Raw genomic sequence first — 140,862 nt, 5'->3', positions numbered from 1 at the left:
TGTAATTTTACTTTTTTACACTAAAGCAAAGAGAAAAGTTTATATTTGTCATTATTTACAGGTCATAATGGCAGTATTTTACTGGTTCTGATCCACTTTAGATCATATTTTTATGTTGAACCTGAACTAAGCTGATTTGAGCATTATTTATTCTTAATATCTTCAGTGCCATTGTCTCATTTCATAAATTCATCCATGGACCGGATCGGATCCTTTGGTGGCCGGTTTTGGTCCACGGGCCATATGTTTGACACCCCTGTGTTAGAAACATCGTTAAAAAAAGGAAGGTTATTTAGACTGAGGTCATTCATGTGTGATGTTGGATCAGTACCCAGGTCTGGAGTCTGATCTAGACCTGGTCCCTGGTCTGATTCAGATTTGATATTCAGAATACGTCTTTAATTCTTAAACGTAGAGGTTCTGACCTCCTTTCTTTTACACACAACACAAATGAATCGGTTCAAATAAAGAACACAACAGCATGAAACCACACAGCTGTATGTCTGACTTTAAACGCTGTCATTACTGTCCTGGACTCAACTGGATTCAACTGGATTCAGCTGGATTCAACTGAATTCAGATGGATTCAACTGGATTCAATGGGGATCCTCAATAAAGAATAAACTGCTGTTCCTCATAATTATACTTATTTTATATCATCATTAACATAGTGTGAATCTACAACAGCGTACTAGTGCCACATTGGAAAAATAAGAACATTTGTGAGAATGAGAATAAAGTCGTAGTTTAAAAAAAAAAAAAATCATAATTTAACAAAAATTATGTTGTACTTTTATGAGATTAAAGTCATAATATTTTGAAAAAATATTCACAATAGTGTGATACAAAGTCATAATTTATCACCGACATATGTTTGGGTTCAACTCTTCTTTTTCTCTTGTTCTAACATCCATTAACATTTGTTTGTTTTGGTCATGTGACTCTAGTTGGACTCAAAGGTCTTTCCATTACAGTTTTGGGTCATATACCAATTTAACTACAAAAAAAACACCTCGAACAACAACAGCTATTCAGAGAAAAATAAGGGTTTGGGTGAAATTGTTGTTATTCCATTAGACACATTCTTACGAACAAGTTGAATTCATGTAATATGAGGGTCAATGGAAAAGAGGCTAATGACGGTGCTGGTTTTCTACGACACACCGGGCCATTCCAGAACCGTCCGCTGTTTGAATGTGTGTGTGAATGTGTGTTTGACTGTGTGTGTGTGTGTGTGTGTGTGTGTGTGACTGTGTGTGTATTTGCAGACAGACAGGACTTAGTGCCTTTTCCAAGAATGAATTCCTGGAGGCTTACAAGAGCTGTTGAATGAGATGGAGGGCTCATGCAGGAATGATGGTGTGTGGGGGGGTCTGCACTGGGGGGGTGGGTGTGGGGGGTGTCAGGCTCTCACTTACAGGCCTGATTAAATAACAGGATGCTTTATGAAAACAAGAACATTATCTGCCTCTTAAAAGGCCGGGGACACTCTAATTGGCTTCCCCTCACAGTCGCCGCCGATGGTGGAAGAAAAAAAAACTGAACTGGTCGAAAACCGACCAGTGAAACAGGACGGTTTCTCTGTCATCGACTTTTAGTGGGTGTCATCAAAGTTGTGGAATGTATGGACACACTGATACATCCACGTCTACGATCAGACTCAGCCAAATGTGTCCTAAATCTGAGGTTTGTGTCCATATGTGACCTGTGTCCGATAGGGATGTCCCAATCCGATCTACAGACCGGTATTGGCTGCTGATCTGGCATTTTTGAGAAGATCGGATCGGATTTAGTCATGAGATCGGGCCAATCCGGTGTGTGTGTGTGTGTGTGGGGGGGGGGGGGGGGGGGACACGTCCTACCCCCTAAATTTAAAGTTTCCAAAGGTAGGGAAAAGCTGCACAACAGTGGGAGGTTTAGACCAGGGGTGTCAAACTCATTTTAGTTCAGTTCCACATTCAGTTAAATTTGATCAGCAGTGGGCAGAACCAGGAAAATAATAACATAATAATATATAAATAATGTCAACTCCAAACTTTTCTCTATGTTTTACAGTGAAAAAAGTAAAATTACATTATGAAAAAGTTTACATCTACAAACTATCCTTCCAAAAGATGTGAATAACATGAAGAAACTGGAAAAAAAAAAAAACATTGTAATTTTAACACTATAATGCTGTAGTTTATCATTTACACATGTACATTATAACTTACAGATCACAGTGGATCTACAGATACACAAAACATTAAGTAACAGGTGGAATATTATTAAAATTGCACTTCTCGTAAGACATTTCAGGTTGTTCATATTTGCTCAGGTTATTCACATTTTTTGTGAAATGATGCTTTGTTTTAGTCTAAATACAAGAAAACATTTAAATTTAAAAAAAGAAAAAAATGGAGTTTTGAGTATTTATAGGTTATTATGAGATTGAATTGGTCTGAATGTGGAACCTGAACTAAAATGATTGTTAATACCTTCTGTGTAATTTTTGCATTTCACAAATTCCAGCAGGGCGTCCCTTAGTCACTGGTTCTGTTCATAATTTTTATGGACAGAATTTCTAGGCGCAGCCAGGGGCCAGAGGGGGTCTGGTTTGGGGACCACAGGATTTCATCTCTGCTTTTTGCAGATGACATTGTCCTGTTGGCATCATCGAACCTGGACCTTCAGCGTGCCCTAGGGCGGTTTGCAGCCGAGTGTGAAGCGAGTGGGTTGAGGATCAGCACCTCCAAATCCGAGGCCATGGTTCTCGACCGGAAAAAGGTGGTTGCCCTCTCTGGGTCGGTGGAGAGTCTTTGCCCCAAGCGGAGGAGTTTAAGTATCTTGGGGTCTTGTTCACAAGTGAGGGAAGGATGGAGCGTGAGGTTGACAGACGGATCGGTGCACCGTCTGCTGTAATGCGGTCGCTGTATTGGTCGGTTGTGGTGAAGAAGGAGCTGAGCCGAAAGGTGAAGCTCTCAATTTACCGGTCAATCTATGTTCCTACCCTCACCTATGGTCATGAGCTTTGGGTCATGACTGAAATGGACAAGATCCTGGATACAAGCAGTCGAAATGGTTTTCCTCCGCAGGGTGGCTGGGTGCACCCTTAGAGATAGGGTAAGGAGCTCAATCATCAGGGAGGAGCTCGGAGAAAAGCCACTGCTCCTCCACATCGAGAGGGGCCAGCTGAGGTGGCTTGGGCATCTGTTTTGGATGCCTCCTGGACGCCTCCCTGGGGAGGTGTTCCGGGCATGTCCCACTGGGCGGAGACCCCAGGGAAGACCTAGGACACGTTGGAGAGACTGTCTCTCGGCTGCCCTGGGAACGCCTCAGGGTCCCCCCAGAAGAGCTGGAGGAGGTGTCTGGGGAGAGGGAAGTCTGGGCATCCCTGCTTAGACTGTTACCCCCACGACCCGACCCCGGATAAGCGGAAGAGGATGGATGGATGGACGGATGGACAGATGGATGTGGAACCTGAACTAAAATGATTAATACCTTCAGTGTAATTTTTGCATTTCACAAATTCATCCCAGGGGCCAGACTGGATCCATTGGCGGGCTGGGTTTGGCCCCCGGGCCGCATGTTTGATACCTGTGGTTTAGAGGAACTAGTAAAGCGTCTAAGTTTCACTTTCACTTTATGGTCCGTTACTGATGCGCGAGTCTGGTGTTTTTTCAGCCCACAGGGCTTTTGAGGAATTACTTGACCCGACCCAACCCGCCCTGCAAATAAACTGACATCCTTTTGAACCACCCCAACCCGACCCGCGAGTAACCCACTTCACATCATTAACATACGGCACCAAACACACCCCCATATAATTCCTGGACGGACCTGTTCATAGACACACTACAGCAGTGGAAAATATAAGGGTCTAATTTGACCACAGTCTGAATTTGGAAAGTACAAAAATGATGTTTAAGTTATTAAGAGTCAAAGGTATCAGAGTTGTTTTAGAAATAATAAATAAAATAAGTAAAATAATAGAATAATAACTATAAATAATGATTCTGAATTTAAATAAAAAAATTCATTGTAAAAAGTCCGTATCGGATCAGTATTGGCCAAACTAGTCCCAAAAAAATCTGATCAGATCGGAAGCAAAAAAATCCAGATCGGGACATCACTATTATCTGATCTGTTACAGACAGTCTGAACAGCACTAATCTGACCCAGACCACTTTCATATGTGGTCCTAAGGGTACGTTTACACGGCAACACTCCGCAAAGATTTCTCCTTTGCGTTATAAAATCATTCCGCGTTAAGACGAAGCCGCTATGATAACGATCTGCGTTAACATGAGTCCGCGAGGACGGCTGAATACGCTGTAGTGGCCATGCCAGACCAGTAGCTGGCGATGTAGAGCTGTAGTGAAACAGTGGCGGTAAAACACGCGCCTGCGCACAAACGATTTCCGGTTTAGACAGCCTTTAAATGAGGAGAAGAAGAAGACGAGGCGGACAACGCTATTTACAAACAACAATGGCGAGTGGTCGTACAAAGACGCAGGACTTCTTTGTCTGGACAGATGAGCTGAGCACAGTTAGCAGCACGTATGTTGTTCTGAAACCGGCCATTGTTGTTGTGGTTGTTCCTTCTTTTTCTGCAGCTTTATTGTGTCATAGAGGCTGGCAAACCAGCTTGGAGGCGCATTACCGCCACCAACTGGCCTGGAGTGGATTAACTGGCGGTTCTTAGCTGCGCGTGCATGCGGTGACATCATATTTTACCCCGGAACGCTCCGATTCGTGTTAACACGGAGCTGAAATGCGGAGCGTATCGATAACGTTCCACCCTGGACCCTGGTATCAAAAGTTTCCGGATTCAGGCACTCTAGGCACCGTTTCCATGTTAACAGAAGGCTAATCCGCGATGAAATCTTCCCGGAGTCGACTGAATCCGACGCCGTGTAAACGGCCCCTAAATCTGACCTGGACCACTTTCATATGTGGTCCTAAATCTCTAAGTCTCTTAATTCTACATATTATAGTCGACTGTGTTTTTTGTCATCTACATCATCGTCTCCATCTTCATCTTGGTCGCCTTCGTCATGGTCGTCTTCATCGCCTTCTTTGTTTTGGTCGTCTTCTTCATGTTCATCATCATCTTCGTCGTGGTCATCTTCATTGTCTTCCTTGTCTTCATCGTGGCCGTTTTCTTTGTTGTGGTCGTCTTCATCTTCATCATTGTCTTTGTCACGGCCATCTTCTTCATCTTCGTGGTCGTCTTCATTGTCTTCTTTGTTGTGGTCATCTTCGTCTTCATTGTCTTTGTCGTGTTCATCATCATCTTTGTTGTGGTCATCTTCACGGTCTTCTTCGTCTTCATCGTGGTCGTTTTCATTGTCTGTCTCCATCATGGTTGTCTTGATTGTCTTCTTCATCTTCATCGTCTTCTTCATCATCATCTTCGTCATGGTGGCCTTCATTGTCTTCTTTGTCTTCGTCGTGGTCATCTTTTGTTGTCGCCTTCATCTTTGTTTCGCAATTACCTCAAACATCTTCTCTGACAAAACTACACGACCTTTGACCTTGTGTGACCTTGAAGGGTCAAAGTCAAGGTCACCAATGTCTATATTTCATTTTCTTCTCCTAAACTACTGTTTGGATTCATTTCATATTTTATCTGTTTCTTCTTTGGGACATTGTCGACAAAGTTTAATTCACGGTTTAGAGAAATTTTGCTTTTTGAATTTTTGGACATATTTTGGACTTTTTCCAAGCGTTCCTTTCCTTCTTCTGGTCCATGTGTTGGTAGTTTAGAACCTGTAGATGATTCCGCATATCAGTCATATACGGACACACACACATTCACGGACACACACACATTCATGGACACACACATTCCAGGTGAGGTGAACTGTGAGGACGTCGGCGTGTGAAGGTGATCAGAGGTCACATGGTGGCGTGCATGGAATGGGCTCAGAGTCTTTTATCTAGATCATGGCCGCTGTCACCGTCGGCAGCATCAGTCCCATCAGCCCCTTGGGCAGCCGCCGCCCACCGCCGTGCGGCACTTTGATGCATGATGTTTAGCCAGCGATAGCCTATCAGGTGACACCGGCGCTCTGTCACCTCATGCTTTGCATTTCAAATGTGTGTCACTGTCCGGCTAAAGGGGGGGGGGGGGTGCCTCTGAGTGCCCCCCCACCCTCTGGATCAGGTTCATGACTATTTTCACATCTGTGGCAGCGAACAGAGGCCGAGCGCAGGGGGTGGAATCAGGAGGAGGTGCTTGATTCAGCCCCCCCCCCGGGCACAATACTTTTCCTGAGAGCGTAGAGACTGCTCACCTGCCCTGACATGCCCGCCTGGCCCCACCCCCCACCCCCCACCCCTCCGGCGGCCCCACATCAAAGACACCCAGTGAGTAATGGATACCCAGCAGGGCCACGCCCACCAGCACCCGCCGCTCACCGCGCGCACACACTCACACACACACACACACAACCAGCGCTAATTCACACACAATTACACAACAACACAACCTCTAAACATGCTGGGATTGAACTGAGGGAATCGGACCCCCCAGCGTCTCCTACCATGATCCTCAGCTCCATCTCATCTGTTAAATAATCTGATTCATGAGTAGATTTAATGACTTTAACAGGTTTATATTCAGTTCATACATGTTAGGGGAAGTTTCCTGCAGTTTCATGTGTGTTAATGTTCATGTACAAATATATGTCTACTCTAATGTTTAACCCTTAAAGACCCAAATGTCCACCTTTAACCCTTAAAGACCCAAACGTCCACCTTTAACCCTGAACATCTGGACAGTGTGGTTCTGTCCCCATAGAATCAGAGCCAGAACCAGAACCAGAATAGCCTTTATTGTCATTGTGCTAGTCCAGTCATTGCAACAATATGAATAACAAAAACAATATGGAAGACAATAAGGATAGAGCGAATATAAAATTACAAAAAACTAAAAATAAGATTAAAAAACAATATTTAACAAACAAGTAAAATGAAATAAAAAAAATATCTATGACAAGTCTATAAAAATAGTGCATTTCTGTTTGAATAAATATTGAACAGAGGATTATTGTATTAACTTTTTGTGGATAATTCCCATAATCCAGGGTTGGACAGTGGGCTGTAGTGGGTCAGTATAAACAGGGCAGTGTGGGTGTTTGTGGATCAGTGGGATCCTCAGTGTGACCGCCACCTCCACCCCCACACTCACCTCCATCCCATGTATTGATAGGATTAGTGGATCAACAGGTATTAAACAGTTTAGATCAGTAGATGGTCCTGGTTTTTGAGGGTTAACTGAATAAATACAGGGTTCTGGATGGTATGAAATGATGAACTCTGCCGATTTTTCAAGTATTTTCCTCATTTTCTCATCACTTTGGAAGGATGTGTTTACTTTTATGCCATATTTCATGGTTTTTTGGTTCTTTTTTCTAATATTTTTCAAGTATTTTGCTAATTTTATTCTCATTTTACAAGTTCTGGTACATTTTATCCAATGAATAATTGAGGTCAAACTGTATTTTACAGCAGTTATCGACATGTATTGATAAGATTAGTGGATGAACAGGTATTAAACAGTCCATCAGTGGATGGTTCTGGATGTTTGGGTCTTTGTGGGTTCACGTTAAATCTACTATTATCGGCCTAATGGATCCATTTGGCTGCTTCTGGTCGACCACACTGCGGTTCAACTCTGACTAATACTCTGATATAATAGGACCACAGTGACCATTTGAGAAACAGATTCTGATGTCTTCTAGAACCATCTGAGATGGGCTTTTATGAGCTGGATTAGAGGCCGTTTGGGCTCTGAGCTGCACAGGGAACTTTTGAACCCCAGGTAAAGCAGATTCCCACATGTCAAACGTCCTCATATGTGACCGCGCCCCGTTTAGGTCGTGCATGTACTCCAGTTCCAGCTGGGATCAAACCAGGCCGGGCTGGGTGCACCGCAGCTGGACCCAGATCACACAGGAGATGTTCTTTTGTAATTGAAGCTCTTCTTTCCAGGACAGGGCTGCACTTGAACGCACCCCAGGAACCTGGACATTTGGTGCACACACTTAGTGCAGTGTGGTTTATATTAGAATAGAGTTGTGTTGGTGTGTGTGTGTGTGTGTGTGTACATGTCTGTGTGCGTGTGTGTGCATGTGTGCATGTCTGTGTGCGTGTGTGTGCGCGCACACAGGACACATACTTTCTCCTTTTTAACCCTTTATATTTTGTACATAGAAATACTCAACATGTTAACCTTAGTGTGTTATTGTATAAAAACAGGAATTTATTTATTTTCTGAAATTGTTCAAAAATTTTTTGTTATTATTGTGTTAATGAAGTTATCATATTTGGTTCCTTACCCATAAGGGGCAAAAAATAAGTAAATCCAAGAAGTATATTTAAAAAATACAAGAAAAATGCATGCAAGGTGAGAGGAATATGTATTTGATCGCATTAGATATCATATGTATATATATGTATATATATATGTACATATATATGTATATATATATACACACACACACACACATATATATAAAAACAAATAAATAAGTAGATAAGTAAATGAATAAATAAATGTGTGTGTGTGTGTGTGTGTATATATATATATATATATATATATATATATATATATATATATATATATATATATGTAATATATATGTAAATATACAGGGTGGGGAAGCAAAATTTACAATGAACATTTAGTTGTTTTTTCTCAGCAGGCACTACGTCAATTGTTTTGAAACCAAACATATATTGATGTCATAATCATACCTAACACTATTATCATACCTTTTCAGAAACTTTTGCCCATATGAGTAATCAGGAAAGCAAACGTCAAAGATTGTGTGATTTGCTGAATGCACTCGTCACACCAAAGGAGATTTCAAAAATAGTTGGAGTGTCCATAAAGACTGTTTATAATGTAAAGAAGAGAATGACTATGAGCAAAACTATTACCAGAAAGTCTGGAAGATACTATTAAAGAATGGGAGAAGTTGTCACCCGAATATTTGAGGAACACTTGCGCAAGTTTCAGGAAGCATGTGAAGGCAGTTATTGAGAAAGAAGGAGGACATATAGAATAAAAACATTTTCTATTATGTAAATTTTCTTGTGGCAAATAAATTCTCATGACTTTCAATAAACTAATTGGTCATACACTGTCTTTCAGTCCCTGCCTCAAAATATTGTAAATTTTGCTTCCCCACCCTGTATACATACATATATACACATATATATATATATATATATATATATATATATATATATATATATATATATATATATATATATATATATATATATATACATATATATATATATATATATATATAGATAGATAGGTAGATAGATAGATAGATAGATAGATAGATAGATAGATAGATAGATAGATAGATAGATAGACGGAGAGAGAGAGAGAGAGGAGAGGAGGAGGTCTCAGGTGTGACCTCAGACACCGTTCTCATCCTCACATGGATAGAATCAGATCCAGTGTCTCTGTACGTCAGGTTCTGTTCTATCTGAGTCAGTCCAGTTGGCTGTATGAGTCTGTCAGGTTCTGTTTCTTTTCTGGTTCTGTGGTCTGGATGCAGAAGACCATATATTTAAATCATATATTTGATGTTAGACGTTTGAACCCTGGACTAAAACGAAACCAAACGTCTGGTTCTTTCGTTTCTTTTCCATCATTGTTAGTTTTTTTTTTTTAGTTAAATCCACTCTAATGGCTCCATAGTTTCATTGTCTCTGCTTCTAAAATGGAAAAAACACGACGGCAAACCTGATGAAACAAAGAAACAACAGGCTTTCACAGCGGCTGTATTTACACGTGCACCCTGAACGCCACACCCTCTGTGTTTCACTTTCATAGCCTTTCCTTTTCTCTGCATCATCATCATCATCATCATCAGTTTCATCCAGTTTAACCCCTGACCCTGACCTGGTCCTGTTCCTGGCCCAGACCCAGACCCAGGTCCAGGTCCAGGTCCAGGACCAGGACCAGGACCAGGACCAGGACCAGGACCAGGACCAGGACCAGGACCAGGACTCGGGTCTCTTCAGGGTCCTGTTGTTAGAGTCAGAGTCAGGTGTAGAAGTGAACTTTGGTCTGGGCTGAGAGCAGAGCTGTGTGACTTTACTGCCCCCTAGTGAACGGTCTAGACACTGAACAGACTGAAGCTGAAGATCATTGACCTCAGATCATAAAAGTCAGACACAAACAGACAAACGTATGTGGATGACAATCTGTTTGTGTTCAAGTTTGTATTTGTGCAGATAAATCCTCTGGGTGTTAATGTACGAACTAAGCACTGTTTATTATGGGATGGTTTAAGTGGATGGATCAGAATTTAAAAAGCTTAGACAAAAATGAACCACTGTTGAATTCAGACCAACAACAAATTATAAAAAAGAACATGACCTTTAATAACATGAAGGTCAAAGTGTCCATCATATGTTCACCTGGACACAGAGGGTTAACGATCCACAGGAGAAAAAACTGAACTAAGGCTGATTTTACATTTCATAATTTACTTTAGTTTCTTTTTCTTTTTATATTTTTATTTTTCATTGATTATAATTAACCTCATGTTTGACATATTTCCTGTTTGCGGTTTGTTTCCTGTTGCCTCACGGCACCCTCTGCTGTTCTGTCTTTCAGGCGCGGATGGCGTTGGATAAAGGAGCTCAGGCTGTGATCTTTGATGTCAGTGACGACGCTAACGCTGCTGCTGAGGTGAGTGGGCGGGGTCAATGAACAGGAAGTGACTAAACCCAGAGAACGCCGTCGTCTTGTGGACTCACACTGCTCGCCTGCTTCTGTTTTTATTTGTTTCCAAAGCTGCGAGAAACAGAATCCCTTCCCCGTCCGGTTGTTCTGGTGGAGGCTGAAGGCGCCGAGGAGCTGATGGGTTTGGTCAACAAGAACGAGGAGGCCAAAGTTCGCATCGAGATCATGGTGGAGTCTCAGAGATGGGTGAGTTTTAGACTTTAACCCTTTAAGGCAGGGGTCTCAATCATGAGGCCCAGGGGCCAAATGCATCCCACCAAAGGTTCTAATCCGGCCCCTGGGATGAATTTGCAAAGTGCAAAAATTCCACGGTCAAGGCTGTGGAACTCATTTTAGTTCAGGTTCCACAAACTGACCAATGTGATCTACAGTCAAATAATAACAGCAGAATAACCTACAAAATAGAATGACTTAATATTTTCTTCTCAGTTTGATGTGAAAACAACAACATTATATTATGTTTATAAATAATGACACCTTCAAATGTTTGTCTTTGTTTTAGTGCAAAAAATAACATTAAATTATGAAAATACTTAGATTTACAAACTATCCTGAAACAATAATATGTGATAAACCTGAACAAATATGAACAACCTGAAATGTCTAAAGAAAATTAAGCACAATTTTAACAGTTGTCTGCCTGTTACTCAGTATTTAGTGTCTTTGTAGATCCGATCCATAATGCACATGTAGAAATGATAAGTCAAGGCAGAATATTGTTAAAATTGCACTTATTTTTCTTAAGAAATTTCAGTTTTTTCAGTTATTCACATCTTTTTTGTCTGGATAGTTTATAAAGTAACTATTTTCATAATTTAATGGGGTTTTTTGCACTAAAACAAAGACAAAAATTTGGAGTTGCCATTATTTATAGGTTATTATGTTATTATTTTACAGGTCTGGCCCACTGGAGATTAAATCGGGCTGAATGTGGAACCTGAAAGAAAATGAGTTTGAGAGCCCTGCTTTAAGGACTCCCATTTTAGAACAGGCCCAGATCTATAGCCCCGTCCCCTGAAGGGGAGGAAAGGGCTATTGTTTTTGGTTCAGTTTGTTTGTTTGTTTACACTTTGGCAGTAAAACTATTGGTTGAATTCAGACCTAATTGGGTTCATAGATTACCAGTGACCCAGAATAGATGTGATTACATTTTGGGAAAAGTACGTCAAAGTTCAAATTTTTTATGAATGTTTAAAATCTTTTTTCCCGTTTACTTATAATGGGTGAAATGTGTCTATGATGTCATCAGCACATGCATAGACATGATGACATCAGCTGGATTGATGCCAAAATAAACTACAATACGTTCGAGGGGCGGGGTTTGCTGTGCCTGGAACCATTTATTTATGTTGTGTTATGTTATGTTTGCCAATTCTTTTGCACCTTTTTTCAGGAAAACTTTAGTTCCAATATCTGTCCATTTATTATTATTATTATATGTAATAAATGCTTAAAACAGTGTGTTATAGTAAAAAACAAACAACTTTTTATCATATTTATCATGAAAAACAGATGTAAATGTGCATAATGAGACTTTGTGAGATTATGGAAATGAAGTTTTTACTATTTTCCATGCGTTCATACATTTGAGTTTGTCTAGATCATTGTGTCCATTTTCGTCTTCTTATTTTTCGTTCTTTCCACTCGTTTTTATTCTGTGTGTCTCTGTAATAGCGAAAATACGACTATCAACGAACTATACAAACCGCAAAAATACAGATTAAAAACAGTGAAAAAAAGGTGAAAAAAAACAGCAAAACTCAACAAAAACATATCAAAACACACTAGTAGAACACTCCAAAACAGCACAATCACTATTATACACAATTATTTACAAGAATTCTCCACTAAAACACCACTAGAACCTCGCTAAAACTAATAACAACCCTCCATTTTTCTCTCACCGACTGCTCTGTGCTGCTCTAAGCCCCACCCACTTCCACCCCTCCCCTTCAGCCAATGCAGACCTCTACCCTAATGTGTCATAGAGCAATAGAAGGAACCCAGTCTCGGATAAAAGATGACATTTGGATTGTGTCAGTAGTTGAAGTGGTTCAGGGTTATGGTGGATGTGAAATGTAGCACTGGCGACACAACCGTCTAACCAGATACTCCATCAGTCACATGATTCACTAAAGAATGTTTCACTCATTTACAGCAGATTCAATAAAAAGGACTGGTTTAGATTAGATAATAATAATAATAATAATAATAATAATAATAATAATAATAAGAATGCATAATTTTTCCGTGTTTCTTGTCGTCTGTTTTCAGCCTCATTATGATGTTGGAATCCTTCTCACCATCGTCCTCGCCATCCTCACCATCATCCTCATCTTCGCTTTTCGATATAAATGTAAATCCAACAGAACCTGGGTGAGTAATAGAACCAGCAGAACCTGGACCGCTGGTACTGTTCCAGACTATTAATGCTGTTCTGTCCCGGTCCAGGACTCAGTCCATCAGCAGACCATGAGGGCCATCGGTCGACTGGAGACCAAAACCTACATGTCCCAGGGCTGTTCGGGGTCGCAGCGCCACCGCGGGGCCTGGGGGTCGGCCAGCAGCAACTCCAGCCCCGTGTGCGCCATCTGCCTGGAAGAGTTCCAGGATGGACAGGTGGGAGGGGGTGGGGCCTAGACCCACAGCCACCCCATCAGGACGGGTTCTCACATGGTGTCTGGTGTTTTTCCAGGATCTGAGGATCATCTCCTGCGCTCATGAGTTCCATAAGGACTGTGTGGACCCGTGGCTGCTGCAGCACCGGACCTGCCCCCTCTGCATGCACAACATCATGGGTAGGATGGGGACCATCACAGGACCGTCCTGGTCTCTGTGGACCTGATGAGGACCCTGGGGTCAGAGTTCACTAATGCAGGTGGTTCTGTTGAATGACCTTCAGTGTGATGTGTGTGGTCATGTGATCCACAGGAACTGAGCGTCAGACCCAGAGGAGGCTCCAGCAGAGTCCAGACCAGACCCAGGGCTTCCTGCACCCCCAGGCCTACAGTAGCCCCCACAGCCACGCCCTGTCCCAGCATGCCATCCCCTTCTCCATGAGGCCCCATTACCCCCGCGGACCGTCCGGACCCTACCCGTCCTTGGGCCACTACAGCGGCTCTGCCCCCATGGACTCTCAAACTCTGCGGTTCCTCGCTGGTCGGCCCCTGGGCTCCGGCTGCGGGTACCACCTGCCTGCTGAGGGGCCTGGTCGGCCCCACAGAATTGGGGGGAACTGCAGGACGTCCACGCATCACTACGCCCCCCGGCGGTCCTGCCACACCTACCGGACCTCCTGTCCGGCCCAGCGCAGCGTGTCCAGCTCCCGGCTGCACCACGGCGCTGTGGCGCCGTCTCGGGGTGTGCAGGTCCACGGCCGGCAGGATGAGGGCAGCTGCTCCGGCGGCAGCTACCACACGGAGCGCAGCGGGTACCTGGCCGACGGCCCCGCCAGCGACTCCAGCTCTGGACCCTGCCACGGCTCCTCCAGTGACTCGGTTCTGAACTGTACTGACGTGTCGCTGCAGGGCGTCTACGGCAGCTGGTCCACGTTCCGCAGCTCCCTGAGCAGCGACTATGACCCGTTTGGGTACTACGGCCCGGGGCCGGGCCGAGCTCCACGCAGGAACAGCCTGGAGGCCCAGGCCCGGCCCAGGTCTCTGGACTCAGTGATGAACAAAGCGGGCGGCGCCGACGAGCAGCCACAGACAGTGTTCAGCCACATCCACTACCACCGCCACCGCCACCACCACTACGAGGAGGGGGATCCCGGACCCCAGGGCCCCGGACCCGGACCGGACCCCTGGGCCTGGGCAGAGGCTCTGACGAGGAGCAGGGGCTCGTGGCAGCGCCGGCCCCATCCACCTCGCACAGCTCAGATAAAGACTCACCCAAGCACAGCCCCTGCCAGTGCCCGAAACCAGACCCCCCGGACCGGTCCAGTCCGGGAACAGAGGCCCAGGACCATGAGCCCAGTGGTCCCCTGGGCCCCCCAGGCCCCCCAGGCCCCCCGGTGCTGGTGTCGCCCCTCCCCTTACAGCTGCAGCCCTATTACTGCCACCAGGGCCACGGCCATGCAGCGGCGCTGGGCCGGGTGGGGGGCTGCGTCCTGGACGGGCCCTCGGTCCGCTTCCACCAGAGCCTGGACCGGCAGGACGACCGCAGCATCCACATCCACTACGGCCAGGGCCCGGGCCCCGGGTTCTGCTGCCCCCCCCCAGCCCTGCTGCCTGTGCCCCTCATCCTGGACTCGGCGGCCGTGGAGGACTGGCCCTGCTGCGCCGGGGCCCACGTGGTCTGGCAGAAGCGGGTGCAGCAGGCACGTTCGGAGCCTCAGCTGTTGGGGCCCGGGGCCCCCGTGGACCGGCCCCCCTGCAGGTTCCACCACAGCCCTGAACGCACCACAGACATTTGTTTATACTGCCAAACATTTCACCACAATCAGGGTGAGTGTTTCTGTAGCTGATTTAGTTCAGTTCAAGCAGATCCTTACAGAATCTGAAAAGGCTTTGAATTCATTTATTTCAGGTCAAATAAGTTGCAGTGAATATAAACGTTAACTCTGCCAACTCCTTCGTGTTGAATCTTGACAGTGATTGGTTCTTTTCAGTCGCACGATTCAGGCTCTGACTCCTATGTTTCATATCTGATCAGATTTCTAACCCTTCTATAACTGACTGACTAGAGACGTAGTGGAACTACAAACCCATGTACACAGTGTGTGTGTGTGTGTGTTGTCGTCATCTGTAACATGTCTGTGTGTTTCCCCAGGATCAGAGGAGGAGTCGGGTGTATGAGAACTGGTTGCTTCCCCATTTTCACGCTGCTACAGGAGCCAGAACGGACACGCCCCTCGCCACCCAGCCATGGTCGCTGCCTCCTCCACATATTTCCACCTGAATCGTCTCCTCAGTTTGGATTCAAGGCTCACGTGACGACAAACACTTCAGACCAGGGCTGTCAAAGTCATTTTAGTTCAGGTTCCACATCCACCCAATGTGATCTAGAGTGGATCAGAACCAGTCCAATAAGAACACAATAACATAGAAATAATGACAAATACAAAGTGTTAGAGTGAAAACAGTAACATTACATGAAAAAACATCAACAAACTATCCTTCAAAAAATGTGAATAACATGAACAATCATAAGTGTAATTTGGCCAATTTTCTGCCTCAGTTTATCACATGTACATTATGGCCCAATCCCATTTCACACCTTGGCCCCTCCCCCTCAGCCCTACCCCTCTATTTTGCACATTCACATGAAGGGGTAGAGGTGTCCCGAGTCTCAGTGAGTTGGAGGGGAGGGGCTAAGGGGGAGGGCTGTTTGACCCTCCAATCAGAGATTTTCCAGGACCACACTACAAAAACAGGGGTCTGAGAAATTTCCCATAATTCAGTTCCAAACATGGGTCAGATTGAGGTAAACACAACAAAAAAAGACCAGCAGTGACCAAAGAATTACACAAATGGACAGATTTACTGCAGAAACAATTTAGGCCCAATCCCATTCACCCCTTGGCCCCTCGAGGAGTTGGGGGTAAGGGAGAGGGCCATCGGGTGAATTGGGATTGCGCCTAAAATTTACAGATCACAGTGGATCTCCAAATAATCCAAACAATTAGGCTCCATTCACACTGAAGGTAAATGTGTCCATATGTGACCTGGATCTGATCTGTTACAGACAGTCTGAACAGCACTAATTTGACCCACACCACTTTCACATGTGGTCCTAAATCTGACCCCAACCACTTTCACATGTGGTCCTAAATCTGACCCAGACCACTTTCATATGTGGTCCTAAATCTGACCCAAACCACTTTCACATGTGGTACTAAATGTGACCCAGACCACTTTCATATGTAGTCCTAAATCTGATCCATATCTGATATTTTCCAATGTGACTTTAGTTTGAACGCCCAGGTCGCATTTATCCAACCTTTACGTCACTGAAATGCGACAAACGTCACAGTTCTTCGTCAGGACCTCTTTAGTGCATGTGGGTCACTTCAGGGTCACATTCAGTTCAAACTCAAAACTGATAGAAATTGCATTTAATGTGGAATATGAAACAACACACAAAAAAATCAGATTTCACCTAAAAATCCCAAATTGTGCATTAAGACCTGCTGTGTGGGCGGTGCCAAAGTAACAGACAGAATATTGGTAAATTACACAGATTTTTCAACTTAACTTCTCCAACTTATTTTAGGTTGTTCATGTTATTCCTTTTTTGTGAAATGATAGTTTGTTCATGTAAATATTTTCATGTAAGTTTACTTTTAAATACTAAAATGAAGTAAAAAAACTAAAATTTCAAAGAATTGGCGTTTAACTGGACTGTAACTAAAATGATTTTGATATCCTACATATTCATCCCACGGGCTGGATTGGACCCTTCAGAGGCCGGTTTTGGCCCACTGGCCGTATGTTTGACACCCCTGCTTTAGATATCCACTCAATGCCTCCCTGGTCGTGTTTCGTATCTACTTCCATGAGACGATCTGAGCATCTGGGTAGAGCGCTGCAGGGGAAACCAGTCCGCCCACATGTGGGGAAAAGCCTCCATGTTCCAGTTTCATCTTGTAGGTAACGGGAAGAATCTGCATGATGGAGTTCCCAGGCTCCTCAGTAACGCCTGATGAATGATGGTTGCTTCGGGTGTTGAGTCCTGATGAAGTGAGACTCCACCTGTGTATCCTCACTCCTCCATCGGACAGTAGAACCTGGCAGTACCTGATTCATTGGTTCCATGACTGAGCTGGTTTTGTGATTTACTCGTTTTACAAATCAGTTTTCCCCTTTGAAATGAAATGAAATACCATTTATCTGTTCCAACCCCAAAAACCACCTAAAATAACCCACTCAAAAATCCTTTTTTAAGGGTTTTTAAAACAGAAAAAGTGCTGTTAGAAAGACAATAACAATTGATGAAACAAAATGAAAGACAATGCAAAAGAAATAACTTATTTCACTTTAACCCATAAAGGCCCAGAGCTACATTTGTGTCGGTTCCCAAATGCATTTTACTGCTGATTTCTCACCATTTATTATAATATTATCCTCTGTAAGTATTTAAGTCTGTATTTAAGGAATTTGGCTTTGGTTTTTCTTAGCACACATTGTACAAGTTCAGCATAAACACGAACACACTTCAACATAAACCTAATATTAACAAACATTCGATTAGAAATAAGGACAACAATGAGTTGAAGAATAGAATAAAATAAATATAAATGAATGAGTACAAGTGTACACAGGTCTATTTAAATATGTTTCTGTATATATTATCCTTTGTTCAAGACATAAATTCTCCTGAGCTGCTGTTCATGAGGCCGTTTCCTGGTCCAATGGTGCGCTGGTACTGCCAGGTTCTGCTGTAAGCTGATTGGTGTTGGAGGTGCTGGTGTCCCGCCCCCTGGTCTGTCTGTGTTTGTGTCCTACCTCAGCTCCGCCTCTTGACCTGCCTCCACCCGGCTCTTTAAAGGTACTGCTGTAGTGAGTGTTGTTCTTCTCACATCCGTGTAGCTTCATAAACTCATCCAGGTGTTTCCGTGGCGACAGAATGGTAGATCCTCGGCGTCGGTAGAGGCGCCAGAGCCTCGCATGGGCCTGGTTTTCATTATTTCAGTAATGGCAGCTGTTTTCAACATGTGTTTGTCTTTTTTTTAAATCATTTTCTGTTCAGCTTTTTGTTTTTGTCTGTAATTTGTTTCTTTCAAATGAACCGGTTTGACTGAATTATATCGATGTCATTACAAGCTACGGTGTTGTTCCTGTCGGTGGTGACTCCACATCTGTAAACGGTCCTGACTGGTGAGAACCAACATCACATCAGGACCATGAACGCCACATCCTCAGCTGGTCTGTCCTTGAACGAGGACACGTCCTTCCTTTGTCTTCCAGCAACTGAAGCTCAACCACAGGGACATCAAACTCACTCTGGTTCAGGTTTCACATACAACTGAACATGATCTCAAATGGACCAGTACGATAATAACAATAAACTATAAATAATCAAACAAAATGTTCTCTTTTAGAAATGACATAATGAAAATGTGAAATACCTAAACAACCATGTACACCCTGAAATATATTTAAAGAGTAGGACAAGGCTCCTGTAGTCCCGTGGCATATTTAAAGACATTAACTGACATTCGTTTGACCTTTCAAAGTCAGTGAAGGTCAAAGGTCATAGCACCAAATGAAAGCCCATATTTGACTTCCTGTCTATTACCAGTAGTAATTACATCAATATCTGCAACTGTTTTCAACTTATAGCACTTTGAAATGTGTCCCATTATAAACCAATGGAGATTTTAAAAGAATGAAAAAAAAAAATCAATATTTCTCAATTCTTTGAACAAACTTAGTTGAACTTACCTCAGCGATATTCCACAACAAATATCACCTCATTCTGGGCAACGGTTTCAGAGAAGAAGATTCTGGAAAATTGTTTTACGGACGACAAATGATAACTGATCCCAATCGTCCATCAGACCCTCAGGCAACGTACAGATCCCAGTGAATCTACAAATACTCAAAACATTTAATAACAGGCAGAATATTGGAACAATTACACTGATTTATTTGAAGACATTTCCTGTTTCACATTAGGGCTGTGTATTGGCACGAATCTGGTGATACGATACAAATCACAATACTAGGATCACGATACGATATATATCACAATATATCATGATACTGTTAAAAAGGCAATTTTTTGTTTCTTTTTTTAAAATGATTATTTCTTTGGTGAATTGAATTACACCAGAAATATGCACAAATACTAAACACATTTTTATTTGATCACAACAGGATCTAATGCTGTATCACAAAATGTTCCTGTGTTAAAACTTAAATTCTGTTTTACAGACATTACAGTTTAAGATCCTGTTCAAATGTTCATATTCTATTAGTTCAGAACTAACATCAGAACATTATTTTTGTGCAAAACCAACAAAGGAACTAACATTATTTCATAAGAGTTTTAAATAATAATAAATAAAATATAAACAAAAAATAAAAACAAAAAAACAAAAATGAATCTCCACAATATCTGCATTTGAATAAATACCTTAAAATATCAATACAGTAGTTTTTAATATTGATATAGTATTGTGAAATGAAATATCACGATATATTGCACAACCGGTATTTTCTTACACCCCTATTTCTCATACTTGTTCAGGTTGTTCACATTTTATTGTGGAAGGATCTTTGTAAATGTAAATATTTTCATCATGTAATTTACATTTTTTCACATTAAACCAAACACATTATTTATAGTTTATTATGTTATTAGGGTTAAATGTTATTTTACCTGATATCATACTGAGTTCTATGTGTCCCCTGAACCCCCTCCAATGTTAATATTTTCAGTGTAATTTTTGCACTTTTTGTCCGGATCGGACCATTCGGTGGGCCTGTTTTGGCCTGCGGGCCTTATGTTTGACACCCCTGCTCTACAAACATTAATGTACAGTGTAGCCACAGAAAAGAGAAGCAGCTATGGATCGAAAAATGCAAAAACTGGAGTACAGCCTGTCTGGGTCTGAATGAACCCAGATGAAGTTGAAGCTCAGTGCCTTCCCCACAGTTTGAATCTGTTCAAACTACAGCCTGATCAGCAACGGCGATGCAGGCGCAACAAAACACTGGAAAACTGAACCAGTTCATGTAGTTACAGACCTGGTACTGAAAATGTTCCCTCAAACACAGGCCCTGCAGCACTTAGAGCTCTGCCCCCGGAACAGACAGTATTCACAGACGGAGAATACAGTCAAAAATATGTCCAATAATCTATCGGAGCTGGAGTCGGAGCTCCTCCCTCTGCTTTGTTCATCCACCTCCGTCTGAAAAGTGCCATTGAACACGACTCTAAGGCTCTGTTCACACTGAAGGTAAATGTGTCCATATGTGACCTGGATCTGATCTGTTACAGTCTGAACAGCTCTAATCTGACCCAGACCACTTTCATATGTGGTCCTAAATCTGACCCAGACCACTTTCATATGTGGTCCTAAATCTGACCCAGACCACTTTCATATGTGGTCCTAAATCCGACCCAGACCACTTTCATATGTGGTCCTAAATCCGACCCAGACCACTTTTATATGTGGTCCTAAATCCGACCCAGACCACTTTTATATGTGGTCCTAAATCTGATCCAGATCTGATATTTTCCAATGTGACTTCAGTCTGAACGTCCAGGTCGCACTTATCTGACCTTTATGTCACTGAAATGCAACAAATGTCCCAGTTCTTCGTCCTCCATATTTCGTTCTGTAAACACAGTGTGTCTGCGTGGTCTCGTATTCCATCAGGACCTCGTTAGTGCATGTGGGTCACTTCAGGGTCACATTCTGTTCAGACTCAGAACTGATAGAAGTCGCATTTAATGTGGAATATGAACTGACACACAAAAAAATCTGATTTGACCCAAAAATCCAAATTGTACATTCAGACCTGCTGTGAACAGAGCCTTAGTTTGGTTCATCATCAGGTTTCTTTATGTCCCAGGTTAAATAGTTCTGTCTGAGTAGACTGTGCCTTAAAGATAATTTTTAAGTCTAATTAGTCGATGCCATTAGCACTTATTAACCCTCTGGTATCCAACCTTTAATCACCTACAGCCCATAATATGCACAGTGTCCTCGTAATATCAGAATGGGTTTCATACAGTTTGTTTTTAACTTTTTTACATTTTCTTTTGTATTTCATCAGCTTGAGCCATAAACAAAAATACCACATACTCAATAACTGTCATGTTTTTAACTCTTTAAATCTCATGTTTGTAATGAAAACAAAATATTTATGATGCAAAAAAAACTTTTTTTCCCAATATTCTATTTTTCGATTTTTTGTTTTTTGATTTCTTCCTCCTGTCATATGTCAGTGATTAACACCAGCATTGGTTCATATTATTATTATTTTTGGTTCTAGGTCAAATGTTAAATGTGTCAGTGTGTATTTTGTACTCACTGGGTAGAGGGGTGTCATTAGTCTTTTTTCCATTGATCCTCAAACTGTGTGAATTTAACTTGTTCATAAAAATTTGTCTAATTTTAAAAAACGACAGTTTCACCAAAACTCTTTTTTTTCTCTGAATAGTTGTTGTTGTTCGAGGTGTTTTTTCGTAGTTGAATTGGTATATGACCCAAAACTGTAATGGAAAGACCTTTGAGTCCAACTAGAGTCACATGACCAAAACAAACAGATGTTGATCGATGTTAGAACAAGAGAAGAAGAAGAGTTGAACCCAAACGTGTGTGTGTATGTGTGGACACACCAGGAAACCACATCAGTTTAGAATTTAGTAGGAGATAGAGGGGGAACCAGCATTCTAGATTCAAAACAACGCAGATTTCTGTTCCTGTTTATGGAATGACTTCTACAGACATCTACCAGAAGAAAGAAACTTTGGTAATCAGCACATTTGGGATTGAATGGAAAAACCAACATTACACACATGTGTTTGGAACACATTTATATAAATATGGGGACAGTTTAGCTAAGATGGACCATGGAAAAGAGACTAGTGTAGGACTTTAACAGTTTACAATGTGATGATTTTAGTGGATGGATCAGAATTTAAAAATCATGGAAAAATGAACAACTTTTGAATTCTGACCTAAAACAAATTGTGAAAAATAATCTGACCTTTAATAAGAAGAAGTGCAAAGTGTGTCTAATCTGCTCACTGACACCAGAAGGTTAAACGTTAATATTCGCTGTGTACTACTGTTGTATAAAGCTTTTATTCTACTTGGGGTCGAACCTAGTGGAAATAAAAAACTTTCATGATCACAACCTTATGTATTAACCCCGAAGAGAGAGAAGTTGTGCAGAAATGGATGATCTGCAGTTCTTCATCCTTCAAATATTCCTATTATTCTAATATTAATGTGCTCACCAGGATACCAGAGGGTTCAACCCACAGGAGGACCAGCTCCTACCATCATGTGCCTTATTCTGTCAGATTTGAATCAGTGCAAGAACCCAAAATCAGGAACGTCTGGAAAACCGTCTTTGCTCTTACAGTTGAACCAAAGAGGCCAAAGGTCAAACCCTTCCCCGTCACCTTCAGTCCCACAAACATCAACCAGACTCAACACGTTTAAGGTCAAACCCCTGGTTAGTGGACGACGCTGCAGTCATTGGTGTTCGGCTGCAGCCCCTTGTATTCTGACCTTACCGTGAACTTGTCCCCTCGGTCCTTCAGATCAAATATCAGGGTTCCCTCGTCTCTTCTTTTTTGTGCCTGAACCGTCTCCGAGACTGAGATGGAAATGACTGAACTAACAGCAGCACTTTGGCTTCAGCAGAGGTTAAAGAAAAACCCAGAGTATTAATGAAAAACAAGCCCAAAACCACCACATAAAGAGCTTTTACAGCATTTCCTGTTCCACACTGTTGTCTTTGTGTTGTTTTTGTGTTTGTTTGTTCGTGTTTTGCGACAATAATGAGCTGAAACTGCCTTTTTCAAGTCCCTCCAGAACCGTAAGGGATAAGTCAGTATATTTTGGATACTTTGTACAAAAAGAGAACAACAGAAACAGAAAAATGAAATAGTGTTGTATTTTATATATAATAGAACATTTCAATATAGTGACATGTCACTAATATATTTATTTACTAATATATTTATCCATTTTGTCCAGGTCTGAAAGTACTATCTGTATAGACTGTTTCTATGTGGAAACTGATCGGTGCCATCGCAGACGTATCAACCTGTCTTCATTCCAATTATATGCAAATAAATTATTTTGAAATAAGATGTTTGTATCTTGTACAGTTTGTCGCTTGATTTTCTGCAGATTCTCCATGTGATGAATGTGGGTGGGTCTATATTACATTATTATTATGACCCCACCCCTGAAGGGGGGAAAGGGGTGTTGTTTTTGGTTTGTTTGTTTGTTTGTTTACACTTTAGCAGCAAAAGTATTGGTTGAATTCATACCACATTTGTTTTTTTTGATTACCACTGACCCAGAATAGATGTGATAACATTTTAGGAAAAGTAGGTCAAAGTAAAAAAAATTTTTACGAATTTTTTAAAAATCTTCTAATTTACTCATAATGGGCAAAATATGTGTGAGGGATGGGGTTTGTTGCGTCCGGCACCACTTGTTGTTATTATTATAATTATTTTTACTACCTGTTGACCTGTGGGAAAACATGGGTTCTACATGTGGTAGATAATAAACTGACCTCTGACCCAGTCCAATCCTTTCAACAACCCTCCACCCCCAATTATGCTGCGTTCCAGGCAACGCGTAACTCGTGTTTTTCCAACCTTCTACTGGTGAAAATGCACTGAAATATCAGTCAAACCTGGGACTTCCCACCTGTGAACTCCTACCAGATCCATGTTCTCCCAGTTCTGAGTTCTGACGTCATGTACCAATGGTATAATGTAAAGAAGAGAATGACTATGAGCAAAACTATTACGAGAAAGTCTGGAAGATACTATTAAAGAAGAATGGGAGAAGTTGTCACCCGAATATTTGAGGAACACTTGCGCAAGTTTCAGGAAGCGTGTGAAGGCAGTTATTGAGAAAGAAGGAGGACACATAGAATAAAAACATTTTCTATCATGTAAATTTTCTTGTGGCAAATAAATTCTCATGACTTTCAACAAACTAATTGGTCATACACTGTCTTTCAATCCCTGCCTCAAAATATTGTAAATTTTGCTTCCCCACCCTGTATGTTTAGAGCTGCAACCAATTAATCAATTAGGTGCTTGAAGCGAATGCAAAAATTCACGATTCAATTAATCGACTCAAATTGATTGAAGGGAAATATTCTATTGCAGTTTTCCTGAATTGAAGCTTCTTTGTGCGTCACAATAAGCATCCGTGTGAAACAACAGTGGACTCAGTGTTTAACAGCAGAGAAATGAAGGAAACAAAGCTTTGATTCAGGAGAATTGTGGTTGAATTATTTTTTTGGATCACTTTGAGTCGATTAATCAGTTGCAGCTCTATATATATTTATCTGGTTTATTTATGTTTATCTGATTTATATATGTTTCTATCTGGTTGATATATGTCTCTGTCTGGTTTATATATGTTTATCTGATTTATAGACGTTTGTGTCTGGTTTATATATGTTTCTATCTGGTTTATATATGTTCATATATGTTTTTTTGCATTGAACACATTTATGGCTTGAAAATGTAAAAGATCATTTGTCCAGAACTTACATCTGGTTAAATATCACCTTATGAGTGTGAAACCTGTTGATAACAGACGGACACTGTTAAGTTTGTGCTAGTTTTCCCCCAAAAGCAGAATCCAAACTGTGTGAAAATGACTTTAATTTGCTGAAACAGATCTGACTGGAGTCTTCTTCATCAGAGCGGTAGAGAAAACAGAGTTACGACACTTCCATAGACTCCCATTGTAACAAATGACAGATGAAATATGGACCTACTTCCTGGTTCTGGAGGCGGGGCCAATACCTCCCAACATTGAGTATGGTGCTGTCTGAACATATTCATTTGTATTTGTGCTGATCTACCAACTCCAGCTCTAAGTTGATCAGATATGGTCATCTTTCCACTGATCCAGTGCATTTCCTGTATCAGTGACATTTCTGTTTTAAATTCACTTTTCTTTGGTCTGTGTTAGTGTTTAGATCCATTTCTATCTGATCCAACTGTTCCGTTGGATTTTCAGCTGTAGTCCTATAGTTCTATAGTTGGACTGGTCCAGCTGTTCACATGGAACCACTAGAACTAGAATGATGGAGGTTCTAAGGGAAGGTACCGTTAGTTAAATGTGGTTCTGTGGGTTGGATTGGAGTTATTTTGTTGAACCTGCTGGTGTTGGGTTCAGTTTGTCAGCTGAGGTCATGTGATCATTAGTGTCATTTACTGTGGTCCAAATATGGGTCCACTTTGACACTGATTTGATTCTATTTGTCATTTATTATCATCTCCTAATGGTTTCATGTGATGTCTGTCAGTAGTTTGATTTTTCCTGTGTTTGTTAAAACTATGACTAAACTTAAAACCGTTGACAGAACTAAAGTCACTCCTGTCAGTGGTTTCAACCCCACGACTGAAAAACACAACTGACACTAACACACATACAGTAGAAACACAACATTTGTAAACAGACTAGTGTGTGTTTTATTTGTGTATTTTCCTGTATTAACCCACTCACTGCTGTCTGTCCAATAGAAAAACAGGACAACATGACATTTGGTTGGAACTATTGAGGCTTACATAGACCATGTGATCACCATAGTGGTCACATCAAAGTGTGTCGCAACTCTGTCTCTCTATGGCTCTGTTCTTCATGAAAGGCATTGGTCGATGGTGTGTAACTGAGCATGTGCAAAGTGGTAGTGGTGGTGGTGGTGGTGGCAGTGGGGCATCAGTAGAAGGTCTTGGTTTGGCCCTCAGGGGTCAGGGCGGTCAGGTTCCCTCGGGCGTCCTGGTCCTTCTCAATGGCCTCAAAGAGTGACTTGAAGTTTCCTGCACCGAAGCCCTGGACAGAACACAAACACACAGGTGGCTAATTACCCCCGGCGGCGTCTATGGTGGCATTTGTTATGGCTCTGGGGTCTTCGCTCCCCGTGTCCAACGCTTTGATGTTGGATCCCAAACTGCAGATAAATATTCTCGGAGGGTTTCGGGTTCAGACACCCACTTGGCTTTGACAGCAGGGTGCTCGCAAATTAATCATGTAAATATTTTCATAGATAATCAAAAGATCAAGTGTTGGTGGTTACTCTGGGAGATTCTTTGGTGTGGTTCGGATTTAGTTTCTGACTTTCATGCATTGTATCCACATCTGTAGACGTGGTGAAACGCTGGAGAGCGACACGCCGAGCCTGTTCTGACAGGCAGGATGGGTGCCACGGGGTGCAACCCAATCATCCACCCCCCGCAGTAAAGCACCAAGCCTTTGAATGTGGATCTGTGATAGATTTACTGAGCTTTTACAAGCGCTGCTGTTCTACTGTTCACACTGGGTGGGAGGAGAACAGGTGTTCAGGCTCAGAGCTGGAATCATCAAAACCCCGTCCCCCCAAGGTTTCCCCGAACGCCGCAGGTTCTCACCGAGTGGTTGTGGCGTTGAATGACCTCCAGGAACAGGGTGGGCCGGTCCTGGACCGGTTTGGTGAAGATCTGGAGGAGGTAGCCCTTATCGTCGAAATCCACCAAGATCTTCAGTTCCTTCAAGAAAACATAAAACATTAAAAACAAAAACAGACGTGAACAGTTTCCCAGCGGCCTTAGGCTGCGTTCCAGGCAGGTTTTAGAATCCGTAAGTCACAACTTCAAACCGCGACTCACGACTTTGTAGCATTCCAAACAAGTCACGCCAAACTGCCTGAGGGCAAGGAATTGTGGGAGCTAGATGTAAACAAACCAGCATGGTGGACCGTACGGAGCGTATGCTCATTTCTAGTCATTTCTGTCCCAGAGGTGTTTGCTCTTTGCTTATTTGAGGGAAACAGGAGGCAAAACAGCGCATAAGGCAAGAGAAGCAGTTCTACCTTTTATGTTACATTATTTGTATATGTGGATAAGTATTTGATATTAGTTTTTTCTTGCACTCAATGGACTGAGCACTAGCTAACGCTAGAGCAGCTGCTGATTATACAGAACATTTGCAGGTAAATGTCAGAGCAACACCTTGTTTTAACAAACAATCTGCATAAACACTGCATCCATGGGGGGGCGCCATTGCTACGTGACGTCAGAACTCAGAACTGGCAGAACGTGGATCTAGTACAAGTTCACGAGCGGGAAGTCATGGGTTTGACTAGTGTTCCAGTGCATTTTCACTGGTGGAATGTTGGAAAAATACAGATTACAGGTGGACTGAAACGCAGCACCAGTACCACAGCTGTTTGTCCCCCCCCCCAGGTTTAGTTTAGTTTAGTTTAGTTTAGTTTACTTACCCCACGCCCCGAAGGGGATGCAAGGGCTATCGCTTTTGGTTCAGTTTGTTTATTTGTTCATTTGTTAACACTTTAGAAGCAAAACTATTGGTTAAATTCATACCATGGTGGGTTTATAGATTGCCAGTGACCCAGAATAGATTTGATTACATTTTGGGAAAAGTAGGTCAAAAGTAGGAATTTTTTTATGAATTTAAAAAACTTATTGAGTATTTCCTATTTTTGTTTATGGCTCAAGTTGATGAAATACAAAAAAAATGTGAAATTAAAAAAAAAAAAATTGTATGAAAAACATTTAGCCTTTTCTACAGCACTGTGCAGATTACGCACTTTTGGTGTTTAGAGGGACCTGTACGGGTTGGATATCGGAGGGTTAAAAAGAATAGAATACAAATATTTGTAGATTTAAGTGTATGTCCAACTCTGCCATTAGAGAAAAAGACTGACTCAAGAAAACATCAAAAACTTAATTTCTCTCAGATCTGGGACCCCTTCACTGAGAACGAAACAAGAACAGACATGACCCATGGAAGTGCCTGAGGACACGTAAACAGTACCTCTGCACTGTTCAGTCCAACGGAACAGGCTTTTCCCACAGAATGGATTAAAATAAAGGATAATTTATTAACATGAGTCCCAACCAAGGAATGAAACAAACTGGGGCGGGCGGCTTGTTTTGATTTGTTTGTTCAATGCATCGTTAGCCACATAGTATTGTTATCTCCAGCCTCTCGAGGGAGTGCCCCAAGGCTCCATTTTGGGCCCATTTATTTTTATTTTATAAATCATTAGCATTATGGAATGTCATATTTTTGTCCAAATTGTCATACCTGTGTAACTTCAGTCTCCTAACACAGCTGATTCATTCTATGCAAATATCACAATTTAGCCAAAAATATGAATTAGATAATTAGGCCATGAGGGTAATGATTTATAAAATAAAAGGACTGGGCCCAAGATGGAGCCTTGGGGTACTAGAGGGGCCATTACAGGGTTGTAGGGACCTGATTCTCCACTGAATGAACTCTGAGGCCAATACACAACTCCAAGTGACAGAAGTAATGTGGTTACACATGTATCACCATTAGGCCAAAAATATGACTCTGAAGTGAACGATATGCAGTAGTGTTTTCTTTGGTGATGTTGTGAAAACAATGAAAAGAATGTTGGTTAAAAAAAAGCACAAACCCAGTTGATAGGATCATCTGTATTCCCTGTTTCTTCTCACCTGTAGCCGGTTCAGGTCCTCCTTCACCTTGATCTTGGCGGTTTTCAGTTTCTCCCGCAGGGTGTCGTAGTACGTGTCGGGTGCTGAAAGGAACTCCATCCCCCGGGCACGAAGATTCACGATCTGTCAAACACAGAAACAGACAGAAGACTCAACCCCAGGCCTGTCCTCACTCGTCCCGTCTGAACACACCGAGCCCACATCCACAAAAGGAAACTCACACTTTGAATGATGTTGGACGTGTTGAGGGCGATGTGCTGCACGCCGGCACCACCGTTGTAGTCCACGTATTCCTACGGAGAAGACCAGAACATGAGAAAAGACTGGACCTGGACCTGGACCTGGACCTGGACCTGGACCTGGACCTGGACCTGGACCTGGACCTGGACCATGGACCTGGACCTGGACATGGACCTGGACCTGAACCAGGACATGAACCATGGACCTGGATCATGGACCTAGACCAGAACCATGGACCATGGACCTAGACCTCGACCCTGGACCACGGACCCTGTACCTGGACTGGGACCAAGACTGTGACCTGAACCTTGACCTGGACCTGGACCTGAACCAGGACGTGGACCATGGACCTGGACATGGACCTCTACCAGAACCATGGACCATGGACCTAGACCTTGACCCTGGACCATGGATCCTGGACCTAGAGTGTAACCAGGACCAGGACCATGGACGCTGTGGTTCCACTGTGGATGCTCAGACCTGGATCTGGGACTTCTTCTTCCCTGAGGCCGGTTCGTTGATGGGCATCTTGATGGTCTCTTCGTAGTTCGTCACCACAATGGACCTCAGGGCACTGTACTGGGTGTGGATCTGTTTGTCGTCTATTGACCAGAACCGATGGAACAACAAACACTTCTGGTACCTGGAGTCAGAACCAACACAAACAGGAGGTGATGACGGTGGTGAATCTGAGGGACGTCCAGTCCTTCTGTCCTTGTCCATAAGTATCAGACTCAGTTTAGTACAGGTTCCACATTCAGCTCAGTATCATCTCTAACACAATAACAGAAAAACAACCTGGAAATGATGAAAACTATAAACTTTTCTCTTTTAGTGGAAAAAAATATGATAAAATTATGAAAATATTTCTCTATATATTTACATTAAAGACCAGGATCTGTGAGACCCACATCAGCCCCAAAACAAACAATAGAAGTAAAACCTGAATCCACCAGCTGAGTTTCACATGTAGAACCAACCTAAAAGGACTAAATTGAAGGATAGACTAGACTAGACTAGACTAGACTAGACTAGACTAGACTAGACTGGACTAGACTTGACTAGACTAGATTAGACCAGAGTAGACTAGACTAGACTAGATTAGACTAGATTAGATTAAACTAAACTAGACTAGATTAGATTAGACTAGACTAGACTGGACTAGACTAGACTAGACTTGACTAGACTAGATTAGACCAGAGTAGACTAGACTAGACTAGATTAGACTAGACTAGATTAGATTAAACTAAACTAGACTAGATTAGATTAGACTAGACTAGACTAGATTACACTAAACTAGACTAGACTAAACTAGACTAGATTAGACTAGACTACACTAAACTAGATAAGACTAAACTAGACTAGACTTAAACATTTCATGTTCAGCCCATGTCCGCTCCTTCTACATTACGTGAAAGTCTGTGCAGTAGTTTTTGTCCAACCCTGACAGATGTGGGGCGTCATGTGACCTTCTCCTACAGGTTTAGTTCAGTTCAGTTCTATTCAGTTCTATTCTATTCAGCTCTATTCTATTCAGTCCTATTCAGCTCTATTCTATTTTGTTCTATTCAGTTCTGTTTTATTCTATTCAGTTCTATTCATTTCAGTTCTATGTGTGTTGGTCCAGGGTGGGCAGGGCCTCGGTGGCCGTCAGACACTGTGTTTACTCGTCCTTTGGCCTGGGCCGGCGTCGTCGTCTGCGTACGTGAGCTCCAACACGACTCTTACCAGTCTGATATTGGCACCATCCGATCATCTGGCTGGTTTCCCACAATGTGATCGATGAAGTTCAGACCCGTGGCCGGTCTGCAAAGAACACCGAGAACACGGCAGAGTCCAGGTCACAGGTCAGAGAAACAACACATCGATCAGCTTTTTGATTCAGTAACGTCTGTTTGAGTCATTAACGTCTGTCACTTACAGACAAATGTTCATGTTCGGTCTGATGGAAATGAAAGACAAAGGAGTGAGTTTATTTAAAGCATGAGTCTGGGTTTGTATGTGCTTTTCAGAGGACAGTAAAACTATTTACTCTGGAATATTTGAAGGCACTCATGCACAGGGATCAGATTTGTTCATAAAGATTTTTCACTTTTTAATATATTTTTTTCTCTTATAATTTCACTTTATTTTGGATCATTATTATATTTGAAAAAGTATGAGGAACACTTTCTAAGAATACAACACTATTATTATTCCTAGTTGTCAGAATTACCAGCCAACTCAAATGCAGCAGCTGCTGTTTTAAATTCAATATTAGATGAAACATGTCTCACTTTTTACTTTTTTTTGTTTTATTCCATATTATTTCCTCTTTATTTCAGTTCATACATTTCATACCCATTAGAACATCACTACTTCATCCTTGTAGTGATGTCTCTTTTTCCTTCAAATATTCAGACTTTATTGTCATATTTTACTTCATACTCTGTTGTCCATAAAGTTAGAATAAAATAGTTTTCGTCTTATGAAATGATTGGTTCAATGTATTGAAATATAATAATATTCAAAGTATGACTGGACTCCGTTTGTGATTATTAACCTGATCAAAGGAGATTAAATAGGAATAAAAAGAGGAAACTGAATTATTCCAACAGTGGATGAATCAGAACATTTTTGTCATGTTCATTTTTATTCTCATGGCTCCTAAAAACACATTTATTACTGATTCTTTGTATAAAGATATGAAAAAGTATTTGTATGACTATTATTATTTATTACTACTAGTATTTGTCTGTTATTTTACTACTGTTCTTTAGTTAATTTTGTCATTATTATTTTCTTAATTTCTTATTTATCTTCTAATTATTCTCATACCTAATTAATTTAATCTAATCTAATCTAATCCAGTCTAATCTAATCTTGTGGTTGAGGTGTGGTATTTGTGTGTATTTGTGTTTATTTGTGTGTATGTGGACACTCAGTGTCTTCAGCAGGGGGTCTGTGTTTGTGTGTATTTGTGTGTATTTGTACACTCACAGTGTCTTCAACAGGGGGTCTCTGAACAGGGGTTCCTTGTATCCAGGCAGGAACAGACCTTTATAGGGTCCCAGATATTCCACCAGTGTGTGAGTGGTGTCTCCGTACTGTGGACACACACACACATACACACACACACACACACACACACACACACACACACACACACACACACATCCATGTTAAGTGTGTGTTGTTGTGTGTGTGTTGTTTAGTGTAACGTACACCGGTGGTGTCGTACCGTCTGAACCATGGCATACTTGACTCTTCCATGACTGTCCTGCTCCACCCAGGGCTCCTTCAGCACCACTGCCCCACGCTCTGCTGCTGTCTGAGGTCAGTTACACACACACACACACACACACACACACACACACACACACACACACCATCATCATCATCATTCTCCAACACACATTTTGTAGAAAAGTCTTTGGTCATTTTCAAAAAGTTATGTTAAGAACATTTTTATTGTTAATCGGTTGAAAATGGAGAAATATTAAAGTCATAGTTCCATTCTAGGGAAATTAAAAAGCTGTTTTATGTGTAAAAAAAACCAAACCAAAACAACCTACCTGAAATGTTCTATGTTTTCCAAATATCAGGTGTCCTTTTTGTTTTTACCTTAATGATGAAGTCACAGTCCTCCACCTGGAAGGCAATGTCTTTGACTCCATCTCCATGTTTCATCAGATGTTCTCCCATTTCTGAACAAACACACATTTTACAACTGCACTTCATCCTCAGAGTTCTCATTTCCTGCACTGTAAAAAATACTGCACAAAACTAAGAAAATTCAACTCATTATTGGGTTCAAATGTCTTATTTCAGTCCAATTATCTGCAAGTGCAGAAAGAAAATTACACTTATAAAGTTTATTAAAATAAGAAAATATTGTCTAAGATTATAGAATAATAACATACTTATTTTAATCAGAATAAACTTGTTTCATGTCTTCATAGTAAGACTGTTTTTAGTTTAAGGGTCTGATAGATGACTGGGATCAGCTGTACATCTGTTTGTAAACAATTATTCCAGAATCTTCTTCTCTGAAACCGTCAGAATGGCTTGATTTTTGTTGTGGAACATCTTTGGGTTAAGGTCTACTAAGTTTGTTCAAAGAATTGGAAAATGTATGTACATTTTTAAAAATTTTTAAAGAATTTTTTCATTTTATAAATCCCCATTGGTTTATAATGGGACACATTTCAAAGTATTATAAGTTGAAAACAGTTGAAGATATTGATATAATTACTATTGATAATAGATAGGAAGTCACATATGGGCTTTGATTTGGTGCCATGACCTTTGACCTTGACTGACCTTGAAAGGTCAAACAAATGTCAATTAATGTCTTTAAGTATGCTGTTGGACTACAGGAGCCTCTGTGTCCTCCGTAAACAGTTCCTATGTCCTCCATAAACAGTTCCTGTGTCCTCCATAAACAGTTCCTGTGTCCTCCGTAAACAGTCCCTGTGTCCTCTGTAAACAGTTCCTATGTCCTCCGTAAACAGTCCCTGTGTCCTCTGTAAACAGTCCCTGTGTCCTCTGTAAACAGTCCCTGTGTCCTCTGTAAACAGTTCCTATGTCCTCCGTAAACAGTTCCTATGTCCTCCGTAAACAGTCCCTGTGTCCTCTGTAAACAGTCCCTGTGTCCTCTGTAAACAGTCCCTGTGTCCTCTGTAAACAGTTCCTATGTCCTCCGTAAACAGTTCCTATGTCCTCCGTAAACAGTTCCGGTGTCCTCCATAAACAGTCCCTCTGTCCTCCATACTCATCCTCCAACTATGGAGCTGGTTTTATTATAAATATTGTTTAAATTAGTTGTAATATCTCAGTGGGATAACAAATAATCTGAACAAGATTAAGTCTCAATAAATAAATCTAAAAAATTATCTTTAAGGATAAATTTTCCACATTCAAGTCCATTTATCTAAGTCAAGTATTAATTTTTTACAGTGTGATGACAAACTGACCTTCATATCCTGGATTCAGCGCAGATTGAAACTCAAATATGATCTACAACAGGAGAGAAGAGGCCGTTGTAGTTGGAACACAGACTCAAATCCAGCTCATATGATTTTAGTGATGACCTAACGTCCCAAACCTTGTCCTGTTTGATCACATGGGCCACCACCTCCCTGCTGCCGGTCTCCAGACCCTTATAGGCCAAAGGCTCGAAGCCCATTTTATCACAGTAGAACGAAGCCGCCTGCAAAACCACATTTCACATCATCTCTTAGTGAAATGTACTAATTAAAGACTGATTTAACGACATTAAGTCAACTCAAAGACCCAAACCTCTGCTGATCTAAACTGTTTAATCCCTGTTGATCCTCAAATTCTATCAATACAGGGAAATATTTGGTGTAAGCCTAAACTCAACTCAACTCAACTAAATTAAACTAAATTAAAATAAACTAAACTACACTAAACTAAATTAAATTAAATTAAATTAAATTAAATTAAATTAAATTAAATTAAATTAAATTAAATTAAATTAAATTAAATTAAATTAAATTAAATCAAACTAAACTAAACTAAACTAAACTAAACTAAACAAGTGGTTCCAGACACAACAAACCCCGCCCCTCACATGTATTGTATCTTATTTTGTCATGGATCCAGCTGATGTCATCATGTCTGTGTGTGCTGATGTCATATCTATTGCTTCTATATATGTGACAAGTTTGAGGTCAGCTGAAACAAAATTGATGTTTCTAAGTAAATGGGAGAAAAAAAAAGATTTAAAAATTCAAAAGAAATTTGAACTTCGATCTACTTTACCCAAAATGTAATCACATCTTTTCTGGGTCAGTGGTAATTTATTAATCCAATTAGGTCTGAATTCAACCAATAGTTTTACTGCTACACTGTAAACAAACAAACAAACAAACTGAACCAAAAACAATAACCCTTGCCTCCCCTTCAGGGGGCGGGGTAACTAAACTAAACTAAACTAAACTAAACTAAACTAAACTAAATTTAACTAAATTAAACTAAACTAAACTAAACTAAATTAAACTAAATGAAGCTAAACTAAATTTAACTAAAGTAAACTGAACTAAATTAAACTAAACTAAATTAAACTGAACTAAACTAAATTAAACTAAATTAAACTAAACTAAATTAAAGTAAACCAAACTAAATTAAACTGAACTAAATTAGACTAAACTAAATTAAACTAAACTAAATTAAAGTAAACCAAATTAAACTAAATTAAACTAAACTAAAGTAAACGAAATTAAACTAAACTATATTAAATTAAATTAATCAAAACTAAACTAAACAATTTTCCTCTATTTCATTTCCTATATTTTATGTAGATGTTCATTAAAGCTCAGAGTAAATTCAAACGTTATTTTATCAAAAACAGAGAAAACTGAAGAAAAACTGACTTTTTGAAAATAATCTGTCATTAACTGAACATAATCCCAGTGTGTCCATCCACTGTCATTGATCCAACTCCATCGGTTTGACTGGGGAATCAATGTTGGAGAAGATGATGGTGTTTTCATGGTAACTATGGAGCCTCTGAACAGTTTAGATCAGTAGATGGTTTTGGTTTTTGAAGGTTAACAGAATAAATACAGGGTTCTGGGTGGTATGAAATGATGAACTCTGCTAATTTTTTTTTAAGTATTTTGCTTATTTTCTCTTCACTTTAGAAGGATTTGTACACTTTTATGCCACATTTCTAAGCTCTTTAGTTAATTTTTTCCTCATTTTTCAAGCATTTTGCTCATTTTGTTCTCATTTTACAAGTATTTTACACTGTATTTTACACCAATTATTGACATTGATGGGATTAGTGGATCAACAGGTATTAAACAGTTTAGATCAGTAGATGGTTCTGGTGTTTTTAGCGTTAACAGACTAAATACAAGGTTCTGGATGGTATGAAATGATGATCTCTGCTAATTTTTCAAGTATTTTGCTCATTTCTCTTCACTTCAGAAGGATTTGTTCACTTTTATGCCATATTTTAAAGCCTTTTGGTTAATTTTTCCCTTATTTTTCAAGTATTTTGCTCATTTTTTCCCTCATTTTACAAGTATTTTACACCAATTATCGACATGTATTGATCGGATTAGTGGATCAATGGGTATTAAACAGTTTAGATCAGTAGATCGTTCTGGATGTTTGGGTCTTTATGGGTTAAATTCATAAATGTTGTATAGTTCCCGTATATATTTGGGTTCAGAGTCTGGACACTGACCTGTTTGGCGTTTCCCACCCAGAAGGTCAAATGATGAAACTTGACAAACCTTCCTCTTTCATGCTAAAGAGGAAAAATAAAGGCACAGTATGATCAGGACTGATGTACAAACACAAACAGGTGGAGAGTAACTGACAGGGGGGTGGGGGGGTGATATTGAATCCTTCCTGTTTTACCTTCTCTCCTTTATCTGTGTAGCTCGTCTGAAACAAACAGAACATACAGACATGTTAGTTCAGTCTATCCACAGTTGGAACATGTGTCTGACTCCATTCAGCAGAACTTCATCTGACTCTGGTTCTAGAACCTTCACATGAAACACCAACAGATGGAGTCGCATACATGTGGCACAGGTTACAACAGATGACATTTGACAGATCTATGTGGCAGTGACTCCACCTGGATGTACACTGCAAAAAAAGGAATATCTGATGGAAATAAACTGAATGTGGAATATTTATCTGAAATATCAGTTTTTAGATTTATTTACTTAGTCATGTCACATCTGTCCCCAGACGTTAGTCTGGTCTTGTCTGTTGTGTGTTTTGTCTGTCACTTCCTGTCTTATTTTGTTAAGTTCTCCTTGTTTATCATGTCTGGTGTCTTTGCTTCCTGTCCCTAATCATTTCCACCTGTGTGATTACCTGTCCCCGCCCTGATTCGTTCCACCTGTGTCTCATTGTCTCCCCTCCCTCTTGTGTATTTAAGCCCTGTGTTTCCCCTTGTCCGTTGCCAGTTCGTATTTTCCTTGTGAGATACTTACCAGCGGTTTTTGGATCCTGTCTGCCTGCCTGCCTGCCTGCCTGCCTGCCTGCCTGCCTGCCTGCCTGCCTGCCTGCCTGCCTGCCTGCCTGCCTGCCTGCCTGCCTGCCTGCCTGCCTGCCTGCCTGCCTGCCTGCCTGCCTGTGTTTTGACCCGGATTGCCTTTTTGACTCCTGCCTTTTTGCCTTACCTTTGTCTGTGCTTCTGCCTCCAACGATTCAACATGTGTTCGACCTACTCGCCTGTTTTACTGGTACGTGAGCTTGCCTGTTCCCTATGTCCTGTTGCCTTTCTGTCTGCCTGCCTTTGTATGACCTGGATTTTTTACTGACTTCCCTCTGCTCTCCCCTAGTCGGATTCCCGACGTGTTTTTCCGGTCCGGACTGTGGTGGTCCGTCTCCAGTCCACTTCACGAGCCCCGTGAAGAATCCAGAACTCTGTGTCCTCAAGATTCTGTTTATTATCACTATCAGAGACTTGTCAGTTAACCTCGTGTTTAATATACACTGTAAACTCTTACGTCTGTCTCTGGGTCTTGCGTGTGGGTTCAGGTTTTGTACTGAGACTGTTACAAGTCAGACTTAATCTTGTTCAGATTCAAGCGTCTTTGAGTGTCCAAAAAAGAGCTATGGAAGTGTGATATTTTTTTATTATTATTTGACTTGTTCCAATCATGTTCCTCTTGTTCTACCCCATGTAGATATTGCAACTAATTTAAACAATACTTATAATAAAACCAGCTCCACTGTTGAAGGATGAGTATGGAGGACACAGGAACTGTTTACCCTCAACACATTTGGACTGGATTACAGTTTAACCCCCCCAAAAAAAACATTGGTTTAATATAGTGCTTTTGTAGGTTCTCAAAGATGCTTATAGATAGGCTTCATTACAGACTCATGGTCCTCATTAAAAAGCAAACAGATAAATAAACGCAATTTAAAAAAAACACAAAAAACCTCTATACTTTCAAGAGGCAGTCATACCAGTGTTTCCAGAACAGAGATGTGTAACACGCAGCACTATATGCAAGATTTGTCAGCAATAAAATTACAGTATTTTCTGAGTGATTCAGGTGACACATAAATTTAAACATCAGATTTCTCAACACAGCACGCAATGAATGCTTATAAATTCATATATATGGAATCTTTACATCTTCATTTTTATATATATATATATATATATATATATATATATATATATATATATATATATATATATATATATAATTACCATAGGTAAAAATAAATCTTACTCTGAAGACTTGAAACTATTTTATTCTGCTTAAAATAAGAATTGTATCATTCTATAATCCTTAGATAATATATTTTCTTATTTTAGTGAAATTTGATACGTTTTCTTCCTGCACTGGCAGATAATTTTACTGAAATCTAAAACACTTTTATCCAATAATGAGGTGACTTTTCTTATTTCGTCCAGGCTTTTTTTTTGCAGTTTGCAGAGTCTTACCATGACTGGAGATGGGCAACCCCTCAGCTAGAAGAACATCCAAATCAGTGTCCGGTCCGAGGAGGTTCCGATAAATACTGACCTGATGAGTCCTGAGTGCCACAGGCCTCTGATTGGTCCTCTGGCATCTACACCCACATGTCCGCCTCCTCACTTCCTGCTGCTCTTCAGACCAAACAACCCAACAGGGTCCAGAGTCTGTCTTCACTCCTGGACCCGGGGTCAGACCGTGGAGGCTCCGTCGTCATGGCAACCACACATTAACCTGGGCCTCTGCCTCTGGTCTGGGATGTTCTCCATCATTTATTTATTTTATTTTTACTTACTGGTTTATTTTTTGGACTTTGACCCTTTAACCTGAGCCATGATTCCAGGTAAATGTTAACAGATTCATTCATGTCGGTGTAAACGCACCAGAGTTTGTCTAATGTGTGTTTTTCACCTGCAGTAACTGGACACATGTTGAACTGTCGTCCTGAAAGGAAGCACAAGGTTAGAAGCAAACAAATTTTAAAACATAAATTTAAAAAACCTAAAAACACAGACAAGTTTTACAAAACAAAATTTATAATTAATAACATATCAGACAAAGTGAGTTAAAAATGATTAAAATAAACTTGACACTAAGTTGTATTAAAAAAAAAAAACCCACAGGGACAGGACTAAACAACTTTATTTATAAAACACTTATAAAAAAACACAGTACCCTGGATGGGGGGGGGGCAAGATCACAAATTTTGTAAGAAATGCCTTAATGATGTCAATGTTGTTATGGAAAATGATAAATAAAGTTGTTAAAAAAAAAACCCCAAAAAAAACCCACAGTCGGCCAAAGTGCTGTAGACAGACATAAAAGCAAATAAAACACACGAAAGAATTAATGAAAACAATAACATTAAATATACATTAAAACAATAAAAGCCAACCTCTCATGCCAGTCAGTACTTTATAGATTTTAAAAAAAAAAAATTTTCAAGAACAGACAAGATTGATCACAAAACAGAAAAAGTAAGAAAAATAAATCCATCCACCCCTAAGCAAATAAAACAAACACAACAATAATAAAAGAATCATCTGCTTTAATGGGATACAAAAGAAAAATAAAACAGTACAATAAAAAAAATCTATTTTAAGAGAGGATTTCAGAACAGAAATGATGTGGGTTTGATGTGCATCGAACACTGGACTGATCTGAACAAAATGAGGACGAAAATGGTCAGCGTTAACGTAAACCACAAGTAAAGTTCATCAAACCCTGGAGCTAATTAATATTTAATCCACAAAGAGTTAAAACACACGTGGAGGTGTGTTGAACTGTTAATGTTCACCACTAGAGGGAGCAGTGAAGCCTGATTCAAACTGAAGTCAGGATCCATTTACTGGGATAAAAGATCAGGATCAGCTGACTGAAGGGGGACTGAGCGACTAAAGGATTGATTTAATTTATGGATCATTCAGGTCGAAGTCTAAACAGCTGATCCAGATCACATGTCAGCGCAACAAAAACAACTGACACATATTACAAAAATGAACAACAATAATAATATCAGTGTAAAGTTCATGTATGAGTCTGTTCTGACCTGATGTCTGGTGTTTAACAGCTTCATAATAAGTTTTATTTATAATGCACTTTACATTTGTTTTTATCCAAAAACTTTAAAGTGCTACAAGCAGGGTACAATAAATACAATTAAAAGGAAAGTTAAGAAATAGACAGACATAGTAAGACAGATAAAAACAGTTGAAAAAAAAACAAAAAACATCATGTGAATATAAAGTCTGTCTGAGATCCAAACTGGATCTGTGTGTTGGTGTGAACCATGACCTTCTACTGTTGGTCCATGAAAGAGCGCCTCATCAGAGTAAAAACCATGGCGACAATACCAGCACAGTCAAAAAAAGCAGCATGGGTGTCTGTTGTAACCAAGGTTATTATCGTTAACGAAAACTAACAAAATGACGAAAACTAGAATTGAAAAAACATTTTCGTTAACTGAAATATATAAAAACTATAATTAAAAGAAAAAAACAATAACTAACTGAAACTGTATTGTGTGCTTACAAAACTAACTAAAATGGATAAAAGTTATGGATAAAATTCCCTTCGTTTTTGTCTTTGTCAATGCTGGATTGCTACGAAATTGATTTATTTTGCTCAAGCAGTTTTAGCTAGCAGCACCGTACGACACTTCACAGTCCTTCACTTGTCATCAACTGTGGTTTACAGTCGTCTTCTGGTCCCCACTCTACCTGGAAACATGGAGACTAAAGTTGGGAGAAAGCAGCAGAGTCCTGTCTGGGATTTATTTGAATAAGACGGAGAAGAAGAGAAAAGATATGACAAAACTAAAAGTAAACTAAAACTAAGCCTGTAGAAAAAAAATGAAAACTAATAAAAACTGGCAAACCTGCTCTAAAAATGAATTAAAACTAATTGAATTAGAAAAAAAAAAAAAAAGTCAAAACTAAATAAAACTAAAGTATAATGAAAAATCCAAAACTATTGTAATCTTGGTTGTAACAACATAAATATAACATGTAGATTCTATTATATTAATTCATGTTTAATGGTTAAACATTTTTAAATCATGTACTTTTAACATGACATACAAAATGCTTAAAACTACAAGATTCCTTTATGTCAACACGACCTAATGGGTTTAGGTGGGAACCTCATCTGCAGTACCCCTCCAGAGCAGAGGGTGGCAATCATTTAGTCTAACTCAGATTTAGCCTTAACTTTAATCCTAAACCAAGGATTAAAGCACCAATGTTATCTACATTTGTTGGAGAATAATCAAACCAAATATTTAATTAGGATTCAAACACCAGAATGATCAAGGCCACACTGACTGATGATGTTTCAAAACGGCTGCTTCAGGAACAGGTGTTCTGGCTGATTCCACCTTCAACCACATTAGTGGGAGAGCTTAAACACACCTGTGGAACCTGATGGATCTGGAAAACTTAAAGTAAGGATCCATAAAATTTTTTTTAAAAAAAAGTAAGAAACCGTGACTGAAGGGAAGGTGTGAGAATCTTTAAAGATCTAAGAACAGGAATACAGATTATAATTTAATGATTGAATATACTGTAATGTTGTGCAGATAACATGATTTAGTGTCATTGTGCTGTTTAAAAATATTACTGTATTGATTCTGTCAAAATAAATTATCCATACTCATTAAACAAGTTAAAGGGATCCAAGACAATTAAGTCAAATCCCTCCTCAGTAAATATGTTCAAACAACTTTAATTAAGTTGGACCCATACATTGCACATAAGTAACAGTAACTCCTGTACTTTATGTTCACAACATATACTTACAATTAGTTGGCTCAACAAAATTGTGTCTCACTAAATGAAAGCATTTCAATGAGGTGGAAATCCTTTCCATAATTTTATTACTTTCATCCAACAGATTATTTAGCTCCACCGAACACGGTCTGATTTAAGAAGAGCTGGAGCCCACTAATGACTGACTTTGGACTGACTTTAGAGGACATTCAGATGGTTTTGTATCATATACACATTTATATGTTTGAATTCATGACGGTAAAAGGATGTGTTTGTACACTATTATCAAACACTGTGGTAAATGTATTTATTTATATATTTTTTTCTATTTATTTTCTGATCCCAGAACCTGTCATCAGACTACGGTTCCACTACCTGCAGAGGTTCTCTGTTCAGGTTGATTTTTTGTTGTTTGTTTGTAACAAAAGAATCTAAAGCTTTTAACAAGAAAGATTTTGTGAATGTACTCAAGAATGTAAAGCTTGAAATATTAATAAACACATTTGGTTTTTTTTTTTAAAACTGGATCTTTGTACTAAGTTGGATCAGCTTTACACAGATAGATAGATAACTTTAATGTCTTTTCCAAGTAAAAACAAAGTTTAAAAACCACACTCAGGCATTAAAAATACTTCAAAAACACAGAACAACAGATAAAAACAAGTAAAACACAAACACACACACACACACACACACACACACACACACACACACACACACACACACACACACACACACACACATTCTATTCCTACATGAATCCAGCCTGGATAATGATGAATAATAATGAGTGAAGGGCTCCTTTCCTTTATGACAGTCTGTACAAACCTGAAGCATAACCGTGGTGTGCGATAAGGCTGGAGCTGCAGGTAAAAGGTCAGTGCATTCACTCAAACACTGGGCTTGTGTGACTGTCGGTATCAGAGAGCACATGAGGTCAGCTCCAGGCGGGTACAGACCAGGATCAACAAAAATAGTCCTGGATGGAGCTTCATGCATGTCATACATAGTGTTTATATGCAGGGTTCACTGTCTGTCAGGAGGTTTCATCAGAAGGACGCAGGTGAAGAAATCACCCCCGGGTTCAGTACAGTCCAGAGGCTCAGTCAGGGGCAAAAAACTGGGATAAGATGGTATGTTTCATTAAAAAAATGAAACCACTGTATTACAGACATAAAATACATGTAGACTGAAAGGAAAAAGAGTGAATCTGTCAATTACTGTTAATAAAAGTCACTTTGTTATACAAAAATCATGTTCTATTTCTTATTTTAATGTTTACTTTACACATTTTTCTGTTACCATAAAATCCATACCATTAGGTAAAAGAACAGGAAACATAGAATAAATCAAAACACAAAAATGCAGCTATCATAGTAACAGTAGCTGGTATTTGACAATTCCTAATATTAATAATTAAGCATTTTCTAGAAAAAAAAAAAAAAAAGAAAAAAAAACAAGCATTTTTTTATTAGGACATTTTTATGTTTTATTTTAATTTTATTTTAATTTTGTTTTTTTTATTTTAGTTAAATTTAATTCAATTTTTACTATTATTTGTTTTTTTTTTTGTTTTTTGTATTTTATTTTCATTTTTCTTTTTATTTTAGCTAATTTAAATTTTTACTATTATTAATTTAATGTAATTTAATTCAATTTGATGCATTTATTTTATTTTATTTTATTTTATTTTATTTTATAACCCGTTATTCTAACTCTCCGTTCGTCCTCAAACAGGCACGATCCGCTCCGGTTTGTGTGAACGTCCAGTTTGTGCCGCGCTGTGATTTTCTATTGGTCGCCTTTTCAAGCCTGGAGCCGTATGATTGGCTGAGCTGTGGGTGTGTACGACGAGCTCGTGCGGCTGTTCTCGGCTTTGATTGACCTGGTCGGATCCTTTAAACCTATTGGTTCACAGCTTTCCCTGTCAGCTCTCCTCATTGGCTGCCGCTGTTGTCATCAGGCAGGAATGCGGAAGTTGTGTAGTGTACTGAGTCACCGTTGTGTCAGCTGATTCTTTCTGAGTGAGTAACTCGGTTTATTTTTCTAAAACCTCAAACTTTGCGGCTGTGTTCGGCTGTGTCATGTTGTCTGTTTGCTCGGGGAGCGTCAGGCGGCGGGGTTTGGTTTGTTTGTGCTTTTTCTGCTGAAAATTGAGCGAGATTTATGCGTCATCTGGTAGTAGTGAAGCTATCCGGCAGCTAGCATGATGCTAACGTTTGCAAACACACACACATACACAGACACAGTCATTCAGAGACACTTTCGGTTTGGTTTTAGTCTCCTCTGAACGTCTTCATTCAACCTCCCCTCCGCTTTCACTTTCACCTTGACTGTGTGTCAACTTTTCTACCTGTTGTCCCACCTGTTGTGTAGAGGCAGGTCACACACACACACATACACACACCTGTCACCTGGATGAATTCTGTTAGGGGCAGTTTTCTGTCAGATGGAACCACCTGGAATCCCCCTGTGGACTCTGGAAAAGAGGAAGAGAAACTTAAATGTCATGCTCAGTTAGAAGGGGGTTTCTGCATCTAGGTTTAGGAGTTTTACATATGTACCAGAAAGTTTATTTGTGCTGTAATTTGGAAAAGATGAAGGGGATGATAAATGAACAACATCAGAAATAGGGGTGTAAGAAAATATCAGTTCTTCAATATATCGCCATATTTCATTTCACAATACTGTATCAATATTAAAAAGTACTGTATCGATATTTTTAGGTATTTATACAAATGCATATATTGTGGAGGTTCATTTTTGTTTTTTTGTTTTTCTTTTTTGTTTAAATTTTATTAACACTGTTTCATTAAATAATGGTTATCTGAAGCTTCCTGAAAGCAGTTTTTACTATCTGAGAGAGGCAGATGTTAGTTCCTTTGTTGGGATTGCACAAAAGTAATGTTCTGATGTTAGATATGAACTAATAGAATATGAACATTTGAACAGGATCTTAATCTGTAATGTCTGTAAAACAATCTAAGTTTTAACAGAGGGATATTTTGTGATATAGCATTAGATCCTGTTCTGATCAAATAAAAATGTGTTTAGTATTTGTACATATTTCTGGTGTAATTTAATTCTTCCAGGAAATAATCTTAAAAAGAAAGAAACAAACAAAAAAATTGCTTTTTTAACAGAATCATGATATATTGTGATATATCTTATCGTGATCCTAGTATTGTGATTTGTATCGTATCGCCATATTCTTGCCGATACACAGCCCTAATCAGAAATGTTAATTTTGGATGTAAAATCATGAAGGAATGGTTTATTTTTTAGTTTGTACAGTAATCACCACACACAGTACAACAACCACAACAAACACAAAAATCAAAAAAAGGAATAGGCCAGAAGCTAATTTTGTGCCTCTCCTTCTCACCTGACACACCGCTTACATTAAATTAAATGTGTACATCATTGAGCATTATCATTATAACAAAAGAATCAATAACTAAACAAAACACATCTACCATCTCCACTTAATATTCCTGAATGATCTTATACTTAGGATATTTTTTAAACTTTATCAGAGAAGTGAACGACTTAAATTCATCATCAAGTCCATCCCATAATTTCACACCCACAACCATTTACACATTTTATTGGTATTTTTATATGATATTATTGTTCATATCCTAAAACTCTCCATTCATGTTTCGACCAGAAATAATGAAGGTGTTTTCATACAAAGGAGTAAAATCACAGTTTCATCTGTATGAAATTACTAATAAGGAAATAATTTTATCATCATAACATCCAAATGGTATCCTGTTATCAAACTGGCAGCATTTGGTTTATACTCCAACTATTAAGGTTAATCATTAAGCCTATTCTGGTATTCATTTATTAATTTCTCTATTACAGCATGTTCTCACATTGACACTGACTTTGGAGAGGATAATAAATGAACAGCATCAGAAATGTTAGTTTTAGTTTTGTTTGTCAGAATGAGGATGTGAAGCTGTTGTGTAGTTCAGTATTAGGACAATATGACAGAAAATGGAAATACTCTGGGTACAAGTACCTCAGATGTATTTGTACGTGAGTAGAATTATATTTATATAAATGGAGTTTCGTGGATATAATGGTTTGATCCCAAACACTGTTGGATCTCCTTGGTGTTTTGTCGATAACTTGGACAGATTTGGTTGGATTTCTTCTCCTTGATAACCACCTTGGTGGACCCCTAGTGGAAGAACCCTATGGAGTTCAGCTTCTATCAGTCATCCACATGGGGGCGCTGTAGTTCAACATCAGTTTTTTTGGATGTAAATCATCAATAACAGATCAAATGTGGTTCATATTGATGTTCTTCCAAATGTCCATGTTCAACATGTGGAGTTCATATGGGCTCATTTTCAGTCACTAGGTGGAGTTTAGGTTTAAATGGGTTCATTATTCTGACACTATCGGGTCCATGGAGCTCAGACTGACTTCACATCCACTGTCTAACAGTTCTATTTCTTAGTTCCACAACCTTTAGTTTACATGATGTCATATTTGGACACTAGGGGGGTGTTTTTTCCAAATGGTTGGGGGAGCGTCTGTAGAAAAATCTGGGTTTTTGATTGTCCAACAAATATCTAATGTCTTTTCTGACATTATTCAGGCTATCGGATCTCCTTGGTGTGAATGTGATAACTATCCCCTTTAGCACCAACATCGGTGCCCCCCAGAAGAAGAACCCGATTGATTGGTGTTCCATCACTATTACCACTAGGAGTCCAACGGTACACGTTGTGCCATCGTACCATTCGGTACACCACTCAGGGTTTGGTACGAGCCTGTACCACAGTACAACTTATTTGTTATTTTCAAGTGACATTTCCGGACAACTGGCATTTGTATTAAAGCTTTGTAAGATGACTGACTTATGGAATTCTGTTGGAGCTGGACGCAGAGCCTGGCTAGAACATTTCGTACGGAGCTGGACGGTGGACCCAGGCTCGAGTCAGAGCACAGCCCTTCTACTTCCAACTGCCCTTCAAAATATTAACATTAGGAAAACCTCCTCTGTCGTCGTGACTATCTTCTTCTTCTTCTCATAAAACTTTACTCTTCTTTGTGGTATTTGTCCAGTATGGTAATTAAGAGTGGCACCCTCTGGTGGATTGAGTAAGAAATGCTCATTCCAACATACAGGACACATGGAAGTATGAAGGCAGTGACACATGACAATGAAATGGATGAATATATTTACATATGTACAGGAACATAAATGAGCCTTAAGACTCTCCACCATCTCCAGTTATGTTTCAGTGCACAGCCGGGCTCTGCGTCCGAACCGTACCGAACTGTGAACCGTGACCCAAGAACCGCATTACTCACAGAACCGTGGAGAACCTGGACCGTTGCATCTCTAATTACCACTGGTACAAATGGGGGCGTTTCTGTTGAAAAATCAGTTTTTTGGACATTATTCATAGATATAGTCGGACAATCAAGCTCAAGTTTGGTTCATATCAATTATCTAAAATTCCATTGGTATCTTTTGTACATTGTGTGGTTTATTTGCTTTAGCCTATATATTAGAGGATTGGGGGGTTTGGGGGATATACCATTACTGTCGGCCCTGACAGCATAAGCTTCGTCCATGTCTGTAAACACTCCTCCAGGGTTTTAGTTTGTTCTCTGTGATTATTCCTGTGTAAATCTTGCAGCCTCGTTTAGTTTCTTAATTCTGTAAAGCCCCATGTGTCTTTTTTTTTTTTTTTTTTAATGTTTTTATGTTATATACCTGTTTTGAAGCACATTGAGTCTGCCTTGTGCTTGAAGTAAGCTCTATAAATAAAGTTGAATTGAGTTGAATAAATTCTTTTGGATCCTCTCCTACCTGTTTCTGAAATATCTGTTTTCTAATATTTTAAATGAAATGTACAGAGTTTAGAGGAAACTCTGTGGTGACTTAGAAATAGAAATTCCAGTGAAGATGTTGTGACCTGGTCCTTTTACACTGGTAAAGATCACAACATCCATAATGGATTTGCCTTAATTCACTGCCATTGTTATGTAGTTGAAATAATGATTAAAATACTTCCTTCATCTTTTCACACAGAACGCCCCCCCCCCCGCTGTTACAGGTTTTTGTTCCTGTCAAGGTGTTTAATTATGTTTAAAAGAAATGTGTCAGGTTATTTCCCGGTTTCTTTTCTTTCTCTTTATGATAATATTCTGCTAATGAACTGCTTTCACATTGACTGAGAAGATGTCAGTGGAGTGGCATTTTCTCACCGATTTTGTTTTTTTGTGTTGATAATTGGAGATGTAGCGCAGAGACTTGGACAAAACTCATGTAAATGGTAAAAATAAAAATACCAAATAATTCAGTAATTCTCCACAGGAAACACCGTTGATCTGAGTGGCCACATAAAAAACAACATGATCGATGTTATTCTAGATATACTGCATGTCCGAAGTGGCCACTAGAGGGAGGAGTGAGTCACTCTGTCGGCCAAGGCCAAGTTTAGGATGAGAAACATAAAGAAACAACTGTCAGCATCGATAAAACTAGAGTGGTTGTTTTAACTGGACTCAGCTGTAAATGTACAGGATGGAGTTGGATAATAAATGTCAGTGTTTGTTTTACACACGAGTTTGATTCTGAGGCTTATGAAAGTATAAAGTTATTATGGGATGTTCTTATCGTTGCTGTCTGTTGATCCGTGGTTCAGACTAAACTGTGACAGTTCTGACCTTGTTTGTTGGATCCAAACAGATCATTAGTTTAGTTATTGATGACACGAACCAACAGAAAACAAAGATGATTAGTGGTTTTAATGTGGCTGTTTTAGTCTAAAAACAGAGCTAAGCTAACAGAGCTATAATGTAAATGTCAACATTATAAGAGTTATTTTGAATGACTGTCAACATGAACAAACTACTTATTTAGAAAATGAATGAAAGATGTACAAAATAGTCAATAACACCAACAAAAACACACAAAATAATAAATAAGATAAAACAAAAAATGCACAAAATATTCATGCTGTTTAACCAATCCAAAACAATCCTATCAATACATGTCAATAATTGGTGTAAAATACAGTTTTTCATCTTTTCATGGTCATCAGATATGACCATATTTGGACGTTCAGAGGCTCCGTACTTACTGTGGAAACACCGTCATCTTCTCCAACATTGATTGACCAGTAAAACCCATGGAGTTGGATCAGTGGCAGTGGGTGGACACACTGGGATTATGTTCAATTAATGACAGATTGGACTGAAAAAGACACTTTTTCCAAAGTTTTCTGTTTTTAATATAATAACTTTTAAATTTACTCTGAGCTTTAATGAACATCTACATGATCAGTGAATTAAATATAGAAAAATACAGGATTTACACTGAAAAAACTCAAAATAAAGAGGATAATATTACAATAAATGTTGATAAATCACTTAAGAAAAGGTAAATATAGAGAAAAATTCATTTGGGAGCTGCTATAATCGTTCCACTCGGTCTTTATTGGTTTAAGATGCTTCCTTTACATTCAAAATTTTGATCACATTTTTAAATTCAACACCTGACACTATTATTTTTGACTCAGCATGTGACTCATTTTGCTGTCAGTGTAATATTTTCCTTTTTTCAGTGTAATTCTGCCTGGTTTTCTTCATGTGCTGATGGTTGTGGCTCCTGTTTCTAGACTGAGTCATGTTTTAATGTGGGTTAACTGTCGAGAGTTGGTGCCATGTCGTATGGCTTCCTTCACTTCGGCTGCCTGGTACTAAGAGAGTGGGAGGGAGGAGGGAGGGAGGAGGAGGAGGGGGGAGGTCTGTCATGCACTGGATTACAACCAGTTTGTGGAGTGGAGACGGACACGACAGTCAGCTTTAATTCAACACAAAGTTCACCTCAAACTTTCACTGCAACTTCCACCTCGTCTGCACAGGTAGGATCTGAGGCCGTGGATCCGAAGTTTGAGCAGCGATAGCACTCTGTTTTTATTGTATTTTTAATTCTTTTTTTCTTTTGGTGGAGCTGTGTGCAAAAGGGGGTGTGTCAGTAGAAAAAAAAAAAACAAGTGGGTGGAAGTGAGACGACAGTGTTCAGGTTGTAGCTCTGAGTCAGTGTTCGGTTGTTCAGTCCGTGTCAAAATACCAGGAAGTGAACATTCTGTCCACATGTCCACAGTATCTTTAATGTAAACGTCCACTTTACAGAAGTGAGAGGCAGAGAGAGACTATCTATCTATCTCTGAAAAAGAAACTAAAACAACTCAAACTTGATATGGAAAATGGTCAAACAATGGCCATAAGGTTCCATCTTTAATGCACATTTGTATGTTTGATGTTTACATGTTAATATTTGAATGTTTCTGCCAACAGAAAGTACATTGTGCCTATTATATATATATATATATATATATATATATATATATATATATATATATATATATATATATTTTTTTTTTTTTTTTTTTTTTTGTCAAAATACAATGTGGTTAAATTATTTCAGTGTGTGTATAAGTGTGATAACCGTGGTAATTTTAGTCACAATAACGTGATATGACATTTTCATATGGTTACATCCTTACTTTAAACTCGTGTGTTGAGTGCAGACCTGTGTGTGTGTTCATTCAGTTCGTCCTCATAGTTCCGTGCAGCTGCAGTGGGTTGTGTTTTATTTCCACGCTCTGCTCCGTGACGTGTGGTTGTAAACGCAGGACGTCCACCTACGCACGCTTCCCTGACGCTTTGGGTGTGGACATGACTTGTGGAGTTTGTCCTCATTTGCCGTCTCCTGCTTGGAGTCGTTACGTAATCCACCGCTGATAATCTGAGAAGGAATGTGGGGTTGGAGTGTGTGTGGACAGGTCAGCTGTTCTGCTGATCTGGGGTCAGATCTGCATGTGTGGATGCCGCTCTGACCTGGTCATGAGGACGCCGCATCCCACACGCCCACTAAACCTCTGTATGATTTACACCACGGGTCGACGGTGGAATCAAAGTCCAGAAAAGAAATTAATAAAGCAGAGGTTTAATCTAATCTGAGGTCGGAAGTTCTGCTCATGTCAATAATTAATGATATTTGTAACAGTTTAAAGGCTGGTTTATGGAAGAAAAAAAAACAGAACAAATGACATGAAAGCAACAGTTTTTTAAGGCAGTTTTTATCTGGTCTTTACTGTCCAACAGCAGAATATTTAACCCTTTAAGCGCCAAAATTGTAATATTGAGACAAGCAACGTAACTGACTGAAACAGACCATAATAGTTCCAGATCAGTGTGTTCAGCAGAAATGAAGAAACAGGGCGTGTAAATAAAACCAGGGTGTGTAATATTCCAGCGGGTGTAAAACCAGGCACGTGGTGGAATGTACAGTCAGATCCTGTTCATTTGAACAGTTTAGAACATTTATTCAACCATGTACAAATGTGCACAGTTTAGAAATAAATAATAAAATAATAGAGAAACTAATAACATTCTACTCTCTTTTCAGTGACCAGAATTCCAGATTCAGTGTAAATTGATCTCAGATGCAGATGACTAGGTATAACAGTTATAGTAGTCAGATTACACACAGTATAGTAGTTAGATTACACACAGTATGGACGTCTGTGATTGGTCCATGTGATTCACTTTTCCACCAATAGAAATGCAGTCATGTTTTCTTCCAGTTTACAGTTAAATTCCCTTTGAAGCCTGTTTTTTACATCTGTACCTGCAGCGAACAAACACCAAACAGAATGACACTATGGCCCAAACATTCAGTTTGGACAGTTTGAACTGTGCTATAACATGTGCTTTAACAGTAAAAAGTAAAAGTAAAAAGTCAATAAAAAGTTAAGGGTTAAGAAGAAGTGGACAAAGACTGTTTTAAAAACATGGTGTTGGACATGTGTCCCTTCAGTCCATTTCAGGACATGTTTCTTTTCAAATTGTAGAAGTAACTCCAGGTTAAAATTGTGATCCTCAGATGGTTTAGTCAGTAAAGTGGATTTAGTTTTAGTTTGGATAGATAAGGACAGATTTGGACCAGACTTGAACCGATTACAGTGTTCTGGGCTGTTTCTGATTTGCTGTGTGCTTGGACGGCCGATACCAGTTTTGGACAATTATGATCTCATGTTTTCCAAACACAAGACATTAAAATGTAACTTTCCCATTAGAACATTTATTTTAAAAATAAATGTGTGTAAAAAAAGCAGTACGTATGACATGGAATGTACCCCCCGTGTACACCCCCCCACCCCCCCACATATGACTATGTGGAACCAGCCCTGGGTCTGGTTATGCGGCACAGCAGGAATTTCACCTGTGCTCAAAATCGGTCCATTTCAGACTGACTGGCTAGTCTTGGGTCGTGGCTGATTACGTGTAAATCAGCCAATTTCCAAGCATGGCCGATTAATCAGTGCAAGTCTAATTTGGATAAAAAGATAGTAAAACTCAATGTGTTTTACTTTCTACTAATGTTAAAGGTCATTTATTTTAAGGCTAAGATGCATAAAAAACAAAAACACAAAGAAAACTTCCATGTAAATATGTTCAAAGTTCAATTTTACAGTTTTTTTTTTTTTCTTAACTAATTTAGCCCAAGGATCGCTTGTTTTCTGCCTTATTTCTTCCCATTTTCTGACAGTTTTCAGCCTGTTTTCTGCTGGTTTTCAGCCTGTTTTCAGCCTGTTTTTGTTCTGTTTTCAGTAAATTTTTTGGCCTGTTTTTAGCTGGTTTTCAGCGTGTCTTCAGTTTATTTTCTTCCTGTTTTCTGACAGTTTTGAGCCTGTTGTTGACAGTTGTGTGTTTTTGTGTTGTGCTTTTGCAGGAGCCACTGCTGACGAGCCCGGAATTGGGAGGAGAGGGAGGAATCTGACGAGGAGATCCTGCATCAGGACCGGATCAGGACCGGATCGAGCCCGGACAGCACTGGTGACAGCATGGTGAGTCAATCACACCTGTCCGGATTTAACTCTGGGTTTAACTCTGGGCCTGTGTCAGTGTTTCTTGGGTTGAAACAGACAGTTTTTTCTCACACAGGAAGTGACATCACATCCATGTGAACACATAGAACAGGCATTCCAACACTTGAACAGCCTCATCAACTGTTCAGACATCATATTTCTGATGCATTCGACCACACACAAGTTAAGGATCAACACTGTGATGTTTACTCTTCTACGTAACTGCGTTAACTCTAGTGAAGGAGTGAAATAATGTGGGAGGACTGATGAGAGTCTGCAGATGTAGGCTTTGGTGTGTGTGTGTAGTTCACAGAATGTGGGATTTTACAGTTTGTTGGTGAAGTTTGTCTGCAGTGGGAAGGACATAAGTCAAAGGGGTTATTCTGGGATGTTTCGCTTCGGTGTCTTCAACATCAACTTTGGACAAACTGGAAAACAAAAGAATAAAACTGAAACAAATGAGAGGAATTAAGTTAACAGCAGATGATGATGATGATGATGATGACAGGACGAATCATTGAGAAATCAAATCAAAGTGGAACCAAACTGAACCGGATCTGGACACGTTTCAGAGTTTCTGACGTGAAAACATTGACTGTGAACATGTTCTCCCGTTGACAAACACAACACAGTACGTTCTGTCTCTACTGGTTTTCCAAAAGCAATATTCCCACTCGTGTTTGGATGTAGCCATGCATACTGACCATGACATTTATCACACACAGTATGGGCACGTGTCTGTCCTGTGTTTAGTGTCTTCACACTGGTTGGACACATGTCTGTCCTGTGTTTAGTGTCTTCACACTGGTTGGACTGTGTAAATGTCACCTCGTCTTTCATTTCCTCATTCACCATCTGTTCGATGTAGATGAGTCTTTCTGTTCAACCTCCACCTCCAGGGTTGGGTTGAATCCATAGATGAGACTTAGGGGTGGGTGATTTTAAAAAACAAACAAAAAAAACAGAATCTTGATTTTTATCACGATTCTTTCAATTGATCTTTGAGACTAATTTGCATATCTGTAGCAGGTTATAGTCAGTGCTTCCATTCCCTCTTTCCACCGTTTGCTCCTCTTCTCATACAGAATGTCTTTACTAAATACTTTTTTTTTACAAAATACTTTTTTTTTACTAAATACTTTTTTTTTTTTACTAAATGCTTGTTGTGCAGTTGTTTTTAGGAAGCACTCGTCCGTTTGTCTGTCAGCCATGACTCCACTACACAACATAAAATCCACCTGACGCGGACGTGAACCACTCTGATGCATCTGTGGGTCTCATACAACTCCACCCACAGCCGTTGAATCCTCTATGGCTCCACCTACATCAGATTTAGACCGTTCCACCGTCTCTGCTTTGGCGGATCGTCCATATGTTCTAATCCTTCACCATCTAATATCATCATCCACAGCCCTAAACAGACTGAACTGAAAGTGTCACCAGCGGTCTTTAAAAACACACCTGACATGCCCTGAATGTACCGTCTGAAACCGGAATAATAACATTAAATAACAGTAGATAAGAGTATATAAGAGTATATAACAGTGTATATCAGTATATAACAGTGTATATCAGTATATAACAGTATATATCAGTATATATCAGTACATCTCAGTATGTATCAGCATATAACAGTATATATCAGTATATAACAGTATATATCAGTACATCTCAGTATGTATCGGTTTTATATCAGTATGTATCAGTATATATCAGTAAATATTAGTATATAACAGTATATATCAGTATATAACAGTATATATCAGTACATCTCAGTATGTATTGGTTTTATATCAGTATGTATCAGTATATATCAGTAAATATTAGTATATAACAGTATATATCAGTATATAACAGTATATATCAGTATATATCTGTATATATACTGATAGAAGTGATAGGTTTAGAAAACTACACCTTTATGTGTAAATAGAACCTTCCCAGGTGTTCTCAGGTGGACTCCAGGTCCAGTTGGATCTAAATCTGTCTCTCTTTGGTTCCAGTTTGTCTGATGAACACCAAGTAGCTTCCTTTTTTTGGATAAAACTGTGTTCTCCTTTGATTTCTAAACATTTTGCTGTTATGAAACATAATCTTAGATGTTTATACATAATACAATGAACATCAGTGTGATAAAAGTGAAACTAAATAGTCTTGAGTCTGTGTGTTCCTGTATATGTGGATTTGACCCCAGTGATGAAGTGAAAATGACCCTTAACAGTGTTTTTAGTGTTAGTTTGGTTCCTTCATGTGCTGAACCTCCGTCTTCATACCTCTAACCTTTACTGCAGTTGAATAAACTGTTTTTGGACTATAGTAAAGCTGATCTTTACCCGTCGGGTTCGAGCTGTGACATGTACGGAGGTCTGAGCTGCAAATTCTGTGGAACCATGGAAACAGGCGGCAGTTTGTCTGATCATGTACCAGTCCAAGTCCTGAGGCTTTTAATTCCGCTGAAGAAGAAGAAGAGTCTGACTGTTGTGTTCTGAACTGTGTAAAGTATGTATGGGTTTTATACAGCGGTGACCTCTGGATGTTCAATATAGGAGTAGAACCTTCTGGTTCAACCTGCGCATCTGTGAGAAAGTACAGTAGCTTTAACTGACTATAGTAGTTGTAGTATTAGTGTGTAGTAGTAGTATATAATAATAGTAGTAGTAGTAGTATAATTCCACCTTTTCTGGTTCTGGTTCTGGTTCTGGCTCTGGCTCCTCTTTTCCAGATTAAAACTCTTTCCTGCTTTAATAAACATGTCAGTATTTATTTTCTGGTTCAGGTTCTGGTTGTGGTTCTGGCTCCTCTTTTCCAGATTAAAACCCTTTCCTGCTTTAATAAACGTGTCAGTATTTATTTTCTGGTTCAGGTTCTGGTTGTGGTTCTGGCTCCTCTTTTCCAGATTAAAACCCTTTCCTGGTTTAATAAACGTGTCAGTATTTATTTTCTGGTTCTGGTTCTGGTTCTGGGTCCTCTTTTCCAGATTAAAACCCTTTCCTGCTTTAATAAACATGTCAGTATTTATTTTCTGGTTCAGGTTGTGGTTGTGGTTCTGGTTTAGGTTGTGGTTGTGGTTCTGGCTCCTCTTTTCCAGATTAAAACCCTTTCTTGGTTTAATAAACATGTCAGTATTTATTTTCTGGTTCAGGTTCTGGTTTTGGTTCTGGCTCCTCTTTTCCAGATTAAAACCCTTCCCTGCTTTAATAAACATGTCAGTATTTATTTTGTGGTTCATGTTCTGGTTGTGGTTCTGGGTCCTCTTTTCCAGATTAAAACCCTTCCCTGCTTTAATAAACATGACAGTATTTGCTCTTTAACAGTGAATCGTCTGTAAACTCAGCACAGACCAGATGAGTGTTGGATGTCAGGTCTTTTCTGGGACAGAAATAGGAAGTGTAACAGGAGGACGTGTGTCCTGCGTTCTGGTCAACTGGGTCCACAGAATGTCCCCGTGGCCCAACGCCCAGCCCCCAGCCCCTCTATGGGACACCCACCCACCCACCCACTGGATGATTAATTGGTGTCAGAGCTGATGGGTGAATAATGTGTCCTCTGAGGTGGACCGGGACCGAGGGGAAGACCAGGACCAGGACTGAGGGGTGGACCAGGACCGAGGGGGGACCAGGACCAGGACCAGGGCCCAGTGGCTCAGGGCCTCCTTCTTTTTTTCACCTTCTTTCTGGTATTTTTTTGTTTGTTTTCACTGTCTTTTTCTGCTTCTTTTTCGTCGTCTTTTTCGTCGTCTTTTTTGTCTTTTTTTGTCATCTTTTTTGTTTTTTCTGTCTTCTTCATCATTGTCTTCTTTTTACGGTGGATGGTATTGATCTTTATCCCCTTTATCATCTTTAAGTTTTCCTCCGTCACTTACTTTGTTTTGCTGTAGACTGGAGTACATCTAGAACTATAAGGGTTAGAGAAACTAAACCAGATCAAAGCCACATTTCCATAAAATGCAGAACCTTCTGGTCGTGTGATCAGAGGGTGGCGCTGTAGGCTGTGATGACATGACTTTAATCTGAGTCTGTTCCTGTTTTCAACTTAAATGTTTTTAATGGATGAGTATGGATTCAGTCTGTTTCAACCTTTTGGATCAGATGTGTTTAATGAGAATATTTCTGTCAAACAGCTGATCAGTCACATGACTTGAATGTTTACAGCGTCAGAATTTATTCAAAACATGGATGTGCATTTACTGTTGCACATGGGTGGAGGTGGTGGGGTGATCTGTCTAATCTACAGCTTCACCACTAGATGTCACCAATATCACACACTGAGGTGTTTCTGTTATGGTTGAGTTTAGAAAATATCATCATTTAGGTTAATTTATTTACTTTATTTTATGGGATTTTGTACAAAATGCACAAAACTTCAACCCATTTTTTTTAAATATAAATACGGGACATCAGAGCTACAGACAAGACGATCTCAAAGAAGAATAGATACGAAGTGATGTTCGATGCACCTCAGGCCCATCTTTAATTTTCTATTTTACCATACTTTCATACTTATTCATCAGTTAATTCAAGCAGCAGGTGAATGTTTAGACAGTGTGTGAGAAATCCAACAGTGAAAGAGTCTGTAATGAAGAACTGAAACTTACCCAGGACACAAAGTTTATACAAACTAAACTGAAATGATCAGTTATGCATGTTTCAGTCCAAACACTTGGACAGGTCTGTGTGATAGGATATGATGTACGACTGTAGAATAAAACACCACCGGTTTAAAGACACTCAAATTAACTCCACCTGGAACTTTTCCAGTGTAAGTATATAAATATGTAGATTACATATACACTTTCATATACATATACACATATATATACATGAATATATGCATACATTTACACACATACATATACACATGCATATATACATATACACTTGCATATATACATATACACATGCATATGCACAATGTTATGCAATGTCATGCATGTACACATATACACATACATTTACATATACATACACAAATACATATACACATAAACATACATATACATCTGCATGAATATGTTTGCATGTAAACATACATATAAACATGTACACTTGCATGTATATATTTGCATATACATATACTCATATATATACACACACACACACACACACATACACATGCATTTGCACAATGTTTGCACATTCTGCTCTGGTTTCTTACACTATGTACATATGAGAGTCAGATTTTTAGTATGTAGTCATTTTAATATTTATATTACATCTATTTTTGTAGGTTTGGCTAATTTTTAAGCACGACTGTGGACAGGTTTTTGGACATCAGTGTTCATACCATGAACATGAGACAAAGAATAATCTTGAACCTTTCACATTATTAAGAACATTGAACTGTATATAATAAAACACTGACAGGAACTGTTTGAGTTTATACTTGAGGCACATTTTGCTGATTATATTTGCAGAATGCAGAACTTTTAGTGGCATATTTTCATAGTGTGTTTTTATTCAGCCCAATCAGAGCGTCTGAAGGACTATAGTAAGTTATAAACTGGATTCATCTGGATAAAACCGAGGATGTTTTAGTTACATGTTCGTCAGATATAATTCAGTCCATGGCTGCTGGTGTATCTTCTCTGTTCTCAGCTGCTGCTGTTGTTATTTTCTCAGGTGGGTTGTTCTATGTTTGTTCCAGCAGTTTGTTCCACAGGTAACCGGATCCGTCTAATCTGTCCTCGTGAGCCAGTGTTTAATTGCTTCCCAGCCTCCAGCTTTTCCACTAAACAAAACAGGAAGTATCGGGTTCGCAGTGTCGCCCACTCACGCTGCCGTACAGTTGGTCTGATAATGCCAGCATGGAAACCAGAACAATGGGGTTGCTTTACCTTGTCCTCCGTACCCATAATGCATTGTAAGGTTAGCTGTTGCACGGTACGTGGCCTTGGTGGGAATGGCGGTCATTTCTGAGTCTATGCTGGTGCTGTGTATGATGTCACCTGGTTACATAAAGGATTAAACCACCTGGACATGTCTGTGGTTTTGGAGGAGTTCACTGTCTCTGCATTAGACGCTGTCAGAGACGACTGCACTTGAACGCCTCAGGGCTTGGTCGGGGTTATTAATGGGTGGAACTCGGCACTAGGTGACCCTTCTCTGGTTCTGAGGTCTGGTGCACTGAGTTTTTGATAGTTTTGTTAGTGTTCAGAGACTGATGTCATAAAATTGCTATATGTAAAAAGGCTATATGTACGCATTTTTGACCTTTTGCATGTTTTTCAATGCCATTTGATCGTGTGTCAATTTACGCCAAGATCTCCAGTTCACATAACTATAACCATAACCATAACCCTCAGTGTGTGGTGTTTGACGCATCAATCCAGGTTGGACAGGGGGTTAATAACAGTGTGAACATACACATGGAAAGCTTATAATGCGTACTGAAAACACGCCAATTACAAGTGGCGTGTATATTTATATTTACTTGAGTCATGATATCATGTTGGAGTTCAAGTAACAGGATACTCATGTTTTAAAGGCTGATAACCTTTAGATGCATCCGTTTTTATGCAAATTCTGTACGAGTTTTGAAAACATCAAAGGAAAAGTGGCTCAGTGGCACATCAAAAACTGTTGTATGGCAGGTGTTGGTAAACTCTGCCTACTTTTTTTTGGAGGTTTGGTCTGTGCTGGTTAACTGGTTTATATAAGGTCCAGGTAGTGCTGGTTAACTGGTTTATATATGGTCCAGGTGGTGCTGGTTAACTGGTTTATATATGGTCCAAGTGGTGCAGGTTAACTGGTTTATATAGGGTCCAGGTGGTGCTGGTTAACTGGTTTATATATGGTCCAAGTGGTGCAGGTTAACTGGTTTATATATGGTCCAGGTGGTGCTGGTTAACTGGTTTATATAGGGTCCAGGTGGTGCTGATTAACTGGTTTATATATGGTCCAGGTGGTGCTGGTTAACTGGTTTATATATGGTCCAGGTAGTGCTGATTAACTGGTTTATATATGGTCCAGGTGGTGCTGGTTAACTGGTTTATATATGGTCCAGGTGGTGCTGGTTAACTGGTTTATATATGGTCCAGGTGGTGCAGGTTAACTGGTTTATATATGGTCCAGGTGGTGCTGATTAACTGGTTTATATATGGTCCAGGTAGTGCTGATTAACTGGTTTATATATGGTCCAGGTGGTGCTGGTTAACTGGTTTATATATGGTCCAGGTGGTGCTGGTAAACTGGTTTATATATGGTCCAGGTGGTGCTGGTAAACTGGTTTATATAGGGTCCAGGTGGTGCTGGTTAACTGGTTTATATGTAGTCCAGGTGGTGCAGGTTAACTGGTTTAGATAAGGTCCAGGTAGTGCTGTTTAACTGGTTTATATATGGTCCAGGTGGTGCTGGTTAACTGGTTTATATAGGGTCCAGGTGGTGCTGGTTAACTGTTTTATATAGGGTCCAGGTGGTGCTGGTTAACTGGTTTATATATGGTCCAGGTGGTGCTGGTTAACTGGTTTATATAGGGTCCAGGTGATGCTGGTTAACTGGTTTATATATGGTCCAGGTCTTGCTGCTTAACTGGTTTATATATGGTCCAGGTGGTGCAGGTTAACTGGTTTATATATGGTCCAGGTGGTGCAGGTTAACTGGTTTATATATGGTCCAGGTGGTGCTGATTAACTGGTTTATATATGGTCCAGGTAGTGCTGATTAACTGGTTTATATATGGTCCAGGTCTTGCTGGTTAACTGGTTTATATATGGTCCAGGTGGTGCAGGTTAACTGGTTTATATATGGTCCAGGTGGTGCTGATTAACTGGTTTATATAGGATCCAGGTGGTGCAGGTTAACTGGTTTATATATGGTCCAGGTGGTGCTGGTTAACTGGTTTATATATGGTCCAGGTGGTGCAGGTTAACAGGTTTATATATGGTCCAGGTGGTGCTGGTTAACAGGTTTATATATGGTCCAGGTGGTGCTGGTTAACTGGTTTATATATGGTCCAGGTGGTGCAGGTTAACTGGTTTATATGTGGTCCAGGTGGCGCTGCAGAACCAGAACCCATCAGGACTGACCCAGTTTCTAGTCTGAACCTTCATGTTGGTGCATTGAACTGGTTCCAGTAAACCTGTCTGGGTCCGTCCTACACTGTCCTCCTACTGTCTCCTCTCTCCTGTCTCCTGTCTCCTCTCTGCTGTCTCCTGTCTCCTTCTTGTCCTTCCTCTGCCTCTGAGCGTCTACTTGAGGTTCAGACTCTGCTTCACTGACTCGCTGCCCTCCTTTCCTAAAATAAACCCACACACAGGACGCCAAATGTGGCGCTGGCGTCGTGGCTGGTTTGGGTGGGGCTGGGAGGTGGAGGGAGGGAGGGGTTTCAGAGCCGCTGATCAGATGGCAAACAGACGCCATCGGAGAGTAGACCAACAGAGGAGCCGGGCACCTCGTGAGAACCAGAACTTAGACAAATCCAGCCAGAACCAGCACAGATCTGCATCTACATAAACACTGAGTCAGGGTTTGGGTTTATGTTGGATTCAACTTTTGCATGTTAATGAGGTGAAGGTGAACCAGACCTACTGTTCTAATGACGGTACAATTAAACTGAATTCACATATCAGGTTTTTTTTAGTTAATAGGATAGTTAATTAATTTGTATCCTGGGATTTTATATATGTTATGATTACTATTTACTTATTTAATTCCATATATTATTTAGTTATTACTAGTTTGTTTATTGTAATCTAGTACCTTCTAATGACAGTTGAGTGTTTTTTTCACTGCTGTTTTTATAGTTATTATTATTCATTACTTAGATACTGTTTATTATTGGTGCTGCTACTGGAACCTTAATTTCCCGAGGCTCTGTTTAAGGGGTTAATAAAGTTGAATGTAATGTAATGTAATTAGGGGTGTGTATTGGCAAGAATCTGGCAATACGATACAAATCAAAATACTAGGACCACAATATGATATATTGCAATATATCACAATACTGTTGAGGTGATATTTTTTGTTTTGCTTCTTTTTAAAAAAAAAAAAAAAAATTCCTGGAAAACTACCATCTGCCTCTCTCAGACAGTAAAAAGTGCTTTTAGGATGCTTTAACTAACCATCATTTAACAAATCAGTGTTATCAATTTAAAAAAAAATACATGTATGACCTGCAGGATCACAGTACTACTATTGTCATATACAAACAACAGAGCAAAATACCCATGTGAATATAGAAATAAAAGAGCAGCTCACAGGATTCCCAAAAATATAAACCAAAAAACAAAAATAAACCTCTGCCATGTCTGCATTTGAATAAAGACCTAAAAATACTGATACACATTTTTAATATTGATATAGTATCGTGGAATGAAATATCGTGAAATATCGTGGAAGCGATATTTTCTTACACTCCTAAATGTAATCTAATGTAATCTAGTCTAATGTAATCAAATGTAATCTATTCTAATCTGACCTAATATAATCTAGTCTAATGTAATCTAGTGTAATGTAATGCAATGAAATGTAATCTAATTAATCTAACCTAGTCCAATATAATCTAGTCTAATGTAATCTAGTGTAATGTAAAGAAATGTAATCTAATTCATCTAGTATATTGTAATTTACTGTAATGTAATGAAATGTAATCTAGTCTAGTCTAATCTAATCTAGTCTAATGTAATCTAATTAATCTAATCAAGTCTAATATAATCTAGTGTAATGTAACGTAATATAATATAATAAAATGTAATCTAATTAATCTAATCTAGTCTAATATAATCTAGTGTAATGTAATGAAATGTAATCTAATTAATCTAATCTAGTTTAGTCTAATCTAGTGTAATGTAATGAAATGAAATCTAATTAATCTAATCTAGTGTAATGTAATCTAGTGTAATATAATGAAATGTAAAATAATGAAATGTAATCTAGTCTAGTCTAATCTAGTCTAATGTAATCTAATTAATCTAATCTAATCTAATCTAATCTAATCTAATCTAATTATTCTATATTTTCAGTTTTGTTCCCAATAAAAGCAGACCTGACTCTAAATTTGGGTCTAAATCTCAGGATTAGATTTAACACCACTCACATTAACATCTGACAGATATGAGATGATTAATAATTAAATGAGACAAAGACGGATCAGCTACAGAATGATGTAAAATGTGGATTTTCAGTGTTTCAGTTAGAGCTGTTGAATTTACAGGTTGGCACATATGTTTGAGTTTCTTTTTTTAATGTTTTCAGTGATAAAATTAATTTAGAATTAATTTTGTGTAAAGCATTTTATTTTATAATTGTTTCATTTTATTTCATTCTCTTTTAATTGTTATTGTCATTACAACATTTTACTAGAGTATGTGAGTATTTTTGCGGGGGAACCTAAAATGCAGAAACCAAAACACTTCAGAAAATAACACCATATTATCCAGAACAGGAAGTGTGTTTTTGGGAAATAACCTTTAAAAAAGTGGGCGTTGGTTCATATTAATGGACTGCAGCTTTTATCTTAAACATATAATTATACACAAGTTCAAGATTATGCACAAATGCGTAATTCTATTTAGTTAACAACAAAATAATTATCACTATTAATATGATTATTGTTATTATTGACCATCAGACCAGGTAGTTTTATCAAGTTTATCCTTAAAGTAAAAATGACATTTCACTGTCCTGTTTGTCCACATATGAATAATCTCATTCACTGGGATTTTTTTCTAAATAGATAAAAGTAGATAAACTATCAGACACTGTGACACATAAAGGGTTAAACATATGTGCACTTTATTTCACTTTCTTTTTTTTTTTTTATAGCCCAGTTTAATAAATACTGAGTCGAAGCTGAATGTGTGATGTAGCCGCAGAGGTTCTGCTTGATTTGTGGAAAGTGTTTTCAGTCCATTTACTTAATGAAACCGTGTTCAGATACACGTCCACGTCCATACATCACATAACTGGTTTTTAACAGTGAGAACAGGATGTACAGTTTAGAGCTGCACAATATATAGTTTGAGCATCGTCATCGCAATGTACGTGTGCACTATAGTCACATTGCAGGTCCTACAATGTTGGAGGAAAATGAACTCAACATGTTTTTAACTAATTTCAAGGGTACCTGACACACGCAGCCATCCACCAATCAGAACCATTCTTAATCAGTTTGGAGTGAGTCGCTGGTAACAATCAAGGTTATTATTGTTAACGAAAACTAACGAAATGACGAAAACTAGAATTGAAAAACATTTTCATAAAATGAAATAAATAAAAACTATAATTAAAAGAAAAAAAATGATAACTAACTGAAACTGTTTTGTGTACTTCCAAAACTAACAAAAACGGATAAAAATTGTGGATAATGGAAAATATCAGATCTGTATCAGATTTAGGACCACATATGAAGGTGGTCTGGGTCAGATTTAGGACCCCATATGAAAGTGGTCCGGGTCAGATTTATGACCCCATATGAAAGCGGTCCGGGTCAGATTTAGGACCCCATATGAAAGCGGTCTGGGTCAGATTTAGGACCGCATATGAAAGTGATCTGGGTCAGAGGTCAGATTTAGGACCACATATGAAAGCGGTCCAGGTCAGATTTAGGACCGCATATGAAAGCGGTCCGGGACAGATTTAGAACCTCATATAAAAGTGGTCCGGGTCAGATTTAGGACCACATATGAAAGTGGTCTGGGTCAGATTTAGGACCATATATGAAAGTGGTCTGGGTCAGATTTAGGACCACATATGAAAGTGGTCTGGGTCAGATCAGATCCAGGTCACATATGGACCCATTTACCTGCATCTTAACGGAGCCTCATTGATCCATATGAGGAGCATCACACTGGACATGTGACTGGACTTTTGATCATAGTTCACTTCATCCACATCTTTAAAACTCATCCTGATGAAGTGGTCTTTACTGTTGACCCCCCCATCCCCCCTCCCCCTGTCAGTGCTGCAGTGCTCATCCATACTGCTCTACTACATGTTACATAATGTGTGGCTTCATGCAGGCATCAGCTGAAGGCAGCGGCTGTCACGACTCCACCGGGGAGGACGTTGGGGTTAGGGGGGGAAGGGCTGTATCCCTCCCCTCCACCCCTCCTACCCCCCCACTCTGCTGTTGTACACTTCGCCCTTGTCTTATTATGTGAAGAAGCACAAGAAGGTTCTGTAAAAATAACTGTCCTGGTGTCGGACGCTGGCAAAAAGCCTCTCAGAGACAGAGGTGAGGGAGAATGAGCAGAATGCTGTGTCACTACTGTTCTCTGCAGAACCCCCCCCCCCCCCCCCACACACACACACACACACCTCTGCAACACCTCCCACTGTCAGTGCATTTGCCTGTGTTTGTGCAGCCTGATGCTGGGCCGGTCTCAGGTGCAGTCGGAGCATCCTCCAGAACACTGTGTGCTTTACCGCCTCGTTGCTGGGGGAGAAGCATATTTATGAGGAGATGTCGGTGAAGGGTGAACAAGGAGGGGTGGGGGGAGGGGAAAGAGGGAGTGGGAGGGGAGAGGGCGAGATATGGAGAGAAATGTGAGCACGTGAATGTGAGAACGGGAGGTTGATGCACACGCAGAGGGTGGAGCTTAGCATCCGGCAGTTCCCCGAGCCTCCCTGCCTCTCCGGTGTCTGTTTGGCGGAGCGACCCCCCCATCCCTGTCCCCATCCCTGTCTCCATCCTTTCCACCGCAGCTGAGAGGGCACATCTGCACTCGTCTCCTCGCTCTGCTCTTTTTGGTGCCTGTGTTTGTGGATCAGCTGATGTAAGCGGACCGGAGTGGGATTGTTCTTTTATGGACTGTCAGAGCTGCAACAGGAGCTGCCTTCAGACACCAGCCTGCTCTCTGGGAGCACTGGGGAGGGAGGGGGGGCCTGCTGGGGTGGGGGGGCTTTGAATGAGACCCGGACCCGGCGGCTGGCGTATACAAGCGGCACTTGGGAAGGCAGGGGGGCGGAGGGGTTCTGAGTCGTGGACGAGGTGTGGGGAGGCTCCAGCGCTGGCGGGGGAAGAATGGTGTTGCCGGCTCCTCGTGCTCCGGTCGTGCTGCTGCTCCATAGGCTGCCTGTCACTCAGCCACAGCCCTGCCCCCCCCCATCGACATGAGCCTCGCAGGGAGGGTGTCCTGCTCCATGCTCAACTGCTTTGTAAGTCCACAGCCTTTTATCACTGTGAGTCTGCTGCATTCGAACACCCTCCATCACTATCTTGCCTGCCTGCCAATCAGTGTGTGTGTGTGTATGGGGGGGTGGGTGTCGACACACGTGAGTGCTGCAGTTATTAAGTAACCGGTGTTGACTCCACATACAGATAATGACATTAGCCCAGTGTGTTGATGATGAGGATGTACTCTTTATGGCCCGTGCTGTCATGACTGGCCTCCACCTGGAGCTATTTTCTGATTGGCTGACGGGACAGCCAGGGCCTGCCACGAGGACGATGCGTACAGCGCGTGCAGGTTGTGCAGCCAGTGTTGCAGCATTAGAGCAGAGCGGCGTCCAAACTGCAGTCCCGGTATGTGGACGGACGGACAGATAGACGGACGTACAGTAGCTGCTTCTGTAGGTGTAAATAATGAGGGTTTAAACCAGTGTCTGGGCTTTAATCTCCCACTGGGGGGGGGGGGGGGGGGGGCAGGTTCACCTCTGAGCTGCACATCCACTATCAGCCTGAAAGTTACGCTTTAACCCATAAACACCCAGCAATACTTTATCAGCTCCTAAATGAATTTATTTTCTGTATCTAACCTTTCACTGTAACAAATATCCTGTAGAATTTACAGTAAATACCAAATAAAAAAGTTACCAGTTAACTGCTAATTACTGTAAATATAATTACAGTATGTAATTGGATACTTTTTACATATTTTTGCTGTATAGAAATTACAGCCATGTATTGTTTTATATTAGAATCAACCATTAATAGTATTTTAGTTTTTTTAGTTTTGGTTGCTCCAGTTCGGCTATAGCTATGCTAACAGTGCTAACGGTGCTAATGCCGCTACAGTAGCCCGGACTATTGGAGGCATTTCCAAACGGTGCATTCAGAGTCCCACACCCCGTATATTCCGTATGAGACACAAATAAGTTAAATAAAATAATGTGAAATACAGTCACACATACAAATATAGACACATTATTGTGACTAAAATAAGCTTTGAAGGTAATTATCAGACCACCTGTGATTGATTGTCTGTAAAAATCCAACAGACCAGTCCTGCAACGTGACCGCAAAATTACGTGGATGTTTTCCATAGAGCATCTGATTATGTCGTCGTTTTAAGTGACTTTTCTGCTCAGAAACCCCAGATTATTTAATAAATCATATTAAAATGTTCCCTGGGTTTTGTACAAACTGGGTCAGGGTTTTGTTTACTATAAACATAAGGCTCAAAGATTAGTCCATGTGTGGAATTATCATGATAAAGGTCAAATCATTATTACCTTCCAGTTTAACGGCTCATTTACCATCCAGAATGAAGGAAGTACACGGTTATTAGTACGAGTCAAAATACAACAGGAGACAAAAAGAAAACACTGGACTGAACAGAAGCACATGCATAAGCATAAACCCTAAACCCACACCTGTAGTTTCTGATAGATAAACATATACCCTAAACCAACACCTGTAGTTTCTGATAGATAAACATATACCCTCAACCCACACCTGTAGTTTCTGATACATAAACATATACCCTAAACCCGGACCTGTAGTTTCTGATATTGGAGTTGTGCATTTTTGTCATTTTAATTACTTTTTATGCATCTGAGTTCTTGTTTAATAAGATGAAAATGACATAAAAAAACTAGACCCCCCCCCCCCCCCCGATCACCACCAAAATTTAATCGTTTGTTCCTTGTGCCAGTATCAACATTTCCTGAAAATTTCATCAAAATCCTTCCACAACTTTTTGAGTTATCTTGCAAACAAACAGACAAGCAAACTGCGATGAAAACATAACCTCCTTGACGGGTAATTAGGTTAATTAAGCACAAGGTAATTAAGTTATTTATGGTTTTAAACTTGTCGTTCTGCTCAGAACAGAAAACAAAGTAAAACGACTACAAAACACAAAGAGATTTTGGAAGTGTTTTACCTGAGGATGTGAATCAAATATATATGATGATGATGATGATGCCTTAGTTTAACCCGCGTCTCTGAAAAACCCCAAACCTTTCATATTCTAAATTTCTCACAGTCCAGAACACAGGCTGGGAGTCCTGTTTCCTCCTGGCTCCTGGTATGAAAATATTTACATTTACAAACTATCCTTTAACAATAAAATGTGAATAACCTGAGCAAATATGAACAACCTGAAATGTCTGAAGAAAATTAAGCACAATTTTGACAATTTCTTCCTGTTACTAAGTGTTTAGTGTCTTTGTAGATCTGATAAGTAATGTACATGTGTAAATGATAAGTTAAGGTATAATATTGTTAAAATTGCACTTGTTTTTCTTAAGAAATTTCAGTTTTTTCAGGTTATTCACATCTTTTTTGTCTGGATAGTTTATAAAAGTAAGTATTTTTTATAATTTAATGGGTTTTTTTGCCCTAAAACAAAAACAAAAATTTGGAGTTGTCATTATTTATAGGTTATTATGTTATTATTTTACTGGTCCGGCCCACTGGAGATCAAATTGAGCTGAATGTGGCCCCTGAAAGAAAATGAGTTTGAGAGCTCTGATCTAGATGAATTCATTCATTTCATCTGATGAAAACAACTGATGACGGTGAAGTGACTGAATATGGTGGAATATATGATGAATTTCCACAACTGGGATTAGATAGCACTGGTGTCACTGGAGCTGTGTATCAGCAAGAATCTGTCAATACGATACAAATGTAGGATCACAATACGGTATATCACGATACTGTTAAGAAGGCGATTTGTTTTTGTTCCTTTTTAGAACATTATTTCCTGCAAAATTTGAATTACACCAGAAATATGCACAAATACTAAACAAATTTAGTTTTTGTCACAAAACTTTTCTCTGTAAAAACTTGAAGTGCAGGATTTGGATAAAGTTTACACATCTGTCGTCACCTGAACAAAAAACACACACAAATAAATAAATAAATAAATAAATAGAATTATGTTTTATGTCTGAAACAGTTTCAGGTCCTGCTCCCTGAATCATCCAACATAACATTATTTTTGTGTAATTCCAACTAAAGAACTGACATCTGTGTCTTTCACACAGTAAAAAGTGATTTTAGGCCGTTAGTTGTCACAAATTAAAGTGCAGAACAATAATGGGATATGTGGATCCGTGTATCATTGGTTCTTTTCATATTCAGCTGAGAATCCACAATTGGAAAATGAAAAAATGACTCATTATTTCATTATTCACGTACAAATGAAAAAAACAGTTGTTTTTCATTCTTTTGATTGTCCGCACAAATTAAAAATTGTAAATAATCAAATGGACCAAATGTGGGGTTTCATTTTGACATTTTTGATATCTGATTTGAAGTTCCTGACTTGTTGGTGTGTTGTTCTGGACAGTCGTGGGTTTGCTAGTATTCTGTCTAATGCATTCTGCAATAATGGAGAATTTGGGGTTATTCAGAGGCAGCAAATGTGTTACTGTGAAGGAAGACGACATGACAACTGAAAAACTGGTCCGGATCTTCCAGGTATTGTTGTTTTGTCTAATACAGTGGGTCCATGGGAGACAATCTAAGGAGAAGACACTTCACCGAACACACAAAGAATTCAGGAACTTGAGGGTCTCAAACCAAATCAGATATCAAAAATGTCAACATGAAAGCCCACATTTGGTCGATTTGATTATTTCCTTTTTTTAATTTGTGCGTACAATCGAAAGAATGAAAAAGAACTTGTTTTTTGATTTTTGATTTGTAAATGAATAATGAAATAAGGAGTCATTTTTTCGTTTTCCGATCATGGATTCTCAATTGAATATGAAAAGAACGAATGATACATGGATTTATGTGAATAAATGTTCCAAATGTAAGAAGAGGAGGAGGGAAACATGATGACTAGGGCTGTGTATTGGCAAGAATCCGGCAATACGATACAAATCACAATACTAGGAAGACGATACGATATATCACAATGTATCATGATACTGTTAAAAAGATAATTTTTTGTTTGTTTCTTTTTTTTTAAGATTATTTCCTGGAAGAATTGAATTATACCAGAAATATGTACAAATACTAAACACAGTTTTATTTGATCACAACAGGGTCTAATACTATATCACAAAATTTTTCTAAGTCTCCTAGTTTCCAAAGGAACTACCGTCTGCCTCTCAAACCGTAAAAAGTGCTTTTAGGATGCTTCAAATAATCATTATTTAATAAAACAGTATTAAATAATAATAAATAAGATATAAGATATAAACAATAAAGAAAAACAAAAATGAACCTCCGCCATATCTGCATTTGAATAAATACCTAAAAATATTGATACAGTACTTTTTAATATTGATGCAGTATTGTGAAATGAAATATCGCGAGAACCGATATTTTCTAACACCCCTAATGATGACTTTGATAAAGATATGAAATGTATCAGAAAGGCCTCATTTATAATAGGCACAACTAGATAAAAACAAAAACCCCTGGAACTGCTGGATCTGAAGCTGAACCCACTGTGGGACTGGTTCTGATGGACTTTAATTAAAGTCATTGTCTTCTCCCTCAGACCTGTCATCTGCTCAGACAGTGGTTCTTTTTCTGTCTGTTCGTTTTCTGGCTGATGCAGCTGATGTTCTGTTGTTCTTGGGCTGTGACAGGTCGTGCTTCTGCATTTCAGTATTTATGATGTGACTTCAGTCCGTCTGTGCTTCGCTGACTCTGTAGTCCTTCCCCCGTCATTCCGTCTATAATTTAGCGTCGTCGTGGTCGTCCGTTACCTGTGGGACAGCGGCTTCGTCAACCTTCAAACCAGCTGCTTCTGTCATCATCAGAGCTGTCGTGGTCAAACTGTGGAACAACAGCGGTTCTACTGTCCATCCATCAGCTGTGCGTCCGTCTGCAGTGTGTCGTCTGCACCAAATGGAGCTATAAAAAGCATAATTGGATTGGTTTAGATTTTTCCATGACTCAAATTCTATTATGTCTGCTAGCTAAATGAATCAAATGGAGCCAAAAGCTTTTTGGAGATGAGCTGTGGGCTGGTTCTGTCACTGGACCCTCCTCAGTACCTGTAACGGGTCGGGCTTCGGTTCCCGACAATAAAGTACAGACACCTGGTCCTGGTGGTCAAAGGTCAAAGTGGCAATGGGCCAAATGTGAGCCAGTGCATTAGAGCAGGGGGTTGGACTCATGTTGGTTCAGGGACCATTTCAGCCAATCTGACCGGAACTGGGCCGGACCAGTACAATAATTACCTATAAATGATGTCATTCATACATTCATTCATTCATTTTCTAAATCTGCTTTATCCTCACTAGTGTCACAAGTCAAATGATGTCAACTCCAAAGTTTTCTCTATGTTTTGAGTGAAAAATGTAAAATTACATGATGAAAATTAGTGATATCCCAGTCTGAAAGCGATTCGATACTGACTTTTTACAATGAAATTTTGATTTCAATTCAGAGTCATTATTTCTACGTTATTATTCTATTATTTTACTGTAGATCCCAGTTGGTCTGAATGTGGAACCTGAACTAAAACAACTATGACACCTTTGACTCTGAATAACTTTAGTATCATTTTTGCACTTTCCAGATCCATACTGTGGGACAAATTAGAACCTTTGGTGGGCTGGTTTTGGCCCACGGGCTATATGTTTACCACTGCTGTAGCTGCTCTGTGGACAGGTCCGTCCAGGTATTACATGGGGGGGGGGGGGGGGGGGGGGGGGGGGGGGGTTCTGCACCGTACATTAATGATGTGCAGATCAGTTGGATACTCGCAAAGATTTCTTTGTCCTATTTGTCAGATGGAAAAAGAGTTCATTCTTTTCCCTTTACATGTTTTAGCTACAACCTGTATCCTTCCTCAGAGTTACTTGTAGGTCTGGTCCAAAGAATGTCAGTTTGTTTGCAGGGCGGGTCAGGTCAAATAATTCCATAAAAGCCCCACGGGTTGAAAAAAACCGACTTGCTCCATAAAGTGAAAGTGAAACTTATAGACGTTTGACTAATTCTTCTGTTCCGCTGTTGTGCAGCTAATTTTCCTTTTCCCTACATTTGGAAACTTTAATTTGAGGGAGCCGGACGTTTGTTTAAATAAAACCAAAGAGACCAGAATGAGTCCTATTATAGAGAACTGCAGTGAAAGTCTGTGGGAGCCAGCATCTACTGGCCATCTGTGGTATCACACTGTGATTAAAGTATGACACAGGCTGGTTTTTGGGATTTGCTCAACTTTGCAGCCTCAGTTTGTATCGTATCTATAACGCAGGCGCAAAATATACAAAAACAAATACATGAAAAACAGGCTAAAAGTCTGTCTGATGTGTTCAGAGTCTGAGGACGCCTCTACATGAGCAGATACTTGTGATTTTCACCTATTTGAAGCCTTTTTCCAGTCAGTATGTGGTGGTTGTTGCTGTTTTAGTTTTTCAGATCACTGTTGTACATTTAGTAAAGCGTCAGATTCTGTCCAGCCTTCTTGACTTGTAAAATGATCTTTACATTGACCTTAAAAGTGTAAACGTGGGCCTGAATTGAACAGGATCATTGAGTGGGAATGAAAAGTCCCACGAGCCTTTGCAGAGGCAGTGGTGGTTGTAGTGTCTGGTAACTCGTAGAATTAAATTATTTTCCCTTTTTCTGAAAATATTGTAACAACAACAACAAATGTATTTATTCCTGTATGACTCATTGTCCTCCGTGTCCTTAATGTTTCTTATTGTCTTTCTTATTGTTGATGTGATTCCTTTCCATTCCTTTTTCTACCTGTTAAATGGAACTTGGTTTAGTTCAGATGGAGTCTGCATTCTGATTAAAGGCCTGCTCTCCGTGCTGTCGGAGACTGAAATGGGACTGATGATGTAGACGACAGCGCTCTATGAAATATTCATCCACAGGGAGAGAGGACGGGGATAAAAGAGGAAGGCTTCATCATCCTCCGCCGTCTCCCATCTTGACCCGTAAACGCCGGTCTGCACTGCACGCGCTCACTGCTCATAAGGCCTTATTTTGATGGTTTTTATGTGTTTCATTCGTCCTGTTCTCGTCATGTGTCCCCGTCTGCCGTCCTTTTCAGATTCTGGGTCGTTTTTCCTATCTATGACACGTCGTGTTCTGTCTGCCACATTTAATACGTCCACAGCTGCACAAACCCAGATTCTTAGAAGCAGAAGCCGTCATATTCAGGAGGTCACCTCTGCATCAGGAGGTGGTTCTGTAATCTGTCTAAGTCCAGGACAAAGCCACCATCACATTAAGGCAATAATCTGGAGAGGAAGGACGGAGAAATGTCCCACAAATGAAGACCAGGAACGTCAAAGGCACTTAAGTTTAGGTTCCACATTCAACCCAGTATGAGGTCAAATGGACCAGACCGGACTGGACTGGTCAGTTCAGATCAGATCAGATTAGATCAGATTGGGTGACAAGGTGGTGCAGGTCCTGGGTTTCGATTCCAACACCAGTCTATGGGTGTGGAGTTTGTACTCTGGCTCCTCCCACCATCCAAAGACATGCACTGACAGGTTAATGGGCTAATCTAAATCGCCCATAGGTGTGAATGTGACAGTGGTTGTTTGTCTCTGTATGTCAGTCCTGTGATGAACTGGAGACATGTCCAGGGTGTTCCGCCTTCACCCATATATAGCTGGGATAGGCTCTGCCCCCATGACCCTAGTGAGGGTTCAGAAAATGAATGAATAGATCAGATCAGATTGGATAGAACTGATCCTTTGGGCAGAGCCCTTGAACGCACCATCACTATCTTTAGGTGTTTTGTTCTTCAAAAATGCAGGAGGAGGGTGGCACCTCCTCAGTTAGTAAACAGTAAACATGGAGGGAAGGAGATGACAGGTGGAGATGAGATATTCAACAGACCTGTTTATGAAGAGGACGAAAAGAAACAGCATCAATAAATGTATAAGTAGAGAATGAGATTAAAAACAAATGTAATGAAAAAAACAGGTTTTGTTTCTGTTTTAGTGTTTATTAGGAATCAAACCGTCCTCTGTCCTCACATTTCCAGACAACTCACATTTATATTAGAGCTTTACAAGACGACTGACTTATGGAATTCTACTGTCACTGGCTGGAGCCGGACACAGATTATGAAAATATAAATAACATGAACAACCTGAAATTTATGAAGAAAAATCAGTGCAAATTCAACAATATTATGTCTCATATGGCTTATTATTAACAGAACGTACTGATACAGTGGATCAATAAATACACACAACATTTAATAACAGACAGAATATTGGAACTATTCCACTGATTTTTATGAAGACAGTTCAGGTTGGTCATATTTGTTCAGTTTATTTACATTAGATTAAATGAAGTGTCTTCATATAAATCAGTGTAATTGTACTAATACTAAATGTTTGGTGTATTTATTGATCCACTCATCTGTGAATTGTGTTAATAATAATCTGAAACATAATATTATTGAATTTGTTATTTTTGTTAATAAATTTCAGGTTGTTCATGTTATTCACATTTATTTAAAGGATAGTTTTTTTTCATTAAATGGACTCATTATTTATAGGTTATTTCACTCTAACATCTATGTTCAACACCCTGGAAGTTTAATGTCTTTAGAGTCATTTTTGTTCTCTGGGCTGGATTGGACCCTGTGTCGGTCGGTTCTGGTCCACGGGCCATATGTTTGACACCCCTGTTTTAGAGAGAACAGGCCTGTGAGTCTGAAGCCAAAACCGACTGGTGTCTCCATGGTGACCAGACACTTCCTCATCCAGTCTGTGGTTTCTGTGTCTTCTTTGGTGTCGTCGTACAGTCGGGTTCACAGGTTCATTTATCGACGGTTCTTGTCCTCGTCAACGGTTAAAACACCTGAAAACATCTACGATGAGGATGTTCATCTGCAAACACGTCCACCTGTTTGTTCGTCCTGTGCAGAAAACACACGTTCTCTCACGGTTTCATGCAGGATCCACTCTGACATTGATGCATAATAAATGCACAGAGGGGGAATGTGGACGTGGACGTGCACAGCGGTGTTGGAGCGGCCGTCAGACGGGGGAGGGGCTGAGGGGGAGGGGCCGAGGGGAGGGGGAGGGGTGCAGGCTCTCAGCAGTGACGAAGCAGAAATCTTGTCGGACACAGGCCGAGCTGTGCTTGGTGTCGGAGTCATGGAGGCCGTTTGTGTTTTAATCTGGTTTAAGCTGATCAGAGTCAAAATAAAAAAGCAGGAGCATCAGTTTCAGTGTTTTTACACATGGGACAAACGGACCTGAGGATGGACCTGTGGACGGACCTGTGGACAGACAGGGGCCGTCCTCTGTCCTCAGTGGTCCTGGTGTCTTGTTTAAAGACTGTCTGTGACAGAAGCGTCAAACTCATCTTAGTTCAGGTTCCACATTCAGCCCAGTATGATCTGAAGTGGACCGGACCATGGGGACCGGAAAATAATAACACAATAATATAGAAATAATGTCATTTTACTTACTTTTTTATGTTTAACTTCTATGTTTTACAGTGAAAAAAGTAAAATTATTTTATAAAATATTTACATCTACAATCTATCCTTTAAAACAATGTGAATAACATGAACAAAATGAAATTTTATTTTTGAAAAAAGTCTAATTGTACCAATATTCAGCCTCAGTTTATCATTTACACATGTACATTATAACGAACACATACAGTGGATTCATATTTGTTCAAGTATCTTATCTTATCTTATCTTATCTTATCTTATCTTATCTTATCTTATCTTATCTTATCTTATCTTATCTTATCTTATCTTATCTTGCCTTGCCTTGCCTTGCCTTGCCTTGCCTTGCCTTGCCTTGCCTTGCCTTGCCTTGCCTTGCCTTGCCTTGCCTTGCCTTACCTTACCTTACCTTACTGGTTCTGATCCAGTTTACATTGAGTGTGGAACCTGAATTAAAACCATTGTAAATATCTTAAGTATAATTTTTTCATTTCATAAATTCATCCCACTGACCTTGACTGGACCCTTTAATGGGCCAGATTTGGCCCCTGAGCCGCATGTTTGACAACCCTGATCTAGACAAACTCAAATGTTTGAACACATGGAAAATAGATGAAAGTTTATTTCTATAACCTCATAAAGTTTCATTATGAACATTTACAGTTGTAAGTCAGTTTATTGTATTTTTTATTATAACTCACTGTTTTAAACATTTATTTGATATAATAATGATAATTAATGGACAGATATTGAAAGTTAAGTTCTTCCTGAAAAAAGGTGCAAAAAAATTGGTAAAAAAGACATTTTCTGACACTTTTATTCCAAAAACAACTTATAAACATCTAGGCCTGTTCTAATGGTTAGAATCCTTTTGGGTTGCTATAGTAACTGATGGTTTAGGTTCTGTCTCCTCCTGTCTGTGTCTCTGATGGCGGTTGGTAGAGGTCGTCGCCGTGGTGATCTCCATCTGTCAGATGCCGACGCCGTGGGGGTCAGATCATCATGTGGTTTAATCAGAACCTGTGACAGTTGTGGTGTTTGTAGGCGTCGTAGGAGGTCTGTAGGATCAAACAGTGGGGGGGGGTGTTAAAGAGAGGCTGCATCAACAATTAAAGGTAGGACCCTGACAGTAGAACATGATCAAACCATAAGGACGAACCAAGGCTGTGATTGGTGTGACTGATCATGTGACTGTTGAAGTGTTTAAGGGTCAATGAACTGAAGAATTACAACTAATGAGCATGATGATACATACATCCCATTATTTACTTTACTTTACGTTTTCATTTGTCTGTTATTTTTCCATTTGTTTATTTTTCTTTTCCTTTCTTTTCTTGATAAGATAATATATGACTTTATTCCACTGTGGGGAAGTTTCACAGTTACAGCAGCAACAAACAACAAACGAGTGGAGAGAAAAAGACGAGTAGAAAAACCACAAGTGAAATATCAAATATAAAGAGAAAAATAAGAGAAAATATATCTTATAAGAAAAAAATATTTTTTTCTTCATTTTTCTTATCTATATTTTTCATTTCTTTATTTTTCTTTTCCTTTCTTTTCTTTAATTTTTACCCTCCACCCTCGCTGCAGAGTATTGTCATCAGTTTGTCATCCATCCGTCCGTCTGTATGTGCACAAACTTTGATGTGGACTGAAGTGCAGGCATAGTATCTTAATTTTTTGATTTTCTTTTCTTTTCCTTCTCTTTATTTTTAATTTCTTGGAAGGTATTTGTTATTATACGAACTATTAAACCTTATTTTAAAGGGGCTGGAGACTTCCATGACCAGTTTTTCATCAAATCTGTAAAACCTCAGTCATAGCCTAAGTATCACAAATCTGTAAGTCTTTCTGTGATTACTCACCCGAATCTCTTGCATTACGGTGAACAATTTCGAAGTGCCATCCACCATAAACAGTCCATGTGTTTACAAATGAGCCGGGAGGTCACTCAGGCATCTTCAGAATTTTGTCGTGACATGCATTGTGGGAAGCGAAGGCTCGTGCAGCTTACAGCAGCAGCTGGAACTGACATGATCAGAAATGGCAGGAACTCCCTTCCTTCTATGCATATTCCTCCAGCCGTTTCTGTGTTTCAGCCGTTTCTGCGTGTTTGTTTCATCCATATAATGACATATGATCGCGCTGCCACTGCCGCTGACAGGTGGCTGCGCAAACCTCCATTTCCCACAACGCACGTCGCGACAAAATTCCGAAGATGTCCAAGTGACGTCCCTGGTCGGTTTGTAAACACACGGTTTGTTCATGGTGGATGGCACTTCAAAATCGATCACTGTAATGCAAGAGATTCAGGTGAGTAATCACAGAAATACTTATGGATTCGTGATACTTAGGCTATGACAGGTTTTACAGACTCGATGAAAAATTGGTCATTAAAGTCTCCAGCACCTTTAATGTGTGTAAATTGTTTGGATGGATATAGAACAAGTATATATTTACAGTATATACAGGTAGTTTAACCTGTATATACTGTAAATATATACCCTATATTTACAGTATATACAGGTAGTTGAACCCATCGGTGCCTGAAAACATTTGTATTTTTATTGTTTTGAGTCGGTGTTTGAGTTTATATGAAGCAGCATTGGTTGGATTTTCCTGTATGTATGAATAAAGTTGACCTGTATCAGCGTCTATGCTCCTGATCAGTTTTATAATTATCTTAATAACTCCATACTGTAGTCAGATGTGTGTTTTCCACTGAGTCCTGGTGTCTGTGTTGTCTTCATTTCCACCTGTAGTATCAGTCCAACATGTGGAGCTGCTCTTAGACAGTGTTGGGAATAACTCCGTTAAAAATAGTGGCATTACTAACACCGTTATTGTTTTCCAGTAACGGGTAATCTAATAAATTACTATTTGAAACGTTACAACCCTGTTACCGTTACCAGCAGTGAAATGTGGCGCATTACTATGCACTGATATCTAACAGCTGTTTTCCGTCCTGGCTCGCTCAGCCAGATACGAGAGGTGTGACGTTCACAGACGAGTCGAGTCTTTTGAACGGCTCTTTTCAGTGAATGATAAGAACCGATTTGTTGCGAGCTGTTCTTATATTCAAATCACCCACACTGCCTTCATGCTTCAACTGTGTGTTCATGAGTCTGAGTTGTCCACGCTACCTTCACCTGAACAACTAATGACATGTCCGAGTTTGAGTCGTCCGCAGCACACCCCATTCACTTGAACGCAGCTACGTACACAGCTAATTTAGGGGAGGAGTTATCAGTGAGTCCGACTGAAAGGATTTAAGACATTTACCACTGTATCAGGGAGGAGCGACTGAAAGAAGTGGAAATGTGGGATTAACTGGAGGAGCATCTTCTTCCTATAAATGCAGATATGTACTTATGTGGTGGACAAGCCGGTCCCTGGTGGACCCCAGCTGGGCTCTGGTGAACCCCAGCCTCACCAAAGTCATGGTATGAAGTACCTGTCTGCTTTTCTACTCTATGCAACTGGCCCATGAAACATGCTCAAAAATCAGTTTCCTTTTACATATTTGAAGGTTTTTCCAAAAAATAATAATATAATTACTTTCCCTTGTAACTAATGACATTTATGAAGGTGTAATTCCATTACTAATTCAATTACTTTTTGGGGAAAGTAACCAGTAACTATAATTAATTACTTTTTAAAAGTAATTTGCCCAACACTGCTCTTAGATAATCCACATCATTCTGTTTCATTTTAACGGGGATGTTTAAAGCTGTGACCTCATTGACCTGACTCAACCCTTAAAGACCCAAACATCCAGAACCTTCTACTGATGGAACTGTTTAATCCCTGTTGATCCACTAATCATATCTATCCAAGTCAATAATTGGTGTAAAATACAGTTTTTCATCTTTTCATGGTCATCAGATATGGCCATATTTGGACGTTCAGAGGCTCTGTAGTTACCATGGAAACACCGTCATCTTCTACAACATTGATTGACCAGTCAAACCCATGGAGTTGGATCAATAACAGTGGATGGACACACTGGGTTTATGTTCAGTTAATGACAGATTGGACTGAAAAAGACACTGTTTATTCAGTTTGATCTGTTTTTATATAATAACTTTTGAATTGACTCTGAGCTTTAATGAACATCTAGTGAATTAAATATAGAAAAATACTGGATTCACACTGAAAAAAAACCCACAAATTGAAGAGGGTAATATTAAAATAAATGGTGATAAATCACTTAAGAACATTAATTTGGGAACTGCCCTAAAACCATGTGTGGGTGTTTATGGGTTAAAAACCACTGTCGTCTCTGGTCAATATTTAATCTGCTACGTGACATGTGCGTCAGCTGCTGTGGATGATGGTGAAATCCACTTGGCATGGATGCTGGAATCAAAGGCTGAACCCATATCAGTTCAATGAAAATGAGGGAACAGGTCTGAGCGTGACACACTTTGACTCCTGGGGTCGGATTAAACAGGTCTGAGTTTTAGGAGGAGTTTGATCCTGGATCTGATGATGATACAGGAGTGAACGTTTATCTGCACTGTACCCACATTATTCACACATTCACATGGTATTCATTGGACACTGTTGTTGTTGTTGTTGTTTATGTCATGTGCTTTTAAACTAACCTTGAGAGACAAATAAAGATGTTTGAATTGAATTGAAGGACTTTATCATAGCTGTTCAGACCTGGTCCAGGTCTGATTCTATTTTATATGGGTCTTCAGTAGGATTTTAAATACATCTTATTTGATTAGCAGGGTTTTTTTTTTTTTTTTTTTGCAAAATAAAGTTGGAGATTAGTTGTTTTGGTGGAACATGTTTATATGAATAGGTGTTGATGTATTGAAATGAATAAATCTGAACAACAAAAGCAAAAAAAAAGAAGCAATAGTCATTTTCAGGGTGGTCTGATGTTGGGCTGATGTTGGTCCAATGCTGGTCTGACGTTGGTCCGATGCTGGTCTGATGTTGGTCCGATGCTGGTCTTATGTTGGGCTGAAGTTGATCTGATGCTGGTCTGCTGTTTCCTCCAGGGTGAAGAGGGGCCTCCCAGTCTGGAGTACATCAAGGCCAAGGACCTGTTCCCCCAGAAGGAGCTGGTGAAGGAGGATGACAGCCTTCAGGTCAGATCCTACACCTACGGGCGTGGGTTTACAGCCTGGTGGACCAGACCACAGTACACAGACATATAGTCCTCCTGAGACCAGCAGTCCATCTGTGTCTTCTGTAGGAGACAAGAACGTCACACTTCTACTGTAGTTAATGATGTACTTAGCAGAAAGTTACATTTTTTCTCCAGTTCTATCTATTCTGACATAATAACATCTGAACTTACTCTAATTTCATGAACATCTGAATGATCAGTGAATTAAATACAGGACAATGATTTTGGCTGAAAAATAATGAAGATAAAATAATAAACAGAAATAAATCAGCTATCAGCTGGGTAAGAAAAAAAACAAACTCATAACTGCTCATAATTCGTCATAACGCCTCATAACTCCTTATAATTCCTCATAACTCCTTAGAACTCCTCATAACTCCTCATAGCTCCTCGTAACTCCTTAGAATTCTTCATAACTCCTCATAACTCTTTGTAACTCCTCATAACTCTTTGTAACTCCTCATAACTCTTTGTAACTCCTCATAACTCCTCATAACTACTCATAGCTCCTCATAACTCCTCGTAACTCCTCGTAACTCTTTGTAACTTCTCATAACTCCTTGTAACTCCTCATAACTCTTTGTAACTCCTCGTAACTCCTCATAACTCCTCGTAGCTCCTCATACCTCCTCATAACTCCTCGTAACTCCTCATAGCTCCTTATAACTCCTCATAACTCCTCGTAACTCCTCAGCTCCTTATAACTCCTCATAACTCCTTAGAACTCCTCATAACGCCTCATAACTCCTCATAACTCCTTAGAACTCCTCATAACTCCTCCTAACTCCTGATTGGAACCACCACTCTGCAGGCTGTAGATGACCACAGTGGCCAGTGGAGCGTCAGTCATGTGACTGTTCTCCACAGGGAAAACATTAATCCGAATCCTGGTCAGATAAGGAACCCTTTGTGTGTGAGATTACAGCGGCTGCACATGCTCTGATTATGCCTCCTCTCATGAAAGAAACAATTTTCCTCTGCTTTTATTGGAGACGGGTTCTGAAATGGCCAGTTTAGATAAGACGCGTGTTTACCCGAGGCCTCATTAAATCTGCCAGAAAAGAAAACTGCAAATGCTCACAAACATTTGTGGAGATATTCTGGGTTGAAGTGTTTTCATAGATGTATGAACAGTTCTACCATTAATGATGCAGAAGGAAAACCTCCATTTATCCTCCAGGATGAATTAAGTCCAGGTTCCAGTCCAGGATGGATGGATGGATGGATGGATGGATGGATGGGATCAATGGATCAACGCACTAGTCAAATATATTAAAGTTTCTACAATAAAACTTTTGTCAGTATATTGACAAAACATGGACGTTTTACTATTGGTTTTTGTATCTAATCCGTCAAATAAATGAACTTAAACATTATTAGAAAGTCAAATGCAGTCAGTTTTAATTTTTTTTTTTTTTATCCAAATCTGTCTTTATTTATCCAAACCAGAACTAACCCAGCTGTGGACCAGGCCTTTAAACTGGTTTAACTTCGACAGTTTGAACAGAGACATGTCCTATAATAGTGTTTGGACTGAAGGGACACTTATCTGCCCCCTGTAGGTGGGACACATATCTGCCCCCTGTAGGTGGGACATATATCTGCCCCCTGTAGGTGGGACACATGTCTGCCCCCTGTAGGTGGGACGCATGTCTACCCCTGTAGATGGGAGGTGGTAATGAGGTTTGGTAACTGTATCTGGAGTTATTCTGGTCTGTTTCAGTCAGTTATGATGCTTTTTGTAATATTGTGACTTTGGTGTGTAAAGGGTTAACTCAGTGTCAGTCTGTGTGCAGCTGATTCCATCGTACTGTTCAGAACCACCAGCCCTTTGACCCGGTTGTGTTCAGGTGTTTGGACCAGGACCGTGTCAGTATCTGTATGTGGGGCTGCTGTTGTTTTACACTGGTCATTGTGTTGCGTTGGTGTGTTTCCACCGTGGGCCTTTGTTTGGGTGTTTTTCTGAGCGTGTCAGATCTCTGTGGTAGTTTCACTAACGGCTCATGCCCCCCCCCCCCCCCCCCCCCGTTATTTAATCCTCTGGGTGCACTTTGTGTTGCATGCCCGCAGTTTCTCTGTGTGCTTCACGTGCATGGACTGAAACGAGGCAGCGTGAAGCGGAAGTCACGACTCAGATGTCGCTGAGTCCTATTCACGGCTCGGCCCCCCCCTTTGCCTTTTTTTCCTCTTCAATTCTGCTACTGAAGTCGTTACAGAGGAAACGTGACACAGTGTCTTCTGCTGGTGACTCATGGGCTTACTTCTGGAGCTCAGCCTGTTCGATGCAGGGGGATCAAACATAAAGCCCGTGGGCCAAAACAGGCCCCCAGAGGCTCTGATCCGGTCCATGGGGTGAATTTATAACATGAAAAAATTTCACAGGAAGACACTAGTCCCTTTGGTCCATGGTCCATCTGAGCTAAACTGTCCCCATATTTATATAAATGTGTTCCAAGCACAAGTGTGTAATGTTGGTTTTTCCATTCAATCCCAAATGTGCTGATTAGTTTCTCTCTTCTGGTAGATGTCAGTAGAAGTCATTCCATAAACAGGAACATAAATCTGTGTTGTTTTGAATCTAGAATGCTCATTACCATGCAAAAAAATCTTGAATTAAGCAAAAAAAATTTTTTTGAATTAATAAAGGAAAAATGAATCTTGAATTAAGCAAAAAAAATATTGAATTGAGCAAAAAAAAAAAAAAAAAATCTTGATTTAAGCAAAAAAATCTTAAATTAATAAAATCTCCTACTAAATTCTAAACTGATGTGGTTTCCTGGTGTGTCCACGAATGCACACACGTTTGGGTTCAACTCTTCTTTTTCTTCTTCTTGCAACCTCAGCTCTTCTTTAACTCCTGCTCTGAGTTCAGCCTCTTCTGCTGCTGTTGAGCAGGAACTCATGCAAATGAATGAATCATCCCCTTCCCTTTGCAGAAACACTCTAATGAGCAGCCGTTGTGCTCTACTGTTCCTTCCTGCTGTTGTCGATGTGCAGAGCTCTGCACCGTTACAGCGTCACCCACTTTATCTGAAACCCTACATGTGAAATCCTCCAGTATTTAGACATCTGCACCAGGGCTGTAAGAAAATATTGGTTCTGCAATATATCGCGATATTTCCTTTCACGATACTGTATCGATATTAAAAAGTACTGTATGGATATTTTTAGGTGTTTATTCAAATGCAGATGTGGTGGAGGTTCATTTTAGTTTAGTTGTTTTTCTTTTTTGTTTATATTTTATTTATTATTATTTAACACTCTTTTATTAAATAATGTTAGTTCCTTTGTGGGGACAAAATAATGTTCTGATCTTAGTTCTGAACTAATAGAATATGAACATTTGAACAGGATCTTAAACTGTAATCCAGTGTTTTTCAACCTTGGGGTCGGGACCCCACGTGGGGTCGCTTGGAATTCAAATGGGGTCGCCTGAAATTTCTCGTAATTGATAAAAAATAAAAACTACTAATAAAAACTATATGGTGAGTTGAGAGAGACAATCACAATCCATAAAAGACATGACAAACTGTGGTTGTGAAACTGAAGCACTGTGGTTCTGTTTATGTGTAAAATGTTCAATGTGGTCAGTTTCAGATGCTGCAGCTCTTTCCTAATTCATAGTTTGAGTTATTGTTTGTTCAGTATTAATTGTCAGCCTTGTAAATCCAAGCTGGACTGACTGTACATGTCCTGACCAAAGAAAATCAAATTCTCCCTTTGTGCAGTAATCTATGCCTGGCTTTACTGCCTCCGTCCATAATAATATACAATATATAGACTAAATGTCCCCTAACATTAACATTTATTTGTAACATAGTACAGCAAACTATGACATGATCAGAAACAAATTAATTTTAGCAAAAAAAAAAAAAAAAAGCTCCATTTTTAATGTCTGGGGTCACCAGAAATTTATGATGTTAAAATGGAGTCACAAGCCAAAAAACAAAAAAGGTTGGTAACCACTGATGTAATGTCTATAAAACATAATTTCAGTGTGAACACAGGAACATTTTGTGATATAGCATGAGATCCTGTTGTGATCAAATAAAAATGTGTTTAGTATTTGTGCATATTTCTGCTGTAATTCAATTCTTCAAGGAAATAATCTTTAAAAAAAAAAAAGAAACAAACAAAATATTACCTTTTTAACAGTATCGTAATGTATCTTATTATGATCTTAGTATTGTGATTTGTATCGTATCACCAGTTTCTTGCCAGTACACAACCCTAGTCTGCAGCCTGCCGCCGCATCTCTGCCTATATTTGTCTGTTTCCAAGTGTGAGTGCAGAGTACTACGTGCTCCATTTCCCAGCTTTAACTGTCCTCGTTCCCCATCATGCATCTTGTTGTGGGTGGGAGATGAGCGGCAGCAGGTGCAGTGGTAAATGTCAGGGCTACAGTTTCCAACACAAACTATTTATTATCACCGACACCATTTGGCCTGGAGCCGGTCAGCGGTATTCCAAGAATGGTTTTAGACTTAGGTGTGATTTATTCCACGTCCTGAGCTGAACCTGTCTGTCACATCATCCACGGTGTGTTTGTGCAGCATATGCAGCTGCTTTTAACTGTGTCAGCTGCATATTCGAACATGTTAGTGTAATCCCCCATCTGCACGGCTGCATGACCTCTTAAACATGCTCCCCCCCGCATGACTCAGCATAGCATGCAAACACAGGTTGAGCTCGTGCAGTCATCTCCACGCAGCTCTGTGGTCCTCAGCCCAGCCCAGACCTGAGTGGAGCTGTGTGGTTCCCTGAGGACTGATTATACGAAGGCATCCACAGCTCCCAGAGCAGCAGCAAGAAGTGATGAGTCAGACCCACTGCTGGGCTAACAGGTCCGAAAAGGAAAGGAAAGGAGGAGACCACAGACACTAGGGCTGTGCATTGGCAAGAATCTGGCGATACGATACAAATCACAATACTAGGATCATGATACGATATATCATGATACTGTTAAAAAGGCAATTTTTTTGTTTGTTTCTTTATTTTAAATTATTATTTCCTTGAAGAATTGAATTACAGCAGAAATATGCACAAATACTAAACACATTTTTATTTGATCACAGCAGGATCTAATGCTATATCACAAAATGTTCCTGTGTTCAAACCGAAATTCTGTTTTACAGACATTACAGTTGAAGATTCTGTTCAAATGTTCATATTGTATTAGTTCAGAACTAAAATCATAACTTTATTTTTGTGCAGTCCCAACAAAGGAACTAGCATTATTTAATAAAAGAGTGTTAAATAACTAATTACATAAAATATAAACAAAAAAGAAAAACAAAAAACAAAAATGAACCTCCACAATATCTGCATTTAAATAAACACCTAAAAATATTGATACAGTACTTTTTAATATCGATAGTTTTGTGAAATGAAATATCGCGATTTATTGCAGAACTGATATTTTCTTACAGCCCTAACAAACACAGGCCTGAGTCCACATCAGAGACACCATGAATATGATGGAGTTACAGGTCGCTTTTCCACTGACCCTCAAACTGCATGAACATAACTTGTGCATAAAAATTTACCTAATGGGAAAATGACAATTTCACCAAAACTCTCATTTTTTGATCAAAGTTTTTGCACTGGGAAGAGGTGGTTGTTTGGGAATAGCACAAATGGTAATTCACAAAATATTGCAATGGAAAGACCTTTTTCCACAACTAGTCACATGAACAAAAAAACTGATGTTGTTGGACATTACAACAAGAGAAGAATAGTTTTAAAAGAAACATGTCACAGTATGTGTGGACACACCAGGAAACCCAATCATTTTAGAATTTAGTAGGCGATAGAGGGGTAATATAATAATAATAATAATAATAATAATAATAATAATAATAATAATAATAATAATAATGAATATATCTGTAAATCAACACCATATTTATGTTTGTTGACATGTTTATGGAATGACTTCTCAAGTCATCTCACGATAATAAATAACAAAATCATCGCATTTGTGATTTAATGAAAAAACCCAGATTACACACTTTTGTTTTTTCAATATTTATTAAATATCGGTAAAGTTTTGCGCAGATGTCCAATGGAAAAGAGACTACTGTCACCCAGGGACGTAGTTCAGGTTCCACATCCAGACCAATATGATGTAAAACAGGTCGGACCAGTACAAAAATAACATGAAAACAGTCAGATCACATCATGAAAAAGTTTCCATCAACTAACTATCCTTTAAAAAATATGAATAACATGAACAACCTGAAATGTCGTAATATAAATTAGTGTAAGTGGACTAATATTCAGCCTCAGTATATTATTTATACATGTTCATTTTAACATACAGATACAGTGGATCTACAAACACACACAACATTTACAGGGTCGGTACAGGTGCTTGAAATCCTTGAAAATGCTTGAATTTTAATGTTTTTTCAAGGTCTGAGAAGTGTTTGAATGTTCATTTCAGTGTTTGAATGTTAGTTTCAGTGTTTGAATGTTCGTTTGAGTGTTTGAATTCTAACTCTGTGATGTGATTTATTTCTTTATTTTTAGAACTATTGCCACAGTAGATTTTTCTGACTTTGGCTGTTTTTCAGTTTCTATTAAAATCACAGTGTGTTTGAGACATGCATAATTCAGTGTAAGTCCGACGTCCTTTAAAGCAGAGGTGGGGGTGATGTCAGCTGATTAATTGTGTTTTTTACAGCGCGTGGACCTTTTCCAGTTGACCTCCAGTGAACGCTGCAGAAACATTTACCAGCCTGGTCAATATGAGGCAGGTTTTCTGCAGAGATGCTCTGAGGCTTCAGAAGTTGGCAGCTGTAGTCATGTGTCAGCGTTTTGAGAAGCTAATGCTAATGCTAATGCTCTGCCTCAGAATGACATGAAAAACGTTGTGTATGAACCTCTGTTGGGAACCAATTACCTTAATGTAGCGCAGGGATGTCAGGAAGTGGGCCAGACCAGGTCATTAATAGGCCATGTCTACGTCCACAGTACTGTGGCACCAAATATGGGTGTGTCTATTACCACAGAGCCAATCAGATGTTATCATTTGTCCCAGAGCCAATCACAGATCCTGTTCCATGAACTCATTCTCCTCTTGTTTCCACAGTACTGTGGTCACATATGGAGTATACTTCAGTTCATTTTCCTACTACAGTACTGTGGCAACTGATGGAAGAAACCACTAATTAGTGATACTTTATAGTATAAAATAGGAATTGTTGTTGTAAATACTCTGTATGTTGTTTTATGGTGTTCTTTGCTCTGTTCAGTCAGTGAGGCTGAGGTGTTTCAGGATGTGACAAGTTCCCAGTCTACACATAATATAAGGAGAGTACTGATTGGCTCTGTGGTCATAGACACCCATATTTGGTGACACAAGACTGTGTCAGTAGACACTTCGAAATGAATAACAAAGTAATGTAGAAATAATGTCAACTCCAAACTTTTAAATGTGTTTTAGAATAAAAAAGGAAAATTACAATATGAAAATATTTACATCTACAAACTATTCTTTAAAAAAATGTGAATAACATGAACAAACATGAAAACCTGAAATTTATTAAGAAAAATCAGTGTAATTGTACCAATATTCAGCCTCAGTTTATCATTTCTACATGTTCATTATGACGTACAGATACAATGGATCTACAAATACACACAACATTTTATAACAGACTGAATATTGGAACTATTACACTGATTTATATGAAGACATTCCAGTTTCTTCATATTTGTTCAGTTCATCCACATTTTTGTGAAAGAATAGTTTATAAATGTCAACATTTTCACATGTCATGTAACTTTTTTGGGTTTTTTAAAAACTAAACCTGTAGTTGTCAGTATTTGTAGGTTATAATGACAGTATTTAACCCTTTTAGTGCCTGACGTCCACATGTGGACCCATAGTTGGACTGATGTTCCAAAGGGTTCTAAAGGTCATCTAGTCCAAACCACATGGGTTCAGTCTGTAGACCCTCAGACATACAATGAACTAAAGGATCGTCAGAGTTGGAGAATGTGGACTGATTTGGGATCAGCTAAAGTGAACCTCCTCAGACCCACACATGGGTTTACTGCCCATGGTTAGGGACAAGAGGTTCACAGATTTAGACAAAAATAAAACAAGAACAAAACTGTCCACTGTAAAGGACATTCCATTAAAAAAAAAATGCATTTGAAAAAACTGTTGCATCATGATATTTCCAATATCGGCAATTATTGAATTAAAAAAAGCCCAAACTTATACTTTCCTGGGTCAGAAGAGGGAAAATATCATCTTAATAAAACCATATTTTTAACAAATTCAAAATACATTTCAACTTTAGCCTAATTTCAGAAATAAAATCAATCTAAAACAAATCTAGATCCTTTTTTTTCATAATTCATGCATGAAAGGGTAAATGGTCCGACCCACTTGAGATCCATTAGGACTGAATGTGTCCCCTGAACTAAAGCAATTCATATCTTCAGGGTCATTTTTGCATTTCATAAATTGCTTGCCGGGGCCAGATTGGACCGTCTGGTGTTCTGGCTTTGGACCGTTTGGTGTTCCGGCTTTAGACTGTTTGGTGTTGCGGCTTTGGACTGTTTGGTGTTGCAGCTTTGGACCGTTTGGTGTTCCGGCTTTGGACCGTTTGGTGTCGCAGCTTTGGACTGTTTGGTGTTCCGGCTTTGGACCGTTTGGTGTTCCGGCTTTGGACCGTTTGGTGTCACAGCTTTGGACTGTTTGGTGTTCCGGCTTTGGTGTTCCGGCTTTGAACCGTTTGGTTTTCCGGCTTTGGACCGTTTGGTGTTCTGGCTTTGGACCGTTTGATGATCCAGCTTTGGAACGTTTGGTGTTCCGGCTTTGGCCCATGGGCCATATGTTTGACCCCCTGATGTAGAGGCTCCTGTTCCTGTTTGTGTCTGGAATCAAACTGTAAAAGTAGGAATCTTAATGGAGGCTGAGCTCTGAGCCAGACCGGCCTCGATGAGCCTCAGTAACAAAGATCCTTCTGTCAAACTACTACTGCCCCCCCATCCCCCGTCCTCATGTTTGTCTGAGGAGAGAAACACAGATAAAGATAAAGAAGAGCATCAGGTGTCTCAGACGCAAAAAGTCATCAAAAAGTCATAATCTGGTGCCACAATTAAACATTTATTTTTTTAAAATTCGTTTTTCTTTCTTTTTGCTTTGGTGTTTGACAGTGTAACAGTATCAGATAGTCATTGTTGCTCCAAACACAGGTATCATCACTGAACTAACCAAACAGATAATGTCATGAAAATAAAGTCAAATACATTCAAATAACTAAATATAATACAGAAACAACTGTCAGTGTCAAAGCTAAGGGGAAATATTCAATGTTTTTTTGGTGTTTTCTAATGTTTAAGGATTGTCTTAAAGATTTTTGACATAATGTTAATAAAACTTCAGATTAGATTAGTAGATGAAATACAAAAACATGTAAAAGAGTTAAAAACAAACAGTATGAAAAACATTTGGACAATATTGTGACACTGTGCAGATGATGGACCTCTGGTACCGAAGGGTTAACGTCTTCTAGTGCAGAGGTTTGTGTTGTGGAGGTGAATGGAGGTGCTGCAGGGCTCTGGTGTCTCTGGTGGATCTGATGTTTGTGTGTTTGTGTTTTTCCACATGGTTCTGATGTTTGTGTGTTTGTGGTTCTGATGTTCGTGTGTTTGTGTTTCCTGGTGGTTCTGATGTTTGTGTGTTTGTGTTTCCTGGTGGATCTGATGTTTGTGTGTTTGTGTTTCCAGGTGGTTCTGATGTTTGTGTGTTTGTGTTTCCAGATGGTTCTGATGTTTGTGTGTTTGTGTTTCCAGGTGGTTCTGATGTTTGTGTGTTTGTGTTTCCTCAGGTGCCATTCTCAGTTCTCCAGGGGGAGGGGGTGGAGTATCTGGGCCGTGCAGATGAGGCCGTCATAGCCATGTCCAACTACCGACTCCACCTTAAGTTCAAGGACTCTGTCATGAATGTAAGTGTCACCAAAGTGGACTGGACCGGGACTGCCAGGCCACACCCCCACACAGGCCACGCCCCGACACAGGCCAACAGGAGCAGAGAGGAGGACGTAGTTAGGACACACAGAAAACGCTGTAGTTTGGACACAGAGGACACTCCACGTAGACATTATGAACACAAACCTGCTAACGAGGCCAATAAACCCACTTACAGGCTGCTTGTCATGCAACACAGGAGGGGCAGGGCCTCTGATCTCTTGGGGGGGTGTCTCCACAGGGCCCGGCCCCCGCTGGCACCCCCCCCTCCTCCCTCCTCCCTCCGCTGACATCAGGCCCTGCTTAAACACAAACAGCCCGATTGTTTGCATTCATTGGCAGCAAAATTCCTCCTTCAACCCAAAAGCTGCGTCATGTTTTCCGCAAGGGGGGGGGGGGGGGGGCTTATATTTTATGTATTTTATATATTAGGTAGACTTTTATTGATCCCTCAGGACATTTAGATTTAGTGATTTATTCGGAACATGCAATGAAATTTAACATATATGTGAACAAGTTAAAACGAAATAATCAAACAAAAACCAACCATCAAGACAATCAGGAAAAAACAACAGCCAATAGTTTCATTTTTTATACACAAAAAGTGGCGGGAACAACGATATTATATTATATTATATTATATTATATTATATTATTTTACTACATTTTTTACTGGTTCTGGTTCTGGTCCCCTTCCATCCTGCCTTGACCCAGATCTCAGCTGAAGTGTGTATGAGTGACCTTTGACCCCTGACCCCTCCCTCTGCGCTGCTTTCTGGCCCTTTGCTCCTGTCCGTGTTTGTCTTCTCTCCATGGTTTCCATTTGTGGTGCCATAGCTCCGCCTCCACCTCCTTTAACTCTTTATTTACTTGGTTCTGTTTCATTTGTATTCTTTTAATGTTTTTTCCATTTCCTTCTGTCCTGTCTGTGTGTGTCCGTGTGTCCCTGTCTGTTAGACCTACCCAGGTGTGGACAATCACATATCTGTGAGTACCATATGATCAACACCACCCTCTGCCTCCGACTACACAGGCATAGGACCCCAACGGGTCCCATATCACAGAGCAGAACCCAACCGAACCCAACACCACAGTCAGGATCATAGCTCTGAAAATGTCCCCAGAACGACCAAAAAGCAGCTTAAAAACACACATGATCAACCAGGTTCTGATGAAGGTTAACGTCAGTATCAATAATTATCACAGTTACTGTCAAAGTCTGTATTTATTCAGTTTTAAGGGTTAATGTTTTCAGTGAAAGTTGAAGAAACTGTTATTTATGATTCATAAAACACAAAACATGATGAAAACAACCAAACACAAAAACAACAGCAGCGAAAAGCCTGTATAATATATATATATATATATATATATATATATATATATATATATATATATATATATATATATATATATATATATATATATATATGTATGTGTATATATATATATATATGTATATATATATATATATATATATGTGTATATATATATATATATATATATATATATATATATATATATATATATATTTTTTTTTTAAAGTAAAAACCTGTTAAAAAAAACTGTCAAAACCTGTAAAAAAAAAAAAAAAAGTAAAGACCTGAAAAAAAAAAAAAAAAAAAAAACCTGGAAAAACTTGTAAAAAAAAAACCTGTAATAACCTGTAAAAAAAACTGTAAAAAAAGACAGACTTTAAAAAAAACAACAACTGTCAAAACCTGTAAAAAAAAAAAAAAACTGTAAAAACCTGTAAAACAAAAACACCTTTAACAAAAAACTGTAAAAACTTGTAAAAAAAAAAAAAAAAAAAACCCTGTAAAAACAACAACTGTAAAAACAACCCCTGTAAAAACCAGTAAAGAAAAAAACTTAAAAAAAAAAAAAAAAACAACAAAAAACTATAAAAAGAGAGCCTGCATTAAGTCAGGATTAAAACATTCAAACTGGTTCTTTGTGGTTTTAAACTGGTTTATGGACAGAAAACGTAAGATATGCCTGTATTTGTTCCACAAGGGGAAATTCCAGACTGGGAAAAAATGAAAAAACTAGATGTAAAATATTATGCTGTTTTTAAAATAAAAGGTTAAATATCAGAACTTCCATGATGATCATTTAAAATAAACCTTAAACCCAGATCTGTCCTGATCAGTACCTTAGTTTCTGATCCTTCCAGTTAAATTCTCCTGATATGAACCATCCTCTGTGGAATAAAAGGAATTTAGATGAATTCAGCCTAAAGTCTCTGTTCAATCATGTCTGTTTTTATTTACTTTTTTAAATTATTTGACCTGTTACTTGTTCTGTTGTTTAATTAACATGTCTTTTCTATCAGTATTCATTCTTTTTCATCGTCTTTGAACTGGCTTTAATCACAGTTTTTAAAGTGTCTCAGAAAATCTTGGCCGAAATGGTAAATATTAGTCAGTATTTTACATTTATTCATATTTCTGTTAGTTTGAGTAAAGCAGGGTTCTGATCTGGTCCAGATTATAGGTTCTGATCTGGTCCAGATTGTGGGTTCTGATGCGGTCCAGATTGTGGGTTCTGATCCAGTCCAGATTGTAGGTTCTAGATCTGGTCCAGATTGTGGGTTCTGCTCCGGTCCAGGGTGGGCGGGGTTTCCAGCAGGTCTTGGTCCTCCAGGCTGACGGTCCTGCTCTGTGCTCTGTCGCCCCCTACAGGTTCCTTTGAGGCTGATCGAGAACGTGGAGAGCAGAGACATGTTCCAACTGCACATCATCTGTAAAGACTCCAAGGTCGTCAGGTGAGGAGACGAACTGCACATGCTCAGACGAACCCCTTTAACAAGCGCCTTTAGAATGGCTTTAATGAGCGCCTTTAGAACATCTTTAATGAACGCCTTTAACGATTGTACGCACAAATTCAAAATTGTAAATGATCTAATGGACCATATGTGTGGTTTCATGTTGACATTTTTGATATCTGATTTGGTTTGACCCGGATTTGTTCGCACAATCGAAAGAATAAAAAACAACTGTTTTTGATTTTTGATTTGTACATAAATAATGAAATAACCAGTATTTTTTTCATGTTTTGTTTTTCAATTTTGGATTCTTAATTGAATATGAAAAGAATGTATGATCCTCCTCTGTGTTTCCCCCTCCTGTTTCCTCCTCCTCCTCTGTTTCCTCCTCTGTGTTTCCTCCTCCTCTGTTTCGTCCTCCTCCGTGTTTCCTCCTTTTTCCTCCTCTGTTTCCTCCTCCTCTGTGTTTCCTCCTCCTCCGTGTTTCCTCCTCCTGTTTCGTCCTCCTCCGTGTTTCCTCCTCTGTTTCCTCCTCTGTTTCTTTCTCCTCTGTTTCCTTCTCCTCCTCTGTTTCCTCCTCCGTGTTTCCTCCTCTGTTTCCTCCTCCTCTGTGTTTCCTCCTCCTCCTCCATGTTTTCTCCTCCTCTGTGTTTCCTCCTCTTCTGTGTTTCCTCCTCCTCTGTTTCCTCCTCCTCCGTGTTTCCTCCTCCTCTGTGTTTCCTCCTCCTCCCTGTTTCCTTCTCCTCCTTGTTTCCTCCTCTATGTTTCCTCCTCCTCCTCTGTTTCCTCCTCAGGTGCCACTTTGCCACCTTTAAGCAGTGCCAGGAGTGGGTGAAGCGTCTGAACCGGGCCTCCGCCCACCCGTCCCGCCTGGAGGACCTGTTCGCTCTGGCCTACCACGCCTGGTGTCTGGGAGGCAGCGCCGACGACGAGGACCAGCACGTCCACCTCTGCCGTCCAGGTGAGGACACGCACTGACTGACGCTCAGTTCACCTCCAACGTTTAGGTGTTGTCTAACATGTCCGTCTACCTTGTGTCCACGTCCATGTGCAGGTGACCACGTACGTCAGCGGATGGAGATGGAGGTGAAGAGGATGAACTTCGACACGCAGAACATCTGGAGAGTGTCCGACATCAACTGCAATTATAAGTACGTTACACATCCACCACCTGAGCACAGATGGAACCAGAGTCTGAGGAGGTTTACACAGAAAAGACCCAGTTTACGTCCACAAACCTATCAGTCTGTATAAACTATAAGGACAAAAGTATTGGGACACGTCACATCTACAGCTGTCCCATGTCCTGTTCTTCAGGTCTAACACCCTAATGCTGAAGGCATGTAGAGGAGGTGACCCCCCTTCCCCACACATGCACACACACACACACACACACACACACACTTAAGGTCATTAGCATTGGGAGTAACACCTACACAGACCACTCCCCCTACAGGTTTATAAGTGCAGCCCCCCCCCCCCCAAGTTATTAGAACTGAAGAAGTCTGTTGGATGAAAATGAAATGTTTACAAAAAAGTGAAACCAGTTCAGCAGAACCCAGAAGAACCACCATGAAGAGCCACCAAGACCTGGACAAATGAGAACCTACATTTAATAGGACTTGAGGGCAGGAAGATTAGAGGATGGGGACAGGAGGACTGGAGGATTAGAGGACCAGAATACTACAGGATGGGAGGACAAGAGGAATAGAGGACTAGAGGACTGGAAGACTAGAGGGTGGGAGGACTATAGGACATGAGGACTAGAGGAGTGGAAGACTAGAGGATGGGAGGACGAGGAATAGAGGACTAGAGGACAGGCGTATTAGAGGACAGGAGGATTAGAGGATGAGAGGATGGGGACAGGAGGACAATAGAACAGGAGGATTAGAGGACAGGAAGACTAGAGGATGGGAGGACTGGAGGAATAGAGCACTATAGGACTAGAGGATAAGAGGACTAGAGGATGGGGAGATAAGAGGACAGGATTACTGGAGGACAGACGGATTAGAGGACGGGAGGACTGGGAGAAGACATCCCTCTGAGGGACACAGACATGCAGGACGACTGTCTAATTAAGCAAACCGCCGCCTGCTGAGGACGTGACTCAGCACAGTCCACTTTCACTGATCCCCCGTCTGCATCCCCCCTCCCTCCTCAGACAGACAAGGGGGAGGGGGGGGTCACATGGTAGAGGAGGCGGAGACCGGAGGCAGATGGAGGCAGTCGAACCCTGTAGAGACTCAAAAAAGACAATATCACACACTGTTGGACGCAGCTTTAACACTCTAACGTTTACACTGAAGCTTTAGTTCTGTGGTTGGACACAGGCCTCACTAACGAACACCCCCCCCTCGGTGCTTCTGCCCACAGGCTGTGCTCCAGTTACCCCCAGAAGCTCCTGGTCCCCATATGGATCACAGATAAGGAGCTGGAGAGTGTGGCGTCCTTCAGGTCCTGGAAGAGGATCCCAGTGGTGGTCTACAGGTACATGTCCACATCTGGTACCAGCAGAGTCACAAAAGATACACATGTCCATGTCTGGTACCAGCAGAGACATAAAAGACACACATGTACACATCTGGTACCAGCAGAGACACAAAAGACGCACATGTCCATGTCTGGTACCAGCAGAGACACAAGACACACAGGTTTACGCATTTATCCAACCTTTACGTCATTGAAATGCGACAAACGTCCCAGTTGTTGGTCCTCCATATTTCCTTCTGTAAATACAGTGTGTCTGCGTAGTCTCGTATTCCATCAGGACCTCTTTAGTGCATGTGGGTCACTTCAGGGTCACATTAAGTTCAGACTCAAAACTGATAGAAGTCGCATTTAATGTGGAATATGAACCAACACACAAAACAATCAGATTTCACACAAAAATCCGTATTGTGCATTAGACCTGCTGTGTGGGCGGAGCCTTAGTGACTTCGACATCCCTGGTTTAAAACACGGTTCTGATGGGGTTCTTGTTTTGGTTCTGGTCCAGACACCAGAGGAATGGCGCCGTCATCGCCCGCTGCAGTCAGCCTGAGATCAGCTGGTGGGGCTGGAGGAACACGGACGACGAGTACCTGGTCACGTCCATCGCCAAGGCCTGTCAGATGGACGCCGGGTCCAAAGGGACCTGTGGAGCGCCGGGCTGTCGGGGGCGGGGGGAGGGGCCTGACTCCTCCGATGGAGACTTTGGTAAAACATCACACACTGTGGTTCCACTGAGGTTCTGGACTGTTGGACATATTTAGTTTAAATCTGTTAGACGTGATGGTTTTAAAGTTAATGAAGGTCAAACAGACGGGGTCATAGTTTGGACAGACAGACAGAGACTGTCCTCTGGGACAGACGGTTGAATTCATATCATTGACAGATGTGATTATGGAATGTTAAACACACACATATCCCCTCTGTGGGACAAGAAACATGGACTAATGAGTCCAGATGTAGAGGATGAGGACGTTTCAGCTCCTTAATGGACTGGGTCTGGTCCTGTCTCTGGTCCTCCTCCTCTAATGATGCTGTCCATCTGTCTGTCTGTCTGCCCCTCTGTCTGTCCATCTGTCTATGTGTCCATCTGTCTGTCCCTCTGTCTAGACTCGTCTCTAACCGGTGGATCCAACTGTGAGGACAACGTCGTCCCTCAGAAGCTGCTGATTCTGGACGCTCGTTCGTACACGGCTGCGGTGGCAAATAGAGCCAAAGGCGGAGGCTGCGAATGTGAAGGTGAGAACCACAGAATCACAACAAGTCCTGGACCCAGACCTGTCCTGGATCCGGTCTGTTCTGGTCCTGACCCAGAACCATCCTGGATCCGGTCTGTTCTGGTCCTGGACCCATCCTAGACCTGTCCTGGACCCAGAACCATCCTGGATCCAGTCCTTTCTGGTCCTGGACCCATCCCAGCCCCGTCCTGCGGCTGTGGTTCTGACCCATGGTTCTGCTGCTGTGTGTGTCTGTGTTCAGAGTACTACCCTAACTGTGAGGTGATGTTCATGGGCATGGCCAACATTCACGCCATCAGGAACAGCTTCCAGGCTCTACGCACCGTCTGCAGTCAGATCCCAGACCCAGGAAAGTAAGTCCATCTGTTTAACCTTTGACCTCACCCCCTTAAAACACACAGTGAGACAGACAAACACCGTCTGAACACAAGGCCCAAAACATGAAAGAGAAACTGTACGTTCATTTTCATTTACACTTAATTTACTGCGACGGCGCTGTGTGTGTGTGTGTGTGTGTGTGTGTGTGCATGCATGCGTGTGTGTGTGTGTGCGTGTGTGTGTGTGGGGGGTTAATCTTGATACTTTCTTCTCATAGTGACAGGTGTTTTTATTACCTCCACCAAGGAGGTTATGTTTTTGCCGGCATTGGTTTGTGTGTCTGTCTGTCTGTGTGCAAGATAACTGAAACAGTTATATAAGTTATAAACTGAAATGTTCAGTAAAAGCTTAACCTGCTGATGTTCTGATGGGTGTGGTTCTGATCCGACCCGTCCAGTTGGCTGTCTGCATTGGAAAGCACCCGTTGGCTGCAGCACCTGTCCGTCATGCTGAAGGCGGCGGCTCTGGTGTGTTCGGCCGTGGAGCGTGAAGGCCGACCCGTCCTGGTCCACTGTTCAGACGGATGGGACCGCACACCGCAGATCGTAGCGCTCGCCAAGATCCTGTTGGACCCGTACTACAGGACGCTAGAGGTGGGTCCAAACCCGGTGGAAAAATAAATAAATAAATGAATAAATAAATATAATTAAAATAACCCCAGATGTCTGGATAAACTCCAGGTTCTGTATGGGTTCTGTTGGTTCAGTATGGGTCCAGTATAAGTTCAGTATGGGTCTGGTTTGGGTTCTGTTTGGGTTTTATGGGTTCTTCATGGGTTGTATAGGTTTTGTATGGGTCCAGTATGGGTTCTGTGTGGGTCCAGTATGGGTTTTATGTGTGTTCTGTGTGTGTTCTGCTGGTCCACTGAGCCCGTCCTGCTGTTGTGTCTCCTCAGGGGTTCCAGGTGCTGGTGGAGACTGAGTGGTTGGACTTTGGACATAAGTTCGGGGACCGCTGTGGACACCAGGAGAACTCAGATGACGTCAGTGAACAGTGTCCTGTCTTCCTGCAGTGGTTGGACTGTGTCCATCAGCTGATCAAACAGTTCCCCTGTCTGTTTGAGTTCAACGAGGCCTTTCTGGTGGGTGGGGCTACGTCTCCTATGGACCGCCCACTGAGGGCTCCTCCTACTCCTCAATCATCTTCATCCTCTTTTTCTCCTCCTCTTCCTCCTCCTCCTCCTTCTACTCCTCCTCTTCTTCCTCCTACTTTTCCTCCTCCTCCTTCTCCTTCTCCTCCTCTTCTTCTTCCCCCTCCTTTCCTCCTCCTCCTCTTCCTCCTCCTCCTACTCCTCCTCTTCGTCTTCCCCCTCCTTTCCTCCTCCTCCTCTTCCTCCTCCTCCTTCTCCTCCTCTTCGTCTTCCCCCTCCTTTCCTCCTCTTCCTCCTCCTCCTCCTCTTCCTCCTCCTTTTCCTCCTCCTTCTCCTCCTTCTTCTCCTCCTCTTCCTCTTCCCCCTCTTTTCCTCCTCCTCCTCCTCCTCCTCCTTCTCCTCCTCTTCCTCTTCCCCCTCCTTTCCTCCTCCTCTTCTTCCTCCTCCTCCTTCTCCTCCTCTTCCTTCTTCTCCTCTTCCTCCTCCTTTTCCTCCTCATCCTCCTTCTCCTCCTCCTCCTCCTCCTCTTCCTCCTGAACTTCAGTCTAAATAAACAAATAAATTTGTGCTTTCAGTATTTTTCAGTTTAGTTTAATTTTTCCTGTTTTTATTTTTGTTTTTTTCCTGTGTTTGTAGGTTCTTCATTAAACCTGTCTCCAGCGCTGATGTTCACGTTCATGTTCACATTGATGTTAAATCCTGTGTTTTTGTTCCACAGGTGAAGTTGGTTCAACACACGTACTCATGTCTTTACGGGACGTTTCTGTGTAACAACGGTCGTGAGAGAGAAGCTAAAAACATCTACAAACGGACCTGCTCTGTGTGGTCGCTGCTCCGGACAGGAAATAAGAACTTCCAGAACTTCCTCTACATCCCCAGTCATGACATGGTTGGTACCAGAGTCAGATGAAACACCTACTATGTCTGTAACAGAGTTAGAGGACAGCTTCTTTTTCTTCTTCTGTTTCTCCTTCTTCTTCTTCAACTCCTTCCTCTTCTCCTTCTTCTTTTTCTCCTTCTCTTCCTTCTTCTTCTTTTTCTCCCTCTCCTCCTTCTCTTCCTTCTTCTTCTCCTTCCTCTTCTCCTTCTCCTTCTTCTCTTCCTTCTCCTCCTCCTCTTCCTCTCTTTCTTTTTTATCTGCTGCATCGTTTCTCTCTTTGTTTCTCTTCCTTTTCTTTTTTGTTTTCTTTCTCCTTTTCTTTTTCCTGTTCTTTTCCTTTTGTTTTTCCTTTTCTTTCTCCTTTTCTTTTTCTTTCTCCTTTTCTTTTTCCTGTTCTTCTTCTTTTTCCTGTTCTTTCTCCTTTTCTTTTTCCTTTTCTTTTTCCTTTTCCGTTTCTACTCGTGGATCCTCCTCTCGTTCATCTACCTGCCTTTGGTTTTTGTCAGGTGTTAATTTGGTCGGTGCTCACAGGATTATTCTACTATTATTCCACTCACTTCAGTTAATAGAGTAACAGCTGTCGGCGCCGTCCTGCTGTTACCGACGGCGACGGTGCTGACTCACATGAGCACTGATGTGGAACTGGAGGTGGATGTGGAGGCTTTATTTACCGTCCTGCTTCCATCTGAGAGTTCATGCAGTTCCGTATTAAAGCTGTAAACAGTGGAATGGACGGTGCCGGTCACTGATGACCTGTGTGGACCTTCTGACCGTCCAGGTGCTGCAGCCCGTCTGCCACACCCGGGCATTACAGCTGTGGACCGCTGTCTACCTACCCACCTCCTCGCCATGCACGGCCGTGGATGACGCCATGGAGCTGTACCTCCCCCTGAATGGCGGCGGAGATGAGCTCACCTCCCGCTCCTTGGACAGGTGCGTAGGTCCATGCAGAGCTCCTCACATACTGAGGTTTGATTGGCACACACTGCCCCCTGGAGGCCCAAGCACGAACTACACCATCAGCACTGCACCTAAAGGAGCCACTTCCCTTTTTAATTTAGTTTTTTAATTAATTTTAGCTGCGTTATTACATTTATCCAGTGTTTCTTATATGATCCTTAACCCTTAAAGACCCAAACTTTCACCATAGACCAGAACCATCTACTGATGTAATAATTGGTGTAAAATGCAGTTTTACCTCAATTATTCATGGAATAAAAGGTACAAAATCATGTACAATGAGAATTAAATGAGCAAAGTGCTTGGAAAATAAGGAAAAAAATTGACCATAAAACCTTGAAATATGGCATAAAAGTGAACAAATCCTTCTAAAGTGAAGAGAAAATGATGAAAATGCTTGAAAATTAGCAGAGTTCATTGTTTCATTCCATCCAGAACCCTGTATTTATTCAGTTAACCCTCAAAAACCAAAAGCATCTACTGATCTAAACTGTTTAATACCTGCTGATCCACTAATATGATCAAGCCATGTCAATAACTGGTGTAAAATACAGTTTTACCTCAATTATTCATAGGATGAAATGTACAAACAACATGTAAAATGAGCAAAATACTTGAAAAATACGGAAAAAAATAACCAAAAAAACCTTGAAAGCTAGCACAAAAGTTAAAAAAAAATCATCGTAAACTGAGGAGAAAAAGGGAAAAATACTTGAAAAATTTGGAAAATGTGTCATGTCATACCATCCAGAACCCTGTATTTATTCTGTTAACCCTCAAAAACTAAAATCATCTACTGATGAAACTGTTTAATACCTGTTGATCCACTAATCTTAACAATCCATGTCTATAATTGGTGTAAAATACTTGTGATATGAGAATAAAATTAGCAAAATGCTGAAAAAGTAAGGAAAAACATAACCAAAAACCTTTCAAATATGGCATAAAAGTGAAGAAATCCTTCTAATATGGAGAAAAAATTTGCAAAATACTTGAAAAATTAGCAGAGTTCATCATTTCATACCATCCAGAACCCTATATTTATTCTGGTAACCCTAAAAAACTGGAACCATCTACTGATCTAAACTGTTGAATACCTGTTGATCCATTAATCCTATCATTACAAGTTAATAATTGGTGTAAAATACAGTTCTTCATCTTTTCATGGTCATCAGATATGGCCATATTTGGACATTCAGAGGCTCCATAGTTACCGTGGAAACACTCTCATCTTCTTCAACAATGATTTAGTTTTTAATTAATTTTAGCTGTTTTATTATATTTATTCTAGTGTTTTTTTATATGATCCATAATATTTATTTTTACTGGATGTCACTTTAATTTCATTGTACACGTTACAATGACAATAATTATTCTGTTCTGTTGTTGGATACTGAACAGTCCAAGAAGATGAAGGTTATGAAAACTAAACAAAAAAAAAAAAAACAAGAGAGAAATTGTCCATTTATTTCATTCCAACCCTTTGTATTCTGTTTATAATTGACCAGCTTTGTAGTTGTACCAGTTTCATACCAGCAGAGGGCAGCACATCACATGTGTGAGTCCAGTCCACTTCAGAAGTGAATCACATGACGAAAACTGATGATGATGATGAGGCTGTGTCTCAGATCAGCCCCGATTCCTTTAATGCAAAGAAAATCCCATGAATCTTAAACTGAATCTGAAAAAAATCCACTAAGTTGAGTTGAGTTTAATGAGTCGTTATTGCCATGGTTACGGACCAAACCTTTCATCTTTTATCCATCAGTACTTATCTTTTCTAGGTGAATATGTCATTTTTGACTTTTTAAACCTTCATATCACAGAACACAAACTGATTCAATCAAACCAAATGTTGAATAATGATTAAAATCAGATTAAAATAATTAAACTAATAAAACTGATGTCTTTTTTTTCCGCAGACTCCCGAAGACGCGCTCCGTGGACGACCTGATGTCGTTGTTTGAGAATGGGGCGCCACTGACCCGCACCTCCAGCGACCCCAACCTCAACAAGCACTGCTCTGCACTGGAGCCCGCCCCTGCTGTGGGAGGAGCCTCAGCAGACGCCAACACACCTGAGACCGCCCCCGTGGATGGCGAGGAGGAGGAGGAGGAGGAGGAGGGTCCTCCAAGTCCAGAGGACGTCAAAGGGTCACCAGAGGAGGAGCCATGTCTGACCACGCAGCCACTGCCGTCCCCGCCCCTCCCTCCCGCCCCCCTCAGTACAGACACCGCCCTCCCTCACAGCCCCCTCCCCACCCCCGTCCTCCACCAGGCGTGGCCTCAGACCACCGACGCTCCGTGCCCACCCCCGCCACCGCAGGACCACAGCCCCTGTAGGACAGAAACCACGTCACCCGCCAACCAATCAGAGCCCTGCTTACCTCTGCCCTGCAACGGCACGCAACTGCCCGCCAGCACGCCGCCGTGGCTGCTGAACGGCCACGCCCACAGCCCCGCCCATGGCCTCTCTGAGTCCACGGGCCTGCTGATCCTGAAGCAGCTCAGCCCCCCCCTCCCCATGGAAGACTCCACAGAGACTCTGACGGGGGAAACGGACCCGCCCACCGTCGCTGCCCCACCTCCAGACAGTGAAGACCCCGCCCACAATCAGAACGGCGAAGAGTCAGAGACACAGACTGAGAAGGAGGAGTTGAGGACAGACTCGGTGAAAGCAAAGGAGCGCGTGTCAGCGGCAGCAGACTCTGCCCAGTCCCAGGTTGGAAGTCGTCATGTGACCTCCCAGAGTCAGCTGACCGACCTGTCCTTTCTGGGGACGCACTGGGACAGCGTCCAGGGTCTGGTCCAGTCCGCCTGCAGCGGCGCCGCCCACGCCAGCATCAGGGCAGGGTCGTACCAGAGTCGGCGGCTGGTCAATAAACTGCTCCGCTCCCAAGGCGTGGCGCTCGCCAACGGCGCCCAGTGCTGCCGCCGTGAGGCTCTGTGCTGCCCCAGCAGCCCCATGCTGCCCGCTGCCAGGGGATACCCCGCCCTCTGTGGCCCCACCCTCAGCCTCAACAGCTACTCCCTGGCTGGACACCAGCTCCTGCCCGTGTCCTACTCCTCCCCTTCCGCCTCCAGCTCCCCGCCCCCACCCCATGCTCCCGCCTACCTGGACGACGACGGCCTCCCCGTGCCCATGGACGCCGTTCAGCAGAGGCTGCGGCAGATCGAGGCGGGATACAAACAGGAAGTGGAGGTTCTGAGGCAGCAGGTCCGTCAGCTGCAGATGAGGCTGGAGAGTAAACAGTACGGCACCCCCCCCTCAGAACCTGACGTGGACTACGAGGATGACATCGTGAGTAGCTCCGCCTCCTTCACCTCCATCTGTCTGTCAATGTTTACTTTTCATCATCTGTTGTCTCCGGAAAAATGGATCAAATTCACATTTGAACTTGAATCTGAAAAACATTCATAGAAGCTGAAAACGAGACAAATGGACATGAATGTTATTAATGAACAAATATTAATTATATTATATTCATATTCCTGTCGATAAACTAATGTGAGTATGTCAAACTAACCGGTATTATTGCACTGGTTAAATTAAACTTTAAAGAAATATTGATTTTTCTGTGTCTGATCCTCATGAACAAGACATCTGACAGCTGGAGACATGATGTGTCCACATATTTATGTCCGTATAGTTAATAAACATCAATATTTCACTGTAGTTTAATGGTAGATTTGTCTTCCTCAGTCAGATGTGATGAAAGTAGATGGAAATGATTATTTACAGTCAGAGCAGGACAAATATTAGAGACATTTAGAGGAAGAACATTGAAAATCAGAGTCAGGGAGAAAAAAAACAGAATTAATGTAGATATAAATTCAGTCCAAACCATTTGTGAGTCATTTTAGAAACAAAGATAATAACTGAACACAAATAAGCCAATGCACTGATATCTGTCCCATAATATCAAACTCTATTCTGACTTTAGTCCTTATTGTTTTATATCCCAGACCCCTGTTAGAAAAGAAACACCTGGATTCAACGGGTCCACAGACTGATGGACACAGACTGTTGGACACAGTGGACCGTGTTCCCACTGAAGTGTTTCTGTGTCTTCTCTGACCCTGTAAACACATGTCCAGTGTCCACATGTCCAATGTGCACATGTCCATGGACCACCTGTCCACATGTCCAGTGTCCTTGTGGTGTCCTGACTGTCCGTCTCTGTTCCCAGACATGTCTCCGTGAATCCGACAACAGTAATGAGGAGGATTCTCTGTCAACGCACAGCGAGGACCGTCTGTCCGAGGGCAGCTGGGACCGAGTGGAGCGCAAGGACACAGAGGTCGGCCCCACCCACAGCCCCGCCCACCGCCTCTTGCCCGCGTCCTTCACCTGTCCCACCTCTGACCGTGTCCATCTGTCTGTCCGTCTGCAGGTGACCCGCTGGGTTCCGGACCACATGGCCTCGCACTGTTTCAACTGTGACTGTGAGTTCTGGATCGCCAAGAGACGCCACCACTGCAGGTACGGCACCAGAACCACAAACAGAACCTGGGTCACAAACAGAATACTGTCACATCACAACTATTATTAGAAACAAGTGTCATTTTTAATTTAATTTAATTTGAAATAAAATTAATAATAAATTTATTCATAGAACGAGTTACAAACAACAACGATGAAAGAGTCAGATGATAATGGAAACACTTCAGTTCAAGAACAGGATAAAAAGGAGATGGAAACAAGGAAACAAACCAAAACAAACCAAAAATGGAAAAAACACCAAAAAACAAGGACAGGAGACAGAACCACAGCGGTGTGTCAGATAATCTTCAGTTCTTTATATCAAAAAAAAAAAGAGGACGAAAGGAGTCAAATGAAAATGAACGAAATGAAAATCAAAGAAAGAAACAAACGTCCTGCTCCCTCAAATGAAAGTTTCCACATGTAGGGAAAAGGAGAATTATCTGCACAACAGAGGAATTAGTGAAACATCTGTAGGTTTCACTTTCACTTTATGGTCTGGTAATGATGCGCAAGTCTGTTTTTTTTCAACCCGTAGGGCTTTTGTAGAATTATTTCACCTGACCCAACCCGCCCTGCAAGTAACCCGCTGATGTGCACATCACTAACGTACAGAACGTACGTAACGTACACCCTCATATAATACCTGGACGGACCTGTGCATAGACCGGCTACAGCAGTGGAAAACATCCGGCCCACGGACCAAAACTGATACTACAGAATACAAAAAAGATACTAAAGTTATTCAGAGTCAAAGGTGTCAGAGTTGTTTTAGTTCAGGTTCCACATTCAGACAAACTGGGATCTATAGTAAAATAATAGGATAATAGCTATATAATAATGACTACACATTTAAATCTAAATTTCATTGTAAAAAGTTTGTATCCGATCGGTGTCAGATCAGTATCAGCAAAACTAATCATAAAAAAATCAGATTTGAGCAAAAAAAAATCCAGATCAGGACATCACTAGTTAGTGTAGGAGTTTAACACTGTTTATTATGGGATGGATTTAGTGGATGAATCAGAATTTAAACAATCAGACACAAATGAACAACTGTTGAATTCAGACCGAAAACAAACTGAAAAATAATTTGAGCTTTAATAACAGGAAGTGGAAAGTGTGTTTAATATACTCACCTGGACACCGGAGGGTTAAAGTGTGTTTAATATACTCACCTGGACACCGGAGGGTTAAACTGTGTTTAATATACTCACCTGGACACCGGAGGGTTAAAGTGTGTTTAATATACTCACCTGGACACTGGAGGGTTAAAGTGTGTTTAATATACTCACCTGGACACCAGAGGGTTAACTGTGTGTGTGTGCGTGCGTGCGTGCGTGTGTGTGTGTGCGTGCGCGCGCATGCGTGTGTGTGTTTGTTTGTTTGTGTTCATTCCAGTTCATTTCACACCCGTTGATAAACATTCATCATCAACACGTTGCATAACATTATTTACCTGAAGGTGGTTTGTCATGTGACCATTGAACAGATCAGATGGAGTCGTGAGTGTCGGGTTCACATCTATATTTATCGTTAGTCGTATATTCAACGCAGTCAGAAACAGATGCTCAAGGTCAACGTCCTTCACACCTGTTTCAGAACAGATAATGAATATGGAACATCTTAGATTTAAGAGACATTTAAGTGTTTATGGGGATGATGAAGACGTGGAACATGAACCAGTTTATTGAACAGCATTAGAGTGAAAAACAAGAAAAGCACAAACAGCAGCAGGAGAAGGACACACACACACACTCGTAGACCTATGACCAAGTAGAACAGACTCATGTTACTTCATCTAAGGGTCAATTCAGATTAACATCTGTTATTGTTGTGAATTATGGCTGTAATGGTCTGTACCAGTATGTTCTATATGTGTGTGTGTATATATATATATATATATATATATATATATATACATATACATATATATATATAGCCCCCCGTTTGCCCTGGATCTGCCTCTGCTCTGTCCATCAGCAGGTTTTACTCATGTTGTTATTGTTGTATTTTATCAAACTGACACTCGTTTGTATTTAATTCTGTGGTTTTTGTCTTCGCTGCTGCTCCGGTGATAATCGGATCAGAACCGTCCCTAACCCCGTTTGCGTCTTTGTGTTTTTTCAGGAACTGTGGGAACGTGTTCTGTAAAGACTGCTGCCACTTGAAGCTGCCCATCCCGGACCAGCAGCTCTACGACCCGGTTCTGGTCTGTAACACCTGCCACGACCTGCTCTTGGAGTCCCGGACCCGCGAGATCCGCAGCCAGCAGCTGAAGAAGGCCATCGCCACAGCGTCCAGCTGAGAGACACGCCCACCGCCACGCCCTTTGGACGGCCCGGAGCCCGCCCGCCGAAGCGGGGGCAGAGGATGAGGAGGGACGCTCGGTCTGACGAAGAGGAGACGGAGACGAGTGGGCCGGGTCGACCCGCAGAACCCAGAGTTCACAGACTATTTTAGCGGCGTCGCGGCGTCCTGCTGCGTCCGTCCGCCACACCGTCCACCCCGTTTAGAACCAAACACCTGCACTTCCTCCTAGACCTGGACCCGGACCGGGTCGGGATGCCTCCGCCCGTGACACCGGAGGATCCTCCAGAACCTGAGCTGCTGCTACAGTATTTAAACGGACGAACTGAGACCAAACTGGAGCTAAAAGGGAGAAACTGCTGTTTACGCATCTTTTCTGTGGAGCCTGAATGTAACGTTTAAGGCACAGGAGTTCAAGTGGCGTTCAGGTTCTACGTTCAGCCCAGTATGACCAAAAACGGACCGGACCAGAACAATAATAACAGAGGGAAAAAAGTAATATCACATGATGAAAATGTTCACATGGACGAACTATCCATTAAAAAATGTGAAAAGCATGAACAAAAGAAAAGTTTAAAGAAAAATAAGAAGAATTTCAGTTTATTATTTATACATGTTTATTCTTACGTACAGATACAGTGGATCAAATGCACCAAACATTTAAGGACAGACAGAATATTAGTTCAATTACACTGATTTCAGATTATTCAAATTTGTTCCAATTATTATTTTTTAAAAACATGTTTAAAAATTTAGCAAAAATGAACAGATATAAACAAAAGAAACAAATATGAACAAATTAAACAGTAACAAGAATAAAACCTGCACAAAAATTATCAAACAAAAAAGATAAACATCAACAAAATGATATTAAATTACAGTTATTTCTATAAAGATATTTCATGTTTTTTATATTTGATCAGTTTATTCACATTATTTGTTAAAGGTTAGTTTGTAAATATAAAGGTTTTCATGTGATTTTACTTTTTAAACTAAAACAAATAAAAACGTTTGATTTGTCATTATTTCTGCTTTATTCTGTTCTTATTCTACTGGTTCTGATCCGCTTTAGATCCTATTGGTCTGAATGTAGAACCTGAACTAACCTGATTTTTATCGGCTTTTATTGTTCAAATGTTCCGTGTCATTTTTTTCCCGTGGGCCGGATCGGACCCTTGTCTGAGCCGCGGGCCGTATGTTGGACCCCCCTGGTTTAACAGATAAACTGGACGTTGGTTGAACATGTGCACCGTCGCCATGGTTATGTCTGTCGCTGCTTTTCTGGGATGCGTCGCTTCGTTCTGTGTCGGGACCCGTTGGGACCCGACGTCGTTTCTCCCGATCCCACAGAGGGTCCCTGAACGCACCGTGGGTTTTTTTCCCGTTTTTTTATCGGCGTGCATCCGATGGTTTCTGTCGTTTCCTTCTGACGTGTTGGTGTCGTCCGGACAATAGTGCCATATTCTGTTTGTTCTTTTGTCGGTGGCAGGTTTGGGAAAAATCGCTGCTAAAGAACCAGAGAAAAGGAAAGGTGAACGGAGGTCAAAGGTCAACCTGTACCATAAATAGTTCAGATCCATAGGAGGCGAAAACCTGTCACTTAACGAATAACTGTTGTAAAGAAATGCACTGTACAAGTCCAATAAAAGATTCTATCATGACCCGTCTGAGTGTGTGTGTGAGACCCAGACGAGAAAAAGACTAAGAGTTGTTTAATTAAATTCATTAAAGGAGTTTTTCAGCTTTAATTTTACAGAAACTGGAAAAGGTCGAATGAAAGAGACATTCAGAGCAAAATGGATTTATTTATTTATTTGTATTCTTTTTTTTGTATTTTATTTAATTGTATTTATTTATTCTTATTTATTAAATTTTATTTATTTAATTGTATTTATTTCTTATTTAATTGTGTTTGTTTATTTTGTTTATTTAATTTCATTTATTTATTTATTCTTCATCTGGATGTTTTCCTTTTACTTTGTGATTATGTTCGATTCTATTTGACATTTTTGTTTAGTCTTCCACTGACATTATTATTATTTTCTTTTTGTTTATTTTATTTCATCCGTTACTTTGATTTGTCAGGATTTATGAGGACTTTACAGAAACTGGAAAAGGTCAAAGGAAAGAAACGTTTGGATCACTATTTATTTACATATTCTTGTTTATTCTTATTTATTTACTTATTTTTATTGGTTTATTTTTTACTTATTTATTCTTTCTTATGTTTTTGTTTATTGTTATTTACTCTAGTTTATGTATTTCTTCTTACTCCATCATCTTGGTTTTGGATCCTCTTCATTTGTAATGTATTTACCTTTTACTTTTATGTTTCACTCTTTTTTTGTCTTCGTTTTCCTTCTTTGTCGTTTTTCAGTTTCATGTCAAACTGAAGTTTCATCCATCATTTCCAGATCTGAGATTTTCACCAAAGTTTAACTTCATAAACAGAAGCTGATGTGGAGAAGAAATGACAGAACCAGAGCCTGAACCTGAACTAGAACCAGAGCCTGAACCTGAACTAGAACCAGAGCCTGAACGTGAACCAGAACCAGAGCCTGAACCAGAACCAGTACCTGAGCCTGAACTAGAACCAGAACCAGAGCCTGAACCAGCACCAGACTCTGAACCAGAACCTGAACTACAACCAGAGCCTATACATGAACCAGCACCAGAACCAGAGCCTGAACCTGAACCAGAACCAGTGTCAGTGTGAAGTTGAGACCAACTGAAATGAGGTGAAAATGAATCTGATCTGATTAAATCAAACCACTTCACCTTAAAGACCCAAACCTCCACCTTTAACCCATAAAGACCCAGATGTCCACCTTTAACCCTTACAGACCTAAACATCCACTTTTAACCCATAAAGACCCAAACGTCCACCTTTAACCCTTAAAGACCCAAACGTCTCCCTTTAACCGACAAAGACCCAAACGTCCCCCTTTAACCCTTAAAGTCCCAAACATCCCCCTTTAACCGATAAAGACCCAAATGTCCACCTTTAACCCTTAAAGTCCCAAACATCCCCCTTTAACCGACAAAGACCCAAACGTCCCCCTTTAACCCTTAAAGTCCCAAACATCCCCCTTTAACCGATAAAGACCCAAATGTCCACCTTTAACCCTTAAAGACCCAAATGTCTCCCTTTAACCGACAAAGACCCAAACGTCCCCCTTTAACCAATAAAGACCCAATCGTCCCCCTTTAACCGATAAAGACCCAATCGTCCCCCTTTAACCGATAAAGACCCAAATGTCTACCTTTAACCCTTAAAGACCCAAACGTCCCCCTTTAACCGATAAAGACCCAAATGTCCACCTTTAACCCTTAAAGACCCAGGTCTTTTTCTGTTTTTTTTTTTTTTTTTTTTACCTCTTTTCCTTTTTTTCAGGTCCTTTTCAGTTCTTTAGCAGTTCTTTTTCAAGTCTTTTTCAGTTCTTTTTTTTAGGTCTTTTCCAGGTCTTTTTCATTTTTTTTCAGGTCTTTTTCAGGGCTTTCTCAGTTCCTTTTCCAGGTCTTTTTCTTTTTTTTTTTTTCAGGTCTTTTTCAGTTCTTTTTTCAGGTCTTTTCCAAGTCTTTTTCAGGTCTTTTTTCAGGTCTTTTTTCAGGTCTTTTCCAGGTCTTTTTCAGGTCTTTTTCAGGTGTTCTTCAGGGTTTTTTTCCCCAGATCTTTTCCAGGTCTTTTTCAGGTCTTTTTTTTTTTTTTTTAGGTCTTTTTCAGGTCCTTTTTCAGGTCTTTTCCAGGTTTTTCAGTTATTTTTCAGGTCTTTTTCAGTTTTTTTGTCAGGTCTTTTTCAGTTTTTTTTTTTTTCAGGTCTTTTTCAGTTTTTTTTTTTCCCAGGTCTTTTTCAGGTCTTTTCCAGGTCTTTTTCAGTTCTTTTTCACGACTTTTTCAGTTCTTTTTTCAGGTCTTTCCCAGGTCTTCTTCAGTTATTTTTTCAGGTCTTTTTCAGTTCTTTTTTCAGGTGTTTTTTAGTTATTTTTTCAGGTCTTTTCCAGGTCTTTTTCAGTTGTTTTTCCAGGTCTATTTCAGGTGTTTTTCAGTTATTTTTTCAGGTGTTTTTCAGGTCCTTTCCAGGTCTTTTTCAGGTCTTTTTTCAGGTCTTTTTCATGTCTTTTTCGGGATCTTTTTCAGTTCTTTTTCAGGTGTTTTTCAGTTCTTTATTCAGGTCCTTTCCAGGTCTTTTTCAGGCCTTTTTCAGTTATTTTTTCAGGTGTTTTTCAGGTGTTTTTCAGTTATTTTTTCAGGTCAGTTTTCAGTTCTTTCTGCATCAGATCCTTGGTTCATTCAGGTGTAAAGTTTTGCTGTAGTTCTCCTTTTGTCCACCAGGTGGAGCCTTTTCACCACATAACCCTGTGGGACTGACCATAGTTGACCCAGTCCGGACTAAACTCGGGTTAAAGCGGACTAGGACAGATTACTACTACTACCACCCCCCCAACCCCCCCCCAAAAAAAACCCGGGCCAGATGACACCCCCATGATATCAGTGTCAGGATGAGTGGATTTATCCACAGTTTATTGTTTTCTGAGCTTTTTCAGGTAAAAGTTAAATAAGAAAACAAACAAACTGAAATGTAAAAACTCTAAACTATGACTTTTATTATTTCTACCAGAAAAACGTCAGTAAAAATATCAGACTTCCACAAAGATTATGACCACACATCAGTCGAATAAAAAACAAACATTATGAATGGAAAATAATGTTTAATTGATTTAACTGTTTATCAAATAAGAAAAGTTATAACGTCCTGAAACTTCAACTTCTAAGATGAACTAGAATAGAATAGAATAGAATAGAATAGAATAGAATAGAACAGGTTTCATTGGGTTTCTATTCCAGTCTGGGGGTGAACTCTGGCCTTCGTCTCCTCATCTTCTGCCCTCTGACCTTTGACCTCTGACCTCCTGGATCACAGACTCTTTGAATCGTCTCCAGAGTGTGAACGTCTGTCTTTGTCTGATGAAGGACATGTTGAGGGACTTGGTTGTTTCCTCGTTAAACTCAACATCCTGAGGTGAAAACTCATTTGCATTGAATAGTCCTGTCCCTGTTGACCTCTGACCCCTCAGCCCCAGTCGGAGCCGTGCCGCAGACTCTTTGGTTTGTCCTCACCCTCCGACGTCCTTCGCTCACACTCATCTATTATTCACATCCTGTTCTAAGTTTCCACCTGGTGCATGAAAACCAAGATGACAGTTTCAACTTTTTCCATAAAAACTTGAGCAGTGAAGTGGACATTCTGCTGAACTCTGCAGGATCTGGACCGGGTCGGTGCTGTGGGGGGCGGGGTGGGGGGTCTCCACTTTCAGGAGCATTTAAGGGATTGGACTCCAAACAAATACATACAGCTTAATGTAAACCAGGACCAGAACCAGAACCACAATACATGACAGAAAGATTAGATCGATTATTGAACCAAATGTATACATTTATAAAACAAAAAGGAAAGAAAATTAATAAAAGAAATACCAATAAAAACAGTATATGCACAGTATGTATGTGTGTGTATATATGTATATATATATATATATATATATATATATATATATATATATATATATATATATATATATATATATATATAGTTTGACAATAGCAGAACTGCTAATGATTATTATAATGAAGTGATAATTGATAATAAAGTAAAAGCTCATTTTTAAAGTGACTCTTTCACAATCAGACAAAAAAACAAAACAAGAAAAACAGAATAAAAACATATAAATGAGATTAAAATCGACCTTATATTCAACCAGTTAATGGATGTTTGAGTAAATGAATAATTAGAGAAAATACAGGAAACAAAATACAGGCGTCATTATAAACAGAACCAGAACCAGACTGGTTTATTGTTCATGACACAGAACCATCTTTAATGTGTTAAAGTTGTCGTTTGTTGATGTTTTGGGTTTTTTTTCTGTTTTTAACTAAACTTCAGTTTTTTTGACTCATTTTATTCCCTTTTGTTAAATTGGTTTAAATGTGAAACTGGACCAGGTTGGTAAAGGGTCTCCAGGTCCAGGGGGATGTTTGTCCACCTGTTAAATGTCCTCTTCTGTCTCTGTGTCTTCAGTGTGTCTATGTGGTTCTGGTTCTGGTCCAGGTCTGCATGATCCACTGTGTTTTACCTGGTTCTGGTTTGGAACCTAAACATGTCCAATAAGAACAGACAGGGTTAAAATAGACAGTCAGGAGTCGGGGGGGGGGGGGGTTTACACATGGGGGTGGTGGTGGTAGTGAGTGTGTGTGTGTGTGGGGGGGTCATGGGGGGGCCTTTGGTGATTTATAACAGGCGGATCGTCGGAGGCTCATTCTATATCCGACTGAACGTCCACAGATGGACTTGGAGCGTGTGCCAGGCCCGGTTCAGGTGACCTGAACGCACCACGGAAACACCCCCACCTGTTTCCCAGCATGCATCTGTGCTGCCACTGAAACACCCCCACCTGTTTCCCAGCATGCATTTGTGCATTCATTAACACTTACAGGGTTAAAGTGGCTCTGTTTGTTTCTGTATGTGAATCTCATTTCAACCTTAAACCTGGAACTGTTGCTGCTTTTTCATCTGAATTTGTCCATTTATTTATTTTATTAGTTCATGTCTTTTTTATTTCATATTTAATTTTTAATTTGTTTTAATTTTATTGAATTAAATTTTATTTGATTTCATTAATTCAGACTGTTCAGGAGTAAAATAGACTAAATCAGCTCCAGGATCAGATCTGAGGTTAAAGCTCGTCCTTTTGGATCAATCACCTCCTGTCATTGATCATTAACTCCTCTGATTGGATCAGCTGATGGGGGGTGGGGGGGTGTCCCCCAGGGGCCGGTGTTGGGCCCTCACGAGCTCCGACCACGGAGGAGGAGATGCCCAAAGGGGGAGGGGCCTCTCTCTTTCTTTCCTGTCGGCTTTGGTGATAGATAAGTAGAAGACCCCCTGAAGAATGCGAACACATCCACAAAAAGCCGCCTTTGATTCGCCTCCATCCGCGCTCTGGTTCTGGTTCTGATTGGGTCCACAATGAAGCATCTGATCCTGCCTTTGGTCCTGGTGTCGGTCTGGAGGTTCTGCTCCGGAGCTGGAGGTGAGGAGCCTCATCACACATTTCTGTCAGCTTTGATGGATCTGAAGGGTCTGCTTCTACTGTCCAGGTTCTGCTTCAGGTTTTACGCATGAGTGTCTTTGGTTCTGTTGGGTTCTGGTTCTGTCATCTGAGGGTTTTTCATGTGTGTCCGTGAATCTGGACCCTTTTACGGTTCGTTTTAATCAATTCACTCAAGTCAGTGTGTGAAAAAAGGCTCAACTTGTCCTTCACCAGTTTTTTTTTTTTCCCAGACGCGTCTTTGACTTTATTCTTTTACAAAGTTAGAATTAAAACCGTCCAGAACCAGAACCGGACCCTCCGACCGGGTCCTGCACAAAACCCCGAGTCATCCGCGTCTCCTTCACCAGAACCGGCTGCGCACGGCTCCCACACCTGCCCCGTCCGTCACGACGCGGATCCGGACCGTTACTCCCGAGTCCCGGTCCGGATCCGGGTCCAGGTCCGGGTCCAGGTCCGCCGCGTCCGCCTCCGAAGCCTCAAGGACGCAGAGGAGACACTGGTCCCAGCCCGGTACGGGACCAGATCCGAGCCGACCCGGGTCCGTCTGTCTCTCCTCGTGCACCTGCTCAGACCCGCGGAGCGCGCCAGTTACGCGCATTTGCGTCCGTTGCCGCAGAGACGCGCGTGAGGCTGCGCAGCGCGTCCCGGACCGACGGCCGAGGATGGACCATGAACGCACCAGAAGAAGACAGAACCACCGGAGAGACGTTCATTTATTCATTTATTTATTCATTTATTAATTAATTTATTAATTTTAGGAAAATGAATCTTAAAAATCGCTGAGGTTTGAACCTTTTAACAGTAAAAATGGACCACAGCCTCCACCTCCCGAGCCGAGCCGAGCCGAGCCGAGCCTAGCCTTTATTACACTACTATTACACTGTTAATTCAGGATTATTGTAGAACTAGTCTGTCATTAACGTGGAGGATGTTTGTGACGTTCAGGGACAAAAAGAAAGTTCAGTTCCTCCGAAAAAAGGAGCAAAAAAAAAAAAAAGACATTTTATGGCACTTTTGTTTAAAAAAAAAATAGCAGACAGAAATTTAGACCTGTTATAATGGTTCTACTGGTTATAATTATTATAATGGTTTTAATGGTTATAATGATTATAATGATTATACTGGTTATAATGGTTATACTGGTTAAATTTATTCTAATGGTTATAATGGTTACTGGTTATAATCATTTTACTGGTTAAAATGGTTATAATGGTTTTACTGGTTATAATGATTATACTGGTTATAATGGTTATACTGGTAATAATTGTTATAATGGTTATACTGGTTATAATAGTTATATTGGTTATAATGCTTATACTGGTAATAATGGTTATACTGGTTATAATGATTATGCAGGTTATAATAGTTATACTGGTTGTAATAATTATACTGGTTATAATGGTTATACTAGTTGTAATGAGTATACAGGTTATAATGGTTATACTGGTAAGAATTGTTATACTGATTATAATGGTTATACAGGTTATAATATTTATACTGGTTATAATGGTTATACTGGTTATAATGATTATACTGGTTATAATGGTTATACTGGTAACAATGGTTATACAGGTTATAATAGTTATACTGGTTATACTGGTTATGATGATTATACTGGTTATAATGGTTATACTGGTAATAATTGCTATTCTGGTTATAGTGATTATATAGGTTATAATGATTATACTGGTAATAATTGTTATACTGGTTATAATGATTATACAGGTTATAATAGTTATACAGGTGATAATGGTTATACTGGTTATACTTGATATACTGGTTATAATGGTTATACTTGTTATACTGGTTATAATGGTTATAATAGTTATACTGGTTATACTGGTTGTAATTGTTAAACAGGTTATACAGGTTATAATAGTTATACTGGTTGTAATGGTTATACAGGTTATAATAGTTATACAGGTGATAATGGTTATACTGGTTATACTTGATATACTGGTTATAATGGTTATACTTGTTATACTGGTTATAATGGTTATAATAGTTATACTGGTTATACTGGTTGTAATTGTTAAACAGGTTATACAGGTTATAATAGTTATACTGGTTGTAATGGTTATACAGATTATAAAAGTTATACTGGTTGTAATGGTTATACTGGTCCTTAAAAGGTTAAATAATGACATTTATCTCCATTATTCTAGTGTTATCATCATCAACAGGAGCCTCTCGTGGTTCCTGGTTTCTGTCTTTTCTCGTGTTTCTTTGTATTTTTTTGTGTTGTCTTCGTGTCTTCTCGTGTTTCTTTGTGTTTTCTCGTATTTCTTCGCAGTTTCTCATGTTTCTTCGTGTCTCTTCGTGGGTTTTGTCCACTCCATCCTCTCCTACCTCGTGGACGTGCGTTTAGTCCAACCCATTTGTTTTTGTTTCTTTGTCTTTTGTTCAGTTTCCTCTGTTTTCTCGAATCCATTCAGTCACATTCACATTGTTCTCACACGGATCAAAGCCGAGTGGCCATTGGTCCAGCGGAGGCGGGTCAAGCTCTGATTGGCTGATGAGAGGAGGATTTCAAAAGGACAGAGTGGACTGTCCAACATCTGGACTGAACCCATGTCCTGCTTTAAAGACACACAAATGGAATGAAAACACTTCAAATATTTGTTTCTTTTCCAGTTTTTATCTGATTTAATGGAAGTTCATGGTCATTTAACTGATGCATCTAAGACCTGATGCCTTTAAATTTAGCCCTCAAAAACACACAACTATTTTATTACAACTTCTAAATGACTGATGATTGACTTTTTTTTGTCTTTCCCAAGTGATTTATCACCATTTATTCTAATATTATCTTCTGTATTTTACATGTTTCAGGGTAAATCCGGTATTTTCTATATTTAATTCACTGATCATGTTGATGTTCATTAAAGCTCAGAGTAAATTCAAAGGTTATTTTTTCAAAAACAGAGAAAACTGAAGAAAAAGTGTCTTTTTCAGTCCAATCTATCATTAACGGAACATAAAACAAGTGTCTACAACCATATTCAGTTTATGTTACTTATTATTTTGTTCATTTTTGTTGCTTATTTTATTCTTCACATCATTTTGGTCATTTTTTTTTGCATTTTTTCATGCATAAATCCAGTGCATCCATCCACTGTCACTGATCTAACTCCACGGGTTTTACTGGTGAATCAATGTTGAAGAAGATGACAATCTTTCCATGGTAACTATGGAGTCTCTGAACGTCCAAATATGATCATATCTGATGACCATGAAAAGGTGAAGAACTGTATTTTACACCAGTTATGGACATGGATTGATAGGATTAGTGGATCAACAGGTATTAAACAGTTTAGATCAGTAGGTGGTTGTGGTTTTTGAGGGTTAACTGAATACATACAGGGTTCTGGATGGAATGAAATGATGAACTCTGCCAATTTTTCAAGTATTTTGCTTATTTTTTCTTCACTACAGAAGGATTTGTTCACTTTTATGCCACATTTCAATTTTTTTTTTTCACGGTAAATTTTCTCCTTTTTCTATCTATCTATCTATCTATCTATCTATCTATCTATCTATCTATCTATCTATCTATCTATCTATCTATCTATCTATCTATCTATCTATCTATCTATCTATCTATCTATCTATCTATCTATCTATCTATCTATCTATCTATTTTTACCAATTTGTTAAACATGTATGTTATATTCTGTTTTTATTTATTCAAAAAATAATAATGTTTGAGCATTTAGACCCAATGGATCAAATATGATACAAAATTGAAAACTCATACATGGAAAGTGATACTTGAAAACTTTTTTTTTTTTTTGGGGGGGGGGGGGGGGGGGTTGTTCAGAAGGACCAATGAAGGCTCCAGTTTCAAAGAACTGGAATTTTCTGTCAGTGATTTAATGGTTCAGGCTTTACAGGATTAAACAGTTTAGATCAGTAGATGGTTTAGGTTTTTGAGGGTTAACTGAATAAATACAGGGTTCTGGATGGTATGAAATGATGACCGCTGCTAATTACCTCCGCCAAGGAGGTTATGTTTTTGCCAGGGTTTGTTTGTCTGTCTGTCTGTCTGTCTGTCTGTTTGTCTGTCCGTTAGTGTGCAACATAACTCAAAAAGTTATGGACAGATTTTGATGAAATTTTCAGGGTTTGTTGGAAATGGGAAAAGGAAGAAATGATTAAATTTTGGTGGTGATCGGGGGTGGGGGGGCCCAAGGGGGGGGCGCAGATCAGAAAATTTCATCAAAATCTGTCCATAACTTTTTGAGTTATGTTGCACACTAACGGACAGACAAACAGACAGACAGACAGACAAACAAACCCTGGCAAAAACATAACCTCCTTGGCATGGGGGGGCCCACGGGGGGGGGGCACTGATCAGCCTTGGCGGAGGTCTGCGCTCTCCGAGTGCTTCTAGTTTTTCAAATATTTTCCTCATTTTCTCTTCACTTTAGAAAATTTGTTTACTTTTATGCCCTATTTCAAGGTTGTTGTTTTTATTGTTTTTTTTGTTAATGTTCTCCGTATTTTTCAGGTATTTAGTTCATTTTAACCTGATTTTACAAGTTTTTGTACATTTTATCCAATGAATAATTGAGGTAAAACTGTATTTTACACCAATTATTAACATGTATTGATAGGATTAGTGGATCAACAGGTATTAAACAGTTTAGATCAGTAGATGGTTGTGGTTTTTGAGGGTTAACTGAATAAATACAGGGTTCTGGATGGTATGAAATGATGAACTCTGCTAATTTTTCAAGTATTTTCCTAATTTTCTCGTCACTTTAGGAGGGTACTTTCATTTATTAAACAGTTTAAATCAGTAGATGGTTCTGGGTCTTTAAGGGTTAATTCATTTGACTAAATCAGATGAACCAGTGTAAACAGTCGGATCTCATCCATGTCCGTTCTGGTTCCAAACGGATCACCGTCGTTGGTGTCCGTGACCTTTGCCCAGTGATGGCACCTGTGAAGCCGGTCCAAAGCCTTGAGCCGCCTCCGTTTATTTTCAGAGGCCATTATCATGTTGAAGCAGGAGGAAGGACTTACCGACGGGGCTTCCTCCACAAACACCGGCACAACTCCTCATACAATTCTAATCACAGAGCAGGAGACCCTCCCCGTATTTTTTCAATGGCATGTGTGTTTTTCATAAATATTTGATTTGTGAGATAGCTGCAGATATTTGTCTCCGAGTCCAGGCTGGAAACATGCAAACCAATTGTGAAATATTAATAAACCCTCAAACAAACATGTGAGAATAGGGACCTCAGTGATGCTAAAGATTGGCTCAGTGTTTATTCTGATAGCACGGAAAGATAAAGCACAAACGGCAACTTTTTTTGTAAAGAGGGAGACAATTCCTGTGTATTAGGGTTTTTGTATGACCGGGAATCATGGGAGAACAATCCAGTGTTTGCATTAAAGGGAAGAAAAGCTATAAATACCAGCACATGTTCATGAACACAGATCAAATCTATAGCCGGACGTTTACCAGTATACATGTATATATGTGTATATGTGGAGGAGCAGGCGGTTCTCACGACAGAGTACAGGGGTTAAGACGTCTGCACCATGGTAACCCCCCACCCCCACCCCATGTTTCCTCTGTTTCAGATTGGTGTTACCAGTCCCAGTTCACCTGTGAACACCAATGCAACAGTAAGTCTCACCTTTACCTGCACTATAGAATAGAATAGAATAGAATAGAATAGAATAGAATAGAATAGAATAGAACAGCATAAATATAATAGATTAGAATTGAAAAGAACAGCATAAAATAAAATAAAATAAAATAAAATAGAACAACAGAACAGAATAGAATAGAACAGAACAGCATAAAATAAAATAAAATAAAATAAAATAGAACAACAGAATAGAACAGAACAGCATAAAATGAATAGAATAGAATAGAATAGAATAGAACAACAGAACAGAATAGAATAGAACAGAACAGCATAAAATAAGATAAAATAAAATAAAATAGATTAGAATAGAACAGAACAGCATAAAATAAAATAGAATAGAATAAAACAACAGAATAGAATAGAATAGAATAGAATAGAATAGAATAGGCTTTATTATCATTATGTAATTGCAGGTGTTCTCTGCCAGCGTATACTATCATATAACATAGTAACATATAAACATATATTACAAAACAAGGTAAATGTGCGGTAAAAAGATGTGCTAAATATAACATAAAACAGAGTAATCTAGTTCTGTAACATTAGAATCATGGTGTCATTGCCCATAGTCACATTTTGTCCATATTGTGATATTTTTGTAACTTTAACACTGATTTATTTTATACAGATATAACAAAAATATAACTGAGGTAATTATACCATGAGTCTAATGATATAATATAGTTTCATAAAACAGAGATATAAACAAGGTAAATATATAAGAGTAAGTAACAAAGATTATACGTATTAGAAGTACTTTTTATATCTGTACATATGATTGTTGTGATGCAGCATCAATAAAATTCAGTCTAATCTAATCTAATCTAATATAATATAATATAATATAATCTTATCTAAAGTAATCTAATATAATCTAATATAATATAATCTGATCTAATGTAATCTGATCTAGTCTAATCTGATCTAATCTAATCTGATCTAATCTAATCTGATCTGATCTAAGGGTTTGTTTAAATTGATGTTTTTGAGACTTCTCAGATTTTTGGTCCAGTTTTCGTTTTAATAATCATTACATATAATATATTTTTTTATTCTAAACTTTTGGGTTTTAATGTCGGTACCTTCTTCCGTTTCATAACTGACCTTTAAACCTCACACGAGTCATTTCTTAAAACTCAGTTCCGTGTAGGTTCAGTGTTTGTTGCGTCTGGTTTCAGCTCCAGATAAATGGACTCATGCCAACGGTGACTGTGGAGGAAAGTCCCAGTCGCCCATCAACGTGGTGACCAGGAAGACCCTCCCCGATGCCCGCCTCACCCCCTTCGACTTCAACAACTACCAGCAGATCTTCAGGGGGACCATCAAGAACAACGGACACTCAGGTGAGTCCACAGGGTTGGAGCGGATCAGACCGGGTCAGACTGGCTCAGACCGGGTCAGACCAGGTCTGGGAGCACAGCGTCCTCACCTCTGTGGTGTCTTCTCCTCCAGTCCAGGTCGGCGTCCCCCACCTCAGCACCGTCTCGGGGGGGGGTCTGCCCACCACGTACAAGGCCGTCCAGTTCCACCTGCACTGGGGGGACAATGGGGGACCCGGGTCAGAACACACCATCGACGGGGAGCAATACCCCATGGAGGTATGACTGGGATGGGTCTGGACCGGGGGGACGGGGGGGGGGGGGGGGGGGGGGGTGTATGGACTGGGGGATGACAGAGGTCAGAGGGGGGGTCCACACAGCGACAACAGGCAGTTAAACTCTATAAGAATATGAAGAAAAAAACTGAAATATAATAATTATCTCAGTGTTATTGAATAATGAATAATGAATAAACAGTGAATATTTACAAAGATGAAACATTCAGAATATTTCAGTCTTTAATGGTCATGGAGGAAAATGCACAGCATTTAGTTGCTTTAACACAAACATAATGAATAAATAATCTGAAGATACTTCAAAAGAATTCAAACCCTTAAAATGTCCTTTGAAAATTAAGTGAATAAAGCGCCAAAAATGAATAAATAATACATAATATACAAGACGGATCAAGCAAAAGTAGGACAAAATGTGTATTTTTGAATGTGGTCAATTGTTTTGTGTGAATATTTCAGATTTTATGACGTTAAATGAGCATCAACAGAAGTTTGAAATAGTTTGGTTCAGAGTCTGAATTCCTCAAACATCAGCGTAAACTGATGGATTGGCTCCTGGTGCCGATCCAACGGTGAATGTAACGGTGAACTTAACGGTGAACTTAACGGTAAACTTAACGGTGAACTTAATGGTAAACTTAACGGTGAATGTAACGGTGAATTTAATGGTGAACTTAACGGTGAACTTAACGGTGAATTTAACGGTGAACATTGTTCTCCACAGCTCCATATCGTCCACATGAAACATCACTACACTGACCTGACGACAGCGCTGTCCGACCCAGAGGGCGTCGCTGTGCTTGGATTCTTCTACGAGGTACGATTAAAACTATGAACCAGAACCAGAGTCAGAACCAGAACCAGAACCAGAACCAGCCTTTATTGTCCTTGTGTTAGTCCAGTCACTGCAACAATATGAATAAAAAAAAAACAATATTTCATAAAATAAGAATAAAACAAATATAAAAAATAGACATAAAATATGAACAGACACAATATGAACAATATTAACAGTATGCGATAAGATAAGATAAGGAATGAAATGATGCTAAACTGTCCTGTTCTTCTTCTTTCAGAGGTCCAACAGCGCCAACAGGAAGTACGAGCCTATCATCAATGCCCTGAGGAGCATCAAGACCACAAGTAGGTCCAGCTCCTCAAGTCCAGGTCCAGGTCCTCAGGTCCAGGTCCAGGTCCATGTCCAGGTCCAGTCCATCTGTGGTTGAACCCCACTGTGCTGACATTTACGTCCTGTCTTTCTTCTGTGGTTCTGCAGACGGGAACACGTCGCTGCCTCCCGTCTCCTTGGCCCAGCTGATCCCGGCTCAGCAGAACCTGACCAGTTACTACCGGTACAAAGGCTCTCTGACCACGCCGGGCTGCACCGAGGCTGTGGTCTGGACGCTGTTTGAGAACCCCATCCCTCTGAGCACCGAGCAGGTAAATGAACGCACCTGTAGAACCCGGACCAGTCCGGACTAGAACATCTGAGAACAGACTGGACTTTATATGTTCATGGTGGATCTGATGTTCATCTGGACTCACATTCAGCCCAATCTGAGCTCAAACGGGTCAGAATTGTCAACCAATAAGAATGAAAAAAGGACAAATGCTTTATTATAAAAGTACAAACTAACCTTAAAACATATGAAAAACATGAACAAAGAGGAATTTATTCATATAAGTCAGTTTAATTTAACCAATATTCAACCTCAGTTTATCATTTCTACATGTTCCTTCTATCATACAGATACAGTGGATCTACAAATACACACTGAATATTGGTCCAATTACATTGATTTATCAGGTTATTCAGATTTTTAAAAAAGATGTTCAAAAATTTGGCAAAGTTCATTTTTGCTAAATTTTTTAACATCTTTTTAGAAATAAACAAAAAAATAACAAAAAAAAAAATAAAAAATCTACAAATAAGAACAAATTAAACAGTAGGATAAACAAAACCAGCACAAAAAAAAAAAATCTACAAATAAGAACACATTAAACAGTAACATAAACAAAACCTGCAGAAAAATAAGCACAATATTGATGAACATGAATAAAATGATGTTCAATTACACATCCTTCTGTTATGACAGTTCATGTTCATATTTGTTCAGTTTATTCTAATTTTTGTTAAAGGATAGTTTATAAATGTAAATATTTTCATGTAATTTAACTTTTTTACAGTAAAACAAACAGTTTGTATTTGTCATTATTTATAGCTAATTCTATTCTTATTTGGCTGGTTCTGATTCACCTTACATCATATGGGTCTGAACTAAAATTAGTTTAAAATGTTCAGTGTCTTTTTTCATCTTTTCATTAATTCATCCATTGGACCGGATCGGACCCTTTAATGGCTCAGTTCTGGACCACAGGCCGCATGTTTGACACCACTGGTCTGGTCCATTTACAATCTGTATGTTTGGGACAAATGGACCTGAGATATAGAACAGAACAGAACAGAACTGAAAAGAATAGAATGGGACTTTGTTGTCACTGTTACAGGAACAATAAAAATCTGTTTATCAGCAAAAACACTTTAAGTGTGAACAGTCTTAAAGTATCACAGACAATTATACTGAAAAACATTAACATTGTGTTTCCTGTTGTTCATGTCCCAGATCCTTCAGTCATTTTAAGAGTTAGTTTAAGAGTTATTTTAAGAGTTATTTCAGTAACAAATGTCTTTTCAGACTCGGTGTCGATCCCTTTAATATTCGTCACCTTTCTTTTTCCACTGGTTTCTTGGACCTTATCGTTTCTAATTTCATCATTTTATTAAAACAAACCACAGTTACAGCTGCTGTTTTCCTCCTTTTCATCTGTTGCCATGGTAACACAGGTCACACGGTTCACACTCCCATGTTTTTCTTCACATACTTTTAAGGTAGAATTAAAGGTGTGCAACAGTGTTTAGACAAATGTGTTTAATGGACTTTTGTCTGTGGATCCTGAAGTGAATGACCTCTGACCTCTGATGTGTTATACCCAGGTCAGGTAAAGGTAAAGGTTGTGACCTTTCCTTTGGCGTTTTTTTTGAGTCTGTGCTTGTTGCATCTTCCTCCAGCTGCGAACCTTCTCTGAGCTCAAGTTCCACGACGGGAAGCCGATGGTGGGGACCTTCAGGCCCGTGCAGCCTCTCAATGGGCGCCAGGTGTACCGGTCTGGTGGTGCCGCCGTCCTCGCCAGCACCACGGTCCTGGTGGCCGCCGTTGCCGTCGCCCTGGGCCTGTCCCGCCCCAACTAGAGCCAGGCATCCCACACTGCACTGCGACACCCATGAACACCAACAGCCCCCCACCTCCTCAGCCGAACCCCGGTTTGTAACGTCATCGCATGATCAGTGAAACCATCGGCCATGTCGTAGTGCACGCGCCCGGCCCCGCCCACGTGGCGCAAATGACAAAGGTGTTCCGGGAATGCCTTAGAGAGGCGGCACGTGGGCGGACGGCACTCATGCATGCGTAGTTAAACTATTCCGTAGTTCTTCATCAGCATTATGAATGTGCCATAAAGCAGGTTACAGAGCACGCTCAGTGACGCTCAGTTCCAGACCACGCCCCTTAGTTGTGCAGTAGTTTTCTTCTTCCTAAACACCAGCACGCCGTACGCCGACCTCATCCACCTTGTCCAATGTCAGGTAAATTTAGTCCCACTAATGTCAACCTGGTTTCGGCTCAGAGCGCCGCTGTCGCCAAACAGGTGCGCACGTGATGTGCACGTGATGTGCACGTGATGTGTACATGGATGGAGCTATTTATAGAACCCTGAGTCATAAAAACAGGCTGCGTTTCAGAGCCAGCGGTCAAAAGAGTCAGCAGTTCTGGTCTCATTCAACGTCCAGGAGCACCCCCCCGCTATGCCAGGTGAACTCTGGGTAAGAGGGGAGGGGCAGGGGAATGGGGGTGGGGTGGTTTCCACACAGCCATGACAGCTGGAGGCAGAGGGGCGGTACCTGAGAGGAGGAGGAGCCTCCATCAGACTGTACAGGAAGTGGTGGTAGCTGCAGCAACGCCTCCTAGTGGACGGTTTTGGAGCGGACAGGAGCGATAACAAAACCAAATGCACATTTAACACGACTTAGAAACATTCGACTTCTCGTAACGTTTTAGTCAATAAACAGAAGCTGAAGGTCGTCATTAACCCTTAAACACCTACAACAAATGAATTGAACTTTTACCAAGTGATTTATCACCTAATTATATAATAATATTATCTTTAGTATTTTTCAGTGTAAATCCAGTATTTTCTATATTTAATTCACTGATCCTGTCGATCACTGTTGTTCAGCTCATGTTAGTTCAGGTTTCACATTCAGTCCAGTTCCATCTTAAATGGACCAGTAAAATAATAGCATAATAACCCATAAATAATGACAATTCCAAGCTTCTCCTCTTTGTTTTAGTGCAAGAAAAAAACATTAAATCATGAAAATATTTACATTTACAAACTATCCTTTAACAGAAAAGATGTGAATAACCTGAACAAACTGACATTTCTAAGAAAAATCTGTGCAGTTTGAACTATATTATCTCTGAACTTATCATTTGTACATTTGTACATTTACAAGCAATGTTACCCAAACATTTAGTAAAAGGCAGAATATTGTTAAAATTGTTCTTAATTTTCACATTGTTCACATTTTCTTCAGGTTTTTCTGTTATCATTTTATCTCATCGGTCTGTATGTGATCCCTGTACAAAAAGCAGTTCAAAACCATTAAATGTTAATGTCTTCAGTGTAATTTTTGCTGTTCGTATAATCATGTCGTGGACCAGATTGGACCCTTTGGAGGGCCAGTTTTGGCCCACGGACCACATGTTTGACACCTGTGAAGTAGATGATCATTAAAGCTCCAAGTAAATTCAAATGTTATTGGATCAAAGCAGAAAAAATGGAAGAAAATATGATTTTTTTTTTTTTTTTAGCAAAATATAGCATTAATTCTATATGAAAATAAGCATGTAAACCACTTTTTTTGTCAAACTACATGAGTTTTATTGTTGAACCAGTGTTAAAGAAGATTGGGGTGTTTCCATGGTTACTGTAGAGGCAACGAATGCATCTGAAGAATACGAGACGAAAACTTCATTTGAATTTTTTCACTGCGTTGGTTCAAAAGTTCAGACGTATTTTCCATCTGCAGATGCTTTTGGGGATTTTAAGGGTTAAACTTTAGAGCAATAATGAACCAGAGGATGACGAGGCCACAATCCGAGGGTCCAGTAAAGACCGTGAGACCAGAACGACTCCTGGACCCACTGTTTGAACGCAGCCTCTAGTGACCATCAGTGGTATTACAGTTCAGACACTTCCAGACTTTTCTTCCTTCGTACGTTTGCATGATCCGAACCGCGCTGCCGTCACTCGTGTGTCTGTGTTTCCGACCCGTGGAGTTCGGTGGTCGATCCTCCGACCCTCTGACGTGTTCATGGCTTGTATTACAGGGTCTCAGATGCACTGAATGTTATCGACTGTGAATTCCACCCATGAGTCCAGGCTTATTTATCCACCTGGACTCACTCTGTATTCTAGTGAGAGATTTGTGCAATTTTCCAGCAAGATTTAATGTGATGATCGAGCAAGGAATATATCTGTATTTTCCATTGTTTCCAAGCATCTACTTCTGCTTCTCTGCTGTTTCATTGTACATGTATTTATGAACTGAATGTTTATATTGATATGAGACGCACAGTCAATGTTATTTATGTATTGCCAAGTTTATATAGTCTTGAATGCCAAACATATATGAAGAATCCAGATGTTTATGACCAATCGAGTTTACTCATGATGTTCAAGTGTATGAGATTGTCAGTTTGTGATGCTTGAAAGTGTCATAATATGTGAATGTGTTTCAACTGAACAATAAACGACTTACATGCCTTTTTAATTAGCCTCCTGCTTCAGTTTATCTACTTACATCCTTCAGTAAAAGTATTTATACACACTGGAAATACTGCCAGTTCTGCTTGTAAAACTGTACTCGACTTGGATACACTGAAAAAATGAATATCTGACTTAAATAAACTGATTTGAATTTGGAATATTTATCTTGAAACAAATTTTTTAATATGTATTTACTTATTTATTGAGACTTAAACTCATTCAGATTATTTGACTTACTCCATTAATGTTCCTCTTGTTCTACACCACTGAGATGTCACAACTAATTCAAATATTTATAATAAAACCAGCTCCATAGTCAGAGGATGAGTATGGAGGACACAGGAACTGTTTACCTTCAACACATTTGGACTGGTTTTATATACTTTTGCTTATATATATCTATGGAGTCAGTGTTGTAAAGCTCCTTAACAGGTGTAGTTTGTAAAACTACAGTAATTCCTCATGGCAGTCATTCATACATGACTGCTATGTATGAATACATGACATATGCCATACATGACGTATGTATGTATGTATGTATGTATGTATGTATGCATGTATGCATGTATGCATGCATGCATGCATGCATGCATGCATGTATGTATGTATGTATGTATGCATGTATGCATGTATGCATGCATGTATGCATGTATACATGTCTGTATGTATGTCTGTCTGTCTGTCTGTCTGTATGTATGTATGTATGCATGTATGTATGCATGTATGTATGTATGTTTGTATGTATGTATGTATGTATGCATGCATGGATGCATATCTGTGTGTATGTATGTATGTATGTATGTATGTACGCATATCTGTGTGTGTGTGTGTATGTATGTATGCATGCATATCTGTGTATGTATGTATGTATGTATGTATGTATGTATGCATATCTGTGTGTGTGTGTGTGTATGTATGTATGCATGCATATCTGTGTGTATATGTATGTATGTATGTATGTATGTCTGTCTGTCTGTCTGTCTGTCTGTCTGTATGTATGTATGTATGCATGTATGCATCTATGTATGTATGTATGCATGTATGTATGTATGTATGTATGTATGTATGTATGTATGTATGCATGCATGTATGCATATCTGTGTGTATGTATGTATGCATATATGTGTGTGTGTGTGTGTGTGTATGTATGTATTTATGTATGTATGTATGTATGCATGCATGTCTCTGTGTGTGTGTGTGTATGCATGTATGTATGTATGTATTTATTTATTTATGTATGCATATATTTGTATGTATGCATATATTTGTATGTATGTATGTATGTATTAGGCCTGTTACAGTACACAAAATTTTTGGTTCGGTGCGTTTTCGGTTTTGAAAGCCACGGATCGTTTTTTTTTTCGGTTCGGTACGGTAAGAAAGAAAACCCCTCAAAATGTCTCTACTACATTTATGAATTTTTAAAAATTTTCCCCCCAATTTTTGGACACAATAGAATATAGAAAAACAAGAATAATATAATTCTGCTGCTATAAATCAAATAGAAAATAAAATAAATGATTAATATTACTACGTGTTTTAAACATTAGTATTGCACTTTTTCCTGAAAGATAGTTTTGAACAAACAACAAAAATCTAATCACGGTTCTGTCAGTTCACATTCTGCATAAAAATAACAAAAAAATTCTACATGAAGTCCAACATTAACCAGAGGACAAACTGGTATTCTGTTTAAACAAACTGAAGAGAAACGTTGACAACAAAAAATTAACCAAATTATTTATTTTAGGACAGATAAACTGTTAAGGCCACTTTGTGTACGTGCGCACGTGCATGCACGGTGTGATTTGTCAGGGGGATATTTTTTTATTTTTTATTTTTTTTTTGGGTCGGAGCCAGGGGGGCGGGCATAACTAGCGCTGGCGTGAAACTTTATATGCTTTCAACGTCTAATTCCGGGTTCTATTCCTCTGTCATACAGCGTGCGTGAGAGAGAGAGAGAGAGAGAGAGAGAGAGAGAGAGAGAGAGAGAGAGAGAGAGAGCTAGTGTCAGTGTTTTAAAACTACCGTAGTTCCTAGGGGCCAAACAACATCCGTCTTTATAACGTCTCTTTCCCCGTTGTTGTCTTTCACTGGGACCTGAACTGATCCCAAACAGACTGTAATGATGGTGGAGGGTCTTCAGTCTCTTCCTTCCAGGTTCACATCATATTTGTTTTTTGTTGTTTTTTTTAACCTCATATCAGCTGCCATTTTGTATCTCGGGTCAATGTGTGCGTCCTTCCATATGTTCGTGTGAAACTTGCGCGGATTTAAAGTTCCGCATCAAACAGCGTCTTTCATTCCTCTTTCTTTTTCTCATCATACTGTGCCATTTCGGCACAGCTGTGTACCGAACCGAACAGGTGTGTACCAAAACGGTTCAGTTCGGTACGTGTACCATTACAGGCCTAGTATGTATGTATGTATGTATGTATGTATGTATGTATGTATGTATGTATGTATGTATGTATGTCTGTGTGTGTGTGTGTATGTATGCATGTATGTATGTATGTATGTATGTATGTATGTAAGTAAGTATGTTTGTTTGTATGTATGTATGTACTGTATGCTTTTATTTGTGCATATGTTTATGCATATATGTGTGTGAGTATGTATGTGTGCATGTTTCTGTATGTATGTACGTGTGTATATGTATGTATGTATGTATGTATGTAAATATGTATGTATGTATGTTTGTATGAATGTATGTATGTATGCATGCATGCATGTATTATTTGTATGTATGTATGTATGTATATATGTCTGAATGTGTGTAGGTATGTGTGTGTGTGTGTGTGTGTGTGTGTGTGTGTGTGTGTATGAATGTATGTGTGTATGTATGTACTGTACATTCCCACCCAAGTGTTTCTGTAGGTATTTCAAGATGTTTCATGCTGTTATTCTAACGTTCATCAGCGCCCCCTGGTGTTCAAATGGTAAGGCTACACTAAATGCTCCAAAAAGGGTAATTTTTTGACCATCTTCAAATCTTGTTAAAAAGTGATCTTGATCATTATACTCTACCGGTCAAAAGTTTTGGAACACCCCAGTTTTTCCAGTTTTATATTGAAATTCAAGCAGTTCAAGTCCAATGAACAGCTTGAAATGGTACAAAGGTAAGCAGTGAACTGCCAGAGGTAAAAAAAAAAAAAAAAAAAGGTAAGGTTAATCAAAACTGAAAAATAATGCATATTTCAGAATTATACAAAAAGGAGAACAAGATATGGGTTAACAACTTAAAGCAGTTCTGCAGCAATGGAGGTTGATCAGTCCTCAAAAGTCGATGCTACCAATTCCTACAAGTGTCCCAACGTTTCTTGGAGTTGCAGGTTTGATCAGTCTTCAGTAGTCCACTGGTGGTGTTTCATGGCCCAGGCAGGCCTCTTTTTCTTATTCTGAAGTCTCAGCAATGGCTTTCTTGCTGCAACTCGACCCATCAAACCTGCAACTGGAAGTCTTCTGTTCACAGTTCAAACTCAGACTTGCTTACTATGACCACTATTGAGCTGTGCTTGAAGCTGTTGTCCTGTGAGTTGCCTATCACGCAAGTTGTTGACTCTCAGAAACTTGTCCTCTGATTCTGCTGTGGCTTTGGCTCTGCCAGACCTCTTCCTGTCAGCATTTCCCCCAGTTTCTGAGTGCCTTTGGATGGTGAAGGACACTGGACTTACTGACACCTGGACTTTCTTGGCAATTTCTCTGTAGGACAGACCTACATTTTTCAGTGTTCTGATGGTCTGTCTCTCTTCTATCATTAATTGCCTTTTCCTCTTTTCCATTTTTATACTAACACACTACTTTCTGCAGTACAATACTGTTCAAATAATGCTCACAACGGTATGGTACCAGAGTGTGTTCCAACACTACTTTTCTGCAGACAGAGGGGGTTGGAAGGAATTCAGAAACGTTGGGACACTTGTAGGAATTGGTAGCACCAACTTTCGAGCAGTTGGAGGCTTGATCAACCTCCATTGCTGCAGAACTGCTTTAAGTTGTTAACCTATTTCTTGTTTGCCTTTTTGTATAATTCTGAAATGTACATTATTTATCAGTTTTGTTTAACCTTAACTTTTTTTTTTGTTTTACCTCTGGAAGTTCACCGCTTACCTTTGTACCATTTCAAGCTGTTCATTGGACTTGAACTGTTTGAATTTCAACACAAAACATGTTTCTGGAGGTATTTCAAGGCTTTTTGTACCTTTATTCAAACTTTCACTAAAGCCCCCTGGCAATCAAATGGTAAGTGCTCCAAAAGGGTAATTTAAGACCATCTTCAAATCTGATTAAAAAGTGCTCTAGATCATCATACATTCCCACGCAAGTGTTTCTGGAGGTATTTCAAGATGTTTCATGACTTTATTAAAACATTCATCAGCGCCCCCTGGTGTTATAATGGAAAGGGTATAGTAAGTGCTCTAGATCATTATAGATGCCCACCTACATGTTTCTGGAGGTACTATAAGGCATTTCATGCCTTTATTCAAAAATTCATTTGGAGCCACCTGGTGTTCAAATGGTAAGGCTATAGTATATGCTCAAAAAAGGGTAATTTTTTGTCCATCTTCAAATCCATTTAAAAAGTGATCTAGATCATTATACATTCCCACCTCAGTGTTTCCATTGATATTTCAACATGTTTCAAGCCTTTATTCAAACATTCATTGGTGCCCCCCGGTGTTCAAATGGTAAGGCTATAGTATGTGCTCCAAAAAGGGTAATTTCTGACCATGTTAAAATTTGGTTAAAAAGTTCTCTAGATCATGATACATGCCCATCTACATGTTTCCAGATGTATTTCAACATGTTTTGAGCCTTTTTTCAAACATTGATCGATGCCCTCTGGTGTTCATATGGTAAGGCTGGTATGTGCTGCAAAAAAGCTGATTTTTTTGACCATCTTCAAATCTTTTTAAAAATTGATCTAGATCATTATACATGCCCACCTCCATGTTTCTGGAGGTATTTCAAGGCTTTTCGTGCCTTTATTCAAACATTCATCGGCGCCCCCTGGTGTTCACATGGTAAGGCTATGGTAAGTGCTCTAAAAAGGTAATATTGGACCATGGTCGAATCTAATTAAAAAGTTCTAGATTATTATAGATGCCGGTCTACATGTTTCCAGAAGTATTTCAAAGTGTTTTAAGCTTGGTGAGTATATGCTCCAAAAAGAGTAATTTTTTGACCATCTTCAACTCTAATTAAAAAGTGCTCTAGATCATTATAAATACCCACTTACGTGTTTCTGGAGGTATTTCAAGGCTTTTCGTGCCTTTATTCAAACATTCATTGGAGCCCCCTGGTGTTCAAATGGTAAGGCATAGTAAGTGCTCCAAAAATGATCATTTTGGACCATGTTCAAATCTCATTAAAAAGTGATCTAGATCATTATACATTCCCGCCTAAGTTTTTCTGGAGGTATTTCAAGATGTTTCAAGCCTTTATTCAAACATTCATTAGAACCTCTGGTGTTCAAATGGTAAGGTGCTCCAAAAAGGGTAATTTTTTGACCATCTTCAACTCTTTTTAAAAATTTATCTAAATCATGATACATGCCCATCTACATGTTTCCAGAAGTATTTCACTGTCTTTTGAGCCTTTATTCAAACATTGATTGATGCGCTCTGGTGTTCAAATGGTAAGGTTATAGTAAGTGCTCCAAAAAGGGTAATTTTTTGACAATCTTCAAATCTACTTAAAAAGGGCTCTATATCTTTATAGATGCCCATCTGCATGTTTCCTGAAGGGTTTCAAGGTGTTTCAAGCTTTTATTCAAACATTCATTGTAGTCCCCCGGTGTTCAAATTGTAAGGCTATATAGTAAGTGCTTCAAAAAGGTAATATTGGACCATGTTTGAATCTAATTAAAAAGTGCTCTAGATTATTATAGATGCCCATCTATGTGTTTCCAGAAGTATTTCAAAGTGTTTTAAGCTTTTATTCAAACATTCATGGGCGCCCCCTGGTGTTCAAATGGTAAGGCTATAGTATATGCTCCAAAAAGGCTAATTCTTTGACCATCTTCAACTCTAATTAAAAAGTGCTCTAGATCATTATAAATACCCACCTTCGTGTTGCTGGAGGTATTTCAAGGCTTTTCGTGCCTTTATTCAAACATTCATCGGAGCCCCCTGGTGTTCAAACAGTAAGGCTATAGTATGTGCTCCAGAAAGGGTAATTTAGGACCATCTTCAAATCTAACTAAAAAGGGCTCTGGATCATTATGCATGCCCATCTGCATGTTTCGGGAAGGGTTTCAGGGTGTTTCAAGCTTTTATTCAAACATTCATCGTAGCGCCCCGGTGTTCAAATGGTAAGGCTATACTAAAGTGCTCCAAAAAGGCCATGTTCGAATCTAATTAAAACGTGCACTAGATCATTATACAGTCCCACCTAAGTTGTTCTGGAGGTATTTCAAGATGTTTCAAGCCTTTATTCAAACATTCATTGGAGCCCCCTGGTGTTCAAATGGAAAGGCTATAGTATGTGATCCAAAAAGGGTAATTTTTTTGACCATCTTCAACTCTAATTAAAAAGTGCTCTAGATCATTATACATACCCACTTGCATGTGTCTGGAGGTATTTCAAGGCTTTGTGTACCTTTATTCAAACATTCATTGGAGCCTCCTGGTGTTCAAATGGTAAGGCTATATAGTATGTGCTCCAAAAAGGGTAATTTCTTACCATTTTGAAAATTGGTTCAAAAGTTCTCTAAATCATGATACATGCCCGACTATATGTTTCCAGAAGTATTTCAACGTCTTTTGAGCCTTTAATCAAACATTAATCGATGCCCTCTGGTGTTCAAATGGTAAGGCTATAGTAAGTGCTCCAAAAAGGGTAATTTTTTGACCCTCTTAAGAAGTGATGTAGATCATTATACATGCCCACCTACATGTTTCTGGAGGTATTTCAAGGCTTTGTGTACCTTTATTCAAACATTCATTGTAGCCTCCTGGTGTTCAAATGGTAAGGCTATAGTATGTCCTCCAAAAAGGCTCATTTTTTGACCATCTTCAAATCTGGTTAAAAAGTGCTCTAGATTATTATAGATGCCCATCTGCATGTTTCCAGAAGGGTTTCAATGTGTTTTGAGCCTTTATTAAAACATTCATTGGCGCCCCCTGGTGTTCAAATGGTAAGGCTATAGTAAGTGCTCCAAAAAGGGTAATTTTTTGACCATCTTCAAATCTTTTTAAAAATTGATCTAGATCATTATACATGCCCACCTACATGTTTCTGGATGTATATCAAGGCTTTTCATGCCTTTATTCAAACATTCATTGGAGCCCCCTGGTGTTCAAATGGTAAGGCTATAGTATGTGCTCCAAAAAGGGTAATTTTTTGACCATCTTCAAATCTTATTAAAAAGGGCTCTAGATCATTATACATGCCCATCTACATGTTTCCAGAAGTATTTCAAGGTGTTTTGAGCCTTTATTCAAATATTCATTGGAGCCCCCTGGTGTTCAAATGGTAAGGCTATAGTATGTGCTCCAAAACGAGTAATTTTTTGACCATCTTCAAATCTTTTTAAAAAGTGATCTAGATCATTATACATTCCCACCCAAGTGTTTCCGTAGATATTTCAACATGTTTCAAGCCTTTATTCAAACATTGATCAATGCCCTCTGGTGTTCAAATGGTAAGGCTATAGTATATGCTCCAAAAAGGGTAATTTTTGACCATCTTCAAATATAATTAAAAAGGGCTCTAAATCTTTATAGATGCCCATCTGCATGTTTCCAGAAGGGTTTCAAAGTGTTTCAAGCTTTTATTCAAACATTCATCGGAGCGCCCCGATATTCAAATGGTAAGGCTATAGTAAGTGCTCCAAAAAGGTAATATTGGACTATGTTTGAATCTAATTAAAAAGTGCTCTAGATTATTATAGATGCCCATCTATGTGTTTCCAGAAGTATTTCAAAGTGTTTTAAGCTTTTATTCAAACATTCATGGGCGCCCCCTGGTGTTCAAATGGTAAGGCTATAGTATATGCTCCAAAAAGGCTAATTTTTTGACCATCTTCAACTCTAATTAAAAAAGTGCTCTAGATGATTACAAATACCCACCTTCATGTTGCTGGAGGTATTTCAAGGCTTTTCGTGCCTTTATTCAAACATTCATCGGAGCCCCCTGGTGTTCAAACAGTAAGGCTATAGTCTGTGCTCCAAAAAGGGTAATTTAGGACCATCTTCAAATCTAACTAAAAAGGGCTCTAGATCATTATGCATGCCCATATGCATGTTTCCAGAACGGTTTCAAGCTTTTATTCAAACATTCATCGTAGCGCCTCGGTGTTCAAATGGTGAGGCTACAGTAAGTGCTCCAATAAGGCCATGTTCGAATCTAATTAAAACGTGCACTAGATCATTATACATTCCCACCTAAGTTTTTCTGGAGGTATTTCAAGATGTTTCAAGCCTTTATTCAAACATTCATTGGAGCCCCCTGGTGTTCAAATGGTAAGGCTATAGTAAGTGCTCCATAAAGGGTAATTTTTTTGACCATCTTCAACTCTAATTAAAAAGTGCTCTAGATCATTATACATACCCACCTGCATGTGTCTGGAGGTATTTCAAGGCTTTGTGTACCTTTATTCAAACATTCATTGGAGCCTCCTGGTGTTCAAATGGTAAGGCTATAGTATGTCCTCCAAAAAAGGCTCATTTTTTGACCATCTTCAAATCTGGTTAAAAATTGATCTAGATCATTATACATGCCCACCTACATGTTTCTGGAGGTATATCAAGGCTTTTCATGCCTTTATTCAAACATTCATTGGAGCCCCCTGGTGTTCAAAGGGTAAGGCTATAGTATGTGCTCCAAAAAGGGTAATTTTTTGACCATCTTCAAATCTTATTAAAAAGGGCTCTAAATCTTTATAGATGCCCATCTGCATGTTTCCAGAAGGGTTTCAAAGTGTTTCAAGCTTTTATTCAAACATTCATCGGAGCGCCCCGGTGTTCAAATGGTAAGGCTATAGTAAGTGCTCCAAAAAGGTAATATTGGACTATGTTTGAATCTAATTAAAAAGTGCTCTAGATTATTATAGATGCCCATCTATGTGTTTTCAGAAGTATTTCAAAGTGTTTTAAGCTTTTATTCAAACATTCATGGGCGCCCCCTGGTGTTCAAATGGTAAGGCTATAGTATATGCTCCAAAAAGGCTAATTTTTTGACCATCTTCAACTCTAATTAAAAAAGTGCTCTAGATCATTACAAATACCCACCTTCATGTTGCTGGAGGTATTTCAAGGCTTTTCGTGCCTTTATTCAAACATTCATCGGAGCCCCCTGGTGTTCAAACAGTAAGGCTATAGTATGTGCTCCAAAAAGAGTAATTTAGGACCATCTTCAAATCTAACTAAAAAGGGCTCTAGATCATTATGCATGCCCATATGCATGTTTCCAGAAGGGTTTCAAGGTGTTTCAAGCTTTTATTCAAACATTCATCGTAGCGCCCCAGTGTTCAAATGGTAAGGCTATAGTAAGTGCTCCAGAAAGGCCATATTCGAATCTAATTAAAACGTGCACTAGATCGTTATACATTCCCACCTAAGTTTTTCTGGAGGTTTTTCAAGATGTTTCAAGCCTTTAATCAAACATTCATTGGAGCCCCCTGGTGTTCAAATGGTAAGGCTATAGTAAGTGCTCCATAAAGGGTAATTTTTTTGACCATCTTCAACTCTAATTAAAAAGTGCTCTAGATCATTATACATACCCACCTGCATGTGTCTGGAGGTATTTCAAGGCTTTGTGTACCTTCATTCAAACATTCAGTGGCGCCTCCTGGTGTTCAAATGGTGAGGCTATAGTATGTCCTCCAGAAAGGCTCATTTTTTTACCATCTTCAATTCTGGTTAAAAATTGATCTAGATCATTATACATGCCCACCTACATTTTTCTGGAGGTATATAAAGGCTTTTCATGCCTTTATTAAAACATTCATTGGTGCCCCCTGGTGTTCAAATGGTAAGGCTATAGTAAATGCTCCATAAAGGGTAATTTTTTGACCCTGTTCAAATCTTAAGAAGTGATCTAGATCATTATTCATGCCCACCTACATGTTTCTGGAGGTATTTCAATTCTTTTCATGCCTTTATTCAAAAATTCATCGTAGCCCCCTGGTGTTCAAATGGTAAGGCTATAGTATGTGCTCCAAAAAGGGTAAAATTGGACCATGGTCAAATCTAATTAAAAAGGGCTCTAGATCATTATACATGCCCATCTACATGTTTCCAGAAGTATTTCAAGGTGTTTTGAGCCTTTATTCAAATATTCATTGGAGCCCCCTGGTGTTCAAATGGTAAGGCTATAGTATGTGCTCCAAAACGAGTAATTTTTTGACCATCTTCAAATCTTTTTAAAAAGTGATCTAGATCATTATACATTCCCACCTAAGTGTTTCCGTAGATATTTCAACATGTTTCAAGCCTTTATTCAAACATTGATCAATGCCCTCTGGTGTTCAAATGGTAAGGCTATAGTATGTGCTCCAAAAAGGGTAATTTTTTGACCATCTTCAAATCTAATTAAAAAGGGCTCTAAATCTTTATAGATGCCCATCTGCATGTTTCCAGAAGGGTTTCAAAGTGTTTCAAGCTTTTATTCAAACATTCATCGGAGTGCCCCGATGTTCAAATGGTAAGGCTATAGTAAGTGCTCCAAAAAGGTAATATTGGACTATGTTTGAATCTAATTAAAAAGTGCTCTAGATTATTATAGATGCCCATCTATGTGTTTCCAGAAGTATTTCAAAGTGTTTTAAGCTTTTATTCAAACATTCATGGGCGCCCCCTGGTGTTCAAATGGTAAGGCTATAGTATATGCTCCAAAAAGGCTAATTTTTTGACCATCTTCAACTCTAATTAAAAAAGTGCTCTAGATCATTACAAATACCCACCTTCATGTTGCTGGAGGTATTTCAAGGCTTTTCGTGCCTTTATTCAAACATTCATCGGAGCCCCCTGGTGTTCAAACAGTAAGGCTATAGTCTGTGCTCCAAAAAGGGTAATTTAGGACCATCTTCAAATCTAACTAAAAAGGGCTCTAGATCATTATGCATGCCCATATGCATGTTTCCAGAACGGTTTCAAGCTTTTATTCAAACATTCATCATAGCGCCCCAGTGTTCAAATGGTAAGGCCATAGTAAGTGCTCCAAAAAGGCCATGTTCGAATCTAATTAAAACGTGCACTAGATCATTATACATTCCCACCTAAGTTTTTCTGGAGGTTTTTCAAGATGTTTCAAGCCTTTAATCAAACATTCATTGGAGCCCCCTGGTGTTCAAATGGTAAGGCTATAGTAAGTGCTCCATAAAGGGTAATTTTTTTGACCATCTTCAACTCTAATTAAAAAGTGCTCTAGATCATTATACATGCCCACCTGCATGTGTCTGGAGGTATTTCAAGGCTTTGTGTACCTTTATTCAAACATTCATTGGCGCCTCCTGGTGTTCAAATGGTGAGGCTATAGTATGTCCTCCAGAAAGGCTCATTTTTTTACCATCTTCAATTCTGGTTAAAAATTGATCTAGATCATTATACATGCCCACCTACATTTTTCTGGAGGTATATAAAGGCTTTTCATGCCTTTATTAAAACATTCATTGGTGCCCCCTGGTGTTCAAATGGTAAGGCTATAGTAAGTGCTCCATAAAGCGTAATTTTTTGACCCTGTTCAAATCTTAAGAAGTGATCTAGATCATTATACATGCCCACCTACATGTTTCTGGAGGTATTTCAATTCTTTTCATGCCTTTATTCAAAAATTCATCGTAGCCCCCTGGTGTTCAAATGGTTAAGGCTATAGTATGTGCTCCAAAAAGGGTAATTTCGGACCATTTTCAAATTTGGTTAAAAGGTTCTTTAAATCATGATACATGTCCATCTATATGTTTCCAGAAGTATTTCAACGTCCTTTGAGCCTTTATTCAAACATTGATCAATGCCCTCTGGTGTTCCAATGGCAAGGCTATAGTAAGTGCTCCATAAAGGGTAATTTTTTGACCCTGTTTAAATCTCAAGAAGTGATCTAGATCGTTATACATGCCCACGTACATGTTTCTGGAGGTATTTCAATTCTTTTCGTGCCTTTATTCAAAAATTCATTGTAGCCCCCTGGTGTTCAAATGGTAAGGCTATAGTATGTGCTCCAAAAAGGGTAATTTCGGACCATTTTCAAATTTGGGTAAAAAGTTCTTTAAATCATGATACATGCCCATCTATATGGTTCCAGAAGTATTTCAATGTGTTTTGAGCCTTTATTCAAACATTGATCGATGCCCTCTGGTGTTCAAATGGTAAGGCTATAGTAAGTGCTCCAAAAAGGGTAATTTTTTTTAAAAACCATCTTCATATGTGGTTAAAAAGTGCTCAAGATTAGTATAGATGCCCATCTACTTGTTTCCAGAAGTATTTCAAAGTGTTTTAAGCTTTTATTCAAACATTCATGGGCGCCCCCTGGTGTTCAAATGGTAAGGCTATAGTATGTGCTCCAAAAAGGGTAATTTTTTGACCATCTTCAACTCTAATTAGAAAGTGCTCTAGATCATCATGAATACCCACCCATGTGTTTCTGGAGGTATTTCAAGGCTTTTCGTGCCTTTATTCAAACATTCATTCGAGCCCCCTAGTGTTCAAATGGTAAGGCTATAGTATGTGCTCCAAAACTGATCATTTTTGACCATGTTCAAATCCAGTTAAGAAGTGCTCTAGATCATTATACATGCCCATCTACATGTTTCCAGAAGGATTTCAAGGTGTTTTGAGTCTTTTTTCAAAAATTCATTGTAGCCCCCTTGTGTTCAAATGGTAAGGCTATAGTATGTGCTCCAAATAGGGAAATTTTTTGACCATCTTTGAATCTTCTTAAAAAGTGCTTTAGATCATTATACATCCCCACCTACGTGTTTCTGCAGGTATTTCAAGGCTTTTCGTGCCTTTATTCAAACATTCATGGGCGCCCCCTGGTGTTCAAATGGTAAGGCTATAGTATATCCTCAAAAAAGGGGGATTTTTTGACCATCTTCAAATCTAATTGAAAAGTGCTCTAGATCATTATACATTCCAACCTACATGTTTCTGGAGGTATTTCAAGGCATGAGGAAGGTGTGTAGGTATATATGTGTGTGTATGTATGTATGTGAGCATTTGTGTATGTATGTATGCATGCATGTATGTATGTATGTATGTATGTATGTATGTATGTGTGTATGTAAGTATGTATGTGTGTGTGTGTGTGTGTGTGTGTGCATGTATGTATGTATGTATGTATGTATGTGTATGTATGTATGTATGTATGAATGTATGTGTGTATGTAAGTATGTATGTGTGTGTATGTATGTATGTGTGTGTGTGTGTATGTTTGTATGTATGTATGTATGTATGCATGCATGCATGCATGCATGTATGTATGTATGTATGTATGTATGTATGTGTGTATGCATGTCTGTATGTATGTATGTGTGTGTGTATGCATGTGTGTGCATGTATGTATGTATGTGTGTTCATGTTTGTATATATGTATGATGTGTGTATGTATGTGT

General features: G+C 39.8%; 4 protein-coding genes and 2 long non-coding RNA genes across 10 annotated transcripts in view; 5 read left to right on the top strand and 1 right to left on the bottom strand.

The window, feature by feature from the left end:
* Positions 1-15,690, top strand: part of rnf43 (ring finger protein 43) — a 126,609-nt gene extending 110,919 nt beyond the window's left edge. The window contains 8 exon segments of the mRNA XM_030153199.1: positions 10,631-10,705; positions 10,811-10,945; positions 13,034-13,135; positions 13,211-13,378; positions 13,455-13,557; positions 13,691-14,568; positions 14,571-15,204; positions 15,530-15,690. Coding sequence (XP_030009059.1) covers positions 10,631-10,705; positions 10,811-10,945; positions 13,034-13,135; positions 13,211-13,378; positions 13,455-13,557; positions 13,691-14,568; positions 14,571-15,204; positions 15,530-15,555 — 2,121 coding nt within the window. The 3' untranslated portion in view covers positions 15,556-15,690.
* A 10,457-nt stretch (positions 15,691-26,147) lies between these two features.
* hpda (4-hydroxyphenylpyruvate dioxygenase a) lies at positions 26,148-34,343 on the bottom strand. Its single transcript, XM_030153208.1, has 11 exons — positions 34,239-34,343; positions 34,108-34,150; positions 32,756-32,838; positions 32,373-32,462; positions 32,132-32,238; positions 30,881-30,958; positions 29,633-29,795; positions 29,134-29,205; positions 28,913-29,035; positions 26,837-26,953; positions 26,148-26,261 (listed from the first exon to the last, which is right to left on the bottom strand). The coding sequence occupies exons 1-11, from the start codon at positions 34,317-34,319 to the stop codon at positions 26,148-26,150; spliced, it is 1,071 nt and encodes a 356-aa protein (XP_030009068.1). The 5' UTR covers positions 34,320-34,343.
* A 9,488-nt stretch (positions 34,344-43,831) lies between these two features.
* On the top strand, positions 43,832-107,031 carry mtmr4 (myotubularin related protein 4). 5 transcript variants are annotated; one of them, XM_030153195.1, is made up of 19 exons: positions 43,832-43,906; positions 52,657-52,771; positions 80,324-80,413; positions 90,303-90,419; positions 91,399-91,428; positions 93,126-93,208; positions 94,003-94,169; positions 94,263-94,359; positions 95,582-95,695; positions 96,204-96,403; positions 96,806-96,934; positions 97,175-97,286; positions 97,709-97,904; positions 98,207-98,392; positions 99,120-99,290; positions 100,060-100,214; positions 102,164-103,541; positions 104,431-104,723; positions 106,854-107,031. In XM_030153195.1, the coding sequence occupies exons 2-19, from the start codon at positions 52,769-52,771 to the stop codon at positions 107,029-107,031; spliced, it is 3,699 nt and encodes a 1,232-aa protein (XP_030009055.1). In that variant the 5' UTR covers positions 43,832-43,906; positions 52,657-52,768. The 5 variants fall into 5 exon arrangements, with proteins under 5 accessions (XP_030009055.1, XP_030009056.1, XP_030009054.1 ...); XM_030153196.1 differs by lacking the exon at positions 43,832-43,906 and adding an exon at positions 49,671-49,780; XM_030153197.1 differs by lacking the exons at positions 43,832-43,906; positions 52,657-52,771 and adding an exon at positions 65,706-65,886 and having other exon boundaries at positions 104,431-104,541; positions 104,635-104,723.
* Positions 107,032-108,021: 990 nt separating this feature from the next.
* On the top strand, positions 108,022-126,249 carry LOC115432385 (uncharacterized). The gene is made up of 3 exons (XR_003937196.1): positions 108,022-108,210; positions 125,419-125,423; positions 126,219-126,249. It is a non-coding gene; the product is annotated as an uncharacterized LOC115432385 (long non-coding RNA).
* On the top strand, positions 113,970-125,579 carry ca4a (carbonic anhydrase IV a). The gene is made up of 8 exons (XM_030153203.1): positions 113,970-114,122; positions 119,739-119,783; positions 120,988-121,152; positions 121,262-121,407; positions 122,146-122,238; positions 122,498-122,564; positions 122,698-122,861; positions 124,492-125,579. Exons 1-8 carry the CDS (start codon positions 114,059-114,061, stop codon positions 124,669-124,671), a joined length of 924 nt encoding a protein of 307 aa, XP_030009063.1. The 5' UTR covers positions 113,970-114,058; the 3' UTR covers positions 124,672-125,579.
* Positions 126,250-137,162: 10,913 nt separating the features above from the next.
* LOC115432388 (uncharacterized) overlaps positions 137,163-140,862 on the top strand; it is a 14,169-nt gene continuing 10,469 nt past the window's right edge. Inside the window, exon 1 of the long non-coding RNA XR_003937199.1 lies at positions 137,163-137,172. This is a non-coding gene — a long non-coding RNA (uncharacterized LOC115432388). The remainder of the gene's footprint in view (positions 137,173-140,862) is intronic.

The sequence above is a fragment of the Sphaeramia orbicularis genome, chromosome 14 (genome assembly GCF_902148855.1).
Source record: "Sphaeramia orbicularis chromosome 14, fSphaOr1.1, whole genome shotgun sequence".
Lineage (NCBI taxonomy): Eukaryota > Metazoa > Chordata > Actinopteri > Kurtiformes > Apogonidae > Sphaeramia > Sphaeramia orbicularis.
The sequence above is the reverse complement of the archived record's forward strand: the minus strand, read 5'-3'. Positions and strand labels throughout refer to the sequence as shown.

Coding starts and splice junctions, on each gene's coding strand:
- mtmr4 (XM_030153194.1), top strand. CDS start 65,842: ATGAGCCTCGCAGGGAGGGTGTCCTGCTCCATGCTCAACTGCTTT. Junction 96,404..96,805: donor CTCCTCCGATGGAGACTTTG/GTAAAACATCAC, acceptor CCCTCTGTCTAG/ACTCGTCTCTAACCGGTGGA. Junction 99,291..100,059: donor ACATCCCCAGTCATGACATG/GTTGGTACCAGA, acceptor CTGACCGTCCAG/GTGCTGCAGCCCGTCTGCCA.
- hpda (XM_030153208.1), bottom strand. CDS start 34,319: ATGGGCTTCGAGCCTTTGGCCTATAAGGGTCTGGAGACCGGCAGCAGG. Junction 34,151..34,238: donor ATGTGATCAAACAGGACAAG/GTTTGGGACGTT, acceptor CTCCTGTTGTAG/ATCATATTTGAGTTTCAATC. Junction 32,463..32,755: donor ACTGTGACTTCATCATTAAG/GTAAAAACAAAA, acceptor AACTGACCTCAG/ACAGCAGCAGAGCGTGGGGC.
- ca4a (XM_030153203.1), top strand. CDS start 114,059: ATGAAGCATCTGATCCTGCCTTTGGTCCTGGTGTCGGTCTGGAGGTTC. Junction 114,123..119,738: donor GTTCTGCTCCGGAGCTGGAG/GTGAGGAGCCTC, acceptor CCTCTGTTTCAG/ATTGGTGTTACCAGTCCCAG. Junction 121,408..122,145: donor GGGAGCAATACCCCATGGAG/GTATGACTGGGA, acceptor TGTTCTCCACAG/CTCCATATCGTCCACATGAA.